We start from the raw sequence: 143,643 nt of genomic DNA on the forward strand, positions 1-143,643 counted from the left end.
TTGGTGTCTTATAGATTCAGTTTGACATGATACCAGCTCTTTTTTATTCTTTACAACAGCCCGTTGAGGCAGGCAAGACAGTTACTCGGGAAAAGCCCAAACGGACTTTTTGGCCAGCCCAATATCACTTGAAAGATGCAGAAGCTAAGGCTGAGAGGTCAAGGGTTACAAGGGAGAGAAAGACTAGAAAGTACTTTCAACCATGAAATGTCCTACTCTTTATAATAAAGGATGAAGAAATGGCTAAGTTAGATGTAGGCTCTGTCAGAACTAGAAGCAGAGACCTCAAAGAATGTCAGAAATCTCACTGAGGGAGTCAGGCTGGCCCTTAGGACTGCACATTTGTGACAGGAAGGTCGTGAAAGTAGAGAGGCTAGCTCTCAGCTTCTCAGACCCAGAAGCTCCAGCCTCCTCATCTCCCAACTGCTAACACCCAAGCTCTTGAGAGGCTGATTGGGATGATAAGAAAGGATCTCTGAGAATTAATTTGCAGCTCAAAATAGAATGACCAGAGGGCTCGGACAGTCCAGAACAGTGATCTCCCAATTTCTTTAATGTGCCACCCACCAGTAAAATGTTTAGAGTATGCATCCTCAATAAATGCGCTTTTATCCTTTATAAATTGTTAAGTAGTGAATAAGACTAAACTACCACATTATGTACACTGTAACAAGTAAACTGAAAATAGAATGGGGTTGGAGGTGGTGGGATGAATTGGGAGATTGGGATTGACATACATGCACTAATATGTATAAAACAGATAACTAATAAGAACCTGCTGTATAAAAAAAAATTAAATGTTAAAAAAAAAGAAAATAGAATGTCAGAAAAGGATGAAATATAAATATAAACGGAAGTTCTAATATTTGTCCCCAGTCTCCAGTGAATCATCTTGTCTCTCAAAGCAGCAATAACAAAACAATAACAGCAAGGTTCCTGCTGAAAACCTTATGAGCTACAAATGTTTTCTTTACATCTGAGGAAACCAAGGATAAGTAAGGTCACAACCTTGATCTGCATCACACCAAGTGGGGGACACAGCCAGGACTTGAACTTGGGTCTGCCTGGCTTCAAATCCTGAGTATGATCTTTTCCCCCATTGTCTTTGCCCCAGTTTCAGGGGCGAGTTAGCTAAGACAGGGGCCTTAGCAGGAATGGAATCACCAGTGGTCTCATAGTCAGTAAGTACAAGCTGAAACAGCCATGACTTCAATACCGTATTTAATTTTTGTAAATACTTGGCTTCCTGACTGCATATGAATAAAAATGCCCATTACACTAACCAGATACCCAGAATTAGAAAATAAGCCATTTTTAAACCACCAAAACATCTAGCGGTATATAATTATTCACTGCCTACAGACTATATTTTTAAAAGAGTCGCAAAGAGCAGGAATGATGAAGCTGGCATTATTACTCCATCATTAGATCACCATGGTGTTTTAGTCACGTGATTAACAAATTTCCCTCCTGACTGAAACTGAAATGCCAATCAGGATTAGCTGGATTTCAGGGTCAGTCATGGGAAAGTATAAAATGGAAGTGGCGGTTTTGATTACACAAGCCTAGAAACTGGCAGGGTGCAGCCTCAGACACTGGCCTGCTGTCCTGGACAATCTACCAGGTAACAGTGTGAGCTCCCTTTGATGCCACTGATTTGATGCAGTTGGAAGGAAATTCCTGTCAAGATGGCAAACTGTCACTGCCTGCTGCCCCTTCCCGTAAAATCGACCTGGAGAAATGACAAAGCAAGAGAAGCAGGGGTCAGAGGAGCAAACACCAAGAACAATGAGATCAGAAGGTTCAGAAAACCAAAGAACGGCTTAAGCAATGGCCGGCATCAAAGGTGCCTCCCAAACATCACCCACGCAACCTGCTGAGATGACCGAGCTTTGCCCACCACGGCCAAGGGAAGCATCACCCTCCAAAGGTCTGGCAGCGTCTCAGCGAGGGCAGGACACCGTCAGAACTAACTGAGAATTGGAAGCTGGTTTCAGGCGGGTCTTCCGAATGGGGAAAGCTTGACTAGGACCACGCAGGGGCCATGACTCTGATTCTGAGGCCAAGGGTTCAACGAATCTGAGAGCACAAACCAGCTCCTGATGTTTTCCATCGAAAAGTTGATAGTCTTTCTGGAAATTTCTATAAGAACAACCAAGCAATTACCTGGAAAAATAAAGTTAGTGAAGACAGAGAAATAGCACAGGGTCCTACTAGTGTAGGCAGTAGGTGCGGTCCAGGCCTAGTATGCGTAGACTTCTCTGTTCTTACTGGTTGGAGTGGGGCTGGCGCTGGGGTGCTGGAAGACCCCCAGAAGTGGCAGTGAGAGGGAAGGTTAGGGCACTTTTAAGTTCCGCTCTGGCCGCCATTCTGCCGTCCTTAGAACAGTCATTGTGGGCCCATCAGGCTAAGCCCCGGCTCCTCGTCTCTGTGAAATAAGCAGAGCACTACGTGATCCTTGCTGGGGTGAAGGTATGAGAAAAACAGGTGAGGACAGATCCCCAGCCTCAGGCATCACCCCCAAGCACCTACAGCATGGGGACCTGGGGAGACTGGCTCTTTCCAAAGCTGCTGAGGGTCAGAGATACAACCTCGACCAGAGCTTCAGGGAGGGAAACAAAAAATGGGAGGATTCTCTGGGATCTGGACCTCAACACCCTGGGTTCTTTCTATAGGCAAGGGAGAATTCTTTTTCCTTCTCTCCTCCTAGGTTCTCCAGCTGCGCTTCTGAACCGGACAGATTGACAAAGAGGAAAACCAACGTAAATTTATTAGCTTGTGCATCACGCATACACATGGGAGTACCCAGAAGTGAACAACTCAAAGGGGGTTAGAATTTGGGGTCTCTTCATCTAATTTAGTAGGGGAAAGGGATGGGGAGAAAGGACATTTTGGGAAAAGCAAATGACTTTTTGGAAAGATAACTGGGCCTTTAGGGGAATAGATGGAGATATGACCGTTTGTGACAGTGTCTGGATGCGTGGTGCAGACTCCGAGAAAAAAAAATCCCGGAGGGGATTTATGACAATTGAGTTCTTTTTGGAGACTCTGCTTTCAGGCAGATAAGGGATTTCAGGAACTCAAATGCCTTCAGCTCAAAATAATTCTTATGTCAACATGGTAGATTTGGTGTGGCAAATCCTGATCCCTTAGGTTCCATCCCTCCCCTCCCATTAGACTCTGGGACTGACACAGGCCTGGTCTTTGACATTCCTATGGGGCCCTGAACCCACAGGCCAAAGTAGCCAGATTCCTGAGAAGGACAGCCATTCTGAAATAAAGACGGCCAAATAAACATCATTTACTCCCTGAAGCAGAATGACTGAAAGAGGAGGACAAAAAATTTTTAAGAGCATAATAATAAAAATACTTAAGATAAAGGAAGAATTGGCAAAACCATCTGTAAGAATAAGAAAACAGGGACTTCCCTGGTGGCTCAGTGGTTAAGAATCCGCCTGCCAACGCAGGAGACATGGGTTCGAGCCCTGGTCCGGGAAGATCCCACATGCCACAGAGCAACTAAGCCTGTGTGCCACAGCTACTGAGCCTGTGCTCTAGAGCCCACGAGCCACAACTACTGAGCCCACGAGCCACAACTACTAAGCCCATGAGCCACAGCTACTGAGCCCCTGTGCCACAACTACTGAAGCCCACGCACCTAGAGCCCGTGCTCCACGACAAGAGAAGCCACTGCAATGAGAAGCCCGCGCACCGCAACAGAGTAGCCCCACTCGCCACAACTAGAGAAAGCCTGCATGCAGCAATGAAGACCCAACGCAGACAAAAACGAATAATAAATAAATTAATTAATTTAAAAAAAAAAGAATAAGAAAACATTTTTTTTAAAGAAGAGGAAGGGCAAAGAACTTGAGGAGACATTTCGCCAAAGAAGATAACACAAACGGCCAATGAGCACATGAGAAGGGGCTCAACACCATTAGTCATTAAGGAAATGCAAATCAAAACCACAATGAGGTACCACTTCACACTCATTAGGATGGCTATTATGAAGGGGGAAAAAAACAGAAAATAACAAAAGTTGAGGAGGTTATGAAGAAATTGGAACCCTTGCTGATGGAAATGGGGCAGCTACTATGGAAAACGGTACAGCGGTTCCTCAAAAAGTTAATCATAGAATCACCATTTGACCCAGCAAATGAGTGTAAACCCGGAAGAACTGGAATCCAGGACTTGAACAGATATTTGTACACCCATCGTCATAGCAGCATTGTTCACAGCAGCCAAGGGTGGAAGCAACCCCAGCGTCTACTGACAGATGAATGAACAAACAAAACGTGGTATATACATACAGCAGAATATTATTCAGACTTAAAAAGGAAGGAAAGGAGGGATAAATTAGGAATATGGGATTAACAGATACCAACTACACAAAATAGAAGAGCAACAAGGATTTACGGTGTAGTATAGGGAACTATATTCAATATCGTGTAATAACCTATAATGGAAAATAATCTGAAAAAATATATATAACTGAATCACTTTGCTACACACCTGAAACTAACACAATACTGTAAATCAACTATATTTCAATTACAAAGAAGATAACTAAAAAAAAAAAAAAAGGAAGGAAATTCCAGCACATGTTATAACATGGTTGCCAGAGGAGAGAGGAAATGGGGAGTTATTTTTTCAGTTTGGGATGATGAAAAAGTTCTGGTGGCGGTGGTGATGGTAGCACAAGAATGTACTTAATGCTACTGAACTGTACACTTAAAGTGGTTACAATGGTAAATTTTATGTTATGCATATTTTACTATGATTTTTTTAAAGCTTCCATCCACTTATCTCCATGGAGACAAGACTCTACTCTCCCTGTAATCTAGCATTCCCTAGGAAGCAGCAGTGTCCCGGGAGGCTCTGCTCTAGGCCCTCAGACCCTGGGGGATGGGGGAAGGGGATGGGGCAAAGGGAAGGGGCAAAGGGAACGTTGGGAAGTGATGAAAATGTTAAATATCTGATTTTGGTGATGGTGACATGAGTGTCTAAATGTGTCTAGGGACTTCCCTGGCGGTCGAGTGGTTAAGACTCCACGCTTCCACTGCAGGGGGCACAGGGTTCGATCCCTGGTCGGGGAACTATCCCGCAGGCTGTGTGGCACGGCCAAAAATACATAAATAAAGAAGACAAAAAGAAAATTTGTCTAAATTCATCGAAAGGTACTTGTAGGTGCATTATTTGTAGGTTAATCATACCTTAATAAAGTTAAATTTTAAAACGGGGATGGAGGAAACAAGATTGGCCAAATGTGGTTAATTGTTAACAAGGGTGGTGGGTACACGGAAAATTATTGTTCTATTCTGTCTACTTTCATTTGTATTTGAAAATTACCATAATAAAAGTTTTTAAAAATCCAAAGACCCATCATCCAACTGCCCTTATTCCACCATCCACAAAGACACTCCCCAGTGGGACTGAAAAGTAAGGGCCACAACTCCTGACATTTACACATTATTTACAAAATATGTTTCACAAACTTTAACTCATTATTCTCACAAGAATCCAGGGCAGCCATAAATCATCATCCCATTTCCACGTGGGAGCTCAAAGGGACCCGTGGGAAATGACTTTCCCAAGATCTCACAGGCCGGGCAGCGGGGCTGGGACCGGCGCCCGGGGCTCCTGACCAGAGCAGGTGTTTCTCGCACCGCACCTGCTGCACGGCCAGGGCCCCAGGCACAGCCCCCAGGCAGCAACTTCCACCTCTGTCAGGCTCTCCTGGGAAAGTGCAAAAAGAGCCTCCAGCAGGGCAGTTCTAACCCAGGTCAGCAAGTGGGGCTGGAGTTAGCTGCCTGTTCGTTTCCATGGTTACGTCTTACTCTGCTCCCCTTGAGCCCCAAACAGGAGGCTAACACAACGGGAGGGAAACCTCCCAGCAGGGTTGGAAGTGCTCCCTGACTGTGCACAGAACATGTCGGTTGTCTCCAGCTTCTGGGAAAGACTCTACTCGGAAACAGTCACCAACGTGCAAAAGGAACACCATTTCCTGGCACCCTGAGCCTCAAGCCACGTGTCCAGAGGTGCCGCTCTTTAAGGAAGAGACCAACCGCACGCCGGCCCTCTCTCCACACCTGTCTCATAAAGCGGTTTCGAGGATAAAATGAGTAATGCCTCTAACGTGCCTAAAAGCATAGCTGGCTCACAGTAACCCCCCGATATTTTCATTAATATTACGATTTCGAACATCTCCACAGAACTTAAAGTGTTTTAGTTTCTCCTTTAAAGTAGAATTGCAGGTCTTTTGTCTTGGTTCTCCAGAATCGGCCTCATCCGGAACACAGATGAGAACCGTGCTAAGTGAAAGCCCCAGAGCCTCCCCAGAAGCTCCCAAGAAGTTGCCCTTAACCTCTGGTCTTTATGCTTCCCTGGGAATCAGAAACTTTAGCTTACATCCCAGGTCCACATTGTTGGCGCCGTGACCCCAGTCGGGCGAGTGGGTGAGCCTGATGAGGCCTCAGCTCGTGCGCGTGGAGGTGAGCCCCATGGGGCCAGCAGCAGAGCTCTGGGCTCGGATGTGCTGTGGGTCGTGCAGGGCGGGGGTGCCCAGATCAGGGCAGGCGGGCTTGCTCGGGGAAGCATGTGCGCAGGCGCACCGGCAGATGCAGGAGGCCTCGGGCCTCGGGAGGGCTGACCCGGTCATCAGACGGAGCCAGCCTGGGCTCACGCCCGGAGAGCAGCTGGGGGCTCAAGGCCTGAAGAGCTTCTGGCTCCAGCAGGAGGGGCTGCCCGGAGGCCCAGGTGCAGCAGGAAGGTTGTCACACAGCCAGAGGCACCTGGCAGGCCACCAGGCCCCTCGCCTGGGGCTTCACTGGGCCCACTCACTGCCTCTCCATTCCTGGGCGACTTCCTGAGACCAGCCTCCAGGCTTCGAGGGTCCATCTCCAAGCCCTCTGGTCACCTGCTCTCACCACCAGGCCTCCCTCAACCTTCTTTAGCACCCCACCAGCCTTACCACACCACCACCGCTGCCCCCTCCCCAAAGTCTTGCTTTTTCACGGTACACCTTCGTGGTGCAACTGAAATATTGGTTCCTCCTCCTTCCAGGACAGGGACGGCTTAATTTCCTGACTGTGTTATAAGGCAGGGGATGATTACATCCCATTCTTCTAGCACAGAAAAGATAAGACTTTTTTGTTTCCTATTAAAACAGGCTGAATATTTATATTCTGCCATAATTTCAATGCATCGCCTTCTAATGAGTGAGCTGTGGCCCCTGCCTTGAGATTCTGGTCAACCAGCAGCAAGGTGTCGAGGAGAGCGCCCTCTGGTGAGAGAACTAGGGGACAGTTAGGGTGGCAGCAAGCAGTGCCAAAAGATGTACGGATAGCAGCCTGGGGGCGGGACTACTGTGTCCTAGGACAGTCACTGGAGAATCAGGGTTTGGGCTGGGCGGAGATGGGACTGCAGAAAGAGTGGAGCATCGTAAGAGCAAGCTGGCAGGAGAGGGGACATCTGGGTGGTCTGGAACCAGCTGGTGCTTCAGGGCCATTTCCCAGGAGCCCTTTGACTGGTCCGAGGGGGCTGGCTTGGAGGACTTGGAAAAAGGCAGGGATAGAAGGGCTACGGTAGTCCTAGGGAGCAGGATTCCCATCAACTGAGGGAGTCAGTCAGTGCTCCCTCGAGGCTCTGAATTCAAGCAATGATACCCAAAATTGGGACAGACCCAGAGCGCCCTGACAAGGAACGTGTAAACGCAAGGCACCCTCCTGGCCAGCAGCAAGCTGCTGCCCAAGTCCGCTGGTAGTGTAAGTGGAGTCTGGGATTTGGGGCACAGAGCAGCTGATGGACGATGGATGGAACACTCTTGTCGACGGTGGGCAGCTCAGAGAATCCTTTCTTCTCTGTATCCTCAGGGCACAGGTAGGCACCCTCTAGGAGTCTGCTGATTGGAGCAGACCTCTGGCAGTCTGTCTTTGACGCCTGCTCACCTCAAAACAGGCCTTGCCTTCTCTTTTAGTTCCTGCCTCTCAGAGGTCTGGCCTGAGTCCCCACCTGCCAAGCCCGGACAGGAGCTAGCTGTGTGTTCACGTGCTTGCTTGCTTGTGTTTCTTCCTTGCCTCCTTCCAAAAAGGATCTGAGATAACTTTCCACGATACGAACGAGATGGAAAGTGGATACGTGTAAAACTCAGGGTGTTGGATAACAGTTGGTCAGTTTCTTACAAACTAAATATATTCTTACCGGGCTTCCCTGGTGGCGCAGTGGTTAAGAATCTGCCTGCCAATGCAGGGGACATGGGTTCGAGCCCTGGTCTGGGAAGATCCCACATGCCACGGAGCAACTAAGCCTGTGAGCCACAACTACTGAGCCTGCGCGTCTGGAGCCTGTGCTCTGCAACGGGAGAGGCCGCGACAGTGAGAGGCCCGCGCACCGCGATGAAGAGTGGCCCCCACTTGCCGCAACTGGGAAAAGCCCTCGCACAGAAAGGAAGACCCAACACAGACAAAAATAAATAAATAAATAAATTTAAATATATTCTTACCATATAATCCAGCAATCACAATCCTTGGTATTTACCCAGATGAGTTGGAAACATCCCCACACTAAAACCTGCACGCGGATGTTTATAGCAGCTTTACTCATAATCGCCAAAGGTTGAAAGCAACCAATATCCTTCAGTGGGTAAATGGACAAGCTGGGGTATATCCAGGCAATGGAATATTATTCAGCACTAAAAAGAAATAAGCTATCAAGCCATAAAGTCATGGCAGAAACTTAAATGCATATTGCTAAGTGAAAGAAGCCAATCTGAAAAGGCTACATATTGTATGATTCCAACTACATATACGACATCCTGGAAAAAGCAAAACTATGGAGACAGTAAAAAGATAAGTGGTTGCTAGGGCTTGGGGGGAGGGAGGGATAAGCAGGAGGAGAACAGAGGATTTTTAGGGTAGTGAAAACTACGCTGTATGATGCTATAATGTCAGAGACACGTCATTATTCATTTGTTAAAATTCATAGAATCCACAACAGCAAGAGTAAACTGTAAACTATGGACTCTGGGTGATGAGGTGTGTGATGTGTGTTCATCATTTGTAACCAATGTACCCTCTGCGGTGGGATGCTGATAGAGGGGAGGCTGTGCATGTGTGGGGCAGGGGGTGTATGAGAAACCTCTGTACCCTCCTCTCAGTTCTGCTTTGAACCTAAAACTGCTCTAAAAACAAAAATTGATTTTTTTAAAATCTGGGCAATGAAAAATACTAGTAAAGTGGAAAGGTAATGCCTGGGACATCCCTGGTGGCACAGTGATTACGAATCCGTCTGCCAGTGCAGGGAACATGGGTTCGAGCCCTGGCCCAGGAAGATCCCACATGCCGCGGAGCAACTAAGCCCGTGCGCCACAGCTACTGAGCCTGCACCCTGGAGCCCTCGAGCCACAACTACTGAGCCCGTGAGCCACAACTACTGAAGCCCGTGCGCCTAGAGCCCGTGCTCTGCAACGAGAAGCCACTGCAATGAGAAGCCCACGCACCACAACGAAGAGTAGCCCCCGCTCGCCGCAACTAGAGAAAGCCCACGCACAGCAACAAAGACCCAATGCAGTCAAAAAATAAACAAATAAATAAAAATAAATAATAAGGAAAAAAAGAAAGATAATGCCTGAAGGAAAGTTAATGGGTACGTATTCAGTTACATATTCTGTTTCCCTTCCCAGTCCTGTCCCCTTCAGTTACAAAATCAGGGCAAAGATTCCTAAGAGCAGAAATTGAGAAACCCAAGCAGCTAACATGTTTACTATACCAGGTAAAATAAAACAACTAGTCCTATATGCATCTGCATTTACAGATCTCAAAAATACAGAAGGTTGAGAAGAAAAGCAAGTTCGAAACATTGTTAACAAGAGAACAATAAAATATCTAAACACATTCTGTGAGGCTGCATATTGCTTATGGAAGCATGCAGGATAAATTATGAAATCATGGCATGGATGCATGCCGAATACATGACAGCAGTCGCCTCTCAGGAGCGCTGAAGGGGACAGGACTGAGAAGGGAAACAGAAGGGGCTTCAAATATTACCTGCAGTGTTTTATTTCAATAAAACAAGCAAACGAAAATGTCTGAAGTTAAATATCTGTTCCTTTAGGGTGTCAGAAATGTGAGAGTTATTATCCTTTGCACTTTGTATTTTTAAGAATTCAAAATAACTATTGCTAACTTCATCATAAAAAACTTTACCACATCCAAAATGGTAAGATCAAGCCAGCCAGTCAGAAGGCGGCTTTTCCTGGGGAAAATGTGTCCCCAGGCGCTCATAAACAGGGCACGTGGGATGCAGTCAGCAAGGGCCTCGATGACCAAGTGCTTTCAGTAAGCACGGTGGCCAGTCCTTCCACATCCCTCGGGACAAACCAAAGGCATAAGAACAAAAGAACTAGAGAGAAAGGACCTGAGCTTGACCCCACCTGAGGCCATTTTAAATTATTTTATATGATACTTAAGAGAACCAGAGGGGCGGCCCTGACATCCATCCTCAAGGATCTGCAGGAACAGTGGCGACACTTCCTTAAAGTTCTCCGGGCCCGCAGGGCTGAGCTGCCCCACCTCCATCAATGGTCTCACCGCACACCCAGGCTCAGAGGCTGCCTTCTGTAACCATGAGGGACAAGGAGACTGCCGGCGACAGGATGATGACACGGCAGTTCACCCTGATTTGCCCAGCAAACGCCCCCTCTCTCTTGCCTAAAGAAAGCCCTTGTCCCCGTCATGTTGTTCTTTGTTCGACAACAATTGCTAGGTCCACCCCGTGCCAGGCACAAGGCCAGGGACACTACCATCCTAGACTTTGGGTCCTGGCATTGCCGAAACACTGTACTTGTAGGTGCCCCATGACACGCCACGCCAGCCCACACCTGCGTGTTTTGCAGAGGCTGCTTCAGTGGTCGGAAACATCCTTCCACAACTCCCACCAGGCTGACTCCTTCTCATGCTACATGACCCAGCTCAGGCATCGCCGCCTCCAGGAAGTCTCTGGGGATTGCCTACTGCTGGATTAGGTGCCCCTCATTCTGGTTTCTTCCCTCTAGTTTGTTGCATTTCCTTCAAGGAACCTGTTTACTAGGTTATCTCCTCCACTCAGCTGGACCTCAGGGGAAGAGGCCAGACCTTACTCATCCTGGCATCTCCTGAGCCTGGCACACAGCAGCCCTCAGTACTTACCCATAGAAGGGAACTCCATGAACAGACGCCTGCGCCCAGCCCTGCCTCGGAGAGCAGCTCACTGTCTATCTATTGGGAGATGGTGTTAATAGAACAAATATCAGACATCGGGTGGGCTAAGTGCTCTCCCTGAGGTGTGCGAGGTGCCCAGAGGGAGCACCCGCAGGGGAACGGCAGCCTTGGAGGTCTAATACCCCTCCCCCATTTTCTGCTCATCAGTAAAAGCTGCTGAAAGTGAGCTTTGGGTCGCATCAGCCATCACTGCTGCGGGAGGATCCACAGGGGGAGGGAAAGAAGGGCACCGCCAGTGTCTCAGGAGAGCTTATAGTCCCACAGAGAATTCTTAAGAACACTTAGTGACATTTAACTCCCTAGGTGACAGAGTCCAACTCGCAGCTCATTTCCCTGCTGGGACCCTGCTCTTATCCTGTTCCCCCCTCAGGTTAACTTTGCATTCAGGGAGGTGACCCTGGCAAAGCATTAAGTTCTATTAGCCTGTAATAGCCTAATAAACGCCTGTCATCCACTACCTGGAAATTTAGAGGAAAGTTGGGGTAATTTTTACCAATCTCTAAGTACCTCTAAGTAGGAAATTGGCTGACAAACCCATGCAGACATTCTAGAACATCGTGTTCTTGTGTAATTTGGTCTCACTTTCTAGAACACTTATCCCTGTTGAGAACACGCTGTTGCTAGGTTACGACCAGTGAGTAAACACCCTGACTTTCTATTATTGTTTCATAGAATCCCAGCCCCTGTCACTTTATTAAAACGTTTCTGCTAAGGGCGCCCGTGACCTCCTAATCGGTCTCTCTAATGGACACTTTCTAGTCCCTCCCTTGCCAGACCTGTGGCCCACGAACTTGGGTATTTATCTCTGTGGCCTCTGGAACATTCCTTGGGCCTCTTTGCTCCTTCCCCTGTGCCCCTCACTGTAGCCTGCCCCTTAAATGCGGCTGATTCCCAAGCTCCTCCACCACGGCCGGAATAGGGTGAATTGCAATTCTCAAGAGTGCAGGGCCTATGCCCGAGGTGGAGGGCCTCCTGCAATCTGCATCCCAGGCCCCCGGCTGGCCTCTTCCCTCTGATGCTGTCTCCCCAGGTACACTGGTCCAGGCCGCCCCATAAGCACAGGCCTCACCTCCCACATCTACTGGGGCTTCTCCCCGAGCTTTTCCCCAGCCTCAGGCCCACGTATCCACCTTCCTTCTGACGTCTCCACCAGGATGTCCTCGGCTCCCCCAAAGCAACCTCCCTCACCTTCCCAGGAGATTGCATCCCCCATCTCAGTGACTAAGGTCACCTTTCTCCTTCAGTTACCCAAGGTAGGGAAGTGAAAGTCATCCCCCCACCAAAAAAAACACATCTCTATCACCTGGGCACAATGACTTCATGTATTTCTCCAAATCGCCCCCACTGTGACTGCCTTACATCAGACCCTCATCTCTCTCTCCTGGACTGCTGCAAAATTCACCTAGTACTCTCCTTGCCTCCACCTGGATAACCCACCTCGCCCAGCCATCCAAGACTCAGTGCATTCCTGCCGTAATGAATAGCCTCATGCACAGCAATTTGCGTGTAGAATGAATTCCCCTCCAACGGAGGACAATTTGGCAATATTTGTCAAAATTTTAAATGCAAATGCCCTTTGACTTAGCAATCCCACTTCAGGGAATTCATGCTCCGCACACATTCCTATGTATGAGGATATTAATTGCAGCCTTGTTTGTAATAGCGAGACACTGGAAACAACCTCAATGCCCATTCATAGGGTAAATGTTGAGTACAGCATGCTGGGTCCATGGAACATTTTATAGCCAACAGAAAGACCATGGCAGCTCTATATGTGCTAATACAGGATGACTCACAGTGCAAAGAGTAGAACAGTGTTGTATCATGTGCTACCGCTGTGCTCAAAGGGGGGTATATCCATATACACTCTTATATCTGGATTCTGTCTGGAATAAAGCACCAAAAAGGGACAGTGATTGCTTTGGGGATGAAGACTCGGGGATAAAGGCCAGGGGAGACTTGTCACTACATACTTTTTGCACCGTCAAAAATTCTTTACGCTGACCATGTTTTACCTTTTCAAATAAAAATACGTTCAACCCGTCTTGCACGCTGCAGTCAGCAACCTTTGCAAAGTGCAAATCTGATCACGTCACGCTCCCGCTTCAAACTCTTCAGGGGCTCTCCACGATGGGGTATCTGGGAGGGTCACAGTGGATACTTGTCCTAGAGTAATTAACATCTGTAAGGTATTTTTAGCACCTTTTCACTCTCAAAAGTGTCCTGAGTGGACGATACATTATATCCTTTCTCCATCGGTGACACTAAAGATACAGTCTACCCTCCATAACTGGAGTTGCACCTCTTCCTCATCTGGCCCATCTCCCCAGCCCCACCCGACAGTGGCCCCTGGATAGCTTTTTCAACTCCAGAAACTATTTACTGAACGATTTACTGCTCCCCTGCACACAGGCTATTTTTAGCCCCCTTTGTACCCTCTACTGGGGAAACCTAGGTCCCCACCCAGCCCCAGGCACAGCCAGCCACTCGGGCCCCCAGACTCGGCCCCAGGCACCTCCTCCTGTCACTGCACTGTTCTGAAAGCCACACAGAGCCCGAAGCCTCCAGCACAACATGAAGCTTTTACGTTCCTGATTTCTCTGCTATTCTTGAGGGCTGGAACTGTGTCCTGTTTGAAATTGAAGAAAACGGTAAAGCACTGAATTCCAGCCCAGCTCCAGAGTCAGAAACACTTGATTTGAATCAGGAGTCTGCCACTTAGCTCTACATCCTTGGACCAGTTACTTCAACTCCCTGAGTTTTCCTTTCTTCATCTGTTTTTCCACTCAACCTCCAATTTTTTTTTTGAGATCTGGGAATGTGGATGCATGTAGTGCTAGTTGGTTTATTTCACCTGGTGTAGTAAACACGTTAATTGATCGAGTTTCTCTGTTTTCGCTCTTAGGAATCTCTGCCCTGAATAACTGAATATACACACATTAACTTTCCTGCGGGCATTCTCTTTCTACTTTACCTATTTTTCTTCGCCCGGATTTTTTAACGTATCCACTTTTCATCTCGTTTGTATTTGGGTACGCTGTCTCAAGCCCTTCTGGGGATGAGCAGGAAGGACACATAAGCAAGAAAGCACACTAACAACACCAGGCCAGACCCCCCCCCCGGGGGAAGACCCAGAAGAAAAGGGGAGCCTGTCATGAGGTGAACAAGCATCAAACAACAGACAGCCAGAAACTACTAGAATGGAGTCTCCCCACAGCGCTGCTGAGTGGCCCATGAACATACTTGAGCCTCAGTTTCCTCATCTGTAAAATGGGGACAACAAGGGTGCCTACTTCACAGAGTTGCTGTAAAGATGAAATAATTCAGGGAGTTCCCTGGCGGCTTAGTGGTTAGGATTTGGAGCTTTCACTGCAGGGAGCACAGGTTCGATGCCCGGCGGGGGAACTAAGATCCCACATGCTGTGTTGTGTGGCCAAAATAATAATAATAATAATTCATGAAAGACCTTACTACAGTGCCTGGCACATAGTAGGGACAATAAATGTTGGCAACACATGAACTGATACAGGATGTGGAAGCACTCTCAGAGCTCACCTAGAGACATCCAGCCCCCCTCACTCAGGACTCAGAAAGAAGTTACTGGAGCTGTCCTACCATGCTCGCAGGCTTTCCCCATGGAACTCTGACTCCCTCTAGGAAGATCATCTTCCTGCCTGGAAGACAGGACAACTGACCCGAGCTGGCATGTAGCCGGGTCCTGTCCGCATCGGGCAAGCTTGTCCTCACTCGTGCCTGCTATCAAGAACCCAAAGGAGAAGGCATTCTGCAGGAAGAGGAGCTCAGGGATGTCAGAGGTTTTCTCTTCAAAAGAGAAAACCTGCCATTTTTAGAAGGCAGAAAGATTTTTAAGTGGTAGTTGAGAGAGTCCATTGAAAACCAAATTGTGCCCTCTTAGCGATGAGATATCTGCTCTTACATAGCCTGTGTGCACAGGGTCACAGGCTTTCGCAGACCTGATCAAGGCCGGGTTCTAATACTGGCGCTTCTGAGGCCAGTGCATCCCTGGGGCCTGGGGGTACAGAAGGCAGTGTTTCCATGGCCAGGACCCACGTGGTCAGCAGACGGCTAAGTGGTCAAAGAAGGACGAAGTGAGGGCGAGCACTGAGCTCTGGGAGCAGAATCCAGCAGGGACTCCAGATCTCATGAGGGATGCACTAGAAAGAACGCAAGAGGCAGATGAATACCTCTTACTAGCAGCGGGACTTCAAACGTGGTATTTAACGTCTCTGAGCCTCTTATTTACTTACCTGTGCAGCAGGGGTGATGATAACCGTGTAGATTAACAATACGGATGACAATGGGGTGGCACAGATTACAGTTACATAGTACTGGGTTTCATCCCTCTCACAATACTTTTTAAATGCAGTCTTGCAACATCACAGAACTTTGAAAAACTGTGCGGGAGACACACTCTTACCCCTCACACAGCCCGCCATCTTTCTGGCTCCTAACTGTGTCAGTTGTCACTTTATTATCTCTCAGCTCCAAATTCACCCTGTTTGCCCGCCTTGGGGATACGGGAGCTGGACCCTGGAAACATTTCCCCTTGCCAGCTGGTGCAAGGTTAGGCTCTGTCCCTAGAGGGCGCTGGAGGGACACTGCAAGGCCACGTGGGGGGGAAAGGGCTTCTCTCCCGGGCTCCCAGGCCGCCAGGAGGACTGGTGTGCGGCAGTCGTGGTGGCATTCCTTCTCCAGCAAACCTCACCGCCACCCAGCAAGCCGCTTTCACTTTCGAGGACTAGCTCCAGCCTGCTCTCCCAGCCCAACAGCTTGGCCCTGGAGACCACTCTGGTCCCCATTCTGGCAGGTTTTGTGTTCCTGCAGGGGCCACGCCCTCTCCTAAAGGTCTGAGTCCCATCTTGGGGACTCCAAGTCCATAGTCCCTTCCTTGTCTACTCCCCCTCGGCCCCAGCGGGGGCAGCTGCTCCCCGCACCTGCTATTCCTGTGTGTGTGTGCCTTCGAGGACTCTTTTGCCCTTTTAGTGGTTGACTACATGGATTAGTGTCCTAGGGCTGCCATAACCAACTGGTGGCTTTAAACAACAGAAATGTATTCTCTCACGGTTCTGGAGACTAGAAGTCCAAAAGCAAGGTGTCCACCAGGGCTCATTCCTTCTCGAGGCTCTGCGGGGACAGCCACCCAACACCTGTCTCGGCCTCTGGCGTTGCCAGCCATCGTTCGCATCCCTTGGCTTACAGCTGCATCACTCCAATCTCAGCCTCTGTCATCAGATGGCGTTCTCCTGTGCATCTGCGTCCAAATTTCCCTCCTCCTATAAGGACACGAGCCATATTGGATTAGGGTCCATCCTAATGACCTCATCTTAACTTGATTACATCTGCAAAGACCCTATTTCCAAATAAGGTCAGGCTCACAAGTACCATAGATTACGGCTTCAACACATCTTCTGGGGGGAGATACAATCCAACCGATAACACCCCCTTTTGCTAGCTGATCATTCTTTTTATGACATTTCCCCCGTGCAAATTACTGCTGTGGTCTCTGCTTCCTGACTCATTCAAGTCACCGTGCCTCTCATCTCTACCCCTCCAGCACCCTGACCCGCTCACTGCCTCTGCGCTCACCTGCTTGCAGCCCCATCCAGAAGGCAGCACACAAGACCATGTCACTTTGTTGCTTACAACCCTCCAGAGACTTCTTAGCCAGGATAAAATCCATGTTCTACCCCAGCTTTCTTTTTTTCTTTTTTTTTCTTTTTTTTTTGTTCTGCCCTCACTCATTCTATACCTACAGCTCCCTGCTCACTCACCATGCGCCAAGCCCACTGACCTAGTTTTAGGTCTCGAACCTGCCAACGCCATTCCCATCTCAGGGTCTTAGCTGTGCTGCTCCTTCGGCTGGGCCTGCTGTCACCCCCCCAAGACTTCGCCCACTGCCTCCTGGTTGTTCAGGCCTCTGCTCAGCATCTGCTCCAAGGAGAGGCCCTTTCTGAGCAGCTGGACCGTCCTCCTGGTCACCCTCTGCCACGTGGCCTCATTTGATAATCTTTCCCACATATATCTGTACCTAAGATCACTGTATTTGTTTGTTCTGTGTCTGTAAAATGTAAACCCCTGGGACGAGGACTCTGGCTTTGTCCTTGCCTACTGTCTCCAGCACCAAGTATGTGCCCAGCACATAGTAGGTGCTCAGTAAATATCTGATGACTGACTACTGACATTTTAGAGTTTATTAGGACTGGAGTCTGAAGAATACTGTTATTACTCACCCAATATTTTCAAAAATCAGACTTTTACAAATAACAACAACCTAAAAGAAACTTTGCATTTTGTTTCCTTCTTAAAACTCAGCACCTTTGTCCTCTCTCCTCTGTGTTCTGGAAAACGCCGTATAGTCAGACCTGCAGCTGACTGAGGTCATATTCTGCTTTAGTGACCTTTAGTGACCCTGTGTGACTTCCAGGCAGACAAGGCCCATCCTGCCAAGTAGAAATTCCACACAGGCCTGTCCAGAAGCAAGGCCAGAAACTAGAAGGTTCTCCGAGTACAGGTGCTGGTTTCTGAGAAGCAGCATTTTCAAGTACAGAGAAGATGGACAGTCGGTTGTGGCTAGGGCTTTGTTTCCCAATTTGTCACCTCTGTGTCCTTGGGGCCACACCTTTCACCCCGGTCAATCATAGATCTCCTCCTGGAAATAAGTCCATATTCTCCATCTGGGTCGGGTCAGGAGACCCTGCTTTGAGGGAAATGTACCCTGTGGAGAGATCACCTACAATCTTGCAGTGTTCCAACTGTGATAAATTTACTGTCAATTAAGCTGTTTCCTAATACAAACCAACATAATCATTAAGAGAACAATCTTGATGGAATTAGCATTTGCTTAAACTCCTGGGAACTGTTCACAAGATAAAAACCTACAAATGATTAAAGCAAATTGCCTGGAGGCTGCTTCCTCGGTTGGCGGGCTCCACCCAGATCAGCCTCCTGTATGAAACCTGAGAGGCTTCCAAATGGAGCTGTCTTGCCTGGAGGCTCGGCATGTGTGTCAGATCCCAGCAGACATGGATCCCAAGGAGATTCCACTCCTGCCTTCTCCACTTTGGGAGCTCAAGAGGAGCACATCCAAGTGGTGGGAGAGTGGCCAGTTCCGGGCAAAAGAGCCTCCGTGTGGACCTCGGCACCCACCGTCACATGAACTTTCTGAGCCTCTATTTTTCCTTTGTGAAATGGGGGTTCTAATCCCTACCTTCCTGGAGCATAAGGATTAGCGGTACGATAGGCAAAGTGCCTGGCACAGCGTGGGCTGCTGTCAGTGGCGCTGCTAGATCGGCATCTTTAGGGCCCGCGTAGGGGAGGGATCGAGGCCGCAGTCCAGCGGCCGCCCCGCTGTCCAGTCAGAGCCCCCGCAGCCCCCTGCTCCTCACAACCCCATTCCTGGAACACAAGGTGGGCCGGGCAACCTGTTTGTCCTCAGCCGCCTCCCTGGCACCCAGAACCTGTGTGCGCGCGCTGGGACCTCCATAAACATCTGGAGAATGAACACGTGAGTGAACGAACGAGCAGCAGCTCCCAACACTAACCACCATCTTCACTAACATGCCTCTCACCTCGAGAATTTTCTAGAGGGTCTCAGATGTCATCCCTGGGCCCCTCCGTTCCTGAGATCCATGCCAGTCTATCCAAGTGGCCCCCTTAGCTCTCCAGAGAAGCCCCAGTACAGTCTCTACCCCTCCAAACCCGCAGAGGTGATGACGTCTGTGCCGGTAGAGCAGGTCTGGGCTCCCGGCAAAGACGGTCCACTGACCCCTTGCCCTTCGGTCAGCATCCTTCAGGGTCTCAGGTGAAACTCAGAATAAAAGTCTAATTTTAAACATCCCTTTGCACAGATATAGAAATAGTATGGGGCTTCCCTGGTGGCGCAGTGGTTGAGAGTCTGCCTGCTAATGCAGGGGACACGGGTTCGAGCCCTGGTCTGGGAGGATCCCACATGCCGCAGAGCGGCTGGGCCCGTGAGCCACACTACTGAGCCTGCGCGTCTGGAGCCTGTGCTCCGCAACAAGAGAGGCCGCGATAGTGAAAGGCCCGCGCACCGCGATGAAGAGTGGCCCCCACTTGCCGCAACTAGAGAAAGCCCTTGCACAGAAACAAAGACCCAACACAGACAAGAATAAAAATAAATAAATAAGCAAATAAATTTAAAAAAAAAAAAAGAAATAGTATGAAATAAAACGCAAAATGCACATGATTTCTGAGACAAAATGCAAGTCTTCAAGGATATTCCTTGTTTGTCCTGCTCCAGCTCGGGCAGCTCTGCCCACACCTGTGCGTGCCTGTGACGTCAGGAAGCAGCAGGGGCTGCACGAACTTGCCCACCAGGCTGCCGGTTCAAATCCCAGGTCCGGGGCTTCCCTGGTGGCGCAGTGGTTGAGAATCTGCCTGCCAATGCAGGGGACACGGGTTCGAGCCCTGGTCTGGGAAGATCCCACATGCCGCGGAGCAGCTGGGCCCGTGAGCCACAACTACTGAGCCTGCGCGTCTGGAGCCTGTGCTCCACAACAAGAGAGGCCGCAATGGTGAGAGGCCCGCGCACCGCGATGAAGAGTGGCCCCCACTTGCCGTAGCTGGAGAAAGCCCTCGCACAGAAACGAAGACTCAACACAGTCATAAATAAATAAATAAAAGAACGTGAATTTCTTAAAAAAAAAAATCCCAGGTCCGATACCCGGTAGCTGGGAGTCCTTGGGCAAGTTATGTAACCTCCCTGTGCCTGGGCTTCCGTGCCTGTAAGATGAGGATAATAATTGTACCTGCCTCACCAGGTTGTCATGAGGGCTAAATGAGTCTGTATTTGTAAGACACTTCCAAGTGTTCCTTAAATCTTCATCTGTGCTTTCTGTCCCAACCTCACCCTGGCTTCATCTTATTTTTTCCTCTCCTCGTTTTATTTCTCTCCGATTGCCGACTTTTCAAAAATCTTGTCATATTGAATTATCTTTACACACTGCCTCAAATACTTTGGGGAGCTAAGCAGGGCATAAATAAATAATATACGCTCTGTTCTCCTCTCTCTGCTGCGCTCCTCAGATATCTAGTAAGTCTTTATGAGAATGTCAGTCCTGGAGAGGGGGTTGTACCCAGCATGGGGGAGGGGGCAGCGTGCTGGTGGCAGAGTAATGGAATAGGAGAGGGGGTGGGAGAGCAGTGACAGTAAGAACGGAAGCAAGGGGCAGAGCCAGGTCCTTAGCAGGCTGACTCCAGAAGATTCTCCTTCTCAGCACCAAACCCAGGCAGGTTCGGTGTTCTATTGTTTAAGAGAGGCAGGATTTCCTTGTTGTAAGGGGGACATATCATTATTAACCATTATTAATTTTTAAAGATGGGGAAACAGAGTCTCAGAGAGATGCTATCCTCTCTCCGTGCACACAGCTTGCTAGAGTGGGTGGAGGAGCAGGGCCTGGTGGGCTAGTTAGTCCCAGGTGGGTTGCCCTGGCCCTGCCTGCTACGCCGAGGGCTTCTGTGCAAGACACACGTCCCTTCCTTGTTATACAGAGTAAGCCGTTTCTTTCTTCTTTTAATCCCCATAGAACACAAGTGGGAATAAAAAGGCACAGTACTGAGAAAATGTGCTGGAATTAGATAGTGGTGATAGCTGTACAACCTTATGAATATTAAAAAAACAAAACAAAAAAACACTGAATTGGACACTTTTAAAACGTGGATTTTATGTCATGTGAGCTGTATCTTAATTTTTTAAAAGCCTAAAAAAAAGTGTTTGAAATCGCAGAGCCCCAAGACCCCAGTTCTATTCTAGACAAGGATGCTGCAGGCCTGATGTCAAGATAGTGTCCACAGCTGCAGTTGTAGGATGAGACAGCCTTAAAGGAGTGTGACCATCTGTAATTGAACTACAGGAGCCTTAGCTGATATCTGCTCCCTGGGAGAGAGACCCTCAGACAAAGAGGGCTAGCTCCCCACTTCCATTCCATTAGTGACCAAAGTAATTTTAATTTATCAAAGAGATATATCAATGAGTTTAATGGTTTATTGAGTTCTTGGTGCTGGGGAAGAGCTAAGGTATTTGGGTACCAAAAAAGATGTAACTTTACCTCCCTGAAGGCAGCAGATGGAGGTGTGTCTTCAGCTGAGCTGGGTAAATGTGTCCTTCTTTCAGACTCTAATCTGAGTCCCTGGGATACAGGATGACCCAAACACTGGTGAGAGTGGCCGCATCACCCCCCCTCAGAGGGCCCACAGTGCCTGCCCCAGTCCCCCTGGAGGGGATTCCGGTTTGTGGGACATAAAGCTGACCCTCCAGCCAGGGTCTCCACTCCCCGCGGCAGAGCCGCTGGTCCTATTCAGAGTGGTCTGTTGAATTCGGTGTGTTTGACTGGGCCGGATGTGGTGACATAAATGCCTGGAGGGAAGGGGAACCCGGGCTTGGCCCCAGGTGATGCCGAGGTGCAGGTGAGGGGTAGAGAGAGGAGGAGGGGTGTGGATTGGGGGCTCGCCCTGAGCATCCTTTACCTCTAAGATGAGGGTTTGGGTTTTAGGGCCTCAGAAGTTCCTTCTACAGTAAAAGAAGACGATTTCTCCATCCCCACACACAGAAGGTTCGGGGTCAGGAATCTGGGGACTCCTCCTGAGTCTAGGCTAACTTCTCATCCGGCTGCCACGGTCCTAGATTGAAAGTTTTTTAAAGAGACAGGCCTTTCTCTTCCAGCCCTGAAGGCAAGGTGAGGCCAACAGTGAGGGGCGTCTCCTCACCTCCAGGGTGGACACATCCAGCAGACAGCTCTCCGGGGTGTTAGTTCCTGGGGCCCTGTAACAAAGTACCACAGACTGAGGGGCTTAAACAACAGAGGTTGATGGTCTTGCGCTTCTGGAGCTAGAAGTCCAAGATCAAAGTGTTGGCAGGGTTGGTTGCTTCTGAGGGTCCCTCTTTATAAGGACACCAGTCATACTGAATTAGGAGCTCGCCTCCTCCAGGATGACCTCATCTTAACTAATTACATCTGCAATGACCCTACTTCCTAATAAGGTCACATTCTGATGTGCTGGCGGTTAGGACTTCAACCCATGAATTTGGTGGGGGGGTTGTGGGTTTCTGTTCTCAGCCCCCAAGTGTGCAGGCTGGAGAGCAGAGCCAGGCCCTGAGGTCCCCTCTGCCATCACTGTGGGTCTCTCCAATCAGTCTCACCTCTGAGGTAAACAGGACCAGAAGGGGACACCTGTTCTGTTCCCTTCGTGAGGAAAAGTCATGCTTACAAGTATCCATATTACTTATAAGGGCTTCGCTGGTGGCACCGTGGTTAAGAATCCGCCTGCCAATGCAGGGGACACGGGTTCGAGCCCTGGTCCGGGAAGATCCCACATGCCGCGGAGCAACTAAGCCCGTGCGCCACAACTACTGAGCATGCGCTCTAGAGCCCGTGACCCACAACTACTGAGCCCACGTGCCGCAACTACTGAAGCCCGCGCGCCTAGAGCCCGTGCTCCGCAACAAGAGAAGCCACCGCAATGAGAAGCCCGCACACCGCAACGAAGAGTAGCCCCCGCTTGCTGCAACTAGAGAAAGCCCGCGTGCAGCAACGAAGACCCAGCGTGGCCAAAAATATAAATAAATTTATTATTTTAAAAAATATATTACTTATAAGATGGGGGTGTCGCCTCTTTCCAAATGCCAGATTTGAGATGCTCCCTCTGTGCGAGAATTCGACCAGGCAATGCAGGAGGCAAGACTTTGCTTCAGCTACTGCTGTCACTGTCCACACTGACAAATGGCCACTGTCACCTCATGCAGAACTCGAAGAAGTTCTGTCACAGAGAACCAGCCAAAACGGGAGGAAACAGGCCGAGGATCGAGTAACGCATTTCCCTCACCTGGGTTAATAGGATCATCTCAGGCTGGGACAGCACTTTACAGTTTCCAGGCAAGGTTGCCGCCCTTACTTAACTTGAGGGCTGAGGCTACGGTCCCGAGGAACGGTGACTCGAGGGTGGAATCCAGGCCAGCGCTCTGCACCAATGTCCTCCCGGGTCCAAGTCAAACTTTGTTTAGTCTTAGTCCAAAACAAAATGTTTTGTTGACGAAAACAATGGCTTGATTTCGCTCCCCCAGAAAGGGATTCCAACGCACTTAGGAGCCCTACTTCCGGTTCCCCGCCCGCCTCCCGGCCTCCCGGGCCGCGGCGCTGCCCCCCGCCCGTCCGCAGCGCCACCTGCTGGGCGACGCCGGCCGCGCGGCTCCCCTCCCGCCGCTTCCGCGCCGGCCTGAGCCGCGGGCATCGAGAGCGCGGAGGACGCGGGGCTGCAAGAAACAAACCCAGGAAGGAAGCCCAGAAGGTGATGGGTGGGAACGTGGAGTCGCATTGATTCACTGCGGGCCTGTAAGGTCAGGAACACGGGCCCTGGAGTCCGACGGTCTTGGGTGTGCCGCCCGCCGCTCTCCCCTTCCAGCCCTGTGACCCTGAACCTCTCTTCGCTTGTCACGTCTAAAAGAAAAATAACGCGTCTCGGCTCACAGACTGCTTGTGAGGCCCGCAGGACCTCAGGCCTGCAGGTAAAATGTGAAGTGGCGGCTGACCCAGAATAAGTGCTCGAGAAACACAGAAGTACTGTTAATTTCATAAACACATGCTGTAAAATCAGTTCATTCGACAGACATTTTCTGAGTGGCCGCTGTGTGCCGGCTGCTCAATGTCCAAAGGGAAGGGAAGAGCCTACCTCTCTGTGTTTATGAAACGAAGGACCCGGCAGACTCCCCTAGGCCACAGGAGCCCTGGTCTTTCATCCAGTCAGAACCTGTTCGCTCAGCACCTGGACCGTCCAGGCCCAAGGAGAGCACATCCCTCAGAGCCCCAGCCCGGAGGGGCCAGGGGCCAGTGGATGCCTGGGGCAGTACCACAGGGTGGTGCCTGCCAGAGGCCTGTGCCCGGACCCCCAGGAGGGAGGGAAGCCTTTCGGAGGAGGAGGCATACAAATCTAGAAGGTTCCAGAATGCTCTCTTTCCACTGAGAGTCTTTTTCTCTCCAAAGCACACAGCTGTGGGCAGCACCCGTGGCCCACATAGAAACAGAGCTTCCCTTTGATCCAGCTTGAGATTTTTACCTTTTTCATCTCTGCTCAGAAGTGGAGCCCGAATGGAAATGGAATTGCTCCCTCCTTTTGAAATCATGCAGCTGCCGCCACCAGAAAAAAAAATTAAAATGCACTGGGGATTTTTCTTCAGCTCTGCATTGTGCTTACTGTATAAGCTGTTGGGATTCTGCAACAGTATTGAGAAAATTCATAATGCCGGGTTTAGATCTTCTTCAGACATTTGGGGGTTGCAGGAGGATGAGGAATTTATTTTAGAATTCTGTGTCTCTGTGGCATCATCAAAAGATAAGTGAAATACAGAGAAGCACTGGCGAGGGCTGGGAGAAAGGAACATTCTCTACCATGAGTGCCCGCGGCTTCTGATAACCAGACGGGGGCGGCCGCTCCAGGATCCTGGTACCCAGACTTCCGCTCCGAGACACTTTGTAGCTTCTAGCCCTGAGGACATGGTGTAACCTTTCCAGCCTCGATTTCTTTATCCACTTATTATCCTGGAGAGCCCGCTGTGCATCAGCACTCTGCCCAGGGAATGCTCACGGGCCTGAGTCACTGCCTTACCCTGCAGGAGCTCCAGACCGCCGTCACCATGAGAAGGCTGCGTCACAATGCAGGGGGTCTGTGCCAAGTACACGGGCATTCGGGAAACTTCTGAGAAGGGGCTCAGGAAAGTTCTGAGCAGACTGCAGTCACCATTTACTTGACAGAAGTCAGGGGGTGAGTCCTCCAAGGGCTCGTGAGGTCCCAGGGCCTTTGCCCTTGTCTGTGACATGTATTGCGCACCTGCAGGACTGATTGAAAACCCCCAGTGCGGTGGGATGCATACAAGCTGGAGAAATAACAGCAAAGAAGCCTTGAGAGACTGCCTCCCGGACATCCTGATCCCAGGAATCCCAAAGAGGGACAAGGTGGTGGCAGCTGTGTGGAGCAGGGCAGTGGGGGGGGTGGGGGAGTGGGCGGTAGGCGGGGAGGAGACCCTGAAACTCCCTCAGGCAGGAACCAGCCCGGACCAGATTGGGTCTGGAGGCCAAACCAGGCCATCCACCCCTCCTGTGAAGCTGGCCTGACCACCGGGGCTGGGCTGGGTGGGCTGCAGCCTCAGGTGTGCTCCCAAGGCTGCTTATTGAACCTGGTCAGCACCTGGTGACACATCCCGTCCAGGCTATGAAGAGGGCTGGCAGGGATCTAGCCCTGCCCTGTGTACAGGGCTGGCACATAAAACACCGTATTTGCAGCTGGAAGTGAGAGACTGTGGCCATGCTGCCGGAAGAGGCTTTCAGTCCAGAAGGAATTGGTCACCTTCTCCCCAGGCAGCGTGACTGGTGCAGCATATTCTCAGCACTCCGAGTGACTCTGCAGTGGTGGGAGAGCCCTTGCACATCAGCCAGGCCAGGGGTTTCCACCAGTCAAGAGGGTGCCCTTTACATAGACTACAATATAAACGGGGCCCCTGGAATTGGGCAGAGCTGTGGCCCCGGCCACAAGGGTCAAGGGAAGGCTGGGGGGGGCGGGGCAGAGGGGGGTCACAGAGCAAATCAACTCGAAGCCTCTGTCCCCTCCTCATACTCCTCCTACTGCAGTAAATTCATCTATGGCTCCAAGTATTAAGTTGAAACTAACCCAGACGAACTGTAAGTGAAAGGAATCCCAGAAAGAAAGAAATGGTCGAGGGATTCTTTCAGCAGGGGCCTGAAGCAGAGCGGAGGTCCCCGCACTTCCCCAACGGCCCTCCGAGTTTAACAGGTGGGAAGGACCACCTCGTGGCTCAGGGACAGGGAGAGTCTGGTTGACGCCTGTGCAGGACAGGGTCCTTAGTGACCAGAAGAAGGGAGCTGAGAGGTTAGCTGGGGAGAAATGAGATACTCTCCCGAAGGGCTGCTCTAAGCGGTTCATGCCCGGAGGAGGCCACCCCAGCCCATCCATTTACCTCTTGAAAAATCGGCCGAGGTAACACTGGGGACTGCACCAGAGTTCTAGTCTGCTCTGTGAAGTGTGTCTCTAAACTGAGGCTACTTCCTTGGACTATTTTCTCCATTTAACTGAATTTAGGTATCTTTCACAAATTTCTTTGCCTCCCTGGGCTGGATTTGGGATTTCAGAGTGAGCTCATGGATGCTCCTTCCAGAAAACAATCTGGAATAATCTAGTCTCTCAGGATGTGCTCCCTTGGCCTGCAAAGGAGGACGTGGACGGCACCGCACAGCACGGGCACTTAGCGCCACCTGGTGATCCTTCTAATTATACTGGGGCGCCGCAGACAGGCGGCAGGTGAAGGCATTTGGACTTGATAGTGTAACCACTGGGCCACTGAAGTTTGATTTGTGTCACCGTTTCACCCGGCTTCTAATTCTCACAGGAATCCACAGCCAGGCTTTCGAGGTTACCTCCAAGTGAGATTCAACATTTAGTCACAAGGATGTACTGGCAGGGTAGAAAAAATGAAACATTCATTAAACTGCTTTGGACTTGTGTCATCAAGTCACACCACTTGGGATGTACTAGATAGTATTAATTTTTTTTAATTCTACAAATTATCTTGTGACTAGCCCTCCTGGATAGCATTACATTTTTAAAATTTAAGGCATTGATTCTGTTAAAAGTAAACATGTAAAATCCATCATAACCTTATAACCCTGCTTTGACAAGTCTTTGGGTTTAGTGTGTCCAAGAATAAAATAAGGAAGGGGCCTGGGCCTCTCTCAACCTCTGGAAGTCTCTGGAAAGTTCTGGGGAAGGATGGAATGGAAGAGAACCAGAAGAAGGTGAAACAAGGAGGCACTTGTAATAGTTCAGGCCTGAGATGCTGGAACCTGAGCTGGGCCAGGATCTGTGTGGATGGAGAGGAGAGATGCTGCTTAGGTTTCAGGTGTGGCAGGATTTGGTGATTGATTCTGCAAAAGGAATAAAATGGTTTACAATTCCCTGCCTGCTAATGAGGGCAGATCCTGGTAACCACAGGACCTTTTGTTTGGAGAGCAGAAAGTCAACACCCTTGGTGTTAACGGCTTTTGGCAAAGTTCCTGGCAGTATCAGGCAGGGGAGGTGGGGGAATGAGAACTTGAAGAAACAGGACGGGGCCAAACTGCTCAACCAGGAAAGGGAGCAGGGATGTGAAACGTGGACATTCCAGAGGCTTCAGGAGCCAGTGGTCCTGGGGACCGCCCCGGGGAGGGTCTCCACAGGACAGGGCCCTGGGTATCACGGGGCCCAGAAGACCCCTGGAGAGATTTGGTTCAGTCAGATGAGAGGCTTCAGGGAATTGAGACCTGCTGAGGTCAGCGCAGTAATGGGAACGGCCTGGGGACCCAGGCCCAGGACAGGGGAGGGAGGCGTCCGGGATGAACCCCCAGTTTCTCTCTCTGATGACCTGGCCCCTGAAGACCGAATTCTTGAGGAGGAGCCAGCTTGTTGGGGAGGTGATACAATCAGATGTCCCCAGATCACACCAGCCTGTGCGTTTGAATGGACTTGTCCTATTATAACAGCAGAGTGCTGAGAATTCTCCCTGAGAATTTCCCCAGGGTGCCGCCGGTGCTGGGGGGTGGGGACACTGCCTGACCCGCAGAGCCAGAGCGGGAGGTCATTTTGCCTTTGTGCTCGTCCCTGAAGGAGGGATCTCCCAGGAGCATGCTTGTGCCCCCACTTCTCAGAGGTCCCCATAAGAATCAGACCAGGGGAAAAACAGAGCCAGGCTGGGCCATGCCCAGCATCGCCCTCCCCGGCAGTAACCGCGTGTAAACGTGGCATTTCGCCTGTCCCCTCTCCTCCCGGGGTGCCGTCTGGATGTACGGGGGAGCCTCCTGTGTCCTGTGCAAGCGGGGGAGGGAGACGGAGCCTCCGTGATTTCTGCTGGGGGTGGGGAACCAGCACCTGCCAGTCCCAGCCCAGATTAGAGCAGGCTAACCGAGGACCCTGGAGTATTCTAAGGTCAGCCCCAGACAAGTCCCGGGCAAGCAGGGCATAAAAACAGTCCATGACTGATACTAGAGATCCAGCTGGATATCAGGGAGATTCGGGGAGATTCAGACAGGGGGGCCCTTGTCTCTGTCCTCAGGAAGCTCTCCTGAGACTTGCTAGAACAGCAATACCTAATAACTAAGGCTCAAACTCTGAAGTGACCACCATATTTTTCGGTTTTAGCTTTGCCTAGAAGCCCCACAAATTGTTTAGGAAGGTAAAGCCAGGCCAGAACATTAACCAAATGCCACTGGGTCGATATCCAAGCCTCCTGTTTGACTTGTTACAGGCCATAGAGGGTGGAGCTATTGCCCTGCTATGAAAGGCCTCCTTAGAGGAAAGACTCCCAGATGAGGAGCATATGCCCAGCTATCTCTGTTTGCTGAACTACGTTGAAAATCACTGATTATTGCCCTTAGCTAGGATCCTCACGGCCACAGAAACACTTACAATGCTGCAGAGGGAAAGCACTGACTTCTCAAGAAAGGCTTCTGCTTTCTGGATGTTTGCTTAACATCAGTTCAGATATTGCTGAGTAGGAGGTGATACCCAGGTGCACAGCCAGAGGTCTCCCCTCAGGGGAATTGGGGACCTGGCCTTCCCTGATCCCTCTTTCTCTTCTCTCTGCCGCTTCCCAGGTATCATGCATTTATTCAACACTCATTTATTGGGGACTTGCCTTGCAAGGGTTACTCTGTCCAGCCCCATGAGGAGTGATAGTTGATTGACTAAATCTTGCCCTCCACTTCTTACAGGGCAACGGTAGAGACAGAGGGAGCAAGACGAGGTGAGTTGGGAATGCGCTGATACTTCCAACTAAGAGGAAAGGCCAGGGGGAGTAGGCAGATTTCATCAAGGCTGTAAAGGATGGGCAGTATTTCATCAACAGAAAAGTGAGAAAAGGGCATTCCAATCTGTGAATAGATTTCCAACTCTGAATAAAATAAATCTCTGAAGGCTTTTTCAGAACATGGCCCTGAAATGCTTTGCCACTCTTCTCATTCAGAGATGGGTCTAGTCTCCTCCCCTTGGATCTGGGCCCTGTGACTGCTCAACTAATGTCAGTTTCCTGGTCCAGGCCTTAAAGTGGCAGCTTCCTCTTCCTAACTCTTAAGGTGCTCACTCTTGAACCCAGCTTCCAGACCAGAAAGGAACCCCCAACTAGCCCATGCGAAAAGACACAGGGAGAGGCACCTGTAGGTGTTCTGGCCAAGAGCCCCGGCGGAGGTCCCAGCCAACAGCCAGGGTCAAGGTCCAGACACTGAGTGAGGCTGCAGGTGCTTCCAGCTCCCAGCCCCCGAGGCACCCTGGCGGCCGCCGTGCAAAGAACTGGCCTCCGGTAAAATGAGAATAGTGATTTCCAACCTGCAAGGTTTGTGTGAGGATTAAATGGAACAAAATATGTGATGTATCCCATCACCAGGGACAAATCAGCAGCAACAAAGTTAGGGTCGGTGGCTTCCTGCAATATGACATGGGCTGGGGGCAGGAGGGACTGCAGAGAAACTGGGAAAACTCTCATCAAAGGGAGAAATAAGATTACTGTATGATTTTGGAGAAGAGTAGAGTTTAGGTAAAACTTAAGTGAAGCAGTGTGTCAATAGGCTCAAAGCAAAACAGGATTTTGTATAAAAGGATCACCATCAGACCAGGGCTACAGAATGGACTCAGGGTCCTATTTCCTTAGAAACAACAAAGTTGAGATAAATATGTTCAATTGTGCCCAGAAAGCCCTGAGTTGGAAATAGAGGTGACTTCTCACTGTCACAATGACTCCGACCCTCCAGGCAAGACAGGGATGTCCCATACTTGCTGTATTGATCTCAGAACAGCAAAGCTTCTGATAAGCTGTGCCTTTAGGGAACTGGATTTTTCAGCACTGCAGCCTTTTGTTGATTAACCAGCTTTTACAGGTTCACATATGTGAATGCCAGGCACACTGCCTACATACAGTGAACGTTCAATAATGGTTTCCCCGTTTCCCCACCTTACTTCCTCTTCTCTCTCACTTTTCAGCCTAAGCTGCTTCTCTGGCCCAACCCCTGTGAGGGAAAAACCCCATAGGTGTCCAACCACCATGGCCATTGCGCCCAATAGGCAGAGGAAACTCCCCACGTGAGAGCCTCCATCTGATTCACGATAGCCCAAAGGTGTAAGCATCTCCAGCGCCCACAGATGGATGAAAGGATAAATAAACTGTGGTCTATACATGCGACGGAGTACTACTCAGCCTTGAAAAGGACAGAAATTGCAATATAGGCTATAATATGGATGGATCTTGGGGATGTTCCGTTAAGTGAAATAAGCCAGACACAAAAGAACAAATGTATGTGTGATTCCACTTACATGAGATACCTAGAGTAATCAGATTCTGGGGCAAAATAGAAGGGTGGTTGCCAAGGGCTGGAGGAGAGGGGAATGGGCACAGACTTTCAGTTTGGGAAGATGAAAAAGTTCCAGAGATGGATGGCGGTGATGGTACAACAATGTGAATGTACCTAATGCCATTGATCCATACACCTAAAAGTGGTTAAAATGGTTAATTTTATGTTGTTTATATTTTACTACAATTTTAAAAAAGCCTCTCCCCATTTTTCCTTACTGAGAACAAGACCCTGCTCTGCTATATTCTGAGCCTCAGAATGCATGAGAGGGACTTCCCTGGGGGCGCAGTGGTTAAGAATCCGCCTGCCAATGCAGGGAACATGGGTTCAAGCCCTGGTCCGGGAAGATCCCTCATGCCACGGAGCAACTAAGCCCATGCACCATAACTACTGAACCCACGTGCCTAGAGCCTGTGCTTGGCAACAAAGAGAAGCCACCGCAGTGAGAAGCCCGCGCACTGCAACGAAGACCCAGTGCAGCCAAAAATAAGTAAATAATTTTAAGTAAATAAATACATAAATAAATAACAATTTTTAAAAAAGAATGAATGAGAAATTCAGACAGGAGCATCCCTAGGGAGAAGCCAGTGTACCCTGGAGGGGTCTGCCCCAGTCCTCTCCATTCGTACATTAGTCAAAGCAAAACTAAACTGTGTGACAAATTATTTCAAAATACAGTGGCCTAGAGCTGTAGGGTCTCCTTTGTCTCTAAAATAGCAACCGCGTGGCACTGGTCTTCACAGTCCTTCTGGACTCAGGTTCCTTGCCATCTCTGTTCCACACCCCAAGGGCACTGCGGTGGTCTGCATGGTGGAAGCTGAGGTGCCCCACGGCTAAGCAGCAGCCGGGGAAGAGGGAAGGGAGTGCCAGGCTAGGTCGCTGAGACGTCACCTGCCCTTTCATTCCGTTGGCAAAGGGCGTGGGCAAGTACAGGGCAGCCGGGAAGCCACGTACCCAGCTACAGTTCTACCATGATGAAGGGAGAAGAGGACAGATTTGGGTGCTACACTAGCGGTCTCTACCAAGAGTGACTCTGAAACAAGAGTCACCCTCAACACTGGTGCTTGAGGAGAGTTCTTTGCTCCAATCCAGAAGGATGACGAGGATGTCTGGAACTCGGAATTAGTGCCTGGAGACCCTTGGACCCAAATGGAGGAGGTTTGCCGCCATAACTCTATCCATTATATCATAACCGTGTCACCATCAGCTGTTAAGGGTGAGGCAAGTGGCTTGTTGCTAATAATAAAGTACACATGTCTGCAAACCGTTTACTATTTTATGTAGAGAGTAACCAGGTTAGCCTTTTAATGGCATCAGTGTCACTCGAGAAAAACCACATGGGCCTCCTGAGTGGGAGGGAAAGGCAGAGTGAGTCCCAGCAGCCTGGAGTTGTGTGACATGTGTTTGCATACGTGAGTTTTACCCCTCAGGAACATCGGCAGGGCACTCCCAGCGTGAAGGGCTGGAAAGGCAAAGAAGTCTAAGAACAGGCAGCAAGATATAGGGGAAAGAGGGCTTCCCTGGTGGCGCAGTGGTTGAGAATCTGCCTGCCAGTGCAGGGGACACAGGTTCGAGCCCTGGTCTGGGAAGATCCCACATGCCGCAGAGCAACTAGGCCCATAAGCCACAACTACTGAGCCTGCGCGTCTGGAGCCTGTGCTCCACAAGAGAGGCCGCGATAGTGAGAGGCCCGCGCACCGCGATGAGGAGTGGCCCCCGCTTGCCGCAACTAGAGAAAGCCCTCGCATAGAAACGAAGACCCAACACAGCCAAAAATAAATAAATAAATAAATTAAAAAAAAAAAAAAAAAGATATAGGGGAAAGAGCATGAATCTGAGACTCAAGGAACTTGGGTTCTAGTCTTTGATCTACCATTAGCTAAGTCAAATGAGCACATATCCTGAAAGCCTGTAATGTGCCAAGCACATGTGCAGAAATGTCCTTGGGCAGATCACGTGACCTCTCTCCCTGTTGGTCATTTCCACCTCTGCCCCCATAAAATTAAAGGTTGAATTCAGTATCTGCTGAAACCTTCCTCAACTCTATGATATCCGATTCTGTGACATAAAACCTCACCCCCTGTGATCTTGGGGAGCGAAATGAATGGGACAAGAAGAAGAATTCACAGAGAAAAACCTCAGTCACTGACACAGTCACCCTGCCAAGAATGCAGCTTGAATCTAATCACAAGAAAACAACAGATAAGCCCAAATGGGGAAGGTTGTATCAAAATAAAGTGGGTCAGAGGGACTGTATCCTTTCAAAACATCGATGCCATAAAAGGCAAAGAAAAATCGTGGAAATATTCCAGATTAAAAGAGGTTCAAGAGGGATTTCCCTGGTGGTGCAGTGGTTAAGAATCCGCCTGCCAGTGCAGGGGACACGGGTTCGAGCCCTGGTCCGGGAAGATCCCACATGCCACAGAGCAACTAAGCCCGTGCGCCAGAACTACTGAACCTGCGCTCTAGAGCCCATGAGCCACAACTACTGAGCCTGCGTGCCACAACTACTGAAGCCCACGTGCCTAGAGCCCGTGCTCCGCAACAAGAGAAGCCACCGTAGTGAGAAGCCCACGCACCGCAACGAAGAGTAGCCCCCGCTCGCCACAACTAGAGAAAGCCCGCGTGCAGCAACAAAGACCCAATGCAGCCAAAAAATTAATTAACTAATTAATTTTAAAAAAATAGGTTCAAGAGACATCACAACTTAATTAAACACCTGACCTTAGACTGGATCCCATGAGGGGGGGTGATTTTTTTTAAAAAAAGAGACATTAATGGGCCAACTAACAAAATGATATATTAGATGAAGTATTGTATCGATGTTAAATTGACTGAAGTTGGTATCAGTTATTTGGCTGTGTAAGAGAATAACCACACACACACAACACACACATACAAAGAGAACAACTTATAAAGCAAATTGGATAAAAGGTTAATAACAGGTGACTTTGGGAAAAGGGTATACAGGAACCTTTGTACTATTTTTATTCTTTTTATATATATATTTTTTTAAATTTATTTATTTCACTTATTTTTAATTTTTGGCTGCGTTGGGTCTTTGTTGCTACATGTGGGCTTTCTCTAGTTGTGGTGAGCAGGGGCTACTCTTCGTTGTGGTGCACAGGCTTCTTATTGCGGTGGTTTCTCTTGTTGTGGAGCACGGGCTCTAGGTGCACGGGCTTCAGTAGCTGTGGTGCGCGGGCTCAGTAGTTGTAGTGCGCAGGCTCAGTAGTTGCGGGCTAAGCACGGGCTTAGTTGCTCTGTGGCATGTGGGATCTTCCCGGACCAGGGCTTGAACCCGTGTTCCCTGCATTAGTAGGTGGATTCTTAACCACTGCGCCACCAGGGAAGCCCCTATTTTTATTCTTGCAACTTGTCTGTGAGTTTGAAGTTTTTTCCAAAGAAAAAGTTATTTTTAAATTTCTTTCTCAGTCCTTAAATATCCACCCAACTCTGGTCAGTATCAGAAATTCCCACACTTGGAAATATATTCCTTTGATAACTTTAGAAATGAGTTGTAGCGAGCACTCTCATAGACTGCGGATAGAACTGTAAACTGATTGAGGATCCGTCTGGAAGACAATTTACCGATATAAATCAAGAGCTTTAAAATGATCATGGATGAGTGAATAGTTGTGAGATACAGCAAATACAGTAAAATATTATTGTAGAACTTGGGTGGGTATGTGAGTGTTCACTGGAAAATGCTTTTGACATTTCTGTATGTTTGAAATTTTTAATAATAAAACATTGGGAGGTGGAAGGGCTCATGATTCACTAAGGGTGAAGCCTGAGGGAACAGTCTGGTGATGCAATTTAAAAACCTGTATTGCAGAATGTTTGTGATGGACACCAATGACCTCTCTTTTCCTGGAAGCTGCCCTTCTCTCTCAGTCATGAGAGAGGGTCTCTGTAGCCACGCTCCATTCCTCTGGGCACTGTTGACTTAACTGGGCATTTAACCCACTCCTATCAGGTTTCCGTCTCCAGAAAGTTGGAATTTGGCTTATAAATTTGTGTTCATTCTTGGCTGGTCTGTTAAATGGGAAAAATGTCAGAATTTAAGAGCTATACTGTGGCTGTTATGGGATGAATAACAGCCCCCTCAAAAATATGTTGCAGTTCAAACCAAGGACCTCAGAAATGATCTTATTTAGAAATAGGGTCTTTGCAGGTGTAATTAGTTAAGATGAGGTCATGCTGGAGTAGGGTGAGCCCTTAATCCAACACAACTGGTATCCTTTTAAGAAGAGGAGAAGAGACACAGACAGACAGGGAGAACTCATGTGACGATGGAGGCAGAGGCTGGAGCGATGCATCCCCAAGCCCGGGGACACCAAGGACTGCAGAAAACTTCAGAACTAGAAGATGCGAGGAGGGCTCCCCCTACAGGTCTCAGAGGGAGCACTGCCCTGCTGTCTCCTTGATTTCAGACTTCAAGCCTCAGAACTGTGAAAAGATAAATTTCTCTTGTCTTAAATTTCTGGTCCTTTGTTATGGCGGCCCTCGGTGACTAGCGCAGTGGCCGTCCTCTGCCGTGTGGACTGAATAGAAGAAGGAAGCAGACGCGTTAAGATATAGGGGAGGAGTGAGCTAGCGTCTCAGTCGAGGACATTCACTTTCTGCTTCTAGTCTCTTCCTGAAGACAGGCTACATCCCTCCCTCGGCTCTGAGACCCGCGCCTGCCCTTCACTTACAGAGCCCGTATTCTATTTCAGCCAGCTTGAGTCGCATGTTGCTTGTAACCAAGTTCTAATAACGAGAACCATGGTCAGTGCAGCCTCACTTATAACAGCAAAACAACAAGGGGAGCGGGGGGGGGGAGACCAACAGAATGGCCGACAACAGAGAACCAGTTAAATACATGGCGGCACGTTCATAAGAAAGGCTATTAAGCAGTCCATCAAAAATCACATTACTGAAGCGCATACACTCCTGCACTTTACACCTTTTTTCTTTAAACATTTTTTCTTTACACATTTTCCCCTTAAATGTGCTGCTGCCTCTGAATTACAGTGAGGTCCTTTTCCTCTGGGCGTAGAAAGTCATTCTTTTCATCCCCAGATGTAGGAATTTAATTCCCCTCATTTCCCTTCACTCTAAGTTCAAGGCCACTGCCCTTTTTTGCCCCCTGGGAGCCCCTGCGGCCATCACAGCTTCCACAAGGAGAGGATGATGGAGTTTGTCGCCTTCCAGGTGCAGAGCTGACACTATGTGTCTGGACAGCAATGGTGCTGAGACGGGCCCTTTTTAAGAAAGATGGCCCTCCATGACCCTTGTGCTCTCCGTTCCAATCTACCTGGTCCTCTTGGAGAAACAGAGGCAAGGTCATCACTCCCTGCTAAATATCGCAGAGCCCTGGCTGTCCTCCTGGGATGTGGAACGGACACAAGGCTCCCCGCAGACACGTGCCCCTCCATGGAACCTGCTGTACCCGAGCAGGCTTCCAAAAACGCACTGGCGTGAGGGTTGCTCATTTCTTTTTTATTAAAATAAAATACATACTAGAGCCCTAATTATGCCAGGTACTGTCCCAGGTGCTGTCACTGGCCCCCAGGAGCACTCGGCTGGCAGAGGGGCCAGACGAGAAAATGGCACATTATACTGTTCTGATCCAGAGAAATCTTCTGGGGCCCAGAAGAATAACTTCTCTTTGTGTTTGTTTGATTATGGTGGTAAAATACACGCAAAATAAAATTTACCATTTTAAGTTCACAATTCAGTGGCATTAAGTACATTCACATTGTTGTGCAACCATCACCACCATCCATCTCCAGAAACTTTTCATCTCCCCAAACAGAAACTCTGTACCCATTAAACAATCCCCATTACTCTGTCCTCTGGAAACCTCTGTTCTGCTTTTTCGTCTTTATGAATTTGACTAATCTAAGTACTTCATTGAAGTGGAATCATATAGCTTGTCTTTTTGTGTCTGGCTTATTTAATACATATAACTACTATACAGGTGTTAGCATAAGTGCTTTCAAGATTCATCCATATTATAGTGTGTATCAGAATTTTGTTCCTTTAGAAGGCTGAATAATACTCCATTGCATGGATATATCACATTTTATGTATCCATTCAACCATCCGTGGACACTTGGGTCATTTCCGCCTTTTGACTACTGAGAATAATGCTGTAGTGAACAGTGGCATACGCTGTTTAAGAACATTGGCGTGTCTGTTTAAGTCTGTTTTCAATTCTTTGGGGTACATACCTAGGAGTGGAATTGCTGGGTCATATGGTAACTCTATGTTTACCTTTTTGAGGAGCTGCCATACTATTTTCCATTGCAGCTGCACCATTTTACATCCCCGCCAGAAGTGCACAAGGATTCCAATTTCTCCATGTTTTTGCCAACACTTGTCATTTTCTGGGTGTTTTTTTTTTTTTTTTTTTTCACAATAGCCATCCTAACAGAGGTGAAGAGTAATGTCTGTGCTGAATTTGGAAGAATGCATAGAACTAATTAAGCAACAGTGGGGGGAGAAGAATGCCCACAGCAGAGCCAGCAGTGTGTGGGATGTCAGAACTGCATGAGAGTTCCAGGGGCTGTGAGTAGAGTGGACAACTGGGGAGACCAGCGGGAGGCTGGGGCTCCAGGGAGAAACCGCACGTGGAGGGCCGGGGGGCTGGGCCCAGGCGACGAGACACTCCCTAGAGCATCCGGAGCCCCAGGATAGCGTGGAGTGCGGTGCAAGGCCTGGAGGCATGCAAGCTCGGCGGGGACCTCCTGGTCCTCTTGTCACCTGTGGGCCTTCAGGCACGGTATTCCACCTACCCGACTTCCATCTCCTCCACTGAAAATGGGGACACAGTTGCGACTTCATCACAGGATGGCTGCCAGGCTGTAACGAGACAATCCAAGTAAAAGAGTCACACAGCCTCTGACGCAGGTTATCCCTGAATGATAACCACTATTATCAAGGGGAGCGAATTATCCTCATAGTAAAATGATGATGGTGCAGACATTTGAGGAAGGCACTGAGCATAACATGGTGTCAGCCCCAGCCGGGCCACCTGGAAGATAAGAGAGGACTAAGCCTCCCTCCTCAGCAAGCTCACGACCCCTTGCAGGAGGCTCTGAGCCAGGCCTCCTTACTGGACTTTGGAGCTGCAGAAGCTGGGTGAGAATCTGTGGTGGACTTTATAAAATTTCTGCCAAATGTTCCACTTACCCTCCCCATTTCCCTATGGGAAAATGATCCGTCGCTGTTACCAAGTGAATTGTGTCCCCTCAAAATTCATATGTTGAAGCCCTGACCCTCAATGTGACTGTATTCGGAGATGCGGTCTTTAAGGAGGTAATTAAGGTTAAATGAAGTCATAAGGGTGGGGTCCTAAGCCAGGAGGACTGGTGTCCTTATGAGAGGGAGAGACACACAGAGGAAAGGGCCCCTGAGGACACAGACAGAAGGCAACCTTTCTACAAGCCAAGGAGAGAGGCCTCAGAAGAAACCAACCCTGTGGCACTCGATCTTGGACTTCCAGCCTCCAGAATTGTGGGACTATAAATTCCTGTTGCTTAAGCCACTCAGTCTATGGTATTTTGTTATGGCAGCTCTAGAAAACTAATACAGTCCCTCCTAGTTAAACTCATGTGTCCTGCTTGGTCCAATAAATGTGAGATGTGTGACTTCCAAACAGAAGATTTAAGAGCCTGTGTGTTGTTGTGTCAGGGACTCCTTTGACCTCAGCAACATTCCTGGTAGAGGCTACTCCAACACCTGGGTCCCAGAGTGAAGCTGATGTAGAGCAGAGCTGTAGACAACCCATGATAGACAGGTAGGCTGACTGAGAAATAGGCCTTTATTGTTTTAAGCCACTGACATGAGGGTTGTTTGTTACTGCAGCACCACCTAGCCCATCCTGACTGTTGTAGATGCTAAAATCCATAGCTCTGTGAGCTTGCATGAGTTTTTTTTCACCTCTCTGAGCCTCTTCTTATATATAAAAGAGGCATGATAATACCTGCCTTGTAGGGTCATTATTCCTTCACTCAACACATATTCACTGCGGGCTGCTGGGTGTCAGCCCTGGGCCAGGCATGGTGGTACAGCAGAAGCTGCAAAGACACATAACCTGCCTTCACAGACTTCACAAATAAGACAAAAGGAAGTGAACAAATAAATAATTACAAACTGTGATAACCTCTTATGGTAGGCAGGATGATGGACCCCCTAAAATGTCCATGTCCCAACCCCCAGAACTGGTGAATACGCTACATGACGTGGCAAAGGGGAATTCAGTTTGCTGATGGAATTAAGTGTTGCTGATCAGCTGACCCTAAAACAGGGAGATTGCCCTGGATTATCTGGATGGGCCCTGTAATCACAAGGGTCCTTAAAAGTGGGAGATGGGGACAGGAGAGAGGGAACAGAGAGAAGTGACACGAGAAGGACATGGCCTGACATTGTTGGTTTTAAAGATGGAAGATGGTGTGGATTTTAAAGGTGTGGTCAGGAAGGGCCTCTGAAGACTTGAAGTGTAAGCAGATCCACGAAGGATGAAAAGGTGAGAAGAGTTGTTTGGGGGCAGATTTCATAAGTTAATGAAGGTCGTGAATTTAACCTCATGCTTGACTCCTAGGAAGCAACCGATGTATAGTGACTATGATTACAAGACATGTATGTGTACAGTTTTCAGAAAAAATCCAGCAGCTGAGAGAGAAGGCCATGCACTTTCCTGCCCCTGTGCCTTTGTTCATGCCATGCCCTCTGCCTGGAACACCTTTCTCTTCTTTCCCTGACTGGTAAGACCCTCCACGGGTATATATATGTATAACTGAATCGTCTTGCTGTACACCAGAAACTAACACAACATTGTAAAGCAACTATACTTTAGTAAAAAGAAAAAAAAAGAAAGAAAGAAAAGAAAAAAAAAAAGACCCTCCCCCGGTGTCACAGGAGGCAAAGTCAGATGGTATTCCAGTTCCTTCCTCAGGGCTTTCATTTCATTCACTTCTGAGCAAATGTAACACACACATGAGAATGTCCCCTAGAGGTACTTATTCTCATCCAGCCCCACGGCCTTCCTCTCCTCTCCTTTAAGGATGGAAAGGGTGCTACAGGAACTTGGGATTGACGGACAAGGGCAGACAAGCAATAATGACAATAACTGAGTGTGCGGGGCTGGAAATTATAAGGAAATGAAAGGAAAAGAAATGTCCAGTTTATTCATCAACATCCCCACCCCTGCTTAAAAAAATTCTGGAGCAAGCACATACGAAGTTATCACCTATTGCTTATTTATTATTATAATAATTATTATTAGCTATATGAAGCATGGTGGGAATTTGAGTTACTATTTCTGCTCATTGTACTAGAAAAAAATCAGGGATTCTGGACAGTCCTCTCTTGCTCCTTAAATCATCTGTTTTATTCTTTTCTGGTCAGTGATCAAGCCTTTGAGGATAGAACAAGAAGAGGAGCCTTCTGTACTTCAACAATATTATTGCTGTCCTTTCTGTCTTTTCCAGGAACAGGGGCCCAGGGCTGGTGTTTGATCAGCTCAGCCTCCAGCCAAAGTCAGCAGGACTTTTTGAAATTGTCTCCAATCTTGGTCACCCAACGCTGAACACTCCATGCTTATTTGATGAGCGCCCAAAGAGCCACACAGAATGTGGGCTCAAAGTTCTAGAATTCAAGAAATTTAGTTATGTAAAATGTTTTGATCTTTTGTTCTTAAAACTCACAGTGTTGATAAAAGTGTAGCTGTTGAGACTGGTCCCAGTCAACCTGCAACAGAGGGCTGGTCAGGTTTCTCCACACACCATGCACTTCTCCACTTCTGTGCCTTTGGTCATGAACCTGCCCTCGCCTGGAACATCTCCTTGCCACACCAGGAACCCTCTTCCACATCAGACTCCCTCAAGCAGAGCAAATTGCTGGCTTATTCCATGATCCCAGAGGACTTACTCTTTATACCTTGTATATACCTTCACTGTAGCTTTTTATTGACCTGCCTCCCTCATTGGACTGTGAGCTCCTTCTGGCGGGGAGCACCTCTTCATCACGTTAATATCCCCAGGACCTGCCACCGTGCCTGAAATAAGGGGATATTCAGTAAATATTTGTCGAGTGAATGAGTGAAGGAAGGAATGAGTGAAAGAGTGAGTGAACAGTGAATTTTCCTTTGTTTACACCTGTAACCAAAGCCTTCTTTGTACTTTAGCTTTTAGATTCAAAGCCCTAAGAAGAGCCAGAGGGACTTCCCTGGTGGTACAGTGGTGGAGAATCCACCTCCCAAAGAAGGGGACATGGGTTTGAGCCCTGGTCCGGGAAGATCCCACATGCCTCTGAGCAGCTAAGCCCATGCGCCACAACTACTGAAGCCTGCGTGCCTAGAGCCCGTGCTCCACAACAAGAGAAGCCACCGCAATGAGAAGCCCACACACCACAATGAAGAGTAGCCCCCGCTCGCCACAACTAGAGAAAGCCCGCGCGCAGCAACAGAGACCCAACACAGCCAAAAATTAATTAATTAATTAATTTAAAAAAAAGAAGAAGAGCCATAATGTTCTAGATGATAGCAAAGTGTACTGATAAACCTACCTTTTGATGGCTGAACCAGTGTTCTCTATATTCCCACACTTGGCCTTCAGTGCATAGCTGAGAGAAGCACCAGCATACCTCACGCCATAGACTAGCTGACTCTTTTTGTCTTAATTTACCACAATTCTCTTTGGTCCTGAGTAGTACTTATTAAGTGACCCCAGGCCTACTAAACAGTTTGTGGTTGTGAGATATATTGTTGGAGCTGAGATTTAAACTGTAATACAAACATACACTCAGCAACACCTTGAAAATACCTTGGGGCATTGACAGGGAAATGTGTGTCTGGTCTTTTAAATACCTCACTCTGTCAACCTGCCGATGTGATGTGGAAACGACCCAAGCGTCCATCAGGAGAAGAACACGTACATTGTGGGCTGTTTATACAATGGGGTACAACCAGGGAATTCCCTGGCGGTCCAGTGGTTAGGACTCGGCACTTTCACTGCTATGGCCCAGGTTCAATCCCTGGTTGGGAAACTAAGATTATTCTGCAAGCCGCAAGGCACGGCCAAAAAAACAAAAAAACAAAAAACAACGGGGTACAACCAGCCATGCCATGGATGAAACTTATGAACATAACGCTAGCTGAAAGAAGCCAGACACAAAATAGTACATACTGATTGACCACACTTGTATACAGTGCCAAAACAGACAAAACTAATCTGTGATGATAATTCATGGTATTAGTTACCTTTTGAAGGGGGTGTTAGGGGTTTTTCTGGGGTGCTGATTACATGGGATGTTTACTTTACAAAAATGTCAAGGAACTCTTACCCTTAAAGATTTGTGCTCTTTTTTAGCATATGTTTGTATTAGCCTGCTCAGAGTAACACAGACTGGGAGGCTTAAACAGCAGATGTTTATTGTCTCACAGTTCTGGACACTGGAAGTCCAAGATCAAGGTGCTGGCAGGTTGCTTTCTCCTGAGGCCTCTCTCCTTGGCTTGTAGATGGCCGCCTTCTCACTGTGTCCTCACTTGGCCTCGTATGCATCTCTGGTATCTCTCCCTCTTCTTATGAGAACGCCAGTCCTATCGGGTTACAGCCCTGCCCCTATGACCTCACTTAACCTGAATTACCTCTCTAAAGATCCTATCTCCAAATTTAGTCATTTGGAGATTAAGGCTTTGGCATTATGGATTTGGGGGAGACACAATTCAGTCCATAACAAGGTTATATTTTAATAAAAAGTTACTTAAAGCAAAACAAAAGGCACAAACACAAACAAAAGAGTCCTTGGACTCCGAATCTTCCACAGGCAAGAGGCAGGCTTTGAAGGCTGGGCAGCCCCCTAGGAGATCAGGCTTCCTACCTCCCCCTTCAGATGTGAGTAGAAGACTAATCACCAGGAGAAGGCTCTGAGGACGGAGGGGGCCAGAGTTCCTCCCAGAGAGCAGAACTGGAACCTAATCGAGGAACCACCTTTCTCCAGTGTGGGAGCCTTACAATGTCCACCCATTAGGATTTCAGAATTGCCCCGAACCAGGGACTTCTGTGTGTCTCCTATTCTCCTTTCTGAAAGGGAGCATTTATGATGATTATCCTGTCCTGTCCCAACAACATTCATTGGGAGTTTGGGGGTGGGGAGGATCCTCTTCTTTTTAGTTCATGAGCTCTACACCATGAGGACTCACATCCTGACACGGGGGATCAACACCTCACCCAGACACCCAGGACTTTGAGCTGGGTGCAGTGATGGACGCTCCTCCCCCTTGGGGAGGGACTCAGCATGCTTCACACGTGGAGGAAGAGTAACGTGTATACACGGAGGTCAGAGGGTAGACTCCCACAGAGATTGTCTTGATCCTAACCAATCCACCTTCTCTTCTTGGACACAGAGGACTATTTCCCAGACTCCTTTGTAGTTATGTTGGGGTCACATGGCTGGCTTCCAGCCAATGGAATGTGAGTGGAAGGATGCCACCAGGCCTGGCCAAAAGTACCTGCACAATCCTCCTCGTTCTCTCTTTGCTCTTTGGTCAGTCGGATGCAGAAGAGCCAATCAAGGACTCCAAGGAGGTTCTAGAACTGTGCTGTCCAATAGTTGCATGTGGCTGTCAATCACTTGAAACATGGCCCATCTAACATTAGATGTGGTGTAAGCGTAAAATATACACAGGGTTTCAAAGACTTAGTATGAAAAAAAGAATGTAAATAGCTCATTAAGCATTTTTGTATGATTACATGTTGAAATGATAACGTTTGGGATATTTGGGGTTGTATTATTAAAGTTAATCTCGTTTTTTTACTTTTTCAATGTGGTTACTAGAAATTTTTTTAATTCTGTGTGTGGTCGTGGCTCACATTATATTTCTGTTGGGCAGCCCTGTTCTAGAACAGTGTTTCTCCACTTTGTCTTGCATTATCACCCCAAGGAGACTTTTAGACATCTCTTCTCTCCTAATTTCTTCTCTCCTATGAAGTCTGAAACATATAGATATACTGTTTATCTGTTTAAAAAAAATCAGGCATCTACATCGCTCAGTCTATATATGATCTTAATGTCTCACCATGTCACACAGCCCCCAGCACCACCCCTTCATCTGGCTTTTGTTGCCAGCTTCCTTTTCATGGTGTCAGTTCATCCCACTGTGCCCTCTTCACTCCCTTTGCTCTCTGTGCCTTGAATGACTTTCTCCTCCTTCCAGACTCAGCTCTAGTGCCGCTTCCTCCAGGAAGCCCTACCAGTCTCCACTACCCCCAGACCCCATAAATGCTCTGGCCAGAATCAGAGCTGTTTTATGCATTAAGCACTACAGAGAAATAAACCATTAGTAATACAAAAAGAAAATGCTCGAGTCCGCTCTAAACGTCAGAGAGGAAATCACAGTGGAAAGATATTGAAGTCTTAGCCTGCTGTGCTTAAAATATTTCACTTTTGCACATTTTACAAAACACATGACCGTGTGAACTCATTGCTAGGGCCCCTCCCGGGTGAGGAAGTAAACCCTGTAAGTTAGGAGTTCTGAAGCTTAAGCCCCACAGGGTTTCTACAGAGAACTGAGTGCCTGTCTGTGAAAAGCTTTGCAGTCTTGTGCCCTGGTCGTGGGAACTTTTAAAGTAATTCAACAAAATAAATACTTGTTGAATTATGTTATATACAGTATGTGTTTAGCAAGTGTTTTATGACTGAATACTCGTTCGGGCACAGGAAAAACTAATATGTCATTGATAAGGTCGTAGATGCACTGAGGGCCCAAAGAAACTTACCCTCCCTAGGGACAAAGAGGATAAGGGTCGGGGGTGGGGGGGAACAAGGGATGAATGAGGGTTGGAAACGGACTCGTTATAAACAAGTGGGAAAAGAGAGAATCCTAAAGATCCGAGAGGTAAACCAAGTACTGTACTCCTGGAGAGAAAAGGACGGAAAGCCCAGGAGCGACCGTAGGTACGTGAGGAACACGCCGGACGGAGGGGCTGGCCTGCCCCGCCCCCAGCTAGTCCCTCCTTCCGTCGCTCTCCCCGCCCCCTCAAAACCCAAACCGGTAACCTCTACCCGGCTGCCTCCCATTGGCTATGCAAATGAGAGAAGTCTGTCGGGACCAATAAGCCGCGGCCACGGCTTGGGAACGTCTTCCGGCCCGCCCCTGCCTCACCGCCCCGCGTTTGACTAGCGGGCCGAGGACTGGCCGTGGGGCGGCGGGTGTGCGGTACGGCGAAGGGGAGGCGGCGGCTGGACTACGCGGTGGCTGGACTACGCGGTGGCGCCGGCCCTCGGCATGGCTCGCCTGGTGCTTGGTAGGCGCAGGCCTCTTCGTCCGGGGGGGTGGAGGGGCAGCCTGGGAGACCGGGAACCCCCATGGCGGGCCGCGGACGGGGGAGGGAGCGGGTGCATGGCCTTGGCCGGGCCCGCGCTGGCGCGGAGGATCGCTGGCCCGGCCCACGCGGAGGACGCAGTAGGGGGAGCCCCTGGGGCGGTGGGGGAGCTCCGGGGACTGGGGCTGGTCTTGGCCGGAGCCCCCTGCGCGGGCCCTCGGGCAGAAGTGCGGGACGCGTGGGGAGGTGAGGGCGCCCTTGGCGGGGGCGACCTCCTCCTACCCGGGAGGAGCGTGTGCGCGAGCGCGGCCGGAGGCGGGAGCCCCGAGTCCGGGCTCGAAACCAGGGCGCCTGGGACAGCTCCGAGCCTGGGGCCGAGTGGCCGGTGCCGGGCTCCGGTGAAGGGGCGGCGTGGAGCGGGCCGGCTGTGAGCGAAGGCCGGGAGCTGCCTTTGAGCCCTGAGACCGGCTATGGCTGATCCCTGGCCGAGGTTGGGTACTGGGGGGCCACCTAGAAGGGGGACCTTGTTCTGGGCCTCGAGTGTGTACGGGAGAGTCACGGGCTCCTCACACCGAAAGTTGTCCTCACCACCTGTTTTATGGAGTTCCCACTTATAAAAAACCTGAAATATCAAAACCCGGTCCTGAAATAAATCAGGATAGTTTCCTTAAAAGGCAACAGTACCTTCCTAAAGCGGATCTTATGATGCAAGAGCACTTTAAATGCGATTGCACTTTTAACAACTAAATTGAACCCAGACTTTCTGGACTTAGGTAAATGTCAGTTTTAGAGACTGCAGTAGTGAGGTTGAGGATCCCGTTCCTTCCTGGGCTCCCCTTGGTCCCAGCCAAGGTGCTCCGACAGTGGATACCTGAACACTGTGGATCCAGATAGCGGGGTTTGAATCCCACCCCTCCGTCCCCCGCATCTGCTAGCTGTGTGACTGGGAGCTAGTTACTTAACCACTCTGGGCTAGTACTCCATAGGGTTGTTCTCAGGATTAAGGAGTTTATATATGTCTAAAGAGAGTAAACAAGGTAGACATATTTGCCGTATTACCGTACAGAGAATAGATGAGGGGAAAAGAACTTAGTTTCTGTTTAGTTGCCTGCAAGTGAATTCAGACAAGGCTGTGAAAGAGTGTATGATTCTTACAGTTAATTCATTATTATAATAAATGTAGTCAGCCTTTTGGGGCGCCCTCTCGGTTTCTAGATGAGTGCTTGGGGACCATGTACTCTTGCTAGCAGGTGTGGGACAGAGATGTTAGTGATGTGGATTTATAACATCCTTAACTACCTCGGAGGAATCATGGGAGGCCACAGATGGCAAAATCATCTGCTCACATAGATTCTAGACCCTTGGATGTTCCAGTTTCCCGTCGGTGCTCGTTATCAGCGAGTGGAATGGCCATGTGAATTTTAGAAACAGAACAGCATTGGTCAGCCTTGACCTACTTTATCATCTTAAGTGGGCTGAGGGGTTTTGTAGGGGTAGTTACTGACTACTTTTCTGCTGTTGGAATTTGTACATCTTCTAATGCTTTTCTGAGTAGCATGTTTGATTTCCTTCTAACCCTACTAGGTCTTAACTGCCTTTTAAGGAACTTAGGTCTTGAACCTTTACCAAGACATTTCCACTGACAGCCATTTATAAGGAGGGAATGCTCCTGTGAGAACCAGGCCACTTTATAGACAAGAAAAGTCCAGCCCCATTACTAGGGGGGAAGAAAAAGCTCAAGTTCATGTTATACTGAGTGTCATTAGGCATGACCATCTTCGTACAGAAAGGAGGCACATTCCTGAGGTAAACAGTCCTGGTTCATCCTTTGATGACTCCGGCCTGCTTGACACAGCATGAGGAGGAGAGTGCATTCTTTATTGCTGGCCCTGATTGGCATGAGGAGGGAAAGAAGGTAATTCTCCTGCCACAGGCCATAGAATGCCCCTCCTGGGGTTATACTCCTGTAGGCTCCAGTCCTTTGGTTAAAATTTGGGGTTGCATAGCAAGGTACTCTTTCTAATTATGTGGCCTTAGGCAAGTTACCTTTTCTGGTCTCCATGTCCTGTGCTAAAAACAGGCATGATGATACACACCACATAGAGTAAATGAGCTAATGGTACATAGTGTTGTATAAGTGTTGTTCTTAGTGAAGATGTCAGTTTTTGGAGGGTAGTTGGACAGATACATATATCAAAATGTTAGCCATACCCCATTCCCCTGGTAAGCTTTTCTCCTAAAGAAATAATCATATTTATTTGAGGAGGGAAGAAGTATTAGAATTTTTAGCATTGGCCTGTTAATAGAAAAAAATGGGAACCATCAGATTATGTCAGTAGTGGATTAGGAACATGATACAGCCATTAAAAATGAATACATGGGGGGTAATGGGTAATCCATAATTACTTATGTAGAAAATGTAACTTATTTTGAGTGAAAAAAGGTTACAGAAGGGAATGTATGTAGTAAGATCACATTTATATAAATTTTTAGGCCTCTGTATAGTGTAGAGATATGTTAAGAGTACCCACCAAAATATTAGTAGTTCATTCTGGTGGGACTGTTGATAGTTTTTCTTTTTTTGCTTTTCTCGTTTTTGAAACTTTCACAAGGAGCTCAGTATATTGAAAAACTAATAATTCATACGGATTTTTTTTTTAAAGAAGATAAACGTCTTTAAACGTAGTAGATCTCCATAGAGGATTTTCTAAGACCAGTCTTACTCTCAAGCTTACTCAGAATTAGGACTGTCTCTGCTTAGGTTCTTAATTTACTTGCTTTATTAAATATGTCAAACTCTGTAATCTTTCCTGCAGCAGTGAAGAGATTAAGCAGCGCCATCCAGTAGAAATGTAATGCCAGATTTGTATGTAATTTTAAATTTTCCAGTAGCCACATTTAAAAAGACAAAAAGAAGTAGGTGAGATTAATTTTAACATATATTTATTTATCCAGTATATCTAAAATATCATCTCAAGAGGAAATCAATATCAGAAATATTAATGAGATAATTTACTTTTTTCCCCTACCAAGGCTTTGCGATTCGGTGTGCTTTTTACACCTACAGCGCACCTCAGTTTGGGGTAGCCATGTGTGGCCAGCGGCTGCCATGTTGCACAGCAGTTATCAAGGGAGCCTCACTTCGTTTGGCTTGACCTCCATCCACACTCACCCTTTCCCACCTCTTGAAATGGAAGAGGAGGTCATTCAGTTGCGAGCTACCCGCCCCCCGTCACTGACTCTGGGTTCCCTCCCCGCCTCCTAATTCAGGCGTTTTGTTACGTTATTCCCTGTACTTTAGCCTCTCCCACTCCACGTATTTCTTCACTATGTGCTCAGCTCACTCCCATCTTTAAAAAGAAAGCTTCGTTCTGTCCCCCATTTGCTTACCGTCTCCTGCTCTTTCTAAGAAACTTGTTTAAAGAGTTATTGTATGGTTTTCACCGGCTTGTCCCTTCCTGCTCTCTCCAGCCTTGTGCAGCCTGACTGCTGCTTGCTTTCACTCCTGTACCTCAACTGCCCGGGACCCCGGTGACCTCTCTGTCATTACATCCAGTGGACAGTTTGCAGTCGTTCCTGCTTTACCTCCCAGTAGCCTTTGTTACTGTCGCTCATTCCGTCTTTCCCCTGGTTTATGTGAAACCACTCTCCTGATAATTCTCCATCCACTGTCCACATTGCAGCCAGAATACTCTTTGTAGAAAGCAAATCTGATCATACCCCCTGCATGATAACCCTTTAGTGGCTTCACATCACCCTTAGTAAGGTCCACAGTTAAGTTCCTGCAATACTAGTCATGTCTATCATTCAAATGCAGTGTTCTCGAACAGTGTAATTGTTATTCATGCCCGTGGCATACTGAACATTTTTATCTTGAACACTAAAAAGACAACATGGTTTAATGGGTAGAGCTTGGAAGTAGAAGTCAGGGAGCTGCTCTACCAGTTATATGTGTGACCACAGATGGGCCACTTGCTCTCTATCTGCCCTTGTTTCCTTAATTACAAAATAGGGATGATTCCCACATTCTCGTTAGTAGTGCTGTGAAAAATCAAGTGGATCCAATGCATTTGAAAGTGATTTAAAAATTCAAAGTGCCTTGTAAGTATAAGGTGGAGGATTTAGCAGTAGGACAATTAACACCAGTACACACTTATTCCAGAAGAAGTTTACCATTGGGTTGTTCAAAAAGTTCCATTTGAAATCTTCCAAATTCTCTTTACAAAGTAAGCATGTGAAACTGTGACTAAGATGGCATATACACACATGCTTTCCTAGAAGACAGGTGAGTCTCTTATAATTCTTTGCATCAGGAGATTACAAGAAGGAAATTATATGGTCATCTTCATAGATGCTGAAAAGAAAGTAATAGAAATTTCTTTAATATCATTAAGTTTATCTGTTTCAACCCAAAAGCTAGCAAATGGGAAAATATACCTATTAAAGTAAAAAGCGTTCTGTTGTTTAGCATTATTCTGGAGATATTAGACAATGCAGTTAGAAAATAAATTATATATTTTATAAAATTTCGTATATAACATATATAATTTATGTTGTGTGTCTGTGTATACATACACAGACAATTTAAAGGAGGTAAAATTCTTATATTACCAATTCAGAAAACTTGGGTTTTTAAAATATTAGTTCAGAACTTGTTTTTCTATGTAATTGTTATAATCTGCATTTAAGTTCCCAGAGTAGCAACAAAAACACTCTTGGTCCACAGTGTGGCTAAACTATGCTATTAATAATACAGACTCTCTATCCTTCCTTTATAACATTGTTCACATGAACATTCTTTCGGAGCTCATCCTGCAACACTGTGAGTGCCTGATGATGTGCCATGGATAGTGTTAGTAGAAAGAAAAATATTTAAAAAACAATCATTGCCCTTAAGAGAGTCACAGTCTAGTAGGGGAGGCAAATAATTATTTTTCCCATCAATAAGCTTTAATAAAGATAGCGTGCTAATACTGCAACTGAATGACACAAGAAATACCATGTGGATTATCCAAGGTCGCAGAGCTAGATGTAACTTCCCCATTTTCCAGTGCCCTTGCCCATAAAACGGTGATAATAGTACTGCCTCATAGAGTGTGGTTGTACAGAATGAAGGTGTTAGTATAGGAAAAGCACTAAGAAGAGTATTTAAATCTGGTCCCAAGGCAGCTCAAGAGATGAGGGTGTGGGCTGTCTGTTCCCTGTTCAGCAGCGCACCAGTGGGGGTAAAATTCCAGGGGCTCCAGCAGCAGCCAGGCTGGGGGTGGGAGCTGGGGAGAAGGGGGTTAGGAGAGAGCTGACCCAGGCTGTCCTCTGTGAAGGGCCTTGCTCACTTGAAAAGGACTTTGGTGGCACAGGTTTCCTGTCAGAGCCTGAACCCTGATGTTGATGGTGTGCTTTTTGTTGTTACTCCAGGTCTGATGGGCTGTACCCTCTTTATAGCAGTTAACGGTCTGTATTCGTCTAGTGATGATGTAATCGAATTAACTCCATCAAACTTCAACCGAGAAGTTATTCAGAGTGATAGTTTGTGGCTTGTAGAATTCTATGCTCCATGGTAAGTATTATAAAATAGTTGTCAGTTATTTATGATACTTTATAAAATTAAGAAAAATACTACATAAAAATGTAATTTTATTCAGCCATCTCGTTTACCTAGTTTACTGATTGTTTAAAAGAAGTAGAGGACACATCCATGTAATACTAATAAGAAGAGATCTCATAATGGCAAAATATAAATAAAAGAGGTAGAGAAGAGGGAAACTGTGGATTGAGTCTGTTAAAGGGTGCAGAGATTGAGCCAGTGACAAAAAAAATGGTGGAAGTAGCTAATAGTTGCAAGAAAGAAGGAAGGAAAAAACCCGTATGATTTTAGGAAGATACATCTTTATGATGAGGTAAGTGGGGTGAAGATGGAAGGGAAATTGATTTTATGCAGAGAGAATATCGGGCAAAGGAAAGGGAACAACCAGTGGTTGACTCCATTTTGTTTCTTGAAGAGGGTTGCTTCCAAAAATATGTAATTAGAAAATTTGGTTTGATTTAAAAACTCTTCTCTTGCCTTACATCTATTTCTGGGGGGAAAAAAAACAAACTTGTAATTACCATTGAAATTAATAGTGCCCAGTTTCATACAGCTGACCCTTGAGCAGCACAGGTGTGAACTGCGCAAGTCCACTTACATGTGGATTTTTTTTTTTTTCCCAACAAATTTGTACTACAGTGTTACACAGTCCGCTGTTGGTTGAATCCATGGATACAGAGGGCTGACTGTAAAGTTACATGCGGATTTTCCACTGCAGAGGGTCAGCACTTCTAACCCCCATGTTATTCAAGGGTCATCTGTGCAGTCAAAATACAGTATTGTTTATGTGGTTAAAACCTTCAATGAAAACAAAACAAAAAACCAACAAATACACATGTATAAAATAAAGGCTATAGGATCACAAAGGAAACCTAAAATATTGGAATAACATTATTAAAATATCAAAATAAATCTTGATATGATTTTGTAGTACTCGTTTACTGGAACGTAAATACCAACATCTAACAGCTAGCTACCATAATTCTGAACAGTGATGAACATAAATGATGTTTAAGGATACCTGCAACAACTATAGTGGTGATAAGAAAATAGCTGTGATTTTTATTTGTGACAGAGTCACAAGTACTAACCAACTATGATATGTTGTTAATGTTTATAACTGAAGGAAATCCTAAATTTCAATTACAGGTTAATGAAAATAGAGGATTTTTTTTTTCCCCATCAAAGTTCACAGAGCCCCTCAATTTTTATCCACCAGTCCTTTGGGGATTCATAGACCCCAGGTGAAGAACCCTTGAGTTACAGGGTGTGCTGCTATATTTATATTTGTGGCATTTTGATCTGTCTTTACATTGCTTCACATTGGAATTGAAGGGGGTATATACTCTGACAATCTCTGATTTGAGTCCTTATTTCATTAGAATAAATTGAAATTAAAGAGGCACAAAGTCCTGTAAAGTTTTGACTCCTGGACTTCTAAGTAGCTCACCTAAATAGCCAAACATACTGTATATGTAGTATGTAGGATCAGCATTTCAGGACGTTTTGCTGAAAGATCCTGACTTTTAAAATATTGGATTGGACTTCCCTGGTGGCCCAGTGGTTAAGAATCCACTTGCCAACGCAGGTGACACGGGTTCGATCCCTGGTCCGGGAAGATCCCACATGCTGCAGAGCAACTAAGCCCGTGCGCCACAACTACTGAAGCCTGCGCGCCTGGAGCCTGTGCTCCACAGCAAGAGAGGCCACGGCGGTGAGAAGCCCATGCACCACAACGAAGAGCAGCCCCCTTTTGCCGCAACTGGAGAAAGCCCGTGCACAGCAATGAAGACCAATGCAGCCAAAAATAAATAAAATAAAATAAAATATTGGATTAAGCTTAAGGCCCTATGAAAGGTGATGTTACATAGTGATTAAGAATGTGGGATCTGGAGCCAGGAAGACCTGTCAGGCAGCTTTGTCACTGGGTGGTATTGGGAGGGTTTCTTAACTTCTCAGGCTCTGTTTCATCATCTGTAAAATGAAAATGACAAAGCCTGCTTGCAGGGTGGTTGTGCTGATTAAATGAAATCCTGTACGAAGAGAGCTCATCGTGGTGCAGGCACGTGGCATTGGCTCATTAGGTCCTTAGAGACCTAATTAGAAGAAAATTTACTTTGTTTAAAAAGGGAAAAAGTCACCTATATAGATAAACTAGCTATGCTGTCTTCATACAATGGGTATTATACAATGATGAAAATAATACAGCTACCTATAACCTTGATGACTGATATAAACATAACAGATTTCTGTATATATAATGTTTAAAAGCAGTTTTCTGTGTGTGTTATATTTCACGATAATTCTTTTCAAGTACTGGTACCTAAAAGATTAAGATTATTTTTCCTTGTGTTCACGTGTCTCTGTCTCTGTCACTCATTCGTGTTCTTTTTTCACCACCTTGCGGTATCAAGTGCTTTTCACTTCTTAGCCATACTAAATTGGGACTGCATGTGCATTTTTACCTCTACAAGCTGCTTGTGGGAGCCAAAGAACATGGAGATTTAGGCACTGGAGATCTGGACTCTAAAACAGTTGCCTCATCTATAAAATGAAAAGTTTGGACTAGATCAGGGACTATCAAACCTTAATAGATTTAAGAATCACTAGTAGAACTTATTAAAATACAGGTTCCTGAACCCCTTCTCTAGGAACTCTGGTTTCTTGGGGCCCAAGAACCTGCACTTTGCTAAGCCATACAACTGGGACCACACGTGAGGCACATTTGACCAGATAAACACTGAAGTTTCCACTCAGGGAGAGAGTTATGAATGATAGTGTTTGTTTAAACTCTTTAAATACAGTTTAACTCAGCAGTAATTTGAAAGCTTTTTTTTTCTGACATGAAAGAGGATCATAGTAAAATCAGGACAGTGAGTTCCTTCAGGTCACCGATCATGTTTTTTTAGTGCTGTTCTGCCTGCAGGTCCCCACCCTCAGTGCATGTCACTCAGTAGACTGTTGGTGAATGTTTCTTGAATTGGGAATCAAAGACTTAACTGTTGCCTTCTTTGTGTTTTCATCCCCTGAAAGGTGTGGCCACTGCCAAAGGTTAACACCAGAATGGAAGAAAGTAGCAACTGCATTAAAAGTGAGTTTCTGAGATGTCCACATTCACCTGTGTATGTTAAAATAAGTTTAATTAAGCAAATGGGCTTAACGTACAATAGGAAGTTAATTTGCATATTGAAGCCCAATACTCTTGTTCTGGTGCCAAAATTATGTAGGGAGCAAAGGGATACTGTACATTCTAATTTTTATCTTGTCTACTTTTGTTAATTCTGTTTCCCAGTTAAATGGCATAAGTATGCTTAGTCGTGCTAATTCTGGGAGCTGCACAGTTTCCTCACAGGCTGACTTGCATGTTGCCCAGCTTTCCATTTAGGAATGGTTTCCCAGGCTAAAGTTCTCATTGATTGTTGGCAAATAGAACCTGGCCCTTTATTATCTTGTCTTTGAGTCTACATCCTCAGATGATGGGTTCTTGTGGAATCTGCCCTGGTTGAAAGAAAAATAGATATTTCTTTTATGTTTCCACAGGATGTTGTAAAAGTTGGTGCAGTTGATGCAGATAAACATCAGTCCCTGGGAGGTCAATATGGTGTGCAGGGATTTCCTACCATTAAGATTTTTGGATCTAATAAAAACCAACCAGAAGATTATCAGGGTAAGGACTTTTCCTAATTACTTCATTCCATTGGTTGGAATTTTAGTTTGAGCAGGTAGGTAGAAAATAGAGAACCTGGGATTCTATAACCTGTTGGCCCTGCTACCTGCAAGTTTCTCACCCTCTTCGTGCCTGACTTTCCTTATCTGTCAAATGGTGTAGAGTAATTCCTACCTCTTCTGGGTTGCTCTAAAGATTAAATATGTGTCAAACAGGTGAAAGTTTTTTTATTATTGTTTGTACTAGGTTAGGCCCACACGGGCTTAGCAATGGTAGAGTAATGATGTTTTGTGCTTCCCTTTTTTTCATTACAGTTTTTAAAAAATACTAGTTACTGGATATTTTATAGTTACTTAATATTTAATAAGTTTCTGTAATTAATATTTGAAAAGATCTGCAAGTGTTTTCTTGCTCTGATTGCTCGTCCCTTCACTGTGGGGCAGGTCTAGCATATCAGCGTGGAAAAAGAAGAGTCCTGTAATTTGAAAGTCAGTTTAAACTATTGCTATTACTGTGGAGTATTTTGCCCATGAATCTTTACGCCTTGTAAACATGTATAGCATCTGAATATTAAAGCTATTATTTAGTCTTTTAAACTATTGATAATAAAGAAGTACCACAGCTTCTCCATTTTATAGATAGTGGTAAATTGTATCTGCTGTGAGTCACTGAGGCAAGTGGGGAGAGGATTTTGGCTCAGACTCCCTGTTCTTTCACAGAATTGCCTGTTACTTAAGATGTCACAAACAGAGCATCATATTTAAGACAGCCAGAATTGCTAAGTTGAGCCATATCCAGGGTCCAATAAAAGTATTGGGCGTAATGTATTTAAAGTTTAAATTATGGCTCATTTGATCTTTTTTTAAAAAAGATTTTGTTACAAGGGGCATATAAGTGACTAAACTTAGAGTCTAAAATCTTAGGTTTTGCTTTATGTGAGAAGAACAAGTTTTCAGGGTTGGAGGGGGAGGAGAATCAGCATCACGATAAAAACAAAGTGACTATTGTCTTATCTGTACTTGGTGTCCTGCATTGCAACCAGCGGATTGAGAAAACATTCTCAGAAAAGGGAATGTGAAGGGAGCAGAGAAACTATAGAGTGAGCTTTGAAGACAACCTGGCCTGGGTTTAACTGCTGGCTAAACAGAATACCTAATCTCTCTGGATCTGCTTCTTGGTTGTAAAATGAGGATGTGAAAACCTATTTTAGGCTACTGGAAGTTTCACTGAAATAGTACATGTAAAGCATGTAACTTGGTAAATGTCGGTGTAGTTGGTACCTCACCAAGATGGGGGTCAAAATACTTGGAGATGAGGCCTTAGACACATCATTTCTCCTAGACTCCCCAGCTCTAAAGTTCCATAAAATGATCAGTTTCATCTTTCTGACTAACCACCTGCTTTTCTGCTTTGGAATATAATTTGTTCATTTTGCTAACTTGTAAAAATGGAATGTTTAGAGCAGGGGTTAGCATTTGGCCTGCTGCTTGTTTTTGTAAATGAAGTTTTTCAAAACACAGTCACACTTGTTCATTCATATGGTCTATGCCTACTTTCACACTAAAACAGCAGAATTGAGTAGCTGCAGCAGTGTGGCCTGCTGAGATGACAATAATTACTGCTTGGTCTTTTGCAGGAACAGTTTGCTCACCCTTGGTCTAGAGTGAGAAAACCCTCTCTGTCTTTTTCCCTAGTGTATTTCTTTTTTTTAATTTTTTTTATTTTCACTTTTTAAAAAAAATTTATTTAATTTATTTATTTGGCTGCGTTGGGTCTTCGTTGCGGTGCACAGGCTTCTCATTGCGGTGGCTTCTCTTGTTACGGAGCCCGGGCTCTAGGCGCACGGGCTTCAGTAGTTGTGGCACGTGGGCTCAGTAGTTGTGGCTCGTGGGCTCTAGAGCGCAGGCTCAGTAGTTGTGGCGCACGGGCTTAGTTGCTCCGTGGCATGTGGGATCTTCCTGGACCAGAGATCAAACCCGTGTCCCCTGCATTGGCAAGTGGATTCTTAACCACTGTGCCACCAGGGAAGTCCCCCTAGTGTTTTTCTTGATTTGCTATATTTCCAGGTGGAGATTGGTGGTGGAAGGGGCACTGGTTCGGAAAGTGGAGGTGTCTGCAGTAGATAAGGAGCAGGAGGCTGTTTTTATGTTGAGGTCTTGCCTTTCTGTCTTAGGAAGTGGCATACTTGGCAATCTCAGCCAGGATGTAGTACAGGATGATCTGAACACACTCCGAATGCCTCTGTTCTGTATTTTCTTTCTAACGTCAAGTCTGAAGCGTTCTCAGAACTTTCTATCTCTTCATGGGCAGTTTGATTAGAAAACTCTATTTTTAAGAAAGGAGAAGAAAGAAGAAACTTTCTAAAAAGATTTTGTTAGTTTTGACTTTAAACTCTGAAGATAGTCTCAAGGCATATATTATCCATATTCTTCTGAGTCAGTTAATAGTCCCCTGACTTCTTGAGCACATAGTTTTTGGTAAACTTCCAAAGGCTATTGTCACTATCTTTAATACGGGGCTTGTTACTTCCTATATTAGGAGTAAGTTCAGCCACAGAACCTAAAAGCCCAAAATAAGTGTTTTAAGCAAGGTAGAAAACAGTGGATTGCTTTCTAGTTTCTTAGCTTCGAACCCCTCGTATCCTACTTATTATCTCATAGAAATAGTTTTTCCATTTGCCTCATTTGGTGCTTTGTGTTTAGAAATTTCCCCTGCTCTCTTAACTAGATAACCTTCTTTTTCATCTGTGTACATGTTATACATTCAGTAAACGTTTGTGAACTGTTCTCAATAGTAGATGGTATTTATGGGTGAACAGAATGTCCTCGTTCACACTAATAACCTGACACTGAAGAAGAGGAGTTAGTTTTCCCCGCGTAAAGTGTAGCAGGAAATACATTCTGGAAGAAACTGGCTCTGTCTTAAAGATACACGTGGTGTTAGGTCTGTTTGAACATCAGATGAAGCTGGCAGGTATGTAAAGGTTCAAGTCTTCAGGTAGCATCAGATGTAGGCTCCCAGCCCGCCCACCCCCGCTCACCTGATGGCCCGTGTCTTCCCGTAGGTGGCAGAACTGGTGAAGCCATCGTAGACGCTGCTCTCAGTGCTCTGCGCCAGCTCGTAAAGGACCGCCTTGGGGGCAGGAGTGGTGGATATAGTTCTGGAAAACAAGTAAGGCTGTGTATAATGTCAGTTTTTAATGTGGCATGATTTTGAAGCCTGACTGTAAACTCTGCGTAGAAGATAATTATTTCTTAAAATGTTTTAAATTGGTGGACTTCCAGTTAAAAAATCATAGGAGGTTGAGTCAAGCGACTCCAAAAGGGAGTCAGACACCCAGCCTACTGGTGTGGCCCTTCAGAATCACGGTCCCCTTAGCCAGTCCTAGGGCATCCGCCACAGCCGCAGGCCAGGAACCACGCCCCGAGATGGCTTCCTTGGCCCAGGGCCGAGGTACAAGAGTTTGGCCTACAGTGGGAGAAAGAGCCCTAGGCCGTGGGAGTTGGAATCTGGCTTCCGTGGCGTTTGTAGTTCCAAAGTGGAGAGAGGGAGACCAGGTCTCCTCCAGGTCAACTTTGGGCAAACGTGGATGAAATTTGGATGACCTCTTGGCCCGTGTCTGTGGCAATCAGGCTGAAATCCCTGGGCATCTTTACATAAGTGGATAGGGAAGAAGATTCCTGTTCTCTGGATTGGTATTATAGATTCCCGTGTATGAAGTGTGATGTTTAACCATGATGTAGTTATGTTCTTGCGAAAAGGCATTGAACTCTTCCTGGTAACGCACAGGCACACCTCGTTGTATTGCACTTCTCAGATCATTGCATTGTTTACAAAGTGAAGGTTTGTGGCAACCTTGCGTTGAGCAAGCCTCTTGGTGCCATTTTTCCAACAGCATTTGCTCACTGTGTCACATTTTGGTGATTCTTGCAATATTTCAAAGTTTTTCATTATATTTATGGTGATCTTGATCGGTGATCTTTTGATGTTATTATTACAAAAAGATTATGACTTGCTAAAGGCTCAGATAAGGGTTAGCATTTTTCAGCACTGAAGTATTTTTTAATTATTGTATGGTCATTGTCTTTTAGATATAATGCTATTGCACACTTTAATAGACTACAGTATAGTGTAAACATAACCTTTATGTGCACCAGGAAACCAAAACATTCATGTGAGTTGCTTTATTGCGATGCTCACTTTTATTGCAATGGTCTGGAACCGAACCCGCAGTATCTCCAAGGTCTGCCTGCATATGTAAACACAGCCCTTCACTCTTTTAGGAGACCAGTAAGACTAGCTTCTTTATACAGACTCAGAGCTTACCAGAGATTTCATGATTTTGCCTTTTATTTCAAACTTAGACATTTAATGAGCACAGTTGTCTTTCCTACCCTCATGGCTTTTGGCCCAGGCAACAGAAAGCATTATATCGATTCTGACTGCTTTGTAGGTTTAGTACTGAAGAAAATTCTTTGAAAAGATAAAAGGATTAAATGTTATTTTTAGCTTTCTTAAATGGTAGGGACTTTATGAAGAGGTACTAACTGGATATCCTGGGATGAACCAGCACTGTTCTGAATTAGAATAGTGTTATTAAGGTGATTCTTTGAGCCATGTTGAGGTTTCTCTTAATGAAGATAGCAGGGGTGGAGTTCAGATACATGTTACATGTTACACTGAGTGTACTGGTAATTGTTTGAAAGTAAATACTATTTGCCAAGTAAAAAGAATAATATTAAGGAATGTCCCCAATCTGAGTAAAATAGTTTTCAGTTGAAAGAAGAACTCAAAACTTTAAGTTGTAGAAATGATTATTGTTATACATATATTTAGAATAGGATTAGTGTTCTTTTTGGCCAAATTGTAACTTAAGATTTAATGTCACAAATGACAGGGTAGAAGTGACAGTTCAAGTAAGAAGGACGTGATTGAGCTGACAGACGACACCTTTGATAAGAGTGTTCTTGACAGTGAAGATGTTTGGATGGTTGAGTTTTATGCTCCTTGGTGTGGACACTGCAAAAAGTAAGTGCTTTGTACCAGGTACTTGTTTAAGTCAGGTGCTTTTAGTCTGTCCATGTGGCTCACTTTGAAAGAGCTGAACCAGGTCATAGGTAACCTCCAGGATCTTCTCCCCAAAAGCTCCGGCTCTGAATGAATGTTAAACATCGGCATTAGGGCCGAGTGTTTCCTCTGTCATATTTTCAGTGATTAACAGGGAGCTGGCATCCAGATTTGGGGGGGCGTGGTGGACAAAGGACCAGGAGATGAATGTGAAGGGGGCATCATGCCTTTCGTAAAGCTACACACAGAGTGTTTCCCAAGTGTGATTTAACCAGATTGGGCAGAAATGCACACACCAGTTAAAGGATTTGTGCTTACAGTTAAAATACACTTTTAAAGTGCAGGTATTTTTCTACAGTCTAGAGCCAGAATGGGCTGCGGCAGCTACAGAGGTAAAAGAGCAAACGAAAGGAAAAGTGAAACTCGCAGCTGTGGACGCCACCGTTAACCAGGTTCTAGCCAGCCGATACGAGGTGCGTGTGCTTACCAGGCTGATGTCTTTGTGAGACGCCCTGTGTTTTCACCTGCTACACCGTCTAGTACTGCTGGGCTCTCTAGGAGGGGGAGGGAGGAGGCTAGCCATTTTGTAATGACGAAATTAAATCATTTCACTGTTGTAACAAGTAAATCTGGCACTCAAGACTGTTGGGGGTTTTTTAGTTTTGTTTGTTTTGTTTTCAGTATCGCACTACCTGTGTGTTTAATGTGAGCCCGAGCTTTCGCAAGTTATTCGTACAGCTTTTGAAGTTGGTTCATTTGTTCTAGAGCACATAGTCTGTGTTAAGTATATACTCAGGGTTTGAATAAGATTCGGCTAAGCCTGGCAGTGAGTCTGTTAAAACCCCTTGATTAACAGACCTCTGTGTGCTGTCCCTTACACGTCGATGCAGGCTAGGGAATATTTTTGTTACATTAAATTACCTATAAGGTAGTTTTAGAAACCATAAAGATCTTATTTCTTATGCAATGGTAATTTGATTTGTACTGTGATATTTTTTAATAGATTAGGGGATTTCCTACAATCAAGATATTTCAGAAAGGCGAGTCCCCTGTGGATTATGACGGGGGGCGGACGAGATCCGACATCGTTTCCCGGGCCCTTGATTTGTTTTCTGATAACGCCCCGCCTCCTCAGCTCCTTGAGGTAATTACACCTCTTCAGTCACTTGTATGTAGTAAGGGAAGCTTTTCCGCCTGATGATAGAGGACACTAAAGCGGTAATAGCTTGCTGTCTTTTCAAATAAGCTCTTTCTCTTGTCTTTTAAAATGCACTCTTTAGAGTGTTTTTGTACTTTCAGATGGGGAAAACTTGTCTGAAAATGGCTGCCTTTCATAAGTTTTAGTACCAAAATAATCGCAGTGTGAGCAAAAGTGTACCGTAGCGTCTTAAAAATAGAACGAATCCATTCTTTCATTTATCGTTCTCAAAACAATAGTTAACATTTATTGAGCACCTGACCATGTGACAAGCACTGTTCTGGTACTTTTATGTGGATTTTTCTCATTTAATTCTCATAGGAACATTTAGAGGTAGATACTGTTTTTAATCTCCATTTTAAATATGGGGACACAGGCACAGAGAGCCTCAAATTCATGTAAATATATAATACGCATAAATGTGTCTTTTTTATCTGTCTAAACGACTAAATGTCGTAGCCAGGCTACGCCCAGGCGTTCTGACCGTGTGTATATACAAATGCCTCACCACCGCCGCGGATAGATGGCTGAGGGATAAAAGCGGAAATCTTCACAGAACGTTCTCGTGGTGTTTCTGTAACGCACACAGAAGTGTTATTTGGGAAGAGCCTCATCTGGCTCTTGAAGTGCTTTGCTCTGAACGAGAGTGCCGGTGCTCGTGCAGGCTTACCTCTGGGTTTTGTGTCACGTGGCCTCCCAACCCCCTTGTCTTCTGGGCCCCGCAGATCCTCAACGAGGACATTGCCAAGAAGACGTGCGAGGAGCACCAGCTCTGTGTCGTGGCCGTGCTACCCCATATCCTTGACACAGGTGAGGCGCGCCGCTTCCCACGCGCTGTTCTCTGTTCCTTGCTCTGCGAACGCTTAATTCACAGATGGATTTCACCCATTCCTTTATTTTTACCTTAAAATTTTTTTGTCCGTTTACATCAGGAGCTGCAGGCAGAAATTCTTATTTGGAAGTTCTTCTGAAGTTGGCAGACAAATACAAAAAGAAAATCTGGGGGTAAGTTATCAAACTGTCTCAGTGTCGTCGGGTGGGAGGGTGTAGAGCTGCTTGGAAGCGGCTCCCTCTGTGTTTTCTGTAGGCTCCGTTCCTGTGCTCACTTGGGCATGTTTTTTTATTTAGGATATAAAAACACTGACCACCTAGGAGGAAGTGAAGTCATGCAGGACTCTTATTTATAACACACTTATTTGTACCCCAGCACACTTTTTCTTAGAGGAATCGTGTCCTGATGGTAGTTGGGTTCTAGGCTAGCAGGCAAAACGCCATTAGTGACAGAGCTCCATTCTAGCACAGCCTTGAAGGCTAGGTAAAGAAAGCAGAAGCAGAGGTGTGTTTCTTTACCCCCTTCTGAGTGAGGGCCGGACGCAGGCAAATGTTTAAAACAAAGCTTGTCTCTATTTCCATTGTTATTAATAATCTTTTTGCTCCATGCCGTCCGTATGCGCTGCTGTCCCAGGTACCACGTGTCCCTGCTGTCCCTCTCGCAGTGGCCTCACACCGCCTGCGTTAGTCCGGCAGATGTTTACTGTGTGCCTGCAGAAGGCCGCGTGCCCACGCTCTGTATTCTCTTCCCTTGTACGAGTGGAGGGAAGAGGTTTTTTGGTTTGTTTTTTGAGGGTTTTCTCCTTTTTTTTTTTTTTTTGGCCTCGCTGCGGGCCATGCGGGGTCTTACCCCGACCAGGGATCGGACAGCGCAGGAAGTCCCAAGGGAAGAGATGTGGTTGAGCATTTTTATGTGTATTAAATAATGGCATATCCTTAACTTTTAAAAAGAAGTTGTTACACTGCTAAAGAATGTGCTTAATAACCCAAACGATGTTGGTAGGATTTCAGGTGACAGAGAAAATTCATCAGGTTTGTTGGACGGTATTTTGGGGACTGAGGGAAAAAACAGTCCTAGAGATAGACCAGTCCCCAGGGGGACTTCTGGGGTTAGGGTCTAGGGAACATAGGAGAGGAACTGTAGTTACTTCAGAGCGCATCTAGAACACATTATTTTAAAAACTAATCTTTCATTTTTCATTTATTTTTTCACCTATTCCATTCAAAAGATGTGTAATCTTTTGTTCTTTAATTGTTAGTCAGGTTCTGACTAACTCAGAAGGGATCTTTGCCCTAGAAACCAATCTGCTTTTCTAGGTGGCTGTGGACAGAAGCCGGAGCCCAGTCTGAACTTGAGAATGCGCTGGGGATCGGAGGGTTTGGGTACCCCGCCATGGCAGCTATTAACGCACGCAAGATGAAATTTGCTCTTCTGAAGGGATCGTTCAGTGAGCAAGGCATTAATGAGTTTCTCAGGTAATTTCTTGCTTCTTTGAGTTGTTTTTGTTTTATCTGTTTGTTTGGTTCTATTGTGGTAATTGGTTCCAAACTAGATTTATATAGACTAGGCAATAAATGGAGTAGTTTTGTATTTCACATTTCGGAGAATTAACGTTTATAAATTAGAGCTTTGGAGTCATCTTCCTGTGCCACGGAAGTCTTCTACTTAGTGAGTGATACTAGCACATTCCTCCTCTCGGGCCACCTTGCCATTCTGTGCACTTGGCATTGGGCTTGTCCTCATTCTCATAAAGGTCTCATATGGGCTGCAAGCAGTCCCGTCTCACCCACTCCCGCCCTAGGATGCTTTTTGTACCCCTGACTTCAGGGGATAGAGTTTCCACCCCTGGGCATTGGATTTAGAATGTAGTTATTTGAAAAAGTGCGCTTACTGAAGTGACTCCAAAACGTGCAAACAATATGATACGTTCTCAAACTCAAAACCCAATTTACAAAGCTCGCTAAGCTGCCCTGCTGTTCAACTCATCCTAAAACTGACTTAGTCATCATTTAGGCAAATACAAAATGTTAACCCGTACTTTTTCTTAGATTTGTGGTAATTTGATTAATGCCTCTTCCCCATTAACTGTGAGTTCCACAAAGGTTGAATCTTTTACACAAAACTTTACCCCTAGTCACCACTGTAGAGCCTGGCTGGTAATAAGCTCTTGTAAATATTTATGAATGAACGCTTGACTTCTTGTCTCTGGAACAGTTTCAGTTAGGAAAGGCATCCCTACCCTCAGGGACATTAGCAGGAAGACTACTCATCAAGTGTGCTTCATCCTTTTTCAACAGCTAATTCCAATCTAGAAAACCTTAGAGGAGTGTAGGAGAGTAGTAAGTAACCTTGAGATTAAGCCTCTGGACTCACGTCAAGTACAGAGGAGGTAACTGCTTCCAGGAACAATAGCATGTTGTAAACTTGAGACAGTGACTTGTGCTTGAGATCATACAGGTCACTGGTTCTCAAACTTTGTGTCTTGGAGTTAACAGAAAACCTCAGATTACCAGTGGAGAAAAGTCTGCGGTAATGAATAGGAAGGAAACAAAACGTGGCAGTACGCTTGTTTCTAGCCACATGTGAGTCTTCTTTTCTAAGAAGACGGAACTTGTACGGAGCGTGTCACTGGTGAGGAGACTCCTTCCAGCTGGCCGGGGTGGGGCCTGGCGGAGAGCTGGCGGGTGCACCTGCTTGGTGGCGAGAGGCACCAGCGTGCGTACTTGAAAAACCACACACCTGCCACGTTCTGCGTGGCTGTTGGAAAACCAAGGACAAACACCATCAGTGCGTATACGCAGGTTGTCAGACAACCCATAGAAGTTAATGGTAACAGTGAAGCTAAACTAACAATTTATAAATGTAGGGGCGGCAATTGAACACTTATGGTCAACCCGAGGTGACATTAGTGGTTTCTGCATCTTTCCTTAAGAATGTCATGTTATGGGAGTTCCCTGGTGGTCTAGTGGTTAAGATTCCGGGCTTTCACTGCCATGGCCTGGGTTCAGTCCCTGGTCGGGGAACTGAGATCCTGCAAGCTGCACGGTGTGGCCAAAAAAAAAAAAAAAAAAAAAAAAGTCATGTTATGTTCTGTTGGAGTAGCAGCCAGAAAAGGTAAGTATATAATTGTGCATTATGCCCCCAGAAGTGAAAAAGGGCTTGAGTCATATATCGGCTTGGCCAGAAAGTTCATTCACGTTTTTCCGTAAGATGTCAAGCAAACTTTCTGGCCAACCCAGTATATGCGTTTGTGGCCGTTCAGTTTGAAGGCGGTGGCCATGCTTCTCCAGGCTTTCTTAGTTAGAAGAGAGGTCTGTTAGCATTTAGCCTAAAAGGAAGATGGAGCCAGAGGGCAAGTGTGTAATTGAGCAATTAAAAAACCTTTTTTGTTTTTTTTAAATGATGATTGAACTCTCTGCCCTCAAGGTTTTGTTCCTTTTTGAAGGTTTGACATCTTTCCTCTAGTCTGTTTGCTTCTGCCGCTGACATTATTAAGTAGGAAGCTAGAGGCTGATGTACGGAGATGATGAATAACCTGATTAAGGACACAAAACTAGTAAGAAGTAGAACCGCTGACTTTTTATTACATACATCGGTTTGTATTTCCCACATAAACCAGAGCCTGGATTGTCCTGTGCCTTTCCCTAGTAAATTGAGCCATTCTGGCGGAGGTAGTAGCCTGTGTGTGACACAGGTCTGACTTACTGTGCTGAGTACCTCTATTCTACCCATACAGCACAGTTCATGGAATGGTGGTGAAGTGGGTTTTTACATATTTATAATCCTGTTCTTTGAATGTCACTGGTATGTGTACATCAAGGTTGCTCAACGTGGGCACTCGGAACATTCTGGGCCAGGTAGTTGTTTGTCCTGTGCCTTATAGGATGTTTAGTAGCATCCCTGGCCTCTACCCCCGGATGCCAGCAGCGTACACACACAGACACACACACACACACACACACAGACACACACACACACTCAGTGATTTTTGAGTTGGGACAATCAAAAAGGTCTTCAGACATTGCCAAATGTCCCCTGGGGGCAAAAATTGCCCTCAATTTCAGAACCACTGATACACATTGTAAAACATGCAAAGTAGCCAAAAGCAACAGATAAAATTACCCAGTTTTCCCACCATGCAAAGTAACTATTGTCAGACACATACAGGAAACTTGATATCCTGTTTTTCTTTTACCCATATTCTTTTTTTTTAATCAAAGTATAATTAATTGACAAATGTGTTAGTTTCAAATGTACAGCAGAGTGATTCAGTTATGCATATACTTATCTATATATGTATTCTTTTTCTAATTCTTTTTTCCGTCATAGGTTATTACAAGATATTGCGTATAGTTCCCTGTGCTATACAGTAGGACCTTGTTGTTTATCTATTTTATATATAGTGGTGTGTAAATGTTAATCCCAAACTCCTAATTCTAAGCACCCTTCACCGAGGATATTTGGAGGCTCCTTTTATAAAGAAGCCTTGCTCACAGTCTGGTGATCGCCTCTACGTCCTTCCAGGGAAATGTTTATCAATACCTGCCAAAGTCAAAACCTAACACACAGTTTCATGGTACAACTCTTCTGTCTGAAAGCTTGACATGTGTGAAAATTGCCACCATCACCTAGAGATCATTGAGGGGGCCTGTGGTGTCTGTGGGCTGGTTCTAAGTGCCTCTGCTTCCTGTTAGAAATCTGAGAAAAGGATTTCAGTTTTAAGGTACCATCTTTCAAAAAGCCTTTCTAAAGTTAGTGTGGAATTTTGTTAATCAAGTGTTAGTGTTGGTCTAGACCATGTTCTGGGTCAACTTTGATCGTTTTTACATACTTAAGTTGTATTTTAGCAAGATATGTTTGCTATTTTTTTTTAAATTTTTGGTAGTACCTGGCTTTCCCTACTGCTAAGGCCTTAGTCAGGAATGTCATTATATTGTTACCTGGTTACATTGTGTCCCGATTGAAAAGATAATACTGTTCATGAAGTGCTTTTCCGGGAGAGAGAGGTGAGAAATGCCTCTATGCAAACATAGCAGGCAGTAGGGAAATCGTTATTTTTGAAAAGTTGTTTCTTCATCCGCATCAGCAGTCCATCGTTAACACGCGTGCTCTGCTCATTTTCCCCAAAGGGAGCTGTCTTTCGGGCGTGGATCTACAGCACCCGTAGGGGGTGGGGCTTTCCCTGCCATCAGCACCAGAGAGCCCTGGGACGGCAAGGACGGCGAGGTGAGTCCCGGGACCGAGCTGTGTGTGGACAGGACTCGCTGTCGGGGCTTTGGTCCAGCCCCTTACTTTCCCGATCCCTGTGCATCTTTGCTGCTTATAAACAAGACCTTTCCATCAGACCTAAGCCTTGACGTGAGCATAAACCTGAAGAATCAACCTCATGGGCCTTTCGGGGTGCTCTTTGTCTCAAGACCCTTCATCCCATCCTCCCTGTTACAAAGTGCTACATGGCATAGGATATTCGTGACAGAGACAACCGAGATGAATTTCAGTGAGGTTGCTTTCCTGACTATTACCTGTAAAGTGAACATTTAACCTAGAATTCATTAACTTTGAGAGAAGTACAAAATTATAGCTTTGAAATTAGCATTTATTCCGGTACACTTCTGCCCACCCCCCTCAAAAGGACCAGTTAAACAGCTGTTAGTTTTCTATCTATATAATAATAATAATAGGCAAAGTTAAAAGCAGGAGCTGGACTGGGGAGAAACTTGTGACCAGAGCACCTCTGGAAATTTAGTGCTCTGTAAGATGAGATGTCAGACTTTCAGGGTCGCCCTGTCTGTGGTTCTGCATAGACCCTGCAGGGCCTGATGGTGGTTTTCTGTTTTACAGCTTCCCGTGGAAGATGACATTGACCTGAGTGACGTGGAGCTCGATGACCTGGAGAAAGATGAGTTATGAGAGGCGCCGCACAGACTCCGGTTTTCTTTTCTTGGGAGCGGATTTTCCAGCAGTGAAGGAACATTCTTTCCAATCAGATGAATCTACCAGTGGCCTTTTTAACCAAGAAGTAACACTGATTGGTCATTTGAAAACACTGCAGCAGTGAACTTTTGCGTCTCAAGAAAACAATGAAAAATTCTGTGAATTGTCGTAGCCGGTGAATTGGGTTGTATTCTGTCAGATAATACTTTGAAGAAAACTGATGGGCTGTTGAAGCATCTTTCCCTCCCTCTGACTGCTGCTTGAATGTTCTTGGAGGCTGTTTCTTACATACAAGTTTTTTAATGTGATCCTTTCATTTGAATATTAATGGCTTTTTTCCATGAAAGAATAAAACTATTTTGGACAATGCCAATAAATGTATGAAATTAGTGTCCACATCGTAAATTCAGTAAGTTAGTCTTATGAAGGGATGACCTTGATGTCTCTCCTCCCTATAAACCTGTGGTTCACATGACACCATCTGGATGCCTGCCACCACAGATTTTACACGCGTCCTGCAAGGCTGAGTTTCAAGTGTAAGTGTGAAACGTAAAGCGAGCTTATATAGAAGGATGGAAAACTGGCTTGTCAAGTGAGAACTGCATTCCACGCCCACTATTTTGTCTTTGGGCCATCACCAGCGACTACTAGGGTATACAGCTGGTTATACAGTTAGCCCAAGGTTTTGAATACGCTATTATTAAACCCTCACAAAATGTCCATTAAGATGTGAAATAAGCGGCAGGTGAGCAATTTATAGGAAGTCCCCATTTATGTAAAACATTCAGAAAAGTGAAGTTTTGAATTATGTTAGAATGTAAATGAAGAGACAATTCAAAGGATTGAGAACATTTCTTTATTGTAACTTAAAAAAAATAAATACAGCTGTAACTAATTTTTGTGAGCAATTTCTCTAAAAATTTAAATTCTGTAGGATACTTGAACTCTTCTCTGGCTAAAGGAAAGAAGCGTCTGTGGTAATTTGCACAAATATGCAAGTTTAGCGGTGCCGGCTCATGTTTCTAGTCAAGAAGACCAAGGTCGATGTGGAAATAGACATAAGGAAAGTAGTCTTGGTTGCTGAGTTGTAATCCAGGGATCTCCACGGATGCCTACAAAAGACATGGTCATGTTCTAAGTGCATAAGCTCGTTTGTTTTACTTCTCTGTTTGAGGAAAGCTCTCTGGGCACTGACTGTATTTTCTGCCCCACAGTCCGCCCCCTACCCCCAAACACACACACAGCCTCTTGTTAAACTTTCACCTTTGTGCAGTGTAGATTTTCCTAACAGTCTGGCAGGTACCGCTTTTGGAAAGTACCTCCCATGTGGAGAGGCTGACCTTACTGTAGAAAGGCAGCTCTTTCTGGATGATATACCTACATCCAATATACTTGCGGCTGCGACTTCATCCAGATGTCTGAAGACGGAGTTCAGAACCTCTCTTAAACGTTTGGTGGATGACTTCTTATGAGGCTGGAGGAGAACCGCCTGGAAGTTCACTGGCAATCCATACCTGTTCAAAGTGTAGAGTTACTGCAAATATGGGTAAAATGAACCTGACGCTGTAGTAAGAATGAAAAACGAGGCAACATAGCTCAGGAAAAGAAAACTCGAGTGGAATGTCTAGGGTCAGAAGTGAGACTAATTGCTAGATCTTTGTGCATGGAAAAATCTCTAGAATATGCTCACCCACTTCTGATACAGTGACAGTTTTTTGACTATAAAGAGCCAAGGAGTCTCCGGGGTGTGTGTGATCATCAGGTGGTGAGGGGTCAAGTTGAAGGGAGGCTGTTTGACTAAATATTCTGACTCCAGAGCCTTTGTCTAAAACCCAGCTTAGCTGACATACTTTTCTCCACTGAAAAAACCAGCACACGCACACACACGCAAATCTAGTTTATCAAGATTGTGAATTCCTTTTGCTGAGTTTTGGGTGGACAGAAAGGATTTTAAATGGACTCTGTATGCACGAGTACCTTTGAAACCACTTGCTGGCAGCTATTCCTGTGGTGGTATCTCAAAACACTTAAAATATTTACACTGAGTACTACATAAACAGTAAACATGCATTTTGTGATTCTCAGTGTTTTTAAAATACATAATATATACTACCAGGGAGCAAACGCTTGGATGTTCAGTACTTACCACCTGTGCTTCTTTATGCCCGAGCCCAGCATGTGAAAGCTGGCCTTAAGATGCCCTTTTACTGCCTGACCTGTTAGTATTACTTAGTTTTAATTTCACAGTCAATGCCCATAAACTAGCCCCTGGCTTTCCCATCCTCATTTCTGGCTGCTAATGGTGCAAAGTGTTCACTAAAGTCCTGAGGTCTCCTAGGGGATCTGCAGAAAGGTGAAGTAAATACGTGAAAGGGCCATTTGTAATTGCTTCACTGTAACCAAGCATAAGACGTACCTAGTCCCGTTGCCTTAGAACACTGGCTGAGCGGGGCCCTGCCAAACCCAAGAGGCAAGGGCCACAGAGGCCGGCAGATGCTGGCAGGGTTGGCGGAGGCACTTGGGCTAGATGGTGGGTGAGAGGATGGCCCAGCTGACCGCCCTCATTCCTTCTTTGTTCCTTGTCACCAAAGCTCTGGTCACCCAGAGGACAATGAGCAGAGGGTCGTCGTGCTTCCGGAGCCCCCATCACCCGAACGAGCAGCTACCCTCGCCCTGCCTTCCCTCCTGAACTTCCTCCCCGAGCTCCCAGTACCCTGGAAACCCACCCCACACCCTCGACCTCACCAGCGCAGCTCTACCCGCTTCCTACAGGGAAGTCTGCAGCCTTCTCAAAGGGCGGCGGTCACCAATCTCACAGCCCAGGCAACATATATGCCAGGAGATGGCATTCCAGCTCCCAGATGTAGTTGCTAGACCATCACTCTGCTACCCGGACACAGAACCTGCCTCTGCCACCCTCCGATCTGGTCATCCCACCGCATTCATCACCAGGTTGCTCTGGAAGGATAACCTCCTGAACAAGGACCCCGTCTTTTGAGCTCTCCTCCCGAGCAGCCTGTGAGCTCCTTGCAGGCAGAGGTCCGCATCTGTCTTGTTCACTCACGTATCCCCAGTGCACGGCGGATAACAGGCACCCCATCCGTACTGGCTGAATGGATGCTCCCCGCCCCCTCATCCAGCCTCCGCGCCCTGGACCCCTTTCTCAGCCCACCCCCCTCTTGGTTTCAGGGTTTGCACATTCTTCCCAGACCCTTCCAGTCCTTTCCCTGCTAGCCCTCCCTCCAGGTCAGTTTAAGTGACCACCTCCTCATCCTGCTCAGAACGCGCTTTCCAGGAACGGCGGGTCGGCTCTCCCCGCTCCTTTCTCCTCCAGGCCGCCCCCCTGCTGCCCCCTCCCGGACGCCTCAGTACAGGAGCCTCCTTCCCCTGCGGGCCCCCCGGTGGGGAGCCCTCCACCTGCACCCTCTGTGCTGAGAATACTGTAGCCACCACCCTCCCCTGTAACGTGGCACCATCGTGCCGTTTAAAATAAAAATTCCCGCCAACTCCCTCCCGCTCTCACCGCACATCCGAGAGCACCCAATGTCCTATGTCACGCGAGCACCCTTCAGCCACTACGCTCAAGCTGCCCACACCAATGACCTCCCAGCGGCCCCATCCCGGAGGCAGCCAAAGCCTTCACCTTCTGTTCCCTGACTCACCCATCTCTCCCTCCTCCGGCCTCTGACATCACACAGGCTTCTCTGCTTCCACTCCTTAAATGCTGGTACATTCCCTCTAAGCGACTCTCTGTAGGTGAACCCATCCACACACAGCAATCATCACTGGTGATTCCCTAATATCCATTCCCCACTAGACCTCTCCCAAGATCCAGACTAATGACCCAGCTACCGGCTTCTCCAGTCTCACCATGGCCCCACCACTCACCCAGGGCCCGTTTCCATTCTCACCTTGGGTGATTTGAGCCCCTGATTCACTTCACCCTGAGAATGAACCAGCACTTCCTCAGTTGAGGGCCGGTCCACTTCTCTTTGATTCAGGCCACAAACGTGGGGCACCTCCTCTCTGTCTGACTCTGGGCTGGGTGACAGGCAGAGAGGCCAAGTCACCCCAGCCCTCCCCTCCAGCTCTCAGGGTAGGGAAAAAGGACAAAACCAGCTCTGAGAAAAGACACAGCAACAAGTGCGAACCGGGGGAAAAGACCTATGCGGGGTCGGAGGATCAAGAAACAGGCGAACTTCACCCGTCTGCTCTAATCAACTTCTTGGTTTAACATCTATTTTCTTAGCTTATGCTCTCTCCGTACAATGGAATATGAAAAAGCCATTAAGAAGGAGCGAGTATCTCTATGCATACTGATAAGACTATAATGCAAAGCAGATGAAAAAAGCAAGTTGCAGAACATTAAGTATAAATGATGACATTTAGGGTATGAGAAGAGTCTTGAAACCATTAACTGGGATGATCTATGGGCAGTGGGACGGCGAGGAACTTACTTTCCACAGTACATATTTCTGAACTTGAATTTTTTTTTTTTTTACAGTGTTCATGTATTACAACTATTCAAGAGAAATAAAAAGTACAGTTTTTTAAAATGTCATACATTGATAGTTTTGAAAAGAATTATTTTTGCATATACTCAGTTTTACCGAGCTTAAACAAGATATTAGGGACGTCCATCTCCATCTCTCACTTGAGCAAAATGGGCATCCTGTAAGGACGGGCAGGCTTTGCCACACTGGGCCTGAGAACCACTGATTTTCAAGGTGAGCAGGGACAGACTGGGGCCCGTCTATCCTGTCGATGGCTGGAACACTCCGGGTTATCTTGAGTGTGCCCTTCAGCCCAGTGCCACAATCCTTGCCATTACAGGGGTCTGAGACGGTTGAGAGGATGAGAAGCCACCATCAGACCCGGTGTGTATTTGGACAAAACCACACTGGCAGCCACGTGCAGGACGAACGGGAGGCAGGGGACCAAGCAGCAGCTGGGGCGGGAGACGAGACGGCGGAAGAGAAGGCAGAGGCAGGATGGAGGGCTGTCAGGGGTGCGAGAGGTGCAGGGAGGGGGGAAGGACGTGAGGATGAGGGAGCGGAGGTGTCCGAGCGGGCCCTGAAGTTTGGGGAAGGACCTGAGGCCACTGGTAGAAACGGGCATCAGGAGGAAGGGAGCGGGAGGGAAGATGAGTCAGGAATCCAGTGAAGCCGGTCTGGAAGTGAATGGCAGCAGAGACCTAGGAAGCCTGGGCAAGAAAGAGAGAGCAGGGCAGTCAGCCTGGCGGAAGGGGCCCAGCAAGACCACCCCAGAGGGGCCGAGGGGCACTGGAGCCTGCAGGCCAGAGCAGGCCAAGCTTTGGGAGAAGGGGGCAGCGGCCGTGAGCAGTGCTGCCAAGATCCCCCATAGTTCAGGACACGGGATGTGTTCAAACACGGTAGAAAACAGGCTTCAACAAATATTTCCTGTTTGATTCCATTTTTGTAAAAATTTTGTAAAAATTATGCATATCTGCGGAATCAAAAAAGAAATGATACAAATGAACCTATTTGCAAAACAGAAACAGACTCACAGACTTAGAGGATGAATTTATGGTTACCAGGGGGGAAGGGTGGGAGGAAGGGATAGTTAGGGAGTTTGGGATTGACATGTACACACTGCTATATTTTAAAGGGATAACCAACAAGGACCTACTGTATAGCACAGGGAACTCTGCTCGATGTTATGTGGCAGCCTGGATGGGAGGGGAGTTTGGGGGAGAATGGATACATGCATATGTATGGCTGAGTCCCTTTGCTGTGCACCTGAAACTATCATCACAACATTGTTAATCGGCTATAGTCCAATATAAAATAAAAAGTTTTAAAAAGTTATGCATATCTGCAAATTTAAAGAAACAAACCCCCAAAATCTGAAGGATGCTAGCACACCAGAATGTTAGCAGTGTTTCCTCTTGGTGCTTTTTATTCACTTTTTGGGATTACCTATATAGTTTCTACAAAATAGTGAACCTATTTTGCATTTGTTTTAAAAAAAAAAAAAAGGTAAAATAAGTTTAGCTGTTGTTGGTTCGGTTTGGTTTGGGTTTTACTTTTTGTGCTGCCTTGAGGGTTAGGCCTCAAAGGTCAAGGATGGAGACGGTCGGTGCTGGTGTTTCTTCCAGGAGCCACTGGCCCCTCGTGGGCTGCACAGACAGGGTGGGCGGAGCAGGACACCAGCCGCATGACTGGCAGGAAAGGGACAGAGCACCGGACAGCAGGGGCCCTCAGGACTGAGGGAAGGTTTATTTGACTGAGGAAACCCTAAGCCTGTTGCCAAGAGCCAGGAGTTGCAGAGGAAGAGGGCAGGAAAGCCAGGGCGTGTCCCAGAGGAGGCTGGAGGGGCCAGAAGGGGGGTGGCAGAGCCCAGGTGGCCCCAGAGCTGACTACGCCCGACCTCCCACCGCAGGACAGCCCAGGGCGGCATCTCGTCCACGCACCTGAGCACAGACTCCACAAACACTCTCAGTGCCTTGATGTGGATCCAGGCAATAAAGGCTTCGCTGAAGTTCACCTTGAGCCATCGCAGCAGCGGGCCCTGCAGGGACAGGAGTGCGGTGACCCCTCCCGGCCACTCCACCCGACGCCCGGCCAACAAAGGACGTGGGTTTTGACAGAGCAAGCCCCGAGCCGAGAAGAAACGCCCAGGGGCCAGCAGAAGCAGCGAGTCGGTCGGACGAGGCCAGGGTGAGGCCCAGGCCCACGTTCTCCAGGGCACCTGGCGCTGGGGCGGCTCAGCGGGCCAGCCAGCCGGCACACGCATGGGGCCATCACCAACCGGGCCGCGGGGGGCCGGGCGGCCCCTGACCTCGGGGCTTTCAGCAGGCAGCCAGCAAGCTTCTGGCTGACACTGCGCCGCCAAGGAGCCCCCTTCTCGAAGGCTCCACCCCAAGTCCGGGCATCATCCACCAGCCGCCACTTCCGGGGGTTCCTCACAGCCGCCACTTCCGGGGGTTCCTCACAGCCGCCACTTCCGGGGGTTCCTCACAGCCCCACTGCACGGGCCACAGCCGCTATCGCTAACGCTGGTATGGCTGGTCCTCCCGGGATGCCCACAAAGGTCAGGGGTGGCTCAGGGGTGGGCACCCAGGGGAAGAGAGCTGAGCTGCCCGACCACCATCCCCCAGCCAGGACCTGCCCCATCACCAGCTCCAGCCACCGCCAGCCAGGACAAAGGCACCCTGGCCAGCAAGCACCAATCATTGCTGGGGGAGGGGGAGGGGAAGGGCAGCTCCCAAGAGACCCTGCAGATTAGGAGGAAGGCATGATTCTGGAATCCCTGAATTTAAGACCTCAAAAGCCATAGTAGATAACAGGAAACGCAAGGATTTGTTTTCTCCAAAGATGCCTGCGCGGGCGACGACATGCGAGCCGGGGAACCCCAGGGCTCCCGGGGGGTTGCTTACCTCACCCTCGCCCTCACTCTCTCTCTCTCTGTCGTTCTGCCCCGCAGCGGGCCTATCAGGGTTCCCTAGCGGGGTTACCTTAACCTTGTGGTCCGGGAAGGTGGATGATCCCTTTTTAAGAGCAACACAGGAAGTTTGCTAAAGGCACAGAAATGATTTATTAATCTTTCAGCAAACATGCATCACAAACAAACAGAAATCACTCTCACGGCCTGAAAAGCACCTGAAGGCGGGCTCAGGCGTGCCAGCCCACCCTCGGGACTTGCGTGCTGGTTGGACTGGAGGTGCGCCGGTGCAGCTGGCACACCCCCTCCAGGGCGGGGGTGTTAACGTCCTCGGGTTCCAGATTCCAGGGGCAGAGCCCACAGCCCCTCCCTCGGCCTGGCCTCGGCCAGGAGCTCCCCCTCCCCGGAACGTCTGTGGAACCAGCTCCGCCTTCCGGGCTGTCTGGGCTGAGTCAGGGTGTCTCTCCCAAGTCCAGCTCACAGTAGCCTCCTTGGCCGTCAGGATGCACTTAAGCGTGTTACACGCAGAAAACTGGTCAGGTGTGCTGTTAGGACACATTCGACCCTTCATCATCTTTCTCTGCAGACAGGTGCAAAAAGCGGGAAAATCCCATCCTGTGCTCTCAAAGGGAACTGACACCCAGGACCTAGGTAACAAAAGGACGGACGCAGGATGCTGGTCCTATGCACCTCCAAAAAGGCTAAAGGGGGAAAGAGATTCTTAAGAAGCCGGGGTAGGGCTGACCCCAGCTGACCCCCGCTCGCTGGCGCCCAGCAAGAGCCTCGCAGGGAACTACAGGTTTCCAATTAGTCTGTCCTTCGGAGCTCCGCTTCCCCTCCACGGAGACCGGGCAGGACTTCCCGGGGCAAAACCAGGGAGCGGAAACCTACACCGCGCGAAAACGTGCCAGCGAGCAACCCGAGACAGGGGCGCAGGCGTTGGGCTCGGGTGTATCACCTCGATCCCCAGGGGGTCTGTGCCAGCGCGGAGGGGGGTGCCAAAGGCTCGCCCTGGTCACCTGTGAAAGGTGCCACCATCTAGCTCCCTCCAGAGACACCGTGGGGGGGCTCGGGCCAGGACTAAAGCAAGCGGGGAAAGGGCTCAGCTAAAGAGAAGGCTGGAGCCTTCTTGGGATATTAGGGTTCTGGGCGAGCTCAGGTGCAGGAGGAAACCCTTTGGATCTCAGCTCTTGCTGGTGAGCACCCTTCCTGCCTGGTGAGTCGGGTCCGAGGCCGGGCGCATAGGGCTCCAGCTCAGTCCTTAGTCTCAGGAAGGGCCCCGGAGCCTTGGCCCAAGCCCGACAGATTGTGGATCTAAAAAGCGTTGTGTTCCCTTGGCGTGCACACACATGTCCACACACGTATGTGTGTGTGTGCGCGCGCGTGCCTTTCTCCTCGGGGAGAGAAGGGCTGAAATCCCTCACAGGCAGTTTTATATGATCAGTTCCCATTTCCTCCTCAGAGGGGGATGGGTCCATCCAGTGGGGCTCTGGGGACCCCATTTCCGGGGCCCCGTGGCTGGTTCTCACTCCTGACGGGGCCAGGTGTCTGCAGTCCCTGTGCAAAGGCCACGGACCCAGAGAGGTCAGGCGGGAGGCACAGAATCCCCCAGCCCGAGGCAAGAGGCGGCCCGGGGCACAGGCACAGCCCCACGGGGGGCACTGGCTCTTCACCCAAACACACACTCACAGCTTCATGTTTACACACCAACTTTCCTCACCCCTCCCTTCCTCTCTACTCTAGAGGCTGAACTGGAAGTTTCTCTGAGAACCCTCCCTGGGGGGACTGTAGGGCAGGGGACCTGAAAACATCCCCCCCCTGGCTCAGCCCCACTCTGAGCTGCAGGATGCTGAGTCCCGAAGGTGCCCGTTTTACAGAGCGACTCTCTCAAGGCTACACCATTCACATTGCAAAAACGAAAATCTGTTTTTCTCTCTTGAGCTCAGCTGCCCTCACATATGAGAAGGTCCTGAGTGGCTGTGGCTGGAAGTCTCTAGGGTAAGCACCCACTCTTTGCTGAAAGCCTCGGGGAGGTACACACAGGTGCTGGTGACGGGGGTGTCACAGCACGCCTGGACATCAGACGGACCAGGGCTTCGGGTGACGGCTGGCTGCACTCTCCAAGGCGGCGGCCCTGCCACTCTCAGCACAGGCGCCCCTGCCCGGAGCCCTGACAGCCTTGCTCGACCCCAGGGGGCAGGCGGGGTCCTGTCCCAGGGCCAGTGCTCGTTCACCTCTCGGAGCCTTTCTCCTCCGCAGAATGGAGCTAAGAGTTCCTTCCCGGAGGGCAGTGCCGGGCTCAGTGAGATCTCCTACAGCAGGGCTCACGGCTCATGTGTCACCTCCAGGTTACCGACGCTTGTCACCCTCCCCCAGACCCTGTCTGGCAGCCCCAGGAGTGTGCACGGGGCAAGTAGGGACGTCGGGCGTGGGGTGTTGGGACTAGGCGGGGCCCTTCTGCTCCAGGCCTTGGGTGCGCGGGCGGGGACCACCCAACGCCTTCAAGAAAATCCTCCGGGCCTGTATCATAGACTCACGTATTGTTGCTTCTTATCCGACAGCAATCTGGTCATCTCTTCCCTTTCCCTTTTAATTTCTTTTTCATCATAGTAAAATTCACGGACAGTGAACCTTAAGATAAGCAAACGAGAGGCTTTCGCTAAGAAGCTTCCAGTCAGAGCAGAGACCCGCCGCCAGTGGAGACAAACCAAACCCGGGAAACCCACCGAGGCCAGCCCTTACTTATTCTCTTTGGCTTTGGTTTTGAAATCGTCAATCACTTTTCGAAACAGGGTCACGGTGAAGAGGCCGCCCTCGTTGTCCTCAGCTATCAGCCTGTGGGAGAGAAGCGTTTGTTCACTGGACCCACCAGCAGGCCCCGGAGCTGGGCCGAAGGAGCCTGTCCTCTCCCCGGCGGGGTGGCTCGCTGCAGGGGGAGCCTGGTGGCCGTGGCGGCAGCGAGGGTGGAGGAAGCGAGGGCGTCCCTTCCTGGTGCCTAACTTCTGGCTGCGTGTGTCAGCTGCCGGCGCCTTCTCGGCGTCTCCTGCTACTTCCACTCGCCCTCCAGGCTAGGGCTCCGGGGTGACCTAAACGCCGGAGACTTGCTCGGATCTGGGGTGGGCTCCAGGCCATGAACCGGCCGAGAGCAAGCCGCACGCAGGGCTTAGTCACCTGGCGTGCCGAGCGGGGCGCGCCGCCTCTCACGCGCTGTGGTTGTAACGAAGCAGAGGGCAAAGTTCCAGCTGGTGGAAACCATCCCGCGATGGGCATTTCACGTCCGACGTCACAATGTTCTAATTAGACGTGGTCTCCCTGGCACACCTTGACGTAGGACCACTGCGGTTGCTGTCCTCAGTATGGGGGTCACTGGGGCCCGTGGTCTGAGCGTCTTTGAGTCCCGCTGGCCAGATGACCTGACAATGGGAGCCCTTGGGCCCAAGCAGGGTCTCGGGTCACCTTTCCTGCTTCTCCGAGCCCACACCCCTAGGGGCTGACCCCGGTTCCAGAAACCTTTCCAGAGTAATCTCAGCAGACTCTCAGGTGCCCCCTGACAATGAAGGGCCTGCGGGTTCTGGTCTGAGAAGTCAAGCCACCTCCTGAAGCAGCCTCTCCTGGCAGGAGTTCCCAGCACTTGGCCATGGAGAGCCAGCATTGGAGAGCAGTGAACGCTCCTGCCAAGCAGGCCAGCGTCGAGGGCCAGCTCCTCTGCCGGCCTGTACGCCCTCCTCCTCCTTCTGCCCCTGGCAGCCTCCCCTGGTGACCTCGGGCTGTGACTGTCCTGCGCCCTGCACCCTTCAGTTTAGCTCCTGATTGCTATCTCCCGTGACTCTGTGACCCTGGGAGAGCCAGCAGGCGTCCCAGGCCAGAGGCCTCTGGGCTGGGATGGGAGTGGGCAGGCCTGCCCGAGACTCATTGAGAAATCATTTAAGGTGCAAGCTATTTCAGGCACGGGAAAAGGTACAGAGAACAAATACCCATGTATCCCCCACCCAGCTTAAGACATAAAACAATTTTCATACAACAGAAGCCCCACATGCCCTCCCCAACCTCATTCTAATCCCACCCCTAGGTCACCGCTGTGCTGAGTTTGGCGTTTCTCATCCTCAAACACCCATAATTCCGTGCACCTGCACTTCCCAAGTCACATACAGTTTAGATTTGTCTATTTTTAGATTTTAAATAAATGGCTTCGTGCTGTGTGTCGCCTTCTGCAACTTGCTTTGCGCTTAACATCACAGAGTGAGATTTATCCTTGCTCATGCCCGTAACGCTAAACTGTTGATTTTCCCAGCTGTGTGGTATTCATGGTTCAAATATGTTCCTCTGTCCCTTCTGCTGTCACTTTTCCAGCCCTCACTGGCCGCTCCTGCTCTGACCCCAGCAGGCCACACGTCGAGACTCTTTTCCTCCCCTGCTCGTGCTCTGCGGCCATCACAGCCAGGCTCTTGCTTGACCCTCAGGTGGGGAAGAATCCAGGCCAAGCTGAGAATGCAGAGCAGAGCACAGCGCAGGCCCTGCATGCCCTGAGGGCCACAAGGTAGTCAGGGAGGGCTTCCCGGAGGAGGGGGCAAGGAAGCAGGGTTCTGAAAGATGGAGGGAGTCTGGCATGTGGCTGAGTGTGTGGCTGTGAAGGCACAAGTGTGGAGGGCTGAAGGCCCTTGTGCCCTTGGGGCATGTTTGGTGGCTAGGTGTCCCAGAGCACCCACACATGCCCCATCCCCACCCCAGGCCCTGGGGCCAAGCCGAGGTCTCACTTACTTCGTCGACCGTGGGACCACCATGTCCGAGAGGGATTCGTAGGTTTTTTGCCATTGTGCATAGCTTGGTCTGTGAGAATACAGAATCGTTCAGTGATTTTTTGCAGTAAGGATTGTGGGGTGTCCTGAGAGTCTAGGAAGCTGCGTGCCCCTTTCCCTGAGGGACTGAGAGGGGCAGGGCTAGGGGGCAGACAGCGCCCCAAACATCCCCGGAGGCCCTGCCATGGGCTTTGGGACCCCTGTCCCCAGCCCCATCTGGGGCTTAGCCTCCCCATGAGGCCCCAGGCACCGTGGAGGGGCCGTGAGAAGGACTCAGAGGAGATGCCTGCTGGGAGCTCTAATCCTGGCCCTGTGTGAGCTTGGGCAAACCAGTTGACCTCTCTGGCCGCAGGACCAGGGACTAGTAACAGCCCCCGCCCGACCCCAGGCTTGTTGTGAGGGAAACGATTTCCGGTGTGTGGCATCGGGCACACAGCAGATGCCCAAGAAATGACCGCTTCTGTCACCATTACCGCCACAAGCACTGTCACCTGCTCCCCTGACCACCCCACAGCTGCCATTTAGGGCTCCAGGATCTGGCCCTGCGGGACTCCCGCTTCATCTCTGCTGGGCGGGACGAGTTTCCTTCTGTGATCACCAACCCAGATGGAGACCCCACACCACTCGCCTTCCTGGTCCACTTACTTGGGAACAATGACCAGAAGTGTGATCAGGTACTCAGAATCCAACACAAAGTCTTCTTTGCTCACAATGTCGCTCAGTGTCCGAGTGAAGAGGTTCCCCCTGCATCCGCGTGGGACAAAGGGGTTGTGACCAGCAGAAAAGCACACAGAGGCATCCCACAGACCCCCGGCACGCCCGCGACATGCAGGTGTTGGGACAGCAGGGGCAGCAGGGGACAGCAAGGCTCAGGACGCTTCCTGGGGAGGGGGACGGGCCCTGGGCTAAGTGTCCCCCGGCTGTGTGTCTGGGCGCCCAGAACTGCTGTGCCTGGCAGGACCCCAGGTCCTATCACCAGTCACCCGAGCTGAATCCAACACCTCGGTCAGCCGCGCTGCCCCGGAGCAAGCCACCGGCTGTTGGGAGGGGATCGCTGGCGACAGGCAGCTTATGTTACCCAAGTGGAACACAGCGGTCGGCTCACGCCACCACCTGGGCCACTCCGGGCAGGGACAGGCCCAGAAGAGGGCTCCATTTCACTTGACACACCTTACAGGTCCAGCAGCCAGGGGACATTCACCTGAAATAGCTTTGTACGTGTGTCCAGTGGAACCTGTCTCATCAAGGTCATGGTATTTTTAGCACAGGGATCAAGGCTATTGTATCAGCAAATGGGCCAAAACACAACTACTGAGACGGTCTGTAGCGTCAGCATGTAGGCCATGAGGTTAAATACCCAAGTGCACGTTGCTTCCTGAGGAAAGAGTTCTCGAGCCCTTAGTCAAGGCCGAAGCTTTAGGTAAAAAGCCATCCCAGATTGCACCGCCCGGAACCGACACGCCCTCTTCCCCATGCCGACCAGCCATCACTGATAAGGCCCTTAGGGTCCCTCTCCAAAGACACCCTGCGGTGCCCGTCTGTCCCGGACTCCTTACGTTACCAGACCTTATCTGTCCGGTTTACACCCGTACCCCTTGCGCAAAGCAGACTTTCCATAAATATTTGTTGAGTGAATAACTGTGAGCTCTCCAAGTGCAGAAAGGATATTTTATTCTGCTTTGTATCTTTAGGGCCTAGCATAAGGCCTGAGTATAGTGGGTACTTAATAAACACTGATCCGAAGAAGAAAAAGAGAAACATCAGAGGGAGGTAGAGACTGTCTGACCCTCTTCACTCTCCCCTCCTTCATTCCGTGTATGTTCAATCAACCACTGTTACTGTTGGCCCTCCCTGCCCAGCACGTAACTCCTGAAGAGGCAGGAGTGCCTCTGTGTCTGTCTGGCTGGCTGGCTGGCTGGCTGGCTGTCTCTCTCTCTCAGACACAGACACCCAGCTCACCCAGTGATCTGAAAGGCCTGTGCAGGAGCCCGGCTTGGACGCTGCCCTGGCCAGGCCCTGAGGCCGCGAGGAGCGCGGGAACCCAAATACTCACGTGGATTTCTTCTCCAGGTTCTCCAGATTTGTCTTCAGAGCGCTGTAGGCGGCCGTTCGGGACTTCAGGTCCGTCTCAATCTGTGCCAGTTGCTATTTGGAAAAGCAAAAGAGTTTAAAGAGTTGGTTGAACTTTTCAAAATTGCCGCAAATTGCTCCTGGTGCACTTAAGGAAAACACTGCACCCTGCCCGTTTGCCGGGATGGCTTACGTTTTTCTCGCCTCTGCTCTCCCAGGCCTTCCAGCATTTGACCCTACAGTGAGCTCACCCCGGGAGCCAGGGAAGGGATTAACGTCCCCACTTTGCCAACAGCCCCACTTTGGGGCTCGAGATATAAATGGCTTTTCTAGGATCACTCAGCAAGCTGAGTCTTGTCCCGATTTCAAGCCCATCTCGTACCCTCAGGGCCCCCAGGGCCCCAACTCCACGTGCTCTCAGGCTCTGCTAGAGGTCAACTCGGGCTGACCCTCATCCCGGCTTCTCGGGGGACCCGCTGTAGCCCAGCCCTGACCAGCACCCAGGTCTCCAGGCTCAGCTGTGCCCCACGGCAGCCCCTTCCTGTTCTGTGTAGGTAGGAAGGCTCTTTTCAGTTTGGAGGCAGGTCACCAGCCTGACGTTAGGGAGATCCCCCTGTTCTGGAAGTTTCAGGAGCATGTCCGGGATCCCCTCCTGCGGTGGGCAGGGAAATGAGACAACTGAGGCCCAAGGCTCAGGTCTCCAGATGCCTGGCCTCAGGTGCCCCACCTGCTCAGCCGGGATGATAACTCACCCACAGCAGTGAGAGAAAAATGCTCACCGGGCCCAATTCAACAGAAGCGCTCACAACACAGCGGCTGTTACAACGATCACTGCAAATCAGTATCTCGAGGTCACTGAAGCCAGCGGCTCAGAGACAGCGGCGAACCCCTCTTGCACGTGGGAACTGTGGGGATTTTCTGGCTCACACTTTAACAGCAGGGTCCACGAACACAGAACGGGTCCGACAAAGCACAGCACCCACACCACGGACTACTGTGCCAGCGGCACAGTGGCTGAGGGCTGGCCCCGCGGCTCTTGGGAGACTGTGCCCATTTCCTCCAGGCCACGCCGGGAGGAGACACACTCAGGGGCGCCTCACTGGTGGCCCGCCCTCGGCTGCGGAGGGGACATTTACATCGCACCAACAGACACAACAGATCAGCACACCACTGCTGCTATGGGAATATCTCAGGAATCACTACACAGAAAAAGGAGGCGATCTGTAGGATATGAGCAATTCTGAGTTGAAATATATATACTTTTAATATAGATGAGAGGATCCACTTTAAACTTGTAAACATTGGTTACCTTCAGGGAGATTAAAGGGAGCAGCAATTGGAGGGGAGGGGACATGTGGGTGATGTCGGGGGGGGGCCTTTAACACTTTCTTTCATCTTTCCATTTTGACTGTTTGATTTTTAAAATAAGATTTATAAATTTTTTTTTTTTTTTACAATTTTTAGAACCTTTTTACCTTGAAATGATTATCGATTCACAGGAAATTGCAAGAATAGTACACAGAGATCCCATGTACCCGTCTCACCCATTGGTAACATCTCACATAACAAGAGTACAATATCATAACCAGGAAATTGACATGGCTACAAGCCACAGATCTTGATTTTTAAAATAAGATTTATACATTTGAATTTTTTTAAAAGGAAAAAAAAATCTAACAAAAAATCCTGTGTCGTCTTTATTCTTCTGATTTTACCAAAGCCAATGAAAAACTACAGAGTTGTGTTTAGAAACCAGCAAAACAATGAGAGGAACTAGGACTTGGGAACCCGTCAGGCCCGAATTTGAATGCCAGTTCCAGCTCTGGCTGTGTGAAGTGGTGTCAGCTCCTGAACCTCTCTGAGCTCAGTGCCATGGAATTACCGTGAGCTGCTACAGTCTCCAGAGCAGGTCACCCAGAAAGGTGAGCCCTTTCTTCAACAGACTGAGCCCCTCAAGGGCAGGCTGGGTCTGGGTCCTCTCTGCAATTCTGGGCAGCGCGGCCGGCACAAGGCAGTGCTTCGAGAACATTCCAGAACCAAACGTTCCCAGTCCTGCTCCTTCTGGCATGCGGCTGGCGTGCACTTCCCACCACTGAGGGCAGGTGCGCCAGGCAGAGACTTGAGACCCCGTGAACCTCCCTGCACAGCACCCAGAGATGCTTCAGGTGGTGGAGACGCCAGCGGCCGGTGCCCGAGTGGGCTGTCAGGGAGCAGGCCCCCGCCGAGCACCGTGGACATGCGTGCGGTAGGCAAAGAAACTGCTATGTTATGCCGGTGAGATTCAGGAGCCTTTCTGAAACCACACTGTGACCCAGCCCGTGGAGACGGACACAGCCAGGGGCTGCGTCCCCATCCTCGCTCCTCTTCATTAGGGGAGGCAGGTGGGCTCAGTTCCCAGCTGTCGGGAGGGTCGGGGGCCCAGCCCTGTGAGTGTCAGCACAGGGCGCCTCCCAGGTGGGGAGACCTGTTCGGACACCTAGAAGACACTGGGCACTTTCGGAGAAGGGAGTTCCTCTGACTAGGACGTCTCTAGTTAACAGATTCAGATCTCCCAATGCGGGGAACAGGCCTGAGCCAGTGCTGAGGGCAGCGCTCGAGTGCTCCTGGGGCAGGACGGGGTGGGGGAGCCAATACCCGGAGCCTCTGCCCGGCTGGCCTCAAAGAGCTGATTCCTGGCAGTGGAGCCAACCCAGGGCTTCCTTGGGAAGTGATTTCCAGGCATATAGCCCAACCAAGACCTGCACCCCCATCCCAGGGCAATACTTCAACACCTGCACCCCCATCCCAGGGCAATACTTCAACACCTGCATCCCCATTCCAGGGCAATACTTCAACATCTGCATCCCCATCCCAGGGCAATACTTCAACACCCGCAGGTGCTGGGGGATGCCCGCAACCTCTCAGCCAGCTTCCCCATCTGAAAGCAGAGGAAGGCGACACCTGCCCCATAGGGGTGACGTGGGAAGTACAAGCCCAGCATGGTTCTAGGTACACAGGGAGCGCTTTCCAAACCACTGCCCTCCTCCCCACCCTGCTTTCCTGCCAAAGTCACTCTTTGGGTCCCCCGGACTAGAGAGAAGCCAGGTCCTGTCCTCTACAACTGCTCTGCTCCCCCCTCAGCTGACGCCCCGATGCACTCTGGGAACCCTCCTCACTGCCTGCATCGCTGGGACAGCCATGCCGGCGAGCGCTGTCCCCAGTGGCCGTTTGGCACAGCCCTGGCCATGCTGCCTGGCTCGGCCTGGCCTCACCAGAGCAGGGCGGGGAGCGGCCAGTCCCACAAACTACTGTGTGCTTCCAGCTTGGGGGTGGAGGGGCACAGCACCCTCCTGGATGCCGCATCTGGCACAGGTGCTCAGGGAGCCCCTCCTCGAAGGGCCTTCCAGAATCACTGCCCAATCGCCCCAGGAGGGGCTGGGACCTCTGTGACGTAAAGGGTGCCCGACGAGCCGCACCCAGATTCCGGAGCCTTCTGGTCCCACCCGTGCTCCCAGAGACACAGGCCGGGCGCCAGCCTGCCAGCAGGAGATGCACAGGACTGCAAGGTGGGCGGGGGGGGGGGGCGGTCCCAGCAGCCCATCGCCTTCACCTGACCCGCCCAGACACACCTGGGCGCTTCTGTCGCCCTGAGACAACAGGAAGGCTTTGTTCCCGGTCTGGCTGAGATGCTCCCCAGCCACCCAGCCACAGGAGACGTGACGTATTAGGGGCTCTGTGCATCCTGGAGGGAGGGGAGGGACAGTGGCCATAAACCATCAGGCTAAATCTCAGACTCTTCATCAGCGCCCACCCTCAGGGGGACCAACAGGAGTCAACACGCTGCAAGACACCCGCGATGTCCCCAGAGGGCTCCGCCTTGATGCTTTTATCAATGAAGCAGAAGCTGGAGGCCCCCGCTCACCGAGACAGTGCAATCATGGCGGCAGCACTCACCGGCCTCCCCACTGTCACCAGGGGTGGGACCCCGAGAGTTGCCTCCCAGGAGTTAGGGCTCTTAAGCCAAACTCTCCACGGAAGCAGACAGTTTTTGTTAAGTAAACAATCACCATCGGGGTCGGGAGAGTCAGGGTGGGGCTGACTTCTCCATCAGTATCTTTCAAAGGGGAGCGCGGTGAACGGGCACCGGGGTCTGGGGTCAGAACACCAGGGGCTCAGAGCACCCGTCGAGGGGAGTGTCCTGTAGGACGAAGCCACCCTGCCCAGTGGCAGATTTGGAAGAGGTGTAGGGAGGACAGGTGGTCACCAACCCGTTTCCAGGGCTGCCCTGAAACCCAAAGGCGTCTGACCTTGCCCGGCACATGGAAGGCCACAGCTCAGGGCCCAGTCAGGGCTGGCAGGAGCCAGAGGGGAATGGACCCCACCCAGGGCCACTGGGCAGGGCGAGAACCCCCCCAGCCTCCCGCATCTGGAAAGTCCCTCCTTGCTTCGCCAGGGTGCAAACATCGTGTAGCTTCACCCCAGATGGTCAGTGACGCCGGTCACAGCAGTGTGATGTCCCCCAAGAGAAGGCCCTTCTCTTACCTTTGCCAGAGTGTCCGCTATGCTCACCAGCGGCTGCTTCGCAGGATACTTGGCCATGTCCCATTCGAAGTGGGTCACAAAGGACGTTAAGTCAGCTGGAAGAACATAAACACGTTGCAACAGACAGTGGACTTCCCGTCTCTCCTGAGACCCAGGCAGGCCAAGCGTCCCCACTGAAACCGAGGAAGCAATGAGAGAAACGGGAGGACAGACTCAGGGCGCCCTCCCCCTCCGGGAGAGCAGATGCTCCCCACGGGAGCAGAGGGCCAGGCCAGCCATCAGCCAGGACCACGGGTGGCCCTACCGTCAGGATGCTGCAAAGGTGCGCTCCTGCACCCGAACTCGAACTCAGACGGCTGCCCCAGAGCCCCACGTGTGAGAGGCCCTGCTCTCCCAGGGGGTGGCCACGAAGTCGGAGGTATTCTGCGGCACCAGACGAATCCCCTGCCTTTCCAGTTGGTTCGACCACACTCCCAGCTGAAGTTGTAAGTTCGAGGTACCCCAAAGGTACCCCAGAGTGCCCCAAGCCAACCCCCGAAGGCCCCACAGCCACCATGGGTGCCACCTGCCCTGCAGATGACCATCTCCCTGCCTCTCCCACGTCCCTGGGCTAGACATAAGCCAGGTCCTCACACACGTCTGTTTTAACAAAGGCATTTTCAACGTTAGCGAAATACTGGAGTTAGTGAAGGTGGTTTTTACCACCTGGTACGGACATGCATTTGTCAGGGTATGTTCTTTACATAAAAGTGTATAGTGAGTGGAACAAATCAGTGTTTTCTCAAATTTTCTTTTCTCTCTTAATTTCTCCAAAAGCAAGCCTAAACCTGCGTGCTCAGGGTGTTTGTGATTGTCTCTCACCAGCCGCGGGTGGAGGAAGGGGCTGGGAGGTCAGCCAGCGGCGCTTGGGGGCCCTGGGGCGTGTCAGTAACCAAACCTCTTTGCACCTCAGCCTCCTGACCTGAGAAGTGGGAGCGCGAAGGGGTGTCCGCATACCTCCTGAGGGCCCTCTCTCTTCAGGGGAGCACCAGGCACAGTGAAAGGGTGAGACCCGGGGGCCAGCTGCAGGCTACACCCCGGTCCATTACCCCTTCAGTGCAGGACGCGCTAAGGGGGCCCCCAGGATTCCATGAACCCCAGCAAGATGGGCCTTGCTATCCTGGGCTCTCACCCCAGGTTATGTGGACACTGGCCCTTCACGCCGGGACTGGTCACTGCCCCCTCAGCATTCAGTCGCCGTGACTGAAGGCCAGCTCACTGCCGTGCTGGGGACAGCAGACCGTAGCCCCCTCGCCTTCGGGGTGCTCCCTGCTTGCTCGGGACACGAGTCGAACATGACACCACGGTAAGCAGCGTAACACAAGGCTGGCAGGGGCTGAGGAAGGAGGGGGAGAGCCCTGTCCTGGGGGGGCTCCGAGGGCTTCATGGGGACCCCGTACTCACGCAGGGACGGAATGGGACAGAGTCTGCCACGTGGCCAGTGAAGGAGGACGCTGGGCGCCAGGCGGGGTGCAATGGTGAGCATCGCGTGCGGGGCATGAGGACCCCCGGGTCAAGCTGACGGAGCAGGGAGTGTGGACGGAAGGGGAACAGGAAGGCCAGGCCAGGTCAGGAAGGTCACGTCTGCACCTTCTCCTGTGGCGCTACAGACACCACGCCCACTCCCTGAGCCCCTCGCACGCGCCCGGAGTGGGACACGCGTCACTCCAACCTCAACAGCACTGCGGAGAGGTCACCAAGAGGTCAGGACCCAGCCGGGCGAGGACACCCGTGCTCCGAGGAGCCTTCTCCGGGGCTTCGAGGGAGAGAGAAGGGAAAGCTAAGAGGGGCCCCTGCCCGGGGAGCAGAGGCAGGGGGCCAACAACAGCACGCAGGAGCAGTTACCCGCGGGGCACGAAGGAGGATCGGGGCACAGCTGGGCCTCCAGGCTGGGTGACGGGTGCAAGGAGGGCATGTTCCCTCCGCCAGGCAGCGGGGAGGCGGCAGCCTGGGACGGAGCAGAGGCGAGCGGAGCCGGGCTCAGCTTGGGACCAGCTAAGTCGGATATCCGGGTCAGTTACGTTCCCGCACGGCAGGTGTAAATGAAGTGGGGCTTGGAGGAGGGAAGGGGCCTGCGGGAGGGAGGTCAGCAGGATGACGATGCCGGTGATGACCATTACAGTAGCTGACGCCGGCTGGTGCTTTACCCTGGCCTGGACGCATGAGTTATTTCAGTTCATTTACCCTTCAACCCTGTCCAATATTATTATTATCTCCGTCTCAGAGATGAGGAAACTCTGGCACAGAGTAAGTCGTGTAACGTCCACCAGAAAAGGAGACAAGGAATGTGGAGGCCAGGGAGGGCGACGCTCCTTCCCCACCCCGGCCTCGGGCAGGCGCGGCCACACTCTGGGGGCACAGGGAAGCCGCCGTTGTCGGCACCTTCGCAAGAACCACACTCCGATACCTCTGGTCTCCTGACTTAGAGGGTCCTTCAGATTCCAACGGCGTTGGGATTGACAAGAGGGCCTCTGAGGCACCAAGGGTGGGGCCCTGACCCAAGTGGACCAGTGCCCTTATAAGGAGACACCAAAGAGCCCCCCCACCCCCCGTGCTCCCACTAAGCAAGGGCCGTGTGAACACACAGGGAAGGGAGCAGGTTCTCACCAGGAACCATACCTGCCATCACCTTGACCTTGAATTTCCAGCCTCCAGAGCTGTGAGAGATAAACATCTGTGGTTTAAGCCTCCAGTCTGCAGTATTTTGATATGGCAGCCTGAGCTAATACAGATTTTGGTATTGATTTGGTATTAATATGGATTTGGGGATTGCTACACTAGATCAGGGAAATGACTTTGTAGGAAGGATCCAGGCCTTGGAGGAACTGAATTGAGGTCTGGATGATGGCAGGGGTGCAGTCAGAGGCAGAAGTGACCGTCACAAAGGACTCCTCGTGTGCCAGCAGTCACCCGGATCCTGCTACTGGACCCTACTGTGGGCCAGGCCCTGGGCAAGCACAACGGTCACACACCTCCCATGCGGTCACATGCTGCCCGGTGGGAGCCATTGCCCACCACACAGGCCGGGGAACAGCCCGCCCTAGGTAGGTGCCAGGCAGATGTGTGCTCTAGAGACTCCTGCCTCTGCCACCCCCAGACCCCATGGGCACACCACCACCCAAGCTAAGTCACCCCCGACGCCTCACTCTCTCTCTCACTGCTGCTCTTGTCCTAAACATCAGGCTGGAGACCAACTCCTGAAAGCCTGCCCAGCCCTCCCTCCCCCTGCTGGCCTGAGCCCTGGGATGCTCGCCAGCCCCATCACGCTAATGATGCGGCACGATCACCCTTGATTCCCTGGCTCTTTCAGCCTCCTTGAGGGCAGGTGATAATCGCTGTGTCCCCAGAGCCTGTGACAGTGCCCAGCAGGGAGCAAGTGCTTCATATGAGAATCTGCCTAATAACCCTGATTATTGTACTAACACTATCTGGGTTGCTTAGAAGAGGTACATTTCAGACAAGGTCTCGTGTCCATGCATTTTCACAAACTCCAGGCTTTTACGGCACTCAGACCGAAGAGAACGCATCCCCCTTTTCCACTAGAATGCCTGTAATTCCTTTAAGACTCAGCGCCCCTCCTCGTGGAGACTCCTGAGCACTTGGTCTCCGTCACAGCGCGTCAGGCCCTGTGGGTCGGATCCCCAGGCCGCGAGCTCCTGGAGGACAACCATCTCTGGACGCCCAGCACCCAGGACAGCGCCTGGTACTCGATGGCCAGGCACGAGCGTCTGATGAATGAGGAGGTGAGATAAGGAGACGGTGAAGGTCTCCCCGCAGAAGCCTCCAGAAACCTCTGGCTCGTGACTGTGACTCCTTCCTCCTCCTCCTCCTCCTCCGCCGACACCTCCTCTTCCAGGTGGGGAGCACCAGCCCCAGCTCCAGACACTGCCGCCTCCCCCCGGCCCCAGCTCACGCATCCAAGGGCCTAGCCCTCTCCGCGTGAGGACCGTCCTCAGCCTTAGAAAGCGCAGCCCTGGGCCCTCTTGGGCAGCCAGTCCCACAGCCTCGCCTCCGCCTGCTCCGGAAATGACAGGCTCGCCTCCCCTCCCCTCTCCCTAGCTGAAGTCCGGAAGCCTGGTCTCGAGGGAGCAGCGTGGGGCTTGGATCAAGGGCCCGTGAGGTCAGACCAGGGCCCAGGCAGGCTCACTTTGAATCAAAACACGCTGTACACAGGCGGCTGCCCTTGAGCAATGACGATGTCATCTAAGAACCAAAACAAGGCCTTCCCGGCAGCAGCCGAAAGAAGGACCTGTGACCACACAGGCAGCGGCCTGCTGCCCGGGCAGCCAGACGGGCCTTCGGATGGCTCTGGCTCTGCGCACTCGGCCTCTGCTGCAATCACACGCGTCTGTGTCCTTCCACGCTCCAAGTGCAGCGAGAGGCAGAGAACCAACAAGAACAAAAGGTTCCCCGGGCAGAGCAGAGAACCGTAAAGGGATTAAGTCCACTGACAGGTGAGAAAACCAAGACCCAGGGAGGTGACCTGCCAAGGTCACAAAGGACCAAGCCTGACCGTTCCAAGGCCAGTGCTGCCGGCCCTCCAGGAAACACAGCCCAGAAGACTTGGGTGCACCCTCAGCGACATCAGATTAAAATCCCACCTGCTGGGGGCAACACTGAGTTTCTCCAGTTAATTCTCTCAATCACTAGTTCCCTGGGTGGTCTGCAGAAGAAAAATATTTCCCCATCCGAATAATATCAGGAAAGCCTGAGCCAAACTGTTTCAAAGGTCTCTTGACTGCAGTAGTTTTCAGAGCCTTTACTACACTACCGTGCATGATGAATGTTCAGGAGCCGGCCATGAGCACTGCCCTAGCGTCCTTGACCTTTGTTTGCACAGGGCTGGGGTACGGGACCAGCTTTGGAGGCTTTAGTCTGGAAGTTGTGGGCACCCAACTCCCAGGAGGCCTAGAGATAATGAAACACATACGAACAAATGAAGCTGAATCCCCCCCTCCTGAGAGGAGAAGCAGCGGCTCTTAGAGTCGTGCCATTTGGACTGGGAATGGATACGATGTAATAATAACATCTAATTTTAATTGAGGTGAGTTTTGAGTAGAATGTAAGCATTTTGATCGTTATTGTAATGTGAGCTCAAATCCTAGAATCCTCAAGACCAGGTTTTTATGTAGAAAAGTAGCTCTAGGCCCTAAGTTCGCGCTTCAGTCCAGGGCCCTATGAGTTACCTGCTGGGAAGTAAGATCAGTTCATCAGTTGAACAAAATAATTTGTTTGATTAGCCTCGGCAAGAAATCTCAGTGTAACTAACAGATTGCATTTGGGAAGGCATTTTGGTGACTTCTACTCTGTAAAGATTTGTATTCGTCCTAAGAGGATTTGCTGGCTTCAATTCCACCAGTCTGAGCAGGCTGGAGAAAAACCAAAGCAAACGACACCTTCTAACAGGGAAACCAGAACTGGCCTGTTTGGGCATAGGGACTCTCCCAGGAGGGGCCTGAGAGAAGAAGGCTTCCTGTATGCGGGAACCCCATCAAGGCCATACAAAGCTAAGCCTGGCATTTAAGTCGTCAGGGTCCACAAAACAGCCAGCCCCCAACAACAGGCAGGAGGACGCTAGGGACAGCCATCAAGGCAAGAAGCGAACCACAAGCCAAAAGATGCCCAAGTTGATCTTGAACTCCAGGGTCAAGGCATTCACCACTCCAGGAGGCATGCAGTGTTGCTGTTCGAGGCAAGGGAGATGCAAGGAAGAGGGGGGAGGGAAAAAACAGTGGCCATCTGTGTTATATGGATACCGTGACCACGCTACGAGATTGTCACTTGAGAAATCCATCGTCACCTGATCACCGTATCCCTACAACCAGACTGAGATTCCACCTTCCCGGGGACATGCGGGTGGCACACTGAGCACACACACAACAAACAACGCACAACCTACTCTTCAAACATTTCATTTTTTCCTTCAAACCTGCAACGTAACAAGGTGGAGTTATTAGACTGCATTAACATACAAAACGAAGTTCAGATTTGGGAGTACGAACATTTCCATTTATCAGTTAAAACAAGCAAATAAAAAGCTTTCGAATGTTCCCAGGAGGGAATTCCCTGGTGGTTCAGTGGTTAGGACTCCACGCTTCCACTGCAGGGGGCACGAGTTCGATCCCTGGTCGGGGAGTTAAGACCCCGCATGCCACACGGTGGCCAAAAAAAAAGAAATGTTCCCAGAAGAGAAAAAACTTTAATTTATATGTAATAAATGATATAAATAAATATTAAATAGAGAATATATGTTCTCATTTTCAGTACACTTATGCATAGAGTCATAGGTTTAATTATCTCTACAGATGCTGAAACACCTAATTCTAAGGTTTCCAAAGCCTCAAAGTTTTTGTCTTGCACATTTTAAGTGCGCTCAAATTGTCTGTACACTAATTCATGGACCAAAACATCTTTGGAATCTAAAGATTTATCCTGTTCGCATAGGGGAGACAGAATGCCAAATGCAAACATGCTACCCAAAGTGTTTTTGGTCAATCTCTCCTCTACCTACTGGGCACAACTAAAGAATTCAGTCTGAGGCATTCCCAGCAATGAAGGCATTTTTCAGCCTCGCTTGGGGAAAGGGATAAATCGGTTGGGGGGTGGGGATGGAATACTCCCTGCGGGATAAAGTGGAGGCTGATAGACAAGGTGGGTGAGCCAACCAACCATTAAACCTCATTGAATCCATTTTCATTTCAAGTTTCATTGAGGAGTTCAGCTACAGGTAAGAAATGCCAGATGCTTTAGAAATGAGACAGCAGGATTATAAGCTTGTAAAGGCGCACGTCGTCCAAACAGCGGTGCCGATGTGTCAGTTTGGAGCTTCCGTGGTACCTGTATCATTTCAGCCGCTACTGTGTGGCCACATCTGAGGCCACTGATGGACCAGAATGAGCTGGGAAAGCACCGTCATAAACGCACTTCAGGAACCTACCTCCATTGGCCAGAAGGTTCTCCTGGACCTTCCCCTTTGCATCTTCCATCACTTCCACCACACTCTGGGCCATTCTCTTTATGAGGCTTTGGGGAAGGAACAAAAAGCCAGTTAGAGTAGGAAACTGCCCTCAGAATACTCTCACACTCTGCTGGCGGGAAAAGGACCAGGGTCACCCTTTGGGAGAACAATCCAGCAATATGCATGAAGAGACGTAAAATGCTAACCAGTATTTAAACCAGTGTTTCCACTTCTGGGAAACTATCTTAAGGAAACAGGACAAACAGAAAAAGCTTTCTGAATAAAAAGATGTTCTTCGCAGTAACGTTGCTGACAGCGAAAAACTGGAAGCCACTGGAAGGTTTGACAATAGCGGATTGTTTAAGTGAAGGATGGTATACCCAGCTGAGGGGTTATTAGCAGCCACTGAAAATAGGTTTACAAAGAATTTCTAATACCGTGGAACAAGGCGTGCATTATAATGTTACGTGGAAAAAAACCAAGATACAGACTTGTACAGATAGCATGGCTGCAGCTATGTGAAAATGTTGTTCCTACTTTACATATTTTCTATTCTAATCCAGTGTTGCTTTTATAATTAGAAAATTAAAACTTTCTAAGTCTTCAGAAAACATACTGAAGGCTCAAGAAAGTATGAGAAAGGAAAGGAAAGTATGAGATTTGAGGCAGAAGGGCTCAAGTTCACTGTGGCTCTGCCAAATGTATGACTCTGGCCAAATTTATTTAATCTCTTTGAGCCTCAGTTCTCTTCTCTGTAAAATGGGATGATACCCATTTTGCGGGATTGTTATAAATATTAATAGAACTAATCAGGCAGGAGTGTCTGGTGGCAAAGAGTGTCCACTCCTGGAGGCCCATCAGTTAGAAGTCCAGCTGGCAGCAGGCCAACCAGGATCAAAGTCTAAAAGCTCTGATGACCTACATCTTTGCCTCAGGCCCTCTCTCCTCATTCTCCTGGCTCCCAGGAGGGGGCAGGTGTTTGCAGGGAGGAGGATGAGGTCACTGAATTCCAAATGCAGAACACGGTTTTCTGCTGATGCAGGCACTGGCCATGTGGCCCCTCAGAACTTGGAGCCCAGGGGCCTAGGGCCCAACACAGAAAACTGAGGCAGAGGGCACTGAAAGGCCCCAGATTAAAGAAAGAGAGGGAGAGAGGGAAAGACAGGGAGGGAAGGAAAAAATGACGGAGTAGGCAGGGAGAGCAACTTGTTTTCATATCTAACTAATGTATGTTCGTGACCACAAACTGAAAAACACAAGTATAAAGTAATTAACAAAAAATGAAGGGGCTTTCCTGGTGGTGCAGTGGTTGGGAATCCGCCTGCCAATGCAGGGGCACGGGTTCGAGCCCTGGTCTGGGAAGATTCCACATGCCACGGAGCAACCGAGCCCATGTGCCACAACTACTGAGCCTGTGCTCTAGAGCCTGCAAGCCACAACTACTGAGCCCACGTGCCACAACTACTGAAGCCCGCGTGCCTAGAGCCCATGCTCCGCAACAAGAGAAGTCACCGCAATGAGAAGGCCGAGCACTGCAATGAAGAGTAGCCCCCGCTCGCCGCAACTAGAGAAAGCCCGCGAGCAGCAACAAAGACCCAATGCAGCCAAAATTAAATATAATTAATTAATTAATTAATTTTTTTAAAAAAATGAACAACCACACTCTCCCACCCAAAAGGAAACACGTGCTTTGCATTTTGGCCTATTTCCAAATACTTAACACTTCCACAGTTTATATTAAGTTGAGGTTTTCTTTTGTTTACCAAGTTCTCTATCACTGTTATTGAATCATCACAAAAATTCTCGAAGAGGTTATCATCCCATTTTACAGCTGGGAGACTGTGGCCCAGAGGAGTAATTTGCCTCCCAACTACCCAGTCTGTCTGTGGACCCCAAGGTTCTGGGCCACCTGGGCTCAAATCTCCACAAATGTGTTGGCATTTCTTAGGATAGTAGTTCTGCATCTTACTAATGATAACTGGGGCAAGTTACCTAGCTAATCTCATTCCGTTTCCTTGGCAAAATGGGGGTGATGCTCTTCATCTCACAGAGTCTGGTGCAATGCATACCAAGAACCAGGCCCCCGGGAGTTTGTGGTAGGTACCTTCAGATGAGCTCTCGGCAGCCTGATGGAGGCGTCTGGGCTCTCTGCCCTCTGGCTCCCCAGTAGATTCGATAGGAGACGGTGAGGGCAGGGGTAGGGGGTGCAAATCTGGTTCCCTCCCAGTTCCAGTAACCTATCTCTCCTCATCTCCTATAGCCTAGGGGTGTGGTAACCTCTCTGCCTCTACCTGGGTTCCTGTACCATTCCTTGTGCTTCTCAAAAGCCCTCATACAACTATATGCTCCTTTATGAATAGACCTTTCTCAAATCATCCTAATTGGAGTATGTCTTCTGTTATTTGTTAGAACCCTGACCCTATAAATTCATTCGTTCATTCACTCATTCATTTAGCAAATTCCAGACATTAATCAACTGTGTGCCAAGCACTGATTAGAGTGCTGTGAACTTAGATGCTATGCACAAAACAGCCCCTGCTCTCAGAGAGCTTCTTTCTAATGCTGTCAAGGGCTCCTCTTTATCATTATTATAGCGACACATGCAGGTTGCTGTCTCTTATTACCATATCCTCTGTCATACTTTAAGTAATTTCTCTACATGAAGGAAGTAGTAACTGCAGCCCCAATGGCAATGCCTGAAGCACAGCAGCTGTTCAGGAAATGTTTGCTGAATGAATAAATGAATGTCATAGCACCTAAATAACATACATGCTTCCTTCCTAATCGACCTAAAAGCAGAATTCCCTTGTCATTCTGTTAATGACTCTTTGCTGTTCCCAATTCTAGCCTCCAAGAAATGTTTAACTATAACAAGCATGGCAGCACACCTGCCCCTAGGTGTGTACACCACCACAGAACATCTCAGAATAGCATGGTCTGACGAAGCTTAATTGCTGGAAAAATTGCTTGTTGCACGTAACAAAACTTCCCTGACTTACTGTGATCATTAACTACAGTCATCCGTGAATTGTGGTATGACAAAATCAGAACATTTTTCTCATTGAAAGGAATCTAAGAGTCTAGATGCTGTTTTAAATTTACTCTTTTCACTTTACAGTTCATTGTGAAAACCTTTACACGTCACGGTAGAGCTTTCTCATTCCTTTCATTGACTGCATAGCATTTCATTGCAAGGTTCTATCGTAACTAATTCTCTCGATTGAACATTTAGGTTGTTTACGCTTTGAATGATTTTGCAACAAAACGCATATTTTGCCCATTTGTGCAGGCACGTATGTAGGATAAGTTGCAGAAGAGTAACTACTGGAATACAGGGTGTGAGCATTTGCAATTTTAACAGATAAGGCCAAATTATCGCCAAGTATACAGAGCCAGTGTACCCTCCCACCAACAATGGATGAGAGTGCCTGCCTCCTAAATCCTTGCCAACGTGACAGGTTATGGATCTTTTTAATCCCTGCCAATCTGATAGCTGAAAAGTTCTATCTCACTGGTGCTCCGACTTGCATCTGTTTGATCATCGATGAGGCTGGACATCTTTTGATAGGTTTATTAGACTCTACCGATGGCTATTTTCTTCTGGTAATAGAGTGTTCATATCTTTCACTGGTTTCTCATCATTTTTTTTAAAAAAACATCGATTTGTAAGGGCTCGTAGGTGTTTTGGGGACTCAATTCTTGAGACGCTCTTTTGAGTTAGGTAACACCCCCACTTCGAAGATGAAAAAATTAAGACTTAAAGAGCTAAAAGTCACCCTACACTGAGTTATAAGTGTCAGAGCAGAAGTTGAGCCCAGATCTACATGACTTCAAAGCCATGCTCTTCAGTGCTTGGTCTAAACTAAACTCTGGCTCCCTCCTCTAACACAAAAGTTTATACTAACCCACAAGGGAAGATAAAGAAATCATATTTTTAATTAAAAAAGCAAATTGCAGACAGTGTGTAACCTTGATTGGGGTTTGGTTACACTGAGGCTCCCAACAAAGTTCATCAACCTGTTCATTCAAGATGTACACATTTCACTGTATGTACATTTTACCTCATTAAAAAAATTTTTTGATGGCCAACAGGCACATGAAAACATGCTCAACATCACTAATTATTTGAGAATTGCAAATCAAAACAACAATGAGGTATCACCTCACACTGGTCAGAATGACCATCATGAAAAAGTCTACAAATAATAAATGCTGGAGAGGGTGTGGAGAAAAAGGAACCCTCCTACACTGTTGGTGGGAATGTAAATTGATACAGCCACTATGGAGAACAGTATGGAGGTTCCTGAAAAGACTAAAAATAGAGTTACCATATGATCTAGCAATCCCACTCCTGGGCATATATCCAAAGAAAACTCTAGTTAGAAAAGATACATGCACCGCAATGTTCATAGCAGCACTGTGTACAATAGCCAAAACATGGAAACAAACCCAAATGTCCATCAACAATGAGTGAATAAAGAAGTTGTGGTACATATATACAATGGAATATTACTCAGCCATGAAAAAGAATGAAATAATGCCTTTTGCAGCAACATGGATGGACCTAGAGATTATCATATTAAGTGAAGTAAGTCAGATAAAGATTTATATGTGAAATCTAAAAAAATGATACAAATGAACTTATTTACGAAACAGAAACCGACTCACAGACATAGAAAACAAACTTATGGTTACCAAAGGGGACAATGGTGGGGGGAGGGGAAAGATAAATTAGGAGTTTGGGATTAATATATACTTACTACTATACATAAAATAGATAAACAACATGGACCTACTGTATAACACAGGGAACTATATTCAATATCTTATTGGATAACATATAATCACCATTATAATAACCTATAATGGAAAAGAATCTGAAAAAGAATATATATGTATATAAAAAAAACTGAATTACTTTGCTGTACACCTGAAACTAACACAACATTGTAAATTAACATTCAATTTTTAAAAATTGTTAAAAAAAAAGAAAAAATATTTTTTTTACAACAGATACTATCTTTTTTTTTTTTTTTTGGCCGCACAGCATGTGGGATCTTAGTTTCCCAACCAGGGATCGAACCCATGCCCCCTGCATTGGAAGTGCAGAGTCTTAACCACTGGACCGCCAGGGAAGTCCAACAGATACTATCTTAATCAAGTGACCAAAGTTCAAATCACCAGTAATGGGAAAGATGAACAAAATGTTTCTCCTGATATGATGCATTGAGAAGAACATCACTTCACTTCTGGGATATTCCTGCCAAAATTACATAACCTGAATCTAATCATGAGGAAACGTCAGATGAGTTCAAATTAAAGAGCAGTTTACAAAATAACTGACCTGTGCTCATCAAAGAACTCAATGTCATAAGAGTCAAAGAAAGTCTGAATAACTGTTCCAGTTTAAATGAGGCTAATGAGACATGACAACTGTGAAAAACATCTCAATGTTTACCATTATCTAAGAAAAATATGAGATTTTCTTTTGTTATAAAGGTCACTATTGAGATAATTGGTGATAGCCAACTAAAATCAGTAGACTAAATAATATTACTGTATTCCTGATTTTGATCATTGTAGTAGGGGATAATGTTAGTGACGGTCCTTGTTTTTAGAAAATATATATTAAAGTATCTAGAAGTAATGGGACATCACATCTGCAACTCACGGCCAGGAGACTTCAGAAAAAGTGAGTGAGAGAAGATAAACGTGGTAAAGGGAATATGGAAATTCTTTGAATAGCCTAGCAACTTTGCTGGAACTTTGAAATTAGCTCAGAATAAAACATCAAAAAATATTTAAGCATGTACAGTATACAATCCCACTTTAAAAAATTATATGTCAGTATACATCTAAATGAGAATCCTGAAAGAAAAGACACCAAACTGTTAACACTGGTTACCTTTGTGTGTACAAGAACAGCACTTTTCCCTTTCCATGTACTTCTGTAATGTCATGAAACTGAAAAGAAATTCTGGAGCTGGAAAGTACAATAACTGAAATAAAAAATTCACTGGAGGGATTCAAAGGCAGATTTGAGCCGGAAGAAGAAAGACTCGGCGAATTGAGGACAGGACATTGGAAATTATTGAGTCTGAGGAACAGAAATAAAAAGATAGAAGAAAAGTGAACAGAGCCTAAGGAACCTGTGGGACACCGTCAAGTAGACCAACATATGCACTGCGGTAGTCCCAGAAAAAGAAGAGAAAGGAGCAGAGAGAATATTTGAAGAAATAAGGATAAAGCTGAAGGACTTATACTTCTTGATTTCAAAACTTACTACAAATCTACAGTAATCAAAACAGTGTGGTACTAGCATAGACATACATACAGACCAATGGAATAGAACAGAGACCCCAGAAATAAACTCTCACATATATGATCAAACAATTTTTCACAAAGGTGCCAACAGCATTCAATGGGGAAAGGACAATTATTTCAACAAACAGTGCTGGGAAAACTGAATACCCCCATGTAAAAGAATGAAGTTAATTTAAACCCTTACCTAACAGGTGTTACATATATAAAAATTAACTCAAAATGGATCAAAGACCTAAATGTAAGACCTGAAACCATAAAATGCTTGGAGTAAACCACAAGGCAAAAACTTAATGATATTGGATTAGGCAATGATTTCTTCAATATGACACCGAAAGCACAGGCAAAAAAAGAAAAAAAAATACAAGTTGGACTTGATGAAAAATTTTAAACTTAGTGCATCAAAAACATTATCAACAGAATAAAAAGGCATCTCACAGCATGAGAGAAAAAAATTGCAAACCATCTGATAAGGGATTAATATTCAGAATATATAGAAAATCCCTAAAAATCACAACATAAAAACAAACAACTTCATTCGAAAATGGGCATAGGACTTGAATAGACATTTCTCCAAAGGAGATATACAAATGGCCAACAAGCACTGAAAAGGGCTCAAAATCACCAGTCAACACTGATGGTGAGGAGGCCTGGTAAAATGCTTGGCAGAGCAACAAAAAATCACCCGTAAACATCAGGATAAAAGCTTAACCTCACTTGCTGTGATAAAGCATTTTTCACTTACCAGATGGGCACAGTAAAAAGATTTATAATTTCAGCACTGGCAAATACTCTAGGAAACGGGAATACCAATGCCCTGTTGACATGGCGTGTCAAATGAACAGCTTTACAAGACAGTTATTTTCAGAATATCAATCAAACGTTTTTAACACACAGATATTTTTGCCCAGCAATTCTACTTCTAGGAATTGGCCCTTCTGATACACTGGCTCCTGCGCAAAAAACCGTATACACAAGGATGTGGGCTGTGGCGTGGTCTGTAATTACAGAAGACAGGAAGTCATCTCAATAGGGGAATAGTTATCAATATTAATAGTTATCAATAGGGGACCCAGCTGATATAATGGATCACCAAGGAATCTCTAAAAAACAATGAGGCAGAGGGACTTCCCTGGCGGTCCACTGATTAAGACTCAGCACTCCCACTGCAGGGGGAGCGGGTTCGATCCCTGATTGGGGAACTGAGATCCCGCATGCCACGTCGCATGGCCAAAAAATTAAAAACAAACTAACAAACAAAAAGCAATGAGGGAGGTCTCTCACAGATTGCCATGAAAGGCTGTACATCACGGAATAAAAGGAAAAAAGGCAAATAATAAACAGTATCTATAGTTATGACCACATTTTTGTAAAAAGCAAAAGACATAAAAACTCAAACTTGTATTATGTATAGAAAAGTCTATACAGATTCGCAATGAATTGTGGAAATGGTGTCCTTTGGGGAGTGGGACTGCAGAGGTGGAATTTGGACTTAAAAAAACCAGCATGATTATGTATTAATAATAAAATGACCAATAATGGTCTTGCAAATACACAAAGCAAGAAGCTAATAAAGGAATAAGTCAAAAGCATGCTACCTGGGCACAGCCCGTTAAGATTTCTTTCAAATTAACTGCTGATACCCTGGCAGTCATCTGGGGAGCCCCCACGAGGAAAATGAGTAAGATGGGGGCGGGGGAAGGCATCACCCAGGTGTGAGGCGGGGCAGGTAGGGAACTGAGAAGGAAGGAGGCCTTCAGGAGCTGAACAGGCAGAATCCGGAGACCTGGAATGGCAGGGATGAGAGTCAGGAAAGACGGAGATGCCTGTGGCCGAGTAGGTGACAGAAACACCCTGTCCTCCCTTTCTACAAATACTCTGGGGCACCTTGAGCACTGCTGATTTCTGCACCCTGGGCTCCAACGGGGCCCCGAATTCCTGCTGCCCCTTGGGGTATATGATGGCTCCGGAGCTAAGAGCACAGCTAGGCAGGTGTTCCTGAGATCTCTGTGTCTACCACCTCTCCTCCTGCACTCTCATCTGGCCGTCTGGCGTGCAGGGCCTCAGGGCTTTTCCAGGCCCAGGTCTGCGGGTGGGAAGGAGCAGCCGGGGCAGGTGGAAGCGGAGGAGGGGGCTGATCGCCACTCACCTGAGTCCACCTACCCCAGGGCTCAAGCACAGAGAAGAGGAGATGCTTCCTAAATGGTGTCTCCACGCCAAACTGTGCGCAGCAAAGCATCCCTGTGGGCCACACTTCCATCAGGGCGCTCCGCCTCAGCTGGGCGATCTGTACCCACCTGCCTCTCCCCCTGCTCTGTGGGAAGGGCTGGGTCTCCTATACCCAGTTCTCTCATAAAGAGAGCACGGCTGTCAGGTTCTGAGGTCCTGAGCGCAAGTCTACGGGACATGAAAGAGGGCATCCCCCCTCCCCTGGGATTTCTGGATAATTCAGGCAGAGCAGACTAAGGTGGGTCTGGTTTTCAGAAAGGACCCCAAGCCTGGGGGGGAGGGCCAACAGGTGACAGGGAGGGAAGAGGGGGTTTCCATAGGGTCTGAAGCAAGGGTAACAGTGGCTCCATCAGGTGAGCTGCCCTCGGTCCTCAGAAGGGCCCTTGGCACAGATACATCTGAATCCTCAGGACAAAGGAGGAGGAGAAGCCCCCAGGAGCTGAGGAAACAGATTCGGGGAGGCCAAGAAACTCCCCGCGGCCCTGGCCCCTGGCCCTCTGCTGGTGGCCGCAGCAGCAGCTAGTACCAGTCCTGTACCCTTGCCTCTGAAGCAAGTCTCCATCCTCCACACCAGCCGCTGGCAGTGCACCTGGGATTGACGTGCCCCGCTATGGGGGACCCAAACCCCAAGCCCCTCCCTCAGCGCTAACTGGCCTCAGAGTCAAGGTAAAGGTGCCACCACAGGCCCAGCCTCCCTCTGCAGCCACACGGCGGCCCTGAGCAGTCAGGTCCAGAAGCTTCCACACAGGTAGGCAGTCTGCTCCCCACCGCTCCTCTGGTGACTCAGGAGCCCCTGGGCACCTCACCCGCTCCTTTGTCTCTCTGCTTCCTCCTCAGCCAAGGGACATGTCCCGCAGCAAAGTCATCAGGAAAATGTGAGGAGAGCAATTCAGTGACTTTCGTTTTAGAAAAACAAGATCCAGTGAGGTCTCTGGGAGGTCCCTGCTCTGGAGACTCTGGCCCCATTTACAGCTTACTTTGAATTCTGCCCTGGATTCTCAGAAACTCCGTTTCAGAAATAGACAAATATTTCCACCTTTAGAGGAATGCCACTCAGTTAAGTCACCCCGCCCCCTGCCACCGTCACTCAGAACAGAATTGGTTCTGGCCAGGATGGCTTTGTGCAGCTTAACTTGCCCATAACACAGCATAGAAATTCTTGGTCCTCTCCAAAAAGCCAACCTGCCAGGACTTCCCTGGCGGTCCAGTGGTTAGGACTCTGTGCTTCCACTGCAGGGGGCACGGGTTCGATCCCTGGTTGGAGAACTAAGAACCCACGTGCCGCTGCCAAAATTAAAAAAAAAAAAAGTCAACCTACCCTCAGAGAAAATTTGCCCCCTAGTGGAACGTGGAGGAGAGGAAGGCTACTTGCTCGGAAGTGGTACCGAAATGCTCCGGGGTCTTTTAGGAATAACCGGGCAGTTAGCTCCCTAAGCATCAGCACACATTTGTCTACGTTCTGGAGAGTTTGCCAAAAGTCAACCCACCAAGCAGCCCGGTCACCACGCCCATCGGCAGGGGCCCCAGGGCTCACAGGTGAAGGGTGCCACCAGAGTGGTACCACCCGCAGCCTTCCCAGGGGATGGAGGGGTCAAGGCCAGAAATGGCAGATCACAAAATGGGATGACAGGTGACTCAGGAACACCCGAAAGTGTGCTTGCTCGTGCTGGTGATCCAAGAAATCCGCATTCACACAATCATACATCATTTTCATTTGGCCAGGGACACAGACAACGTTTTTCAAAGGCACTGAATCGATGGGGGTCTGATAAAACAGCACGTTCTTGCGACCTCGTTGGAAAACAATTTACCAATGTGTACAAGCAACTTTAAATATTTCTATATCCTTTGAACCTGTAATTTCACTTTCGGAAGTGCAACTTTAGGAGGTAACCAAAAATGAAGACAAAGATTTACACTAAGATGCTAATTAGGGTGTTAATTATAGTAGAATCATCTGTGTTTTATTGCCATAAAAAATAAAATGAAACAAGCCCAGCCCCGCCATTAAAAAATCTTTAACATTACTTTAGAGCCATGGAAGTATGACCATAACATAATTTGCCCACCCAGAATCATCACATGGGGTCACAGCTGGAAGGGCCTTCAGGGACCAAGGCAAGGTGGGGACTTGCCTGAGGTCACACAGCTCCTTGGGAGCTGACGAGGACAAAAACAAGGCCTCTAGGACAGCTTGACGCTCCTTGGGAGGGGACGGCCATGGGTACAAATCATCCTTTGGGGATGATGGCGACATTCTGGAATTAGGCAGTGGCAATGGCTGGGCTACTTTGTAAATATACTAGAGACAAATGAATTTTATTCATTAAGGGGATGAATACTGCAGTGTTGAATTGTATCTCAATTTTATAAAAAAATGTCTCTGCCTTTTTCTTGGCTTCAAGGGTGGAGACCCAGCGTGGACAATGTCAAGGTCTGGTGTGGTCATTTATGCTGGATGTCGCCACCTCCCCCAAAGTTCCTTGTCTCTACCCCCTTTTCTCCCATAACCACTATATTTTACAGTTACCAGAAATCTGTCCAAGCCCTGCCCTGGGTCGCTGTCCCAGGCAGGTCATGCCATCTTTGTCCAGGTTTCCTTCAACAGCCTCCTGTGTGCTTTCCTTGCCTCTCCCAATCTGGCCTCCTCTTGCCCCTCCCTCCCATGGCAGCCAGAGGGATCTCTAAAAATACACATTTTAGCATGCCATCGTATTGCTTCAACTCTAGCACTGGTTTCCCAAGAAGTTCAAATATTGACGTTCCAGCTCCTTAGCAGAGTTTACAAGGAACACCCCTCCCTCCGGCCTCCTCTTTCTCCACCCTCTTCCCCTCCCTTGCCCTTCCCAGGCCAGCCTTCTGAAGCTACCTGGACGCTACTCACCCTTTATAACAGCCCAAGTGCCCCCTCCTCAAGGCAAGTCAACCCTAACAAATGTTGTACAGCTGAGAGTCGGAGAACATCTCCACCCACAACACGTTGCTTCCTCTGCTGCACACCTGAAACTAACACAGCATTGTAAATCAACTGTACCCCAATTAAAAAAAAAAACAAAAAACAACTACCATTAAAAAAAAAATTGTTGCCTCCCGCACTCAGCAAAAACATACTGTATCCGTTATGCGCCAGGCGATGTTATGGGAAACAGTGAACAAACAGACCACAGTTGTTGCCTCCAGGGGGCTTACACCAGGACCCTCCCTCCATCACATAAATTATCACTCTGCTAAAGTGCTGGTTTCCTCATCTGGTCACCACTAAACAAACAGATCTCTGAAAACTCATTAATTGAACTATCATCAGCTCAAGCAAAAATATAGTGGCTCCTAGAAAACACACAGACGCCCAGCAAATCCTGGCTGGCTAGCTGGATAAGTGCCTTAGGATGTGAAGCAAGAAATCAGTCCAATGCTCCTCAGAGCCACCATGGTCCCCAGTCTCTCCTGCTTCACTCACGTGCCACCGATAGGATCCAGACGTTTGCTTTACTCTGCTGCCTCATCTCCCAGAATGTGAACTTTTCAAAGAATGGGCATTTCTTTAAAAAAAAAAAAAAAAAATCAGTATTCCTGGGAATCCCTGGTGGTCCAGTGACTAGGACTCCGCGCTTCCACTGCAGGGGGACAGGGTTCAATCCCTGGTCAGGGAACTAAGATCCCGCAGGCCACAGCACAGCCAAAAAAAAAAAAAAAAAATCAGTATCCCTTATGTCTACAAAATAGTAGTACTCAATGCAGCTGTAATATCAAGCTTAGTCCATGGCAAGGGGGCCATGCCCTGGAACCCCATGCTTTAGAGGGTCCTAATCTGGCCCTCATCTAAGTCACTACCATCCCACAGGGTCAGGAAGCAATGCAAAGGTTTGAGGGTCAAAGGGGAGGTATGCAATCACACTCTGGGTACCAGGAGCCTAGCTCACTCAAGGAATAGGTATTTACCCAAGAGAAATGAAAACTATGTCAATACAAAAAACGGTACATGGATATTCATAACAACTTAAATAGTCCAAAACTGGAAACCATCTAAATGTCCTCCAATGGGTGAATAAATTGTGGCTTACCCATAAAATGGAATATTACTCGGCAGTAAAAAAAAAAAAAAAAAAGACTATTAATATACACACCACAACATCGATAAATCTCAAATAATGATACAGGATGGAAAAACCAAACCAAAAAAATAGAGTACATGCTATATCATTCCATTTATATAAAAGTACTAGGACTTCCCTGGTGGCGCAGTGGTTGAGAATCTGCCTGCCAATGCAGGGGACACGGGTTTGAGCCCTGGTCTGGGAAGATCACACATGCCGCGGAGCAACTAAGCCCGTGCACCACAACTACTGGGCCAGCGCTCTAGAGCCTGCAAGCCACAACTACTGAACCCGCGAGCCACGACTACTGAAGCCCACACGCCTAGAGCCTGTGCTCCACAACAAGAGAAGCCACCGCAATGAGAAGCCTGCGCACTGCAATGAAGAGAAGCCCCCCACTCCACACAACTTAGAGAAAGACCGCACACAGCCACGAAGACCCAACGCAGCCATAAATAAATAAATAAATAAATTTATATTAAAAAAAAGAGTTCTTAAAACACATGCAGACTCTTATAGTGACAGAAAGCAGGTTAGTGTTGAATAAGTGGCACAAGGAACTTTTGGGGGTAACAGATGTGTTCTATCTTGACTGTGGTGATGGTTTCACTGATGTATATATGTCAAAACTCATCATTCGAAATGTACACTTTAAAAATTTGCCATTTGTTGTATGTCATTTACGTCTAAATAAAGCCGTTTAAAAAAAAAAAAGCCTACACTACACTGAGGTACCATTTCTTACCTATCAGGTTCATAAAAACCCCCAAATTTGACAGCATACTTGATTAGAAAGATTGTAGGAAAATGGGGAGTCCTTAATTTCATTGCTAGTGGAAATGTAAAATGGTCAGAGAAATCTGACAACATCCATTAAAACTACAAAGGCATATGACCCCGGGATCCAGCAATTTGCTTCTGAGAATTCATCCTGCAGATACACCTGCACAATTATATGTGCAAAGGAATGATGTTGGAGCAAGATTACACCCTGCAGCACTGTTGGTAACGGCCTCCTTCCCCATAAAAGTAAACAAGCCAAGTGTCCACCTCTAGAGCTGGTTAATAAACTATGATACCTCCCCCATGTGGAATGCAAGGTAGCTTAAAACCGAGAAGGCTCTATGTACTGACAAGAAAAATCTCCCAGGATATATTGTTAAGTGAAAAAGAAGCAAGATGCTAAACACGTGGATTACTACTTTGTATTTGAAAAGGGGAGAAATAAAAATCTATGCTGGAATTTGCCTGTATTTGCATAAAGAAGGACCAGAAATGTATCCAAGCGATTCATACAAGCAGCTTCCTAAGTGGGGGCTGAGGAGGGAGTTGGATGGGGAGAGCATAAGGGAAACTTCTCATGTGGAGCCTTTTATATTGGTTTTATCTTTGATGCATGTGAATGTATTACCTGTTCACAAACAAACAAACAAAAAAACCACACACACACACAAAAAAAAAACAAATAAAAAAACTTTGTTATAAGCTTTTAAGTATAAATTTAGAATCCCTGGCCTTAAGACATACTTCCTAGAAGTATGTTAGGATCCAACGGGCTAATAGCTGTGTAAGTGCTATTACTAACACCGGTCCTCAAAGTCGGAAGCCCACCTGCCTCAGGATCACCCAGAGGTCCCATTTAAAATGCAGATTCCTAGGCCCTACCCCGACCGGACCCGATCAGCATCCCTGGAGGTGGTGCCCCAGGACCTGTAAATTTTTTAAGCTCCCCAGGAGATGGTACAGGTGCTAGAAGAGGAGACCCACTACTGTGAGATGGACGTGTACCAGAAAATATTCAGTAATTCAGCACACACTCTGAGCCAGGCACTGCTCTAGGAGCTGCGCCCAGAAATACCGTCCCTGCTTCTACAAGACGCACACAAAGACAAACAAGGAGAGTGTTAAACAGGGGAGTGTGGAAGGCAGAGAACTAAAATAGGGTGCCCTAGAGGGGCTCGGCTGGCTGCGAGCCCCCAGAAGGCCTCTGGAGGGGGTGACATTCCAACTGAGATGCGATGACAGGGAACCCACCCTTCAAAGGGGAGGTGGCAGGCGGGGGGCCTGGGTCAGGAGTTTGGTGCAAACGTACAGAACGAGAAGAAGGTGGTTTGGATGAAGGCAGAGGAGTGGATGGAAACGGGACAGGTTTGGGAGGCGGAGGCCACGGGGCTCGGTCCTCACTGCGGTCTCAAGTGGAGGGTCAGGAAGGAGGGGCCCAGACTGTTTGCTCGGTGCCTGGGCCCCGGGAGCCTTTGACTGAGGTGGGAAAGACCACGTAAGAGGAGAAAAGAAACATATAAGCTGTCCGTTGAGCATGTTATTAACTTTGGACATAAAGCCAATGCCAAAAAAGAACCATTTAAAGCTGCCCCTTAAGCCTCTGAAAATAAGTCTAAGTGGCTGCCATCTACGTAAGGCGTGAAGAGTGCTGTGTGGACAGGACCGGGCTGAGGTCTGGAGAACAGTGGAGCCGTGGCTCCCAGGAGCTGATCCAGGTCTAAAATGGAAGGGGGGACTTCCCTGGTGGTCCAGTGGTAAAGAATCCGTCTTCCAATTCAGGTGACGCGGGTTTGATCCCTGGTCGGGGAGATAAGATCCCACACACCGCAGGGCAACTAAGCCTGCGCACCACAACTACTGAGCTCGTACGTCTCAACTAGAGAAGAGAAAACCCGCACACCACAGCTAGAGAGAAGCCCGCAGGGCGCAACAAAGACCTGAGGCAGCCAAAAAAAATAAAGAAAATAAATAAATAAAAAGGAAGGGCCTGATACTAAATTTAACCTCCAAAGAATCACTCTGTGAGTTTCACAATGTTGCCTGAGGCTGGTGCTGGCCGGTTGCCTCCCGCACAGAAATCAACACCCCCTCCTTCCCTGCAGGTGGGACTTCTGCCTTGGTGAAAACTGCTGGCAGCTGGTTGGGGGCTGTCAAAGCAGAGACTAGCCCAGCAGGGCTTGAAGGAGGGGATGAAGGCAGGGCGGGCGGAAGAGAAGTTAACCGCCACCTGCCAGGAAGGGAGAGAAGCAGGGGGACCAGTGAAGGCCTGACACACATCAGCTATGACCCTGCACAGTGAGTGACTTAACTCTGAGAACATCAATGTTCTCATCTAGAACGTGGGGATGTTCACCCAGCTTCTGGCACTGTGGTGAAGATCGCATGAGGAAATAAGAGAAATGGAAGGCGCCTTAATACAGTGCCTAGCATACAACGGGCAATCAAAAAATGGCCCCTAGCAAAACAGGACCGTGACAACCAGCACGTGGTGTGGACTCAAGACAGGGAACAATATAACAGAGACTCTAGAGACCATCAAGGGGCAACCCTCAGTGGAGTCATAACTGTCACAGACCTTTGTGATCCAGCAGTAAGAGCAGCAAAGTGCATCAAGATTAGAAACATGGACCCAGCAGATATGAAAATCATTGATGCTGTGGGTCCAACAGACAATATATCAACTCTATACAATGAAAACAAGAGACCACACCCATCTCAGGCACCCATGTAACACTTAGAAAAAACAGCAAAGAAAACTTCAAATTCCCAAAGGTAGAAATAGCACTTATTTTATTCTCTTAACAACAAAGCAATAAAATTAGAAGTGAAAAACGAAACAACAAAAAATCTCAACAGTCCAGAAATTTTAAAAAGCATTTAAAAACTTGCAGAACATCTAGAAAAAAATGATAATGAAAATTCCAAAAGTTACATAATATGCCGAGAAAAATCCATTACCTTCAACATTACAGAATGAAACAAATGAACGCAGCATGTAACACAGTTATGTTTCACAGAAAAGAGCAGGAAAATGAACCCAAGCAAAGCAAGAGGAAGGAAACTAAGATAAATGTAGAAATGTGAAAATTAGAAATCAGAAAAGTGTAAAATTGATTTTAAAAAACTGAGAAAAAAAGCTGCTTCTCTTAAAATAGGTGAAACTGCTGGGTAGCCTAATCAAAGAAAACACACACACACACACACACACACACAATGAGAAATTAGAAGAGACAATTATAAAACTCACAACAATATCGAACTCAATGCGAATAACTTGGAAAAGTTGATGGTAATAAATTATTTTCTAGGAAAATGAAATTTACCAAAATCCATACACCTCTTCTCCCAAAGAGAAAACCAAGAGAATACTGGAAAGTTTTGTGAATAGAACTACTCCTAAAAATGCAGCAAGCCCCAATACGTCACAGTGACATATTTTAAACTGTCCAGAAACGGATCAACCCAGTACCATTTAAAGCAGCTGTTCTCAGCTCGGTGCTTTGTGACCACCTAGAGGGGTGGGATAGGGAGGGTGGGAGGGAGACGCAAGAGGGAGGGGATATGGGGATATACGTATATGTAGAGCTGATTCACTTTGTTATACAGCAGAAACTAACACACCATTGTAAAGCAGTTATACTGCAATTAAGATGTTAAAAAGAAAAAACTAAACTAAAATAAAGCAGCTGTTCTCAATCACGGTGCCAGGACAAACAGCAGCATTAGCATCACCTGAGAACTTGCAGAAATGCAGATTCTCAGGCCCCACGTCAGACCTACTGCATCAGAAATTCTGGAGGGGGCCCAGAAACCTGTTTTACCAAATCTTCCAGATGACGTGACTCACACACTTTGAGAGCCCCTGTTTGACCGTGCCATGCCAAGGGTGGCCTGCCGCAGCCCCGGTATCACTGGGAGCCTGGGAAAATGCAGAATCCCAGGCTCAGCCCAGACACACTGAGTTAGACTCTGCATTTTGTCAAGACCCCCAGGGGACTCATGTGTGTGTTTGAGAAGCGCTGTCTAGAGCTCTAGCCCAGTGCTGTGCAATGGAAATAGAATTGAACCACACATACAAAAATCTCTAGTAGCCACATTTTAAAAAGTAAAACAACTAAATTAATTTTAATAACATATTTTATGTAAGTAACCCAATATCCCAAATATTATTATTTTAACAGGTAACCAACATAAAAATATATTAATGAGATATTTTACATACTTTTTTTTTTGTACGTACAAGTTCTTCAAAATCTGATGGGTATTTTAAACTTCACACATCTCGATTCAAACTAGCCACATCTCAAGTGCTTAGAAGTCCCATGTGGTCAGCTGATGTCATTTTGAACAGTGTAGAGAAAATGGAGAAAAAAGGAAAGCTTCCGAATTCTTCTTACAAAGCCACCACTTTTCTTACGCTAACATGGCTTTTTAATTGTGTGCTGTCACACAATAGACCAATTTTAATACTGTGGTTAAGAATGAGGACTCTGGCAGAAACTAACACACCACTGTAAAGCAATTATACCCAATAAAGATGTTAAAAAAAAAAAATCAAAGGGTTACATTTCAGGAGACAAAGCTTGAGCTAGAATAAAGGAATGAGATTCAAAAAGAAAAAAAAAAAAAGGAATGAGGACTCTGCAGCCAGACTCCCTGGCCTCTAACTTTAGTTTCATCAGTTATTGAAATCTCTGGGCTGTCACAGAGTAGGCATTCAATAAATGTTAACTATCATTATGTTATGATAACATTATGATGTTAGTATTATTGTTATTCATGATTACTGATGCAAAATCTTACAACATTAGCAAACAGAGTTCAACATCCCACGTAGGGTTTCTCCTTGGAATGCAAGGATGATTCAATAATTATGATATCTATTAATAAATATACCATATTAAGGTCAAGGGAAAAAAAAGGAACAACATAGGACCAATTCATTATATGCCACAAAAGGAATTTGAAAAAAATTACACTTATTGCAGATAAACTCTTAGTAAAACAGAAACAGATACTTTCTTAGCATGATAATAGTATATTTAAAAACAAGAGCTCAATGATATTTAATGGTGAGCTACTAAAATTATCCAAATTAAAGGCAGGAACAAGAATACGATGTCCACTACCATCACTGACAAATTAAACATTTTTCTGGGCTACTACCCTCTGCAATTAAGCAAGAAAACAAAATGAGAGAAAAGCAGGAAAAACTGTCATTTACAGACAATATGATCACATGCCTAAAAACCTTAGAAAATAAGCTGAAAAATCATTAGAAACAAGGAAATTCCGTAAGTTGTCACATCATTAAGTTAATGTGAAAAATCCCTATTTACAAACAATAAGCATTTAAAGAAAAGATCTCATGTACAATAGCAACAAAATAAAAACTGTAACACTTGGGAAAAAATAAGATACTTTGCAGAACTTTCTGAATAGACCATTAAAGCTTTACCAGAGGAACAAAGAAAAAGAACTAAGTCAACTGAAAGATGAACTGTGCTCATGGAAGCACTCAAAGTTTTAAGAATGTTAATCTCCGCTAATTTCAGTGCAATCCGAAATGAATCATGAATAGGATCTTTGCAAATCTGTTTGTGCTAAGTAGATAACTCAAAATAAAATTTGTAAATATTGGGTTGGATCATGAATGTGCATGTGTGTGTGTGTGTGTCTGTGTATGTGTGTGTGTGTTTCATTTCGTCTTTTTTCACCAGGGAAGGAACCACACAAAACCCTAATAATGGCTACCTATGGGGAGAGCGACTGGGGTGAAAGTGGAACTTTCAATTTTCTTTTTGTACCTTTTTATACCATTTGATTTTTTTTAATGTGTAAATATATTATTTTTAAAGTGTCAACAATAATTATCTGAGCAATGAATAAAACACAAGTAAGACACTTTTCAAGGTCTGTATTAAAAAATACTATTAAGCGTCCTGTTGGTGCTGGTGGGAGCCACTGAGAGGAAGGGTAGGCACAGATGGACACTGGGTGAATTAGTGAATCTGGTTCAAGGGTCTATTCCCCCTCCACTGCCCCAGCCCACCCAGCTCTTTCTAGGAACTTCTCTCTGGGCATGTTTCCTCATCTGGAACATGAAGGAGTTCGATTAGATAGATCTCTAAGGACCCGTTCAGCTCTAATATTCCAGGATTCTTTCTTCCGTTCATTCATTCAGCTGGTCTTCTGGAGCTTACAGTCTAGCTGGGAAGACAGACAGTCATCAAATGATCCCACAAGAAAATGCACAAGGCCACCATGGAGGGTGTTATGAAGAAGGGGGTGCCCTCAGTTGTCCTAGGAGAGGGTCAATCAGCAAGTCTGAAGGCAGGGGGTGTGGGTGAGAGGAGAGTCTGGGGGAGCTGAACAGGATTAGCAGGCGATAACAGGGGCGAGTGGGATATAGGGAAAGTCAGTCATTCCAGAGCGCAGGAGGTCAGCACACACACAGTGGGACTACCAAGCAGCCCTGAGGACTCAGCACACAGCATAAACAGGCGTTCGACTGATACTTCTCCAGTGAATCTAAACTGCGTCAATGCAGGTAATCTCATCCTGATACTCTTGCAGTGACAGAGAAGGGAAGCTTGGGTAATTTTTTTTTAATTATATTTTTGCTTCTCTTTAGAATGCCCTTAGAAGAACCGACTTCCTAAGACTTGCATCACTAAGCAGACAGCCACACTGGCATATGGAATCTTTGATCAGCCAACCCTCAGTCAACTTCACGGAGCCATGTGGATAAAGAAAAGCCACCAGCTATTCCGCAAGCCAGGTAATGCACTCAGGGGCAGCTGACAGTCACCAAAGTACCAGAGAAACTCATGAGGTGCCTCTGACAGCCCAAGTGCCAGTGAAATGTAATATTTTAACCAGCACTGCAAAACAGGCTAAGATACTGGGAAGGACTCAAACGTAGAAGGGAAAAAAAAAAGGGAGGGAGGGCTCTTCTAAAGGTAAAATCATTTGGTTTCTCAAAAGTTCGTTAATTACAGTGCAAATACAGAGTAAATTACCAAAGACAGCATGGGGGAATAAATCAAAAACAAAAGGAAGGCTCCAGTAAGCAAAAGCTGCCTTCCAGCTACGTGGAAAAACACTCTAGTGCACCGAGTAAATAAATAATAAAAGGATGTGGAAACAATACACCTTGAAAACTCCTGATCCTTCTCTGTTCTCCTGGCCAGTAGCAGTGCTGACAAGTTTACGCTGCCCGGGTTACATACCCAGCTAGCATTTATTTATCCAATAACACCTGCGTACTTTTAACTGAAGCTGATCTCTGTATTTTATTAGTGTATCCCATTATTTTACCCCAAGCTCCAGCATGAACCCCCAAACAAAAGTTATCTGACCCCTAGACTAGATAAATGCTAGAAATAAGAATTTCAGGGTGTTCAGACCACACCGCTTTTCTTCTCCCCCTGAGAGGAAGGCTCTTGGGAATATACACCCACAAGGAAAAAATAAAACAATGCACAGTGATTTTCATTCTTCCATACCGCACCCTGTTTAAAAAAAAACAAAGTCTTTAATTCATTCAGGTGTTATCTGTTTCACAATTACAGCCTTAATTTGGCTTACTCACGCATTTTCTTAAACACAAGTAACTTGTGCAACCTATAGGTACCGGACAAAACACATACGCTTACTGAAAAAAACAAAGAAACAAACAAAAAAGCAAAGTGGAAGTGATAATAATCCAAGATCACAGAATTTTATTAGAGGTAGAGGGGGCTTTGGTGAATAAGAAAGAGGTTAAGGACTTGCACCAGGGAAGAAAACTGGTAGCAAAGAAAGGTATAGAAAAATGAAAATGCTGGCTAACTGTCATTTCTGCAGCAGGCCTGAGAACAAGTCACACTTTTTTTTTTTTTTTAACAATTCACTCCCCTGAAGCCAGCACTGCTGCACCTCACTGCATAGCCTCGTCCTGTGGTTTGTCAGGGCTGCCCGAGGAAAGGCATCTCCAGCCCAGGACAGTGGGCTGGCCTCCATGGTATCTGTTAGACCCACCTCCCCATGGAGCGGAGCAGCCTAAGAAAGGAGCTGATATTTAGGGATCAAGCCACTTTTTCTTGGATGTTAGTTTCTCATAGAACACTTCCTGGGATTTGCTCATTCTTGATTCAACATGATTTCACTCCCCTTCATTCTTCCCTGAAAGCACAGAGATGATCGCTACTGTCCCATTTCACAGATGAGAAAGGTGAAGGTTAGTTTTCTTTCTCGAGGACTGTGAGCTGCAAACTGCTTGGTGATTAGGATTGCCTCTATGTGGTTAGTCCAACATCCCACATAGAGCAAAATGTTACTAACAAAGGATTCTTTTTATTCTTAGGCGATGGGTGGCTGAACAGCAACTGGAACACAGAAAACTTAATTTCTAGCCCATGGCACCAAGCTGCAGATTAGGAACCTCGAAGTATGATCACTAGAACCTCCTAATTACACAATTTCCACAAAACTGCATCAGAAAAGGCAGCAGCTTGCACATCACCATTCCACTGAGAAGGTAAAAAGCACATGCCCACAGGCCCTGAAAATAGGAAACCCTCTACAGAGGCTCAGGCAGTCAAACCCTGGTCTCCCCTGGTCATGCAGATTGGTAGGTATATGCCTTGGCCCCTGAAGACTCTTTCCTCACCTATCTCACCTGTACTTTTCTTAAAACCAAGTGAAAACACTTGTCAAACAAGTTTCATTTTCACCAAGACAAGGAAGTATTATTATTTAAAATCTACCTAAAAGGTAAATTATGGCAAATCCATATGGTATAACATTACAGTGGACTAGTTAACGGTTAGATGCAAAGAACAAGATATGAAGGGAAAAGCAAGTTACAAAACATGTGTAATATGGGGACTTCCCTGGTGGCACAGTGTTTGAGAATCCGCCTGCCAATGCAGGGGACGTGGGTTCTAGCCCTGGTCCGGGAAGATCCCACATGCCGCAGAGCAACTAAGCCCGTGAGCCACAACTGCCGAGCCTGAGCTCTAGAGCCCGCAAGCCACAACTACTGAAGCCCGCGTGCCTAGAGCCCGTGCTCCAAAACAAGAGAAGTCACTGCAATGAGAAGCCCGCGCACTGCAAGGAAGAGTAGCCCCCCGCTCGTCGCAACTGGAGAAAGCCTGCACGCAGCAACAAAGATCCAACACAGCCAAATAAATAAATTAATTAAATTTAAAAAAAAAGATTAAAAAAATTTTTTAAAATGTTTAAAATGCAATTACGGACTGACATGAAACTATCTCTAAGAAATGTGCTTAAGGGGAAAAAGCAAGGTGCAGAATATATGCTATCATTTGTACAAAATTATTTTTAAGAATATGTTCATATTTATTTGCACATGTACAGGCTATCTCTGGAAGGCTCTCCTAAAAATTATAATAACATTGCCTTAAAAGAGGGAAAATGAGGGGACAGGAAACTGAAAAATAGGTGGGAAGAAAAACAATTTTCACTGGATAGCTTTCCTTTGTACTCTGAATTTTTTACTACGTGCATATGTTCCTACAAAAACAAAACCAAACAAAAAACTTAAAAAGCCTTGGGGGGAAAACTGCACCAACTGTTTTTCTAAGTGTTTCAGTACCTCATGCCATCTTATGCCGTAGCCCTCTTCATTTTGAAGGCAGCCCCCTAAGAAAAACTCTGCCTCAGCAAACAAAACTACGCAAGGGACCCCATGTGCAGCTATGGACCTGGCACCCTCATGGAGACCTGCCCTGGCTCTTCCTGTGACTTCCAGGACTGGGTTTAGGCAAGTATGGCCTCAGCCAAAGCAAGAGCACTGTGTCCTCTGACAACAATGTCAAATTCTCACTTGTATGTAGTAAATAAGAAATATTTTACCTTTCAGCAAAGATATCGAGTTTCCCCAACTCATCAGAGAGGCCAACAAGGGAATCCAAGGTCCCCACCTAGAAAGATCGGAGAGAAGTTAGATGCTCAGGCTTTGTAGCTGGTGGGGGTGGGGGGGGCACGGAGTTTCAACTATAGTGCAGGGAATTCTTCTATCTTGACTCAGTTGTCCTTGGTCAACGGTGAAACTGGAAACTGAGAAGAGTTCTCAAGGGAAATCGGTGGATTTTGGATGATGATGATTATTACTATTATTATTTTTTTGGCCAACAGGATAAACTGTCATTTCTGCCGTAGAAAGGAGTGACTATGTGTCGTGGTCTACCCTCAGCTTATTGTCGTCTAAGCATGGCAGTCCGCTCTACAGGGGATTAATCCCCACAGCCAAGGAAGCAATGAAACAGAAAGCAAGTCAAGGAAGTCATCATTTCTGAAAGCCTTTCTTCTCCAAGGTAGTCCAGACAATCCCTATCTCTGGTCCTCTCTGCTGTTATTAACAATGATCTTACTGGGGCAAGGGCAGCTTTTCCTCCTGCTCCCATTCATTCATGAAAGTCCTTTTCTTTACAGATTACTTATGACGAGCTGTTTCTTGTGTAAATTATTACTGTGTCCAAAATTGTATTTAAAGGTCTACTCACAGAATCAGAAGGAAGAAGTTTGTTATCACATTATCAACCACCCATCAGATGTTGAAAAGTAATCAGGGAACTATGAAGTCTGGATATTCCTAGTAAGTGTTGTTTCTTTTCAGACAACTTAATTTTAAGCAACATTTGGCAGAAGTCATGTCTTTTTTTAATCTTTGTACCCTCGGGTCTGGCACAGCGCTTCACACGTAGTAAGCAGTGAGTGGATGCTTAATTTACTAACCTTCACAGTATCTGACCCTGGACAAACAATGGCAGGTTTGAAAAATCAGCAAGATGTGGGTTCAGAACCCAGTGTTGCCACTTACCAGCTCCACAACCCCGGTCTCCTTTCTCAGCCCATCCTGATCTATAAAGTGGGAGTTGTGAGGATTCAGGAAGATGCGCTAAAAGAGCCTGGCCCCCAGCATACCGCTCCATAAACAGTAGCAAATGTAGTAACATCATTAACGACTATGCAAAAAAGCCAGAGGGGCGAACTGAGGTTTGAAAGAGGATTACACCTCAGTTTACTAGAAGAGCCACCTCTGGGCGTTTAGCACCATCCCTCCAGAATCCATGACATATTTGTAGGGCAGAGAGACTGCCTTAGGCTTCTTCCCCTTGGAGGAAGCATGGCAAAAAGTCCACTCTTTTTGAAGTAAGAAGATTGCACATATCTTGCTCCTCTTCCATGTTTGTTTCATTTTAAAATCTCTTTCTGGGACTTCCCTGGTGCTCCAGTGGCTAAGACTCCACGTTCCCAATGCAGTGGGCCTGGGTTCGATCCCTGGTCAGGGAACTAGATCCCACATGCCACAGCTAGGAGTTTGCATGCCACAGCTATGAGTTCGCATGCTGCAACTAAAGATCCCGCGTGCTGCAACTAAGATCCGGCGCAGCCACATAAATATTTTAAAAATAAATAAATAAAATAAAATCTCTTTCTGCCATCTGCCCAGTTGTCACTAAATCTCCTTCCTTCTCTCTCCACCAGAACCAGAGGGATGCTGGATTGCCAGCCCTGCTCCCAGTTCAAGAACACAATCAAGGATGAACCTCTTGGACTTTCCTGGTGTCGCAGCGGTTAAGAATCTACCTGCCAATGCAGGGGACACGGGTTTGAGCCCTGGTCCGGGAAGATCCCACATGCCACGGAGCAACTAAGCCCATGTACCACAACTGCTGAGCCTGCGCTTTAGAGCCCGAGAGCCACAACTACTGAGCCTGCGTGCCACAACTACTGAAGCCCGTGCGCCCAGAGCCTGTGCTCCACAACAAGAGAAGCCACTGCAATGAGAAGCCCGAGCACTGCAATGAAGAGTAGCCCCCGCTCGCTGCAACTAGAGAAAGCCCACAAGCAGCCAAAAATTTTAAAAAAAAAGGATGAACCTCTCCAAGCCTGCACATTTAAAGTATATTGTTGGTCTTCTTAGATGTTGAAGATAAAACAGGAAGAATCTGAGAACTCAGTGAGGACCCAAGTGTGTTTAAGACACTCTTTCCACTTTTTGAAGACACTGCTAGCCGTACCCTTGTCTCCCTCTCATTCTGTCCTGTGGCTCTAAGTCCACAAGCATCACAGTTAATTTGGGGCTATTCATGAAGTCCCATCGAGACCAGTCCTCCCGTCCAGCTTCACAGCCAGGCTGATCCTCAGCACTGGTGCCGTTGCCCTGTTGTTTTCTCCTTGGCTTTCCAGAAGACACCCACCCCACCCCAGCCCATCACCTCCTTCCTCCTCCTGGGGTATTTTACCTTGAAATCAGGAATCGTGAATTTGGTGTTATAAGACAGGTTTGACTTGGAGGTTACTGTATTCATCCTCTCCAGCGCTTGTAAATTTTCCTTATCTCCAGGGGCAGAAATTAACCAAAACTCGGACATGTTTCCAGTCTTCTTTTATCCAGTTACTGACCAGAACCACAGCAACATACACAGACAGAAACAGGAGAGAAGTGTCAAATATCTCTACCTGTTCACCACTCCCTTCCCTCAGAATTAATCCTCTCCACTCTTCCCATTTCCCGTTCCTTCCCCCTTTGACCTTCCAGTTCAGATTCTACAGTTCCAAGGACAGCCATCTGCCCAAAGCTTATCTCCACTTGGAAAGCCCTCAGGTCTTCGTAAAGACTCCCAAGGACCCTCCTTCCCAGGGTGGTTCTGACTGGTTTTGAGGAGAGAAGGAGGAGGGGAGTGTGATTGCTGTCCCTCCTACTTTCAGTGAAAAACCCATTCCTGGCATCATAAAATGGGGGCCAGTAAGCTGGACTTGGGCACCTTCTGGACTGTTTGTCTCCCTTCCAGGCTGCACCTCCAGGGATGTAGGATTGGGGGGTTAGAGGGGTGGTGAGGCAGGAACCAGACAAGGAGGCAGTTCCACAATGGGCAGGCTGGGCAAACCCAGATATTAACTGACCAACCTTGAGACTGGAGCTAGCTTTACAACGACTTCAGAAGAACCCATTTCTTTATAAAATAAGGAGGGGAGAGGGAAGGTAAGGGGGCTATTAGAGTCGTTTTTCCACAAGACTAGGTGTCTATTCTGCAGAGGTGGGTAACGCGCTGGGTCCGGCTGGGAGTTTCCGTCCAGCGTCTAAAGTCGATTAGCTCTGCTTATTCAAACGTGTACACACCCACACCTCTCTCCCCTCGGCCTGTTTCTCCCTTCCATCGCCTCCCAAAACGTCTCCGGGTGGCTACGAAAAAACCAGGATAATAGCCAGAGACCCATCGTGCAAGCTCTCCTTGTTGACCCCCGTCTCACGCCACTCCAAGACAATCTTAGTCCCTCCTAACCCTGCGCACGCCGAACGCAGTTCCTTTCGCACTCGACCGCTGATGGCCTGGGGACAAACTGGCCCTGCGCAGAACCTGGGGAGATGCCACCTGCCCGGCCCCTGGGAGGGCGCAGCAGAGACGCCGGTTCCCCGGTTCCCACGGAGAAGGCTCGGCCCTGGACGGCGCCCCTGGGCCGAGGCGAAGCGGGGACCAAAGCGACGCGGGCGGCTCGAGCTGGGCCCCCGGTTGCGACGCGCGACCTCTCCCCACGCCGCCTCGGGCCCCCGACCCGCCGCGCGTCCTTACCGGGAGCCCGCGGGCCTCGCGGGCAGGGGGCGGGCTGGCGCGGGCCCGGAGCGCACGGCCGGCTCCCGGGAGGCAGCGGCTTCTGCGCGACGCCCCGCCCCGAGCTTTTATCCGAGCCGGAGGCGGCCGCCCCGCTGGACATTTGCATACCGGGCCGCCCGCCTCCAGCCGCCGCCGGGCAGGGGGCGCCCGCCGGGCCCCTGCGGCCGCTGTGCCACGCGAGAGGCAGGCGGATCCAGCCCTTCGCGACTTGGCCAAGATCCCCGAGCCCCGACCGGCTGGGCTGGGTCCCGGCGGGATTCTGGGGAGCATCGGACGGGGCCCCCAACCCCACGACGGAGCAGAGCGGACGACCGAGAGAAGCGGGGGAGGCGAAGCACTCGGCACCCGGACACCGCCGCCTCGAGTCTCTCCACCTCCACCCCATCCCCAGCCAGTGACAGGGAACAGGGTCTCAAGGGGAATCACCGAGAGACAGAACTGACCTGTGGAAAGTGACGCAACAGGTTCACATATGTTTTGGAACACACACCTGGGCAGAGGAATTATCTTCCTGTTGACGTGGGCGTGAGCTTGCCCTTGGTTGCCAAGGAAACTCTCCACTGCAGGATACGCCCACCTCACCTTACCCCCTTCCTAATCGTCTTGACTTACTATCTGGCACCACGGTGTGAGTTTATGATCGGTGCTGTTTGGAAGAGAGGGAAACCCCAGAAATTAACATGTGAGTGTTAAAAAAAAAAAGATACCTCTAAGAATTCATTTTCTCTGGAGTCAAGGAGGAAACTTTAGTGCATCCTTCTCCGTGGATGGTATTTTCAGTGATTTCTGGGAAAGATTAAAATCTCAGAATTATTCTTTAGGGGGCAGGGGGTGTTGAAGAAGTTTTGGTTGCTACCCTGAGAATGGGGTCCCCCTTACTGTATGAAACTAGCCAGATGGGCAACCTATTATCAGGAATGCTTTTAGATCTTTGGAAAGAGGTGTAAGGTGCCCTGTGCTGGGATGGGAGGCCCCAGATGCAGGACAGAAAGGTGACTTTTAAGGTCACAGCAGGATCGCTCTGCAATCCTACTGTGGATTTGGGGTTGGCAGATTGGAACTCCCTGCACCTGCGCTCTGCCTCATCACGATTGGGACACTCAAGTGCATTAGTCAGTCCTTGCAATATCTTCCTGAGGGAGGACACCTGAAACCGAGGGATGAGGAAATCCAGTGCGTGCAGGAAGGCTAAGTGGCAATTCCAGGGAAGGAGCGGCCCGGTCAGACATTGACGTGGGCTCTCCAATTTTGGACTTCATCTGGAAATGCCATTCTTTCCAGCCAGGGAAAACAGGATCCTAGAGCTGGGAGCAGACCTCTTTTATGAACAAGAGTAGCGATGCCCACAGATGTTGCTTGAATTGTCAGGTGTCACGCAACTGATAAATGGCAGAGCTATGAGTGGAACTCAGGCCTCTGATCCAAATCCTGTGTCCTTCCCACTGCTCCCAGCAAGCCTGCAGGCCTGGGTCCTAACTCTAAGAACCTGTGCTTTCCATTTCAGTCCACGTTTTTCTAGCCTTCCTTGTTCAGAGACCTGGCTTCCCAGAGACTGGGCAACACATTTAGAAGTGTCCCCAACTTTGCTTATGAAACCTCTTCTTTCTATAAATATCGTTTCCTCTAACAAGCTTTTTTCATGAAATAAGACTCCGACACAAAATAACTCCTGGACATCTGATTAAGAAAAGAATAAGAACTGTAGTGTTCCTTGTCTTACTTAAAAATCTACAATCTTTCTGGTCTTTCACATCTTAAGTTTCTTCTTAAGTATTGGAATTTACAGTAGTTCCTATCTACTGCTTTAGGGGTCGATATCAGCTATCCTACCCTTAAGTCTGCTTGACTTTTTTTCAAATAACCTCTTTTTTTCCCACTTATAAGTAATTCTACGCATCTTATAAAAATTTGCAGAGCGTAGAAAAGTATAAAGAAGAAAGTAAAAATCACCTGTACTTCCACAATCTGAAAATAACCACTGTTAACATTCAAATTGCCTTTGTTATTTTTTAATGTATATTCATATGTACAAATATGGACTTCTGGCATGACTGAGATTACATGCTATACATAAAGTTTGGCATCCTGCTATGGATTGGTTTTTGTTTTTTGGTTTTTTTTGGCTGCATTGGGTCTTTGTTGCTGCACGCGGACTTTCTCTAGTTGCGGCAAGCAGGGGCTACGCTTCATTGCAGTGCGCGGGCTTCTCATTAAGGTGGCTTCTCTTGTTACGGAGCACGGGCTCTAGGCGCACGGGCTTCAGTAGTTGTGGCATGCAGGCTCAGTAGTTGTGGCTCGCGGGCTCCAGAGCGCAGGCTCAGTAGCTGTGGCGCACGGGCTTAGCTGCTCTGTGCCATGTGGGATCTTCCCGGACCAGGGCTCGAACCCGTGTTTTCTGCATTGGCAGGCGGATTCTTAACCACTGCACCACCAGGGAAGCCCCTGGATTGCTTTTTAAAGATCAAAAAAAAAATTATCATTCTATCTTATCAGTAAAGGATAACCCAATGTCATCAGCAATTTACCACAGCTCAGAGCTTGAGTCAGATACATTTGATTTCAAAGGCAAATAAAGAGATCTTGTTGGACAGCTTACACCTTGAAGAAAAAAAAAGAGAGAGAGGGAGAGACAAAAACAACACTGTCTTGCCCCAGGGCTTTTTGACTTGCAGTTTTCAAAGAGAGTATATGTACTTATCAGTTTTAAACTGATGTGTTATTCTCTTTATTTCCCTATAAAGTGAGACCAATCTTTAAAACAAAGAAAGAGGGAGACATCAACCAAAAGTTGTGGAGCTCGATCCTTTAGGCTATTAGGAGAATATAAAGCAGCATTCCCACCCCATATAGAACAAAAGCGGTTTCCTTCCATGTATCAGCCTGAAGCAGCATTTAAGGCCCATATTCAGCGTCTCCACCCCTCCCAGAGTCTCTGAAAGCTGCAGCTAAGTTTAAGTGCCTTGACCACCACTTATAAAATACCCCCAAGGTTATGAAAAAAACGTTCATGGACACAATCCTGAAAGAACCCAGGTCATAAAGAATGCTATTTCTTCCTGGAAATATAGGCTGAGGAGGAAATGCCATCAGCCCTGAATCATCTCTAGCTTATTATGAATTTGGCTTCAGCTAGATATTCCAGAAATATTTGTGCCGCCGGCACTGGTTGTGCACTGAGCCAGCTGAAGTCTGTGCAAGATGGGACAGTTCCATCAGGTTTGGGAAGCAGAAGGACGAGGCTGGCCTAGTTGGTCTGTTGTCCACCAGACCTCTCCCAGGTGGTACCCTTTCAGACCTCTTCACTACTTCATGGAGACAGCCCTTTCCAAAGATGCTGTCCCCAAATTAGCGCAGACACATAATTCCACCTACGATCAGCTCAGGTGGATTTTTCTAGGCTTTGCTGAGAAGGACCCAAGGAAGTTTTTCTGGAGGGACAGGTCTCTGGTAGAGAAAAATGTAAGCCGAATTTGTCCCTTGAGTGGCCACCTGGTGTTGTAGAAACAGATTAGGCTTTAGAATCAGATAATCGGATTAGCTGCTTAACCTTGCTGAGCTGCAGGGTTCCTATCTGAAAAAAGGAGGGCAATTATGCTCAACTTTCAGGCCTGTTCTGAGGATAAGAGAGAACAGCATCTGAGGCACCAAAGTCAGAGCCTGGGAACCAGCTGTGCTCAGTAAATGTTCCTTTCCCCTCTCACTCCCTCTCCTTTCTTAGACGGTCTTTGTGGTTTTACACTTTACGTTTGGTACATTATTATAATCCCTTGTTATTGCCCGGCATCTTTCTCCAAGGGCCCAAAGTACTTTGATCTACATTTTGTCATCTGGCCAATACCCTTGTGATTTAAGGACAGTGTCCTGATGGTGTTCATTTTTTTCTTGGAGAAAATAAGACGGAGGAATTCTCATGATTCATTTGCTCAAGTGCATAGAGATAAGGAGAAGGCTTCTCTGTTCATTTCATTTAACAAGTTTTTTTGTTTGTTTTTGGGTTTTTTTGTTTGTTTTCTTTTGGTTTTTTTTTTTTTTTTTTTTTCAGTATCTTCCAGCCTCTGGAGTTTGCAAAAATAAATCAGAGTTTTCAGACTTGTGGTAGAGCAAAGCAAATATGGTTAACAGAATTATGAGCAGTCCCAACTCACGAAGGTTTGAATATAAAACACTGAGCAGGATGTGATACACGCATAAAAATTAGATATAAACATTCAGGAAATGCCGTGATCCTCATTTCACAGATGAGGAAACAAGCCCATTAAGTGAGCTGATTGAGAGCACAGTTAATGGTAGGCCTCAGATTTGAACTTCATTCTTCTGAATATCGCACAACAATATCTAAACTACTGCTCTACTACCTGGTCCAAAGAACCAGCTACTGGTACACTACGTGGAGTTAAATTCCTGGCTTTCCCACTCATCAGCCAAGTGAACTTGCAGTTACTTGGGTTCAGAGGGCTGTAAAATGGGGATAATAATAGTTCCTGTTTAATAAGGTTTTTCTGGGCTTCCCTGGTGGCTCAGTGGTTAAGAATCCGCCTGCCAATGCAGGAGACACGGGTTCAATCCCTGGTCCAGGAAGATCCTACATGCCGCGGAGCAGCTAAGCCCGTGCGCCACAACTACTGAGCCCATGCGCCTAGAGCCCGTGCTCCGCAACAAGAGAAGCCACTGCAATGAGAAGCCCATGCACCGCAATGAAGAGTAGCCCCCACCTGCATCAGCTGGAGAAAGCCTGTGCGCAGCCATGAAGACCCAATGCAGCCAAAAATAAAAAAATAAAGTAAGGTTTTTCTGGGGATTAAATGATATGGCACAGCGACCGGTCCCTATTAAGTCATCAGTCAAAGTATGCTCTGAGTATCAGCCACCTTAAAAACTTCACTCTTCTCTGCTTCTTTTTCTCCTTTTGTTTCTCATTTCTAAGTTCCTTTTTCCCCTCCCAGGGTTCTTTTGGAAGATACTGATCCTGCCCAGTTATAAACACGTGACCTGTCTGTCACTCATGCATTCAGCTCTTCAAACATGTCTTTGATGTAGTTAAGCTGGGAAGAAGGAGAGGGCAGCAAGTGCTTGGCGAGGAGTCTCCAGCAAAGAGAACCCACAGGCGCTTCGAGCTCTGCTTTGGAGTTGAGAGGATCTGACCTCAAGTCTCAAGTTCTGTCGTGTATCAGCTGTGCCCTTTCCAAATACAAGCTCCCATAGTCCAGTTTCCTCACCAATAAAATGGGGTAGTCAAGGTCTTGTTAGAGAATTACAATAAAAGTGGAATGAGATAAGGCATGCAAGATGTCCAAACGTGCCTGATGCTCGCTCGTACTCGTCTTTTCACCCTAGATTATAGCCTTCAGGAAGGCAGGGACCACACCTACTTCATTCACTGTCAAGTTCTTAGTGCTGAATAGATGTGAATACTTTTTGGATCACCTGAAGCAAGGAACCTAAAAGCTGGAGACTGCCTGGCAGATCCCGGGAAGCTGAGTGAGAATTCTTTCGCTCTTCTAGACCTATTCTGTTTTAGAAATTTTAAGCAGTTTCAAAAGGTCATGAAGATATAAGACTGTATGTAAGGATTGGCTATGTATGTTAAATGTATGTGACACCCATGGTCATTCAATTATGTTTATAGGGCTGAAAATTGGAGACAATATCTATGCCGGAGAAAAGGGATTGGACAAGTTACTAATGGTATAATCATGCTGTTGTTAAAAATGTTTTAGAGGAATATTAAATGACGTATGAAATAATCATAAAATTTTAAGTGGAAAATCCAAAATTAAGGTACCAGTGTTGTAAGAAATCATGTATAAATAGAATAAGTACATAGTATATATCTATTTTAAAAGGGAACACAAATACATCAAGAAGTTGCTGGAAAGTGGGATTACAGATGTTCTCTTTTTCTTTGACCTTTACAGTTTCAACTTTTTCATAATACAAGTGACTCTTAAAGTAAAAACAAAATACCTAATAATATTAAAATTGACAACCATCCAGAGAACCAGATGCCAATTACTAAAGAGCAATAATGTCTCTACATTTTCCACATCCTATTTCTGGCTCTGAAATCTTCCATTCTGTCACTGCTTCTACACAGCTCTTTTTTTTTTTCTTAATTTATGTGTTTATTTGGCTGCACCGGGTCTTAGTTGCAGCATGCAGGATCTTTAGTTGTGGCATGTGGGTTCTAGTTCCCTGACCAGGGATCGAACCCCGCCCCCAGCATTGGGAGTGCGAAGTCTTAACCACTGACCACCAGGGAAGTCCTGCTTCTGCCCAACTCTTAAGCTCAAAAAGAGAGACTGCTTTCTTTTTCTTTGTCTCTTTCTCCTTGACCTAATATTCACTTCTGCATCTGAATATTCCCATCCTTTGTTCTTGGAAATGCAGAACTTTATTGATATTTTGCTCCAGGGGGCCAAGTGTTTAAAGCAAAGTTAGAGAACTTTTAATCAGCTACATAGTCATGTTTCAGATTATTCAAACTTGCATTATGATTAGTTATTTATTTGTCTCCTTACTGCTAAATTTTAAGTGCCTTGAATTACCTTTACCTGCCTGGATTAATTTTTTGTCTTCCGCCTCTCCAAGGGACCTAGATCAGGCCTGGCATATAGCAAACATTCAAAGGTTTAGATATTAAATTAAGCAAATATTTGTTGCAACCAAAAAGGGCTCTTCTAGCTTTATTACAACCTGTACAGCCTTTTAAAAACATGAAGTAGAATGTTTTCTTGTGTTCTATACCACTTTTCCGTCCTTCTTTTAAGTAGCTTCCTAATAACCCATCCAAAGTATGCCCTACGTGTTCTACCTCCAAAATGTATCTTGAAGAACCTACTGTATAGCACAGGGAACTCTACTCATACTCTATAGTGGCCTATATGAGAAAATACTCTAAAAAAAGAGTGGATATATGTATATGTATAACTGACGCACTTTGCTGTACACCTGAAACTAACACAACATTGTAATTCAACTATACTCCAATACAGATTTTAAAAGTAAATAAATTAAAGAAAAAACAAACGAAATGTATCTTGGGGGCTTCCCTGGTGGAGCAGTGGTTAAGAATCCGCCTCCCAATGCAGGGGACACGGGTTCGAGCCCTGGTCTGGGAAGATCCCACATGCCGCAGAGCAACTAAGCCCGTGCGCCACAACTACTGAGCCTGCGCTCTAGAGCCTGCGAGCCACAACTACTGAAACCCGAGCGCCTAGAGCCTGTGCTCCGCAGCAGGAGAAGCCACTGCAATGAGAAGCCCGCGCACCACAATGAAGACTAGCCCCCGCTCACCGCAACTAGAGAAAAGCCCGCGCGCAAAAATAAATAAATAAATAATGTATCTTGAATCTGCCCACTTTTTCTTCTTTCTTTTGACTCTTCTAGGTCATTATCACATTTACTCCCATCTCCTGTAGTGGGTGGAATAGTATTCTCCCCGCCTCCCCACACCCCCAGTCTCAGAAAGGACCTTATTTGGAAAAAGGGTCTTTGCAAATGTAATTAGTTAAGGATATCCAGATGACATCCTAGTGGATGTATTAGAAGAGGAGAAGACACAGGGACACATGAGGAAGAAGACCACGTGGAGACAGGCAGAGATTGGACTGATGCAGCTGCAAGTCAGGGGACGCCCAGGACTGCTGGGAGCCCCCAGAAGCTAGGAAGGGGCAAGGAAGGATTCCTCGCTAGAGCCTTCGGAGGGAGCATGGCCCTGCTGGTACCTGGATTTCGAGCTTCTAGGCTCCAGAACTGTGAAAAGAACAGATCTCTTGCTGAAGCCTCCCAGTTTGTGGTACTTGGCTAAGGCAGCCCTAGGAAACTAATACATCTGCCTACAACCCAGAGTGGTAGTTTGTAACACATATCAGATCAGCTCACTCATCTGCTTAAAATCCTCCAGTCATTTCCCTTTGCTCTTAAATAAACCCCAAAGCCCCCATCGTGGCCTACAGATTGGTCCTAACTTCAGTTGCTTTAGACATACCACCCACCACCTTGCTTTTTATAGTGACCTATGGACCCCAAGCCACTCCCTCTCATTCCTCAAAGATTTTAGTTCCTCACTCACTGTCACTCCATCTCTACTCATGTCTTTTTTTTTTAATTGAAGTATAGCTGATTTACAGTATCGTGTTAGTTTCAGGTATACAGCACAGCAATTCAGTTATATATATATATATATATATATATATATATATATATATATATGTGTGTGTATGTATATATGTATGTATATGTATATTCTTCTTCAGATTCTTTCCCTTTATAGGTTATCACAAAATACTGAGTATAGTTCCATGTGCTATACAGTAGGTCCTTGGTCCTATTCATGTCTTAATGCTTGGTGACGGCACCATATACCAGAATGATTCTGGCCACCCCGTGGCCTCTCATTTCCTTGAACCCTTCTTCTTTTCTTTTCTTTTTTGAAAATATTTATTTATTTATTTATTTGGCTGCACCAGGTCTTAGTTGCGGAACACGAGATCTTTGTTGCCATGTGTGGGATCTAGTTCCCTGACCAGGAATCGAACCCGGGCGCCCTGCATTGGTAGCGCAGAGTCTTACCCACCGGATCACCAGGGAAGTCCCAAACTCTCCTTCTTCAGTGATGGTGTCCATCTGCCCTTTACTCCATGGTCTTACCTGGACGCTACCATTACCACCGACTGCGACCCCTCACTGGCCCCAATGCCCTGCATCCCACCTTCTGACCACCGTAAGGGTAAATAACAAAAAGATTGAACTTTCCCTGTTGCCCAAAGAGAAAGACACCTTTCCCTCCCTCCCTTTCCTTCCTTTTATTAGAGCATTTGCTGGAGAAAAGAGTATTTTTAAACCCTACCTCTGTCCCTTTGATATGTATGTAAATCTTCTAAAAAGTTCTGGTCAACATTACAACCCAGAGATGTTCTTCTGAAAGGCCTAGGAGCCACCTCTTTGAAATGTAAACACCAAGGAAGATACCTTCCTGTTACTGCTTGTCATAGAAATTTGAGAAGTTTTCTTTTTCCTCCAGATAGAGGCAGGTAACTAACACAGGTACCTACCCCATTTACCAGGTGAATTATTTTTGCCCCAACACAAACCACTCCCATTTTTCCTCCTCATTTCCCTAGTACCCACTGAGACCAAAATCCATTGACCCTGCCATTGTCTATCTGTCTGTCACACCGTCATGCCCTCACTTCCCTCCTTAAACTTCATGGCCCATCATTTTGTCTACTTCCTTGCCCCTCCCTTCAGCCCTCTTGTCCTTTACTTGCTTGGTTTTACTTGATGGGCAAAAATCCAACCCTCCACCTGCCTCACCTGGGTCATGCACCCACTGGCTGGAGGAAAACATAAGACTATACTGATTGGTCTTGAATTGGTCTGGAAACTAGAATATCTCACCCCAAAATAGGCCACTTTGGCATATCGATTATTTTGAGTTAAAGGCACTCAAGAAACATCAGGGGCAAGGAGGACATTGACCCTGTGTTTCTTGCTAAAAGCAGGAGATAAAGCTCCCAGGTGTCTGCCCTGTCCTGGGAGGAAGGAAGACATTCTTATCACCAGAGACGGGAGACTGGAAGCCGAGAAATCTGTACCAACAACCTTATTAAACTAACCTTTATCTTCCTAGTTACTTCTTCACCACTTACCACCCCTCGTCCAAACCCCTTTGTCTTGTCAATTTGTCACAAATTCATTGTGTCTTTGTCTGAAAGATATAAAAGCTTCCTGCTCTGGTCAAAAAAATTATATGCTCTTCTGTTAATTTGTTCTGTGTCAGTTTAATTCCTAGGACCGGCCAGAGACCCAGATAGGGTGGAGGAGAGTTTTTCCTCCCCTGCAATTCTACTTTAAATTTATGACCAGGAACCTAAGTTGAGCCCTTGGTAGAGTCCAGTACTTTATGTTATTTCCCCAATTCATTCTCTCTCCCACTCTCCCAGACAAGTATTTTAAACTCTCTTCTCTCCTGTATGTCTATTTCCTCTTATGCCATCTCTACCCTCAGCAGAGGACTTTGTTAATTCTCTAAGAAAACTAAAACAATCCAAAGAAAACCACCGCAAGCCCCCATCATCATATACAAAAAATAACTTGAAATGGGTCATAGACTTAAATGAAAGAGCTGAAACTATAACAGTCTTAGAAGAAAACAAAGGAGTAAAGCTTTGTGATTGAGTTGGGAAAAAATCCATTTCTTAGATATGATACCAAAATCGCAAACAACAAAAGAAAAATAAATTGAACTTCATCAAAACAAAAACTTTTGCATTTCAAAGGACATCATCAAGAAGGTGAAAAGACAACTCACAGAATGGGAGGAAAATATTTGCAAATCGTGTATCTGATAAGGGACTTGTATCCAGAATTTATAAAGAACACTTACTACTCAATGATAAAAAGAGAAATAACCTAATTAAAAAATGAGCAATGGATCTGAACATTCTCCAAAGAAGATATACAGATGGCCAATAAGTATATGAAAAGGTTCTCAATATCATTAGTCATTAGAGAAATACAAATAAAAGCCACAATGAGATGCCACTTCACACTCACCAAGATAGCTATCATTTTAAAAAGGAAAAGTGTTGATGAGGATGTAGACAAGTTGGAACCCTCATACATTGTTGGTGGGAATAGAAAATGGTGCAGCCACTTTGGAAAACAGTTCGGCAATTTCTTTCTTTCTTTCTTTTCTTCATTTATTTATTTATTTATTCATTTATTTATTTATGGCTGCTTTGGGTCTTTGTTGCTGCATATGGGCTTTCTTTAGTTGTGGCGAGCGTGGGCTACTCTTCATTGTGGTGCGCGGGCTTCTCATTGCAGTGGCTTCTCTTGTTGCGGAGCACAGGCTCTAGGCACGTGGGCTTCAGTAGTTGTGGTGCGTGGGCTTCAATAGTTGCGGCACACAGGCTTAGTTGCTCCGTGGCATGTGGGATCTTCCTGGACCAGGGCTCAAACCTGTGTCCCCTGCATTGGCAGGTGGATTCTTAACCATTGTGCCACCAGGGAAGCCCCGGCAATTTCTTAAATGTTAAAGAGAGTTCCCAGGTGACCCAGCAATTCCACACCCAGGTATATACTGAAGAAATTAAAACTATATACACACAAAAACTTGGACACAAATGTGAATAACAACATTATTCATAATAGCCAAAATGTGGAAACAACCCAAAGGTCCTTCAGCTGATGAGTAGATAAATAAAATGAGGCATATCCACACAATGGAATATTATTTGGCAATGAAAAGGAGTGGGGGGAGTTCCCTGGTAGTCTAGTGGTTAAGATTCTGGGCTTTCACTGCCATGGCCTGGGTTCAATCCTGGGTCAGGGAACTGAGATCCCACAAGCCACACAGCACGGCCAAAAAAAAAAAAAAGCCTAAACAAACAAACAAAAAGAAGTGGGGCAGTGACGCATGCTTCAATATGATGAACCTTGAAAACATTGAAGCCAGTCACTGAAGACCATATATTATATGATTCACTTTATGTGAAATATCCAAAACAGGCCAATCCATGGAGGCAGAAAGCAGATTAGTAGTTTCCTAGGGTCTGAGAGAGAGCAGGGAATGAGGAAGAATTGGAGGAAAATAGAAAGTGGTTACTAGCGGGTATGGAGTTTCTCTGAGGGATGATGAAAATGCAAGATTGATTGTGGTGATGATCGCACAACTCTATGAATACACTACAAAACGGGGAATTGTAATTTAATGAGTGAATTGTATGGTATGTGAATTATTTCTCAATAAAGTTGTTAAAAAATAGAAATCAACCACAAATACCATTTACCAAAAAGGTAACCGAAAACAAACAAGGCCGCTCAAGCATGACCTGCTGGTGAAACCTTTCCAGATCCTTGTTTGGATTCCCACACGGCCTGACAACTCCCAGCCCTGTCTCACGGCTTTCAGTGTGGGGGCCTGCAGTCCATCTGTCCTCATCGCTGGGCTGGGGCTACTAGAGGCCAAGGGTCATACTTCACTCTTCTCTGCGTCACCACGTGCCCGGCACAAGGAAGGCTGCCGGTAAATGTTTGTTTAATGAGTGAATTCTCATAATCATCTTGTGACATTTACTAAATATGTCAATTAGATATTTAATTGTTTGATAAATGTTCATAGCCATGAACCTTTGATTCATCAACATCTGATAAACATTGTTGAATCTGTGGTTCTGAGAACCGTGCTGTACTTAATAACTTCAGAGGTCAAGTGTGTCAGATTCTCCGAATATTTGACCTCTATTTTGATCTCAGCACTGGGCAGCCAGCGTTTTAGGGAGCGAGCCACTGGGTAGGTGGCTGGAGTGGCCGGGCTTTGCCCTGAATCCACCAGCCCAGCTGCCCATCCCCTCTCTGATGCTCAGCCTGCAGCCGGCTCTGGAGGTGATCCAGGCCCTCTAGGCCCTGCCTCTGAATCACCTCTGGGCCCCTGTTGCAGACATAGTGTCCCACACGGACGGGGTCCTCAGGAAGGCTTGCTCTGTGGGCTATCCTACCTGAACTGGTCCTAGAGACCTGCACTTAGCCAGCGGGCCAGCGGGAAGAAGTTTGCAGGCAGAGACAGGAGAGCACAGGTGACAGTGGTGGAGGAAGTGGCCGACCCTGTCCTCCTTGTCCTTTCATTCCACTGAGAGCCTGAGGCCAGCCGAGGGGAAAGCCCACGCCCCTTGGAGGACAGCGTAGGTGGTTCCGTGGCTGCAAATGAGGCTCCTGCCCAGCATTTTCTTAAAGAGCCTTTAAAATTCCCAGTTAGAACTGCTGGTAGCCCCTGTGAAAATGTATACTGATCTGTACTACATCCTTCTCTCTCTGTGGATATGTTTGGCGAGAGTGACGCAATGATGGTACCCATTTGGAAAATGAGCGCAGCAATCCTAGGGAATTTTGACTAAGAATGTTTAAAGGAACAATGGTTCTCAACACACATAACTGCCACGAGGAGCGGCACGAATTTTCAGCAAGTCTCTGCTTTCTGGAAGCCTGCTGACATACTAAGCAGGGCGTTCCAGGTGTCAGTGAACTCGGGGGTGAAATCTCTCGGGAGAGCGCTGTGGGTCCAGGTTGGGGGTGACCCTGAGCCGTGTGTCTGTGAGTTTGGGAGGCCCTTGGGGACCCTCATTTCTTTGACCAGCTCATCCATCACACCTGAGCACTTCCTGCTTTTCTGTGCCCTGCTTTCCTCACTCCGGTTCTCCCCAGGGTGCTCTGAGTCCTCCCCCGATCTCAGAGCCTCAGGGCTCCCTGGAGACATCATCGGGGCAAACACACTTGCTGTATGTCAACCTTCCTCCTTCCTGCTGAGCCCTCCCCCGAGGACATCCATGGGGAAACCGATGCTGCCAGACCAGATGCCTCCGTGTCCGTGAAGACGCCCCTCCTGCCAAGAGTCCAGCAGACCACCGCACTCTCCCCCTCCTAGGAAGGGACCTGTGTGCATGGTGGTAGGTCCTTGGAGATGACAAGGTCCGTCAGAGAGAGACCACTGTCTGCCTGGTTCCCTGTGAGGAAAATCAACAATGAGTATTTCCCGAATGAATGAATGAATGGATGGATGAAGATGAATGAGTGAAATGTCATCATCTGGTCCCTCCCCCCTCCTCTGTGAGGCGGGGCATCTGACTTTGGCGCAGTATTTCTCTCCAGCTCGAATGGAATGGTTTGAGTGTCCCTGTGGACCACGTCCATCCCGGCCTCTAAGCTCCTCCACTCCAAGGCCCTTCCCTTTGGTCCTTTCAGCTGCCCACTCCTGTGGCTGCACCCTGCACCTTGTCATCACATGAAACTGCCCCACCTCTGAAAGCTTAAATAGCAATATCCCACTCTCATGCCCAACTCCCACTGCGCTGCCCTCAGCGCGCCCGCACACGTACATATACACACACACACACATGCACGCACGCATGCCTCTGCCTTCCCCTGCTCCGTCACCTTCTCCCAATCTGGCTTCTTTTCCTGCCGGGCCTGACTGACTGAACTTCCGTCTCATCAGCACCTTTGATTCTCTCGTGCCCTACTCTTCCCGTGAATCATCCTCAGCTCATTTCAGCAAAACCCTTGATGCTGAGTCTTCCACACCTACATCTGGGCAGCTCCGCAGTGCCAGAGAGGCCCCACAGAGCTGCCCAGCACCGCTCTTGCCCTCCTTTCCCAGCTGTCCCTTCCCTTTGGTCACTCACCCGTTCATGCTTTCAGCGAATACGCTTTGATCTCCAACCACGGGCCAGGACTGTTCAAGGTTCCTGGGGCTGAGTGGTCAAAGCCAGGTCAGGTGCCTGCTCTCAGAGACCTCCCCTGCTGCTGGGGTGACACGGTAAATAGATAAATGACCGTCACGGTGATTCAGCGGGGTCAGCCTCACTGTTCTGCTGCAGTTACTACCTGGGGCTTTGCAGCCTTCATTCTGAAGGTGACCTTGCCCCCTACTTCAAGAAAAGTGATACCCTCGGATGTCATATCATTTCTAATTCTGCCAATCTATGAATTTACCACCCTATGTACCTCTCACCCTACAGCTGCCTTGTTCTTCTTGTTTAGAGAACGCGACAGGTCCTCCTGTTCGAGGCCAGTGTCCCCCACCCCCGTGCTCATCCCTGAAGCCCCCCTCTACTTGCCCCATCACTTATCTCCTGGCTATCCTTCATCGTCACACCGTCATTCCACGATCCTTCCCCTCAGCATGCAAACAAGCTCAATCGTCTTCTTTGTTTTTAAATTTTTTTAAATTTTGTCCCTGCCAAGCGGCTTGCGGGATCTTAGCTCCCTGACCAGGAATTAAACCGGGCCACCACAGTGAAAGTGCTGAGTCCTAACCACTGGACAGCCAGGGAACTCCCTCAATCATCTTCTGTCTTTAAACCACCCTCCTTGGGCCCTGAGCCCCACTCCACACACCCCCCACCCCAATCTCTCTCCTTCCTTCTAAACTTCCAGCACTGTGTTCGCATCCTGACTGCCAGGCACACCCGAGTTCCCCTGCTGTTGAAGGACCTACTGTGTGCTTGAACCTATGCTCATTGCTGGGGTAACCACGGGAGGCATGACAGGCAAGGCCCCGGCCTCAGGCAGCTTACATTCTGGTGTGGGAGGCACGTCACATGCAAGTAAACAGGTAAAGAAGAATGAGAAATTTACATATTTTTTTAAAGTTCTATGAAGAAGATAAAAAGGGGTAGTGAGACTGAGAGTAACGGGGAAAACCCACTTCAAATAGGGTGTTCTCCCTGGAGAAAGGACAGGGCCTGAAAGTTTCGAATCGCCCAGATTCGTGAGGGGTGGGGACAGGAAGAGCCACGCCTGGTGGGAGGAGACCCCTGGCTCTGCTGGGGACGGTGTGTGTAGGTGGGAGCCATTCCCACCTCAAGCCGCTACCATCTGTCCTCACCGCTTCCTCGAAAACAATCCTCCCTCCATTCTTAAGCCCAGGGAACAGGTGCAGTCACGTTTGTTAGTGCTCCCTGCTCCAGGTAACCTCGTTTAACGCTCTCCTCTGGAATCACCCCTTGCTGGGACTTGCACGAGTCCATCCTCTCCTGTGGTCACTCATTTCCTGACTCTTTCCTGCGTGCCCTTTCTCTGACCTCCCTTTATTTTTGTTGTCCCCAAAACTCCATTCTTTGCCAGTTCCTTTCTCTCCCTACACCGGAGGTTTATGACTTTTGGGGATCACAGATCCCTTTGATTCTCTGTTGATCTCTCCTCCTAGAAAAAATAACTGCACATTACACAATACATAGGATTCTTTTCATATGATATTATCAAGGAGTTTTTGGGCCCCTCTAGACTCTCGGACTCCAGATCTAGAAGCCTTATCTATACTCTTTCCCAGAGAGATTTTATCCATTCCCGCAGGACTATCTATTCTTTATAATTTTAAACATTGAAGTGTAGTGGAAAGTGAGGGCTGAATAGGCAGAACACAGAAGAATTTTAGGATAGAGAAACTACTTTGTATAATACTATTATAATGATGGATACATGTCATTATACATTTTGCCCAAACCCACAGAATACCAAGAATGAACACCAAGGATGAAACCTAATGTAAACTACAAACTAGGTGGTAATGATGTGTCAATGTAGGTTCACGGACTGTAACAAATATAACACTCTGGTGGGGGACTTGATAATGGGGGCGGCTGTGCACGTGGGAATTCTGTACTTTCCGTTCAGCTTGGTCGTGAACCTAAAACTGCTCTAAAAATTAATGTCTATTATTTTAAAAGAGGAACTATAATGTATACAGAAAAGAGAACAAATTACAGGTATACAGCTCAATGAATCACAGGTGGGAACACCCATGGAACCATGACCCAAGTCAAGAAATAGAGCATTAGTTTAAAAAAAAAAAGAAAGAAAAGAAAAAAGAGTATTAGTAATGCACCAGAAGCCCCCTTTGCCCTCTGCCATTTGTTATTTCCTCGCACTCTCCAAAGGAAACTACCAGCCTGACCTCTAATGCCATTGAGTAGTTTTGCCTGTTATAAATAGAATCATACACTATCTACTCTTCCGTGTCTGGCTTCTTGATGCCTGCGTTATGCTTGTGAGGCTCGATGTGCTTGGGTGTAGCGATGATTTGTTCATTTTAATTGGTGTGTGATATTCACTGCCGGGTGTACCATGGTGTATTTTGGTGGACTTCTGTTTCAAGTTTGGGGCTTTTAGGAATCATGCTGCTGTGAACATTCTTGTACATGTCTTTCAGTGAACACGTTGTATGTACTCCTGTTGAATATATATCTGGGAGTGAAATTGTTGGGTCCTGGAGTTTACATATATTTAACTTATGTAGATAATTCTAGTTTTCCAAAGTGATTGCACTAAGCCAAACACCCCACCAGCAATGTGTGAAAGTTCCTGTCACTCCACATCCTCCTCATCAATACTTGGTGTTGTCAGAATTTAAAATTTTAGCCATCCAGATGTGTGTGTAATGACAGCTCATTGTGGTTTTAACTCGCATTTCCCTGATGACTAATTATGTAGAGGACACTTTCATGTGTTTATTGGTCATTAATATACTCATATATTTTGTATTGGGTTGTTGTTTTTTCACTGTTGAGTTGTAGGAGTTCTTTATACATCCTGGATACCAGGCCACTATCTGATATACGTTTTGCGAATATTTTCTACCAGCCTGTATCTTGCTTATTCATCTTCTTAACTGTCTTTTTTTAAAAAATTAATTAATTAATTAATTTATTTTTGGCTGCATTGGGTCTTTGTTGCTGCATGCGGGCTTTCTCTAGTTGCGGTGAGCAGGGGCTACTCTTTGTTGCGTGTGTGGGCTTCTCATTGCGGTGGCTTCTCTTGTTGCGGAGCACGGGCTCTAGGTGTGCAGGCTTCAGTAGCTGCGACGTGTGGGCTCAGTAGTTGTGGCGCGTTGGCTTAGTTGCTCTGCGGCATGTGGGATCTTCCCAGACCAGGGCTTGAACCCATGTCCCCTGCATTGGCAGGCAGATTCCTAATCACTGTGCCACCAGGGAAGTCCCTTAATTGTGTCTTCTGATGATCATAAATTTCTAATCTTGATGTCTAACTTATCAATTTTCTTTTATGATTATGGATTTCTGTGACCTAAGAAACCTTTGCTTATCCCCCAAGTCGCAAGATATTCTCCTATGTTTCCTTTTTAAATCTTTATTGTTTTAACTTTGGTGTTTAGGTCTATGATCTATTTTTTTTTTATTTTATTTATTTATTTATTTATTTTTGGCTGTGTTGGGTCTTTGTTTCTGTGCGAGGGCTTTCCCCAGTTGCGGCAAGCGGGGGCCTCTCTTCATCGTGGTGCACGGGCCTTTCACTATCGCGGCCTCTCTTGTTGCGGAGCACAGGCTCCAGACGCGCAGGCTCAGTAGTTTTGGCTCACGGGCCTAGTTGCTCCGCGGCATGTGGGATCTTCCCAGACCAGGGCTCGAACCCGTGTCCCCTGCATTGGCAGGCAGGTTCTCAACCACTGCGCCACCAGGGAAGCCCTATGATCTATTTTGAATTCATATTTTTTGTATGGCATGAGGTTGAATTCAGGGTCTATTTTTCCCTATATGGATATCCAGTTACTCCAGCACCATTTGTTTTTTATTTTATTTATTTATTTATTTATTTAACATCTTTATTGGAGTATAATTGCTTTACAATGGTGTGTTAGTTTCTGCTGTATAACAAAGTGAATCAGGTATACATATACATATATCCAGCACATTTGTTGAACAGAATTTCCTCTCCTCATCGGATTGCTTTGGTGCCTTTGTTGAAAATCAAATTATTACATAAATTAGAGTCTATTTCTTGGCTCTCTATTCTTTTCCATGATGTGTTTGTTGATTCTTCCTCCAGAAGCATATTATCTTAATTACTGTAACTTTACAGTAGGCCTTGAAATCACGTAGTGTACCTCCTCTAACTTTGGGGTTTTTTTCAAGTGTTTTGAAAAAACCTTTTGTGTTGCTGCACATTTTAGAATCAGCTTGTCAATTTCTACCAAAAAAAAAGAAAAGCCTGCTGAAATTTTGATTGGGATTGCATTGAATCTATAGATTAATGTGGTGAGAATGGACATTTTATTATTTTTTTTAATGTGATTTTTCAGGCTTTATTTATTTACTTATTATTTTTTTTTTTGGCTGTGTTGGGTCTTCATTGCTGCACGCAGGCTTTCTCTAGTTGCGGCGAGCGGGGGCTGCTCTTCGTTGCGGTGCGTGGGCTTCTCATTGTGGTGGCTTCTCTTGCTGTGGAGCACGGGCTCTAGGCGCGCGGGCTCAGTAGTTGTGGCACGCGGGCTTCGGTAGTTGTGGCTGCGGGCTCTAGGGCACAGGCTCAGTAGTTGTGGCGCATGGGCTTAGTTGCTCCGCGACATGTGGGATCTTCCCGGACCAGGGCTCGAACCCGAGTCCCCTGCATTGGCAGGTGGATTCTTAACCACTGTGCCACCAGGGAAGCCCGAGAATGACATCTTAATGACAAATCTCATCTTGAATTATTTATGTATCTCCCCATCCTCCCACTCCCCCCCAACACCAAGACCTGCTCTTGTGTTATCTACTGTCATACCTGACCCTGAAACTGGGAGGCACCCTTAACTTTGCCCTCTCCCTTAGCCCTAACAGCGATCATGGAGGCCTGCTGATTTTTCTCCTCTTTGTCCCTAGCGCTTCCATGCTAGTGCAGGCCTTCCTCATTACTCACCCAGATAATTGCAATCTCTGCTTAATTACCTGGACCCTGCAAACGTAGCTCATGCACCAGCCTGAGAGAGACTGCTTTTGCAAATCTGACCCCACTACTCTGGCTTGAAACCCATTAGCTCCAAGATGAGTCCCAGTTGCCTTAACTTGAAATGTACCAGTTCACGATCTGGCTCTTTCTCACCTTTTCAGCTACATTTCCTGATATTCGCTGTCCCTTCCTTTTTCCGAAAGCCTCCCCACCCCCCCAAATGAGTTGGGGCCCCTCCTTGATGCATCAGTCATGCCCTGTACACAGGACTGCGTACATAATGCAGGGTCCCTTGCTCAAAAATTATTAAGAATTTCAAGATGACAACAGCAGAGTTTTAAACCAGGTGTGAGTGAGGGTCTTATGAGCATGGGGCCCTGTGGGATTGCACAGGGCCTTTGCACTTCCCACACTTGTCATTGTCTCTGTTTCTGTGGAGCAGGAAGCCCTAGAACTCTGAAGGACCCAGGCAAGTCATCCATGAAGTGAGCTGCTTTCTTCCAAAATCAATGGCTTTTGTCCTTTGTTATAACCTGGTCACTTCAAATGCCCTCAGAAGGTAGAACATTGACTACTATTACAGTCCAGCTGCTCAGCTCTGAAAACTGAGTCAACAAATGATTATGTTCAGTGAGGCCCGCTGTGATCGGGGCATTGAGAGCCCCGATGGAATGAATTTGCTTGTGGTTGTGATGTCAGCCAGTAATCCCACCACAAAGGTGGAGGTTGTGATAAACTTTCAAGCACAGACATCACCGGTTTCTGTGTAGTATAATTAGCCTGTGCTCATGCTCAGTAAGTATCTGTTCTTATTCAAAGGATTCTATACATTCAACTCTCCAAAAGAGCTCCTTCAGATAGACTGGAAATGCACGCCCATGTGTATTTGGTATCATTTATGCAAAGTGTTAGTGTGTGATTGAAGGAGAAAACGTGCAGTGAGGTAGCATCCCACTGTCTGGGGTGAGGTGTGGGGTGTTTATTGCAATCTGGTTTGGGGCCCAGGTCCTAGTGAGGGTCTTCATGGTCAAGTGTAAGAGGGCTTCCAATCTGTCTTACTGCCAACTTCCCTGGCTTGATTTCTCCCACCCTAGAACTCCTTGGCAGTGTGGACTACATCCTATGCAGACTTTTATTCCTAATATGCACAAGGTCTGGCAATAGGTCCAGTAAATGTTTGGCTAATGAATGGAAGATAAAGGGAGAAAAAAAGAGGGAAGGAAACAGAATGGGGATTTCAGCGTTGGATTATATTATCTTGTGGAAGTAAGATAACTTATATTATCCCTACCACCACCACCTAGAGCAGACAAGCAAAGAAAACACAGCTTTACTTAATCTAAGGTTCAGCTTAACTTTGTCCAAAATGTAGATAATAACTCATTCTGGTGCATTTAAGACAGTTAAATGTCCATATTAATAATACTAATGAAAACAATAATAAATTTATATTAATAACATTTATGAAAGTTATTTTCTTAATAACGTGCATATAGCTTTAACCATTTTTAAATTTAGTTATTCATTTATTTATTTATTCAACAGACATTGAGTGCCTGTTATGTTATAATAGTGTTATAATACTATAATAGTGTTATAACCAGGGAATAGATTTTCATGATCAAACATTCTATAGCTTATTTCACCATTGGCCATTTGTGGATTTAACATAATAAAAAAGTAAATCTTTTTTTTATATAAATTTATTTATTTTATTTTATTTATTTTTGGCTGAGTCGGGTCTTCGTTGCTGCATTCAGGCTTTCTCTAGTTGCGGTGAGCGGGGGCTACTCTTCGTTGCGGTGCGTGGGCTTCTCATCGCGGTGGCTTCTCTTGTTGCGGAGCACAGGCTCTAGGCGCGCGGGCTCAGTAGTTGTGGTGCATGGACTTAGTTGCTCCACAGCATGTGGGATCTTCCCGGACCAGGGCTCGAACCTGTGTCCCCTGCATTGGCAGGCAGTTTCTTAACCACTGCGCCACCAGGAAAGCCCAAAAGTAAACCTTTTTAACAGTAAAACTATTTTTTTTTAACAGTAAAACTATTAACTGTCTATTCCTTTCTCTTTCTTGCTCAAGTCACATAAAATGGACAGAAGGCATAACACAAGGTTGTGTAAAAATACTGGGCAGCACCAATGTGCAAACTGCATATGCATACCTGAAAATGTTAACAATATCTCATATACATTCTGGAATGTGTGTGCCAATTCAGCCCACAGAGAAAGACTTACATGGTATTGTCTTATTTTTATATAATAATGTCATCTACAAAGCATTTTCATCTGTGTAATTTCACTTGAAATCTGCCTTCTAAAAACTTACAACCTAAGGCAGACATATTGACAAATGTCTGAACACATAGTAGTAACTCAATAGATATTTGCTGAATGAGTGTATGAATGAATATGGTTACAGGACACATGATTAAGAGTTAAGTATTAAAATAACACAAAAACTTTATAGTAAGTCCTAAAGGCATTTCAATTCAGTTCAAACATGGCATTTACACATGGTAGTAGCTGAATACATGGGTGCTTAACTAAATTTAATTTCTCACATCTTCGCTATACTCCAGGAGTCTATCGCATGGAGGGAGGAGTGATTCTCTTTTTCCCTTGGTGGGAAAGACAACCTGTACATGATGATGGTGATGAGGATGATGATGATGATGTTGATGGTGACGACCATGCAAGTCACGTGTAGTTAGGCAGAATTCTAAGATGACCCAATGTCCTTCACCTTTGCATAGTTCCCTCCTCTGTAACTATGATAGGCTATTATGTTATATCACATGGCAAAAAAGATCTTGCTGATATAATTAAGGTTACTAATCAGTTGATCTTAAGATAGGGCCACCTACTCACATGAGCCCTTTAGAAGAGTCTTCTCTGATGGATGCAGAAGGGAAGTCACTGAGACCCACTGTGGCCAGCTTGAAAGACCACAAGCATCCATACTGTGAGCTCCCCATGGGGGTCACGGAGGAAGGACCTGAGAACGGCTTCTGGGAGCTGGGAGTGGCCCCCGGCTGACAGCCAGCAAGGAAACAAGGGATCTCAGCCCTACAACTGAAGAAAACTGAATTCTGCCAACAACAAGAATGATCTGGGAAGCTGATTTCTCCCCAGAGCCTCCAGACCAGCCAGCCTGGCCAACAACACCTTAGTTTCTGCCAGAGAACCAGCCATGCCACGCCATAATTCTGACCTACAGAACTGTGGGTCAATATTTACACTGTTTTAAGCCACCAAGTTTGTGGGAATTTGCTATTAGCAATAGAAAACTAATCCAGTTGTTAATGGTATTTTTAAGGTGTGGAAAATTCCTCTGCAGGTTATGCAGAACCCGAAGCAATGATTCAGAGTAACAGGGAAGTGGGTGAGCTCGGCATCCTGGGCTGGGAAGGGCGTGGCTAGCTATCAGTGTTCTGAAATGGGGTCTGACAGGCGAGAAGAAGACCACGCGATCAGCGAGAGTCTGGAAGACAGAAACGTTATCTTTGGGGATCACTTATAGTAACATCTTCCTCTTTCATTCATTCAACAAATATTTATATTTGTTCTTTTCTCAGTGTTGCATATAATTACATATATGTATAGCAGTCAGATGGATAAGGTCCCTGTTCTCACGGGGCTTACATGCTAGTGAGCATGGAGGAACCAGAGTATAAAACACTTCAAGTGTCAAAGAGTAAAGTCATTTCAGGTAATAAATGCAAGAAAGACAATAAAGCACATGGATGTGATGGACGCAGCTGGGCGGGGGCAGGGCTGCTATGGGTCAGAGAAGGCATTTGGGGGTGGGGGGTGACATTTGAAATGAGATCCGGATGCTGCGAAGTAGCAGCCGTGGAAATGCTGAGGACAGAGCATTCTGGACAGAGAGAACAGCAAGTGCAAAGACCCTGAGGCCAGAAAAGCAAGAAAACAGTGTGGCCAAGTCACTGGGGAGGGAGAGGTAGGCTAAACACAGGTGGTGGAGGATCTTGTTAGGCATCAGGAAGGAGTTTGGATTTAAATGTGAGTGCACTGGATTCTAAGCAGGGGAGCGAAACCATCTGATGCACTATTTTAAAAAGGCTGCTCTGAGGGCTGAGGGTCAGGGGACGAGTGAAAGCAGGGAGCCCAGCCGGCAGCTCGGGGAGCCGGGCAGTGGGTGGCAGTGTAGAAATCCGGAAAACCTTCTTTGGAGATAAAGCAGATAGACTTCCCGGTGGATTTGACTTGGAGAGGGAACCACTTGGTGAATATAATCAGTTGGTTAAAAGATTATTGTTGAAATAGAAAAAAAAACACAACGAAATGTTATT

At 47.4% G+C, this 143,643-nt stretch overlaps 2 protein-coding genes across 4 annotated transcripts; one reads left to right on the forward strand and one right to left on the reverse strand.

The window, feature by feature from the left end:
* The first annotated feature begins 44,812 nt into the window (after positions 1-44,812).
* Positions 44,813-67,647, forward strand: PDIA6 (protein disulfide isomerase family A member 6). The gene is made up of 13 exons (XM_082357516.1): positions 44,813-44,970; positions 50,404-50,545; positions 53,606-53,663; positions 54,113-54,239; positions 57,304-57,410; positions 59,137-59,267; positions 59,665-59,779; positions 60,310-60,450; positions 61,230-61,314; positions 61,437-61,509; positions 62,653-62,811; positions 66,466-66,562; positions 67,178-67,647. Exons 1-13 carry the CDS (start codon positions 44,952-44,954, stop codon positions 67,244-67,246), a joined length of 1,323 nt encoding a protein of 440 aa, XP_082213642.1. The 5' UTR covers positions 44,813-44,951; the 3' UTR covers positions 67,247-67,647.
* Positions 67,648-68,107: 460 nt separating this feature from the next.
* Positions 68,108-120,622, reverse strand: ATP6V1C2 (ATPase H+ transporting V1 subunit C2). 3 transcript variants are annotated; one of them, XM_082357522.1, is made up of 14 exons: positions 120,557-120,622; positions 118,743-118,897; positions 116,347-116,414; positions 93,038-93,123; positions 86,062-86,156; positions 81,524-81,615; positions 80,116-80,214; positions 79,433-79,501; positions 77,417-77,509; positions 77,212-77,305; positions 74,670-74,807; positions 73,704-73,801; positions 68,652-68,784; positions 68,108-68,382 (listed from the first exon to the last, which is right to left on the reverse strand). In XM_082357522.1, the coding sequence occupies exons 2-14, from the start codon at positions 118,869-118,871 to the stop codon at positions 68,293-68,295; spliced, it is 1,284 nt and encodes a 427-aa protein (XP_082213648.1). In that variant the 5' UTR covers positions 118,872-118,897; positions 120,557-120,622; the 3' UTR covers positions 68,108-68,292. The 3 variants fall into 3 exon arrangements, with proteins under 3 accessions (XP_082213648.1, XP_082213647.1, XP_082213649.1); XM_082357521.1 differs by lacking the exon at positions 120,557-120,622 and adding an exon at positions 120,072-120,160; XM_082357523.1 differs by lacking the exons at positions 74,670-74,807; positions 120,557-120,622 and adding an exon at positions 120,072-120,160.
* Positions 120,623-143,643: the final 23,021 nt, after the last annotated feature.

This window comes from Balaenoptera borealis, assembly GCF_965194805.1.
Source record: "Balaenoptera borealis genome assembly, chromosome: 15".
Lineage (NCBI taxonomy): Eukaryota > Metazoa > Chordata > Mammalia > Artiodactyla > Balaenopteridae > Balaenoptera > Balaenoptera borealis.

What these genes read in the sequence shown, in the direction of transcription:
- PDIA6 (XM_082357516.1), top strand. An exon ending in GTAGAATTCTATGCTCCATG is followed by an intron (nt 50,546 to 53,605) that starts GTAAGTATTATA and finishes ATCCCCTGAAAG; the next exon opens with GTGTGGCCACTGCCAAAGGT. An exon ending in CGCCTCCTCAGCTCCTTGAG is followed by an intron (nt 60,451 to 61,229) that starts GTAATTACACCT and finishes TGGGCCCCGCAG; the next exon opens with ATCCTCAACGAGGACATTGC.
- ATP6V1C2 (XM_082357522.1), bottom strand. Translation starts at nt 118,871, where the DNA reads ATGTCCGAGTTTTGGTTAATTTCTGCCCCTGGAGATAAGGAAAATTTA. An exon ending in TCACGATTCCTGATTTCAAG is followed by an intron (nt 116,415 to 118,742) that starts GTAAAATACCCC and finishes CGATCTTTCTAG; the next exon opens with GTGGGGACCTTGGATTCCCT. An exon ending in GTGGTCCCACGGTCGACGAA is followed by an intron (nt 77,510 to 79,432) that starts GTAAGTGAGACC and finishes TCTCTCCCACAG; the next exon opens with GCTGATAGCTGAGGACAACG.